The sequence below is a fragment of the Chenopodium album genome, chromosome 19, assembly GCF_948465745.1.
Source record: "Chenopodium album chromosome 19, dcCheAlbu1.1, whole genome shotgun sequence".
Lineage (NCBI taxonomy): Eukaryota > Viridiplantae > Streptophyta > Magnoliopsida > Caryophyllales > Amaranthaceae > Chenopodium > Chenopodium album.
Window position 1 is genome coordinate 13,274,468 of NC_137852.1, and position 139,001 is coordinate 13,413,468.

The 139,001-nt window shown below is 33.9% G+C and overlaps 6 protein-coding genes and 1 pseudogene across 6 annotated transcripts in view; 2 read left to right on the top strand and 5 right to left on the bottom strand.

Moving 5' to 3' along the window:
* Positions 1 to 56,278: 56,278 nt before the first annotated feature.
* On the bottom strand, positions 56,279 to 67,788 carry LOC145594764 (histone-lysine N-methyltransferase ASHH3-like). The gene is made up of 14 exons (XM_081651099.1): positions 67,655 to 67,788; positions 67,317 to 67,399; positions 64,831 to 64,960; positions 64,387 to 64,498; positions 62,108 to 62,207; positions 60,412 to 60,490; positions 60,160 to 60,331; positions 60,003 to 60,083; positions 59,682 to 59,856; positions 58,920 to 58,947; positions 58,758 to 58,824; positions 58,409 to 58,457; positions 58,235 to 58,318; positions 56,279 to 56,556 (listed from the first exon to the last, which is right to left on the bottom strand). The coding sequence occupies exons 2-13, from the start codon at positions 67,374 to 67,376 to the stop codon at positions 58,241 to 58,243; spliced, it is 1,131 nt and encodes a 376-aa protein (XP_081507225.1). The 5' UTR covers positions 67,377 to 67,399; positions 67,655 to 67,788; the 3' UTR covers positions 56,279 to 56,556; positions 58,235 to 58,240.
* A 10,289-nt stretch (positions 67,789 to 78,077) lies between these two features.
* LOC145596164 (leucine aminopeptidase-like) lies at positions 78,078 to 83,084 on the top strand. Its single transcript, XM_081652585.1, has 5 exons — positions 78,078 to 78,684; positions 79,935 to 80,386; positions 81,059 to 81,292; positions 81,403 to 81,729; positions 82,531 to 83,084. The coding sequence occupies exons 1-5, from the start codon at positions 78,153 to 78,155 to the stop codon at positions 82,825 to 82,827; spliced, it is 1,842 nt and encodes a 613-aa protein (XP_081508711.1). The 5' UTR covers positions 78,078 to 78,152; the 3' UTR covers positions 82,828 to 83,084.
* A 504-nt stretch (positions 83,085 to 83,588) lies between these two features.
* On the bottom strand, positions 83,589 to 87,145 carry LOC145594075 (LRR receptor-like serine/threonine-protein kinase EFR). Its single transcript, XM_081650416.1, has 2 exons — positions 84,388 to 87,145; positions 83,589 to 83,995 (listed from the first exon to the last, which is right to left on the bottom strand). Exons 1-2 carry the CDS (start codon positions 87,143 to 87,145, stop codon positions 83,589 to 83,591), a joined length of 3,165 nt encoding a protein of 1,054 aa, XP_081506542.1.
* A 6,393-nt stretch (positions 87,146 to 93,538) lies between these two features.
* LOC145594724 (large ribosomal subunit protein uL10c pseudogene) lies at positions 93,539 to 94,602 on the bottom strand (annotated as a pseudogene).
* Positions 94,603 to 97,447: 2,845 nt separating this feature from the next.
* On the bottom strand, positions 97,448 to 106,141 carry LOC145596165 (mitochondrial hydrolase YKR070W-like). The gene is made up of 12 exons (XM_081652586.1): positions 106,038 to 106,141; positions 105,839 to 105,939; positions 105,664 to 105,699; positions 103,631 to 103,704; positions 103,453 to 103,493; positions 101,792 to 101,863; positions 101,496 to 101,697; positions 100,335 to 100,430; positions 99,446 to 99,513; positions 98,286 to 98,496; positions 97,916 to 97,999; positions 97,448 to 97,819 (listed from the first exon to the last, which is right to left on the bottom strand). The coding sequence occupies exons 1-12, from the start codon at positions 106,097 to 106,099 to the stop codon at positions 97,754 to 97,756; spliced, it is 1,113 nt and encodes a 370-aa protein (XP_081508712.1). The 5' UTR covers positions 106,100 to 106,141; the 3' UTR covers positions 97,448 to 97,753.
* A 20,024-nt stretch (positions 106,142 to 126,165) lies between these two features.
* On the bottom strand, positions 126,166 to 127,671 carry LOC145594076 (uncharacterized). Its single transcript, XM_081650417.1, has one exon. It carries the CDS (start codon positions 127,669 to 127,671, stop codon positions 126,166 to 126,168), a length of 1,506 nt encoding a protein of 501 aa, XP_081506543.1.
* A 3,708-nt stretch (positions 127,672 to 131,379) lies between these two features.
* Positions 131,380 to 139,001, top strand: part of LOC145594727 (protein TONNEAU 1a-like) — a 10,402-nt gene continuing 2,780 nt past the window's right edge. Inside the window, exons 1-7 of the mRNA XM_081651061.1 lie at positions 131,380 to 131,560; positions 132,156 to 132,288; positions 136,202 to 136,290; positions 136,397 to 136,519; positions 138,523 to 138,656; positions 138,751 to 138,776; positions 138,866 to 139,001. The exon at positions 138,866 to 139,001 is cut by the window's right edge and continues 21 nt beyond it. Of these exons, the coding sequence (XP_081507187.1) occupies positions 131,474 to 131,560; positions 132,156 to 132,288; positions 136,202 to 136,290; positions 136,397 to 136,519; positions 138,523 to 138,656; positions 138,751 to 138,776; positions 138,866 to 139,001 (728 nt within the window). The 5' untranslated portion in view covers positions 131,380 to 131,473. The remainder of the gene's footprint in view (positions 131,561 to 132,155; positions 132,289 to 136,201; positions 136,291 to 136,396; positions 136,520 to 138,522; positions 138,657 to 138,750; positions 138,777 to 138,865) is intronic.

Consider the following 139,001-nt stretch of genomic DNA (forward strand, 5'->3'; position numbering starts at 1 on the left):
GGGGGGGAAAACTGTTGTCTTTCAAGGAAAATCCTTGCCACAGAAAGAAGCAATTTATTAAAACATAGTATAAGACAAACAAAACTGAATAATTAAACTACTTCCTCCATTGTTTTACTAGACCCAATTTGATTTTTGTACTAATTTTCTTCTTTTGACTGTCTTTTGTGAATAGAGTATGTATGTAAAGAATACATAGTTATTTGAGATATTGTTAAAATCGTCACAATAAATACTATCATAAAATCTAATTTTTACAATTTTTAAGATATTGTTGAAATCCCAATTTGAGATATTGTTGAGATATTGATAGTTAAAGTTATGTGTTGGTAATGTGATAAATGAAATATGTCATGTAATAAAGAACGAAAGAAGTAGAAAATAACAATGAATGGGATGTTCGATCAAGCCCCTGCAAAATTTACTAAAGGAGGCTAGGGTTTAACTAAATGAGCTGATACATTCGCGAACTACTCGCGAACAAGCTCGGTCAAAGCTTGATCAAAACTCGTTTGTTAAGGTAACGAACAAGCTTGAACAAAAATCTTAAACTCATCAAATAGATGAACAAAGCTCGAACAACATCATTTTCAACTCGGTAATGTTCATAAACAGCTCGTTTAAGTCAATTTATAAGTTTTTTCACACCCAATTAAAATTCAAAAAAATTTATTCATACATATTATTATTCATACATATTTGTAAAAAGTACTAATTATTTTATCAGGTAAAAGCATGAAAATTCTGTTATTACCTTTTTTTTATAGAGAGAATATAAGCATCTTATATAAAATTAAATGGATTTGTTAAAATTTGAAAGAAACCATTTTTTTAACGATAAATTAAGGCTCGTTATTTAATCAACCCCGATTTAAATCCGGTCAAGCTCGAACTTAAACTCGAAATGCAAACGAGTACGTTCGTGAACAAAGCTCGAACTCGCCAAATTCTTAACAAGCCTAGCTCGAACAATATTTTTAAAAGCTCGTTCAAGTTCAAGATAGTTTGAACACGAATAGTTCTTATCAAGCTTAACTCGAACAGACTGAAACTCGACTCGGCCCGGGTCATTTACAACCTTAATTAGGTTAAATAGAGAGAAGAGCTAGAGCCGGCTAGGATAAATTATTATTTCCTTTGATCTAATAATTGGCGGACCCATACTTTGGTGAATACTATAAATACATACCTCTAGTTTTTTAGTACTCCATATTTAATAATTACAATGAAACTTGTCAAAACTATTACTCCCTTCAACACAGTACAATTTAGTAGGGTTTACTTACAAAGTATTTTACTTACACTGTACAATTATTATTTTTGTTTGTCTCGATCTATTTAATTTAGCTGTGAGTACTATTTTATAAAAATAAATTTCTCTTTTTCACGGCTTAAATTAAAGCGAAGGTCTCATACTCACACACTCTTTCAATTAAAATAAAACTCCACTCTCTTATCACAATGAACTTGTTAATTTAATACTCTAGTAACAATTGATAACCACTTTTCAAACCTCTACCTAATACTTTTGTTTAATAATAATTGGCACACTAAATTAAGATGTTGGAACTACTTGGAAGTATAAATTACCTAAATATTGCTGAATTTTTACCATCGGAGCAAGTTTTCTAGAATCACCCTAGAGGCTTGGATGGTAGTTAAAGTATCTTCAATTCTTTATTGTGTAGATACTCAAATCAAACTACAGATAATACTTACTAACCTAGCTAATACTTGGTACAGATTTCTCCATCATTCTTGGACACAATAACAGCACATGTACTATAAGAAGTATATAAATATTCAGTTACCTCTTCCGTGAGACAAGTGCCATCTTTATTTCAATTGCAAATGGTTTATTTGGGAGGTTAGATTAAAAGTAGTTACATAAATTCATCCAAATCTAAGAAAGCCAACAACCTTGATTCCTTAACTCTTACCCTTTTTATTACACTGGAGTGAACCCCGATTACTGACACATGATATATTCAATTTGCACATATAAAGTGTATGGGATACATGCACCGATATGGATCAGATAACTGTTCAAATCTTTGTATTTGGATCATGTCCTATATCGGCCTATTACCCATATCGGCATTTTTTGTCATCCTCGTAGAGATTTGTGGCTTTCGGCCACGTGGACACTCACAACCCACTTGACAAAACACCCACGTGGATCGACACGTAGCACCTGTTAGGGGATTCTTATGAATACCCTAACATATCTTACTTCTAAAGTATAATATTTTAAACCAAAACGCTCTTAAATTACAATATTACTCGTATCATATCAGCACCGACTTAAGCATTGGAGAGGTTATCCTTGGACATAACCCTGAAGGCAGCTAATCTGCTTTTGACTGTGTAGGTTTCCAGTTAGGTGATAAATCATTACTGGCCAGATACAATTTACTGGAACAGACCCGAAACATGAAGATAATTTTGATGACAAATATTAATGCTATGTAAAGTTTTTTTTTTTCTTTTATTTGATTGTCTTAAATTGGAGTGCACATATATTTGATCAATTAAGCATTTGGAGAGATAAATCCAATAAAATGGATACATTCTTCTATTTTTATAATCTTTTGTTATTTTTACTTTAATTTTTTATTATCTCTTAAGAAAATTTAAAGTACATACGACAAAATTAGAAGATTAATTTTGTAAAATGAATGAGACACGATTTAATAACATTACAAAACTTGGGAAAAAGCTAAAATTATAAATATTGATGTTGGTTTAAAAACAAAGATTAGCTTGGCCTACCTATCCAATGATAGCAAGCTACTACTCCGTAATAAATAATTTAAATTAACAAAAATCCAATGACAACAAGCAATGCATCGAGCATGTCACACGTGTCGCATGTCTTACATAAGATTACATAAAGTTTGATGCGAAATTTATTGGAAGCATATGACCTACAACCACACAAACATGAGTGGAGCAAATATCATCAATAACCTTCAAAAGAAAGAAAAATTTAAAATTTGGAAGAAACCTTAATGGAGACACATTAAGGTTACATAGACTTCTAGCTAGGCTGCCTAGGCAGGGATGACAAATTGACAATTGAGCTTAGCGGGTGTGAATACTCATACGACGGAGAGTATTCATTACCCAAAATAATTTATACACGTAGTATACTAGTATTTTTCTATTTTTGGGTTAAAATTATTTTGATACATATACATTCGTTTGTTTGCCTACTCAAAATTATCTACTTCTAAAAAGCGTGTCTTGTTGAGAGTTGTATTGAGAATGAAAGAAATTAGAAGTATTTATTATTCTCTTGTTTTAGATTTAATTGTTAACGTACTTCCTCACATAATAGAGGAAAATAGAAATGTAATTTAGGGACGGAGGGAATATATAAATATAATTGTCAATATTCAACTTGTATTATTAATATCTTTGAGTATATTAATAAAATTAATACGGATTTATGTATTTGAAGTAAAGTAATTAAAATCGGGATTCTACTTTGAATCGGAAGGGTCTACCAAAACCGAATCGTAGAATCGTAAGATTCTACCGACATGTATAATCAAGACGTCATATCTAAATTTAGTTAAATATATTTAAATTATGAGTTTGGAACCTAGCCTTAAAAAAAAAAAAAAGAAAAAAAGAAAAAAGGTTTGGAACCTAATTATTGATTTATAAAAATAGTTGTTCACACATTAAACAACCAATAATTGACAACATATATTTATAAATAGCTATATAAGCATGTTTTAAACTTGTAAGGATTTCGCTAGTTTAGAGAAATATGTAAAATCAGATAGAATTGTAAATCGAATCGTATGACATACATGAATCATAAAATCGTAAGAATCTAAGATTTAAATCGGAATTAATAACAATGATTGGAAGACTTGATAAAAGAACGAGTCAACTAGTTTGCAATAGTCATAAAGATAGTATTAAAAAAATAATATTGTCAACATAAACCAATCTAAATAGTTAAAAGTTAGTAGTATGTATATTAATTTTTCTTTTAAAAAAATTCGAATTAAAAGTTTGTATGTTTTATCTGAATTTGTTTGAAATACTTTTCTTATGTGAAATCTATTTATTTTGTCTGAAATTCTCATAGTGGTAATATAGAAGTTCATTCTCATCGTACAACATGTGTTATTTACTTATTTCAGCTCTAATAAGAACAAATAAATTCAATTAAATTTAGATAAGTTCAGTTAAGTTCATGTTCAAGAAAATTTTAGTTACATATCTCATAGTTTAGTTAAGTTCTAGTTATATATAGAAGGGTTATTTTATTTTATTTTAAATTTTTTTTTTAAAAAAAGAAAGGTTTTTGAGTTTGAAAAATAATACACAAGATTAGGTAACAACAAAATTATCACATGGATGGGGTCCAAGCACCTACCATTGAGAAAAAATTTCAATGTTTTTTTTTGTTACACAAACTTTCATATGCAACTGAACACCCACTATAAGGCCAACCTTTTTGTTTTTTGAAAGACTGATTGGAGGTTACATGGTCGGGGTTACTCACTCAATCAGGGTTTACCCCGCAATCAGGGGTTACTCGGTTGGTCAGGGCTAGGATTACTCAATTGGTCAAGGGTTACTCATACATGGGTTGTTCGGTCGGTTAGGGATTGCTCGGTCGGTTAGCTAGCTAAACACAATAGTAGTTGCTATTGTTAAGAGAAACAATATACCCTCTATTATTTATCTATTTTTAATTGGGTAAGATATACAGATGTAAAATTAATTAATGAAAATAAAAGTGCATTATTCTATTAATCAAACTCTTACATCTAGACATATTATATTTTATATGAACTTATTAGAACATATTTTGTTATAAGATGAACTTAAATCACATCTATTAACCATTATCAGAACCTTAGTGAATTTATTTTTCTTGAAAAAGTGGAAAAAGGTAAACATAATACGCTATAAAAAAAAAATTCCCCATTTTTTCACATTTATAATTTAATTTTCATCTAACTCACCTATTTTTTTTTTATAATAAATTCTTCATTGAACACTCCTTTATTATTTTTTCCTACCATACCCATATTTTTCAATAATAAATTCCTCTTATTAATAAGTCATCCTAGCATACTCACATTCACATCAATTACATAGTATTTAAGTATTTTTATATCGTCGTATAAAAATAATTAAGTATTTGTAATAAGAATATATTGCTTTAGCATAAGAAGATTTAGTTATGTAATAGCTTCCTAGTTTACAAAGTCCATAAAATTTCTTCAAATGGTTCCTTAATTTCTATCCTCCCTACTATGGCGAGCATTGGTTAGGGTACTCGAACCATTATCCATTAATCGAACCATTAAAATTGGGTATCTGAATTTTTGTATGGGATATATCCATGTACCATCTTAACTAAATTACTTATATATATATATATTTCTTAATAATACTAATAATATTACTATTTCTTCATATAATAAATTGATTTATGAAACAATGTAGGATCTTGAATAAAAGTGGGGAAAAAAAAGAATAAAATGCTTATTAGATCATTCTTGGGCACCCATCAGTTTTAAATTACTAGTAACCATATCAGATAGCATATTTTCGCATATATAAGTACTTGAATTGTTGTGGTTGTCGAATCAGGTACCCTAAATCCAGATTGAATGCTTGTTCAAGTATTCGGATAATCTTGCTCATCCTTACTGCAATCGGTCACAAATAAGGATACTTTTAATATGATGCACCATCTCAATAGTAACTACTTGAGAAAGGGCATCAAATATATCCAAGCTATCTTTGATAAAATAATCAATTGTAACATCTAAGGTTATCAATAGTGGTTATTAGGATCATAATTTTGGAGGGACCATAACACCCCTAAATTCCTCTTGTGGAAAAATCAATAGTTTTGTTTTGAATTATATACTTAGAGAGAAACTTAGGGAATAATCGACACGTAGTTACCTAAGGCTTTCCAAAACAAATACTACATGAAATACTAACTCTTATAATATAATATGAAATAATAGTAATATTGAAAATAAGAACCATAGCTACTATTTATACAAACCCGAACTAAATATTAAACAATAATTAGATTAAAACCTAATTAATTAGGTGATTATATTGCAGATAGCTCCCAATCCAAAACCTTGCTCACATCCATGCTTCAAAACATCTAACTACTTATCATAAATGATAACTAGGACAAGGCTAAAACAAAAAAAGAAATACAGTTTAGAAAGAAAAAAAAAAAAAAAAAAGGAAGTACATACAAATGCTGGACATTTAAAATTATATAATAAAGCCAAACATGCTTTCCAAACCATTAGTTTATAATACCAAGTTTAGTAAACCTTCCAAATAAATCAACACATATTTAGAAAGCTCTTAAAATAATAATTTCCAAATTGGATACCAAATCAAGTATAAAGAATAAATCCTCGAATTTAAAAATAAGTGATGCGTATATGGTTTTTTTTTAAAAAAATAAAAATAAGTGATGTGTATATAACCATGATAATTATTTTCATTATTAGAATTCTCATTTCAAACCTTGAATGAAATTCTAATTCAAAATATTCTTTTTTTTTTTTGTATCATAAATTCATGATTAAACTCACCAAATTCCATAAATAATAACTAATCAAATGTAATATCTTAATTTTTTTTAATAAATCCTTTGAATAATCAATTTAAAGTTTTATTAATTTTATAAACACATACATTATTATCAATCAATATTTTTCAAAGAGGTTTAAATTTAATTATTAATTACTTAATTCATATTCATACTTGTAATATTTAAATCAAGTTCATAAACTTTTAAATGTTGATCATGTCTTATTCAATTAAGATTTAATAATCAAAACGGTAACATATATGTATACAATAATCACATCTTTAAAGATAAAGCCACATGATGCACCATGATTTTGCAGATCACAATTATATAACCTAGTAATGAACTTGAAATTCCTCCTCTAATAAACCAATAACCCTAATAGAATAGCCTTCAATCAATAATCACAAAACATAAACCCTAAACTAAATAGTTGTGCATGAATAATTATTTTTGACCTTGTATCAAATCAAATCAAATAATAATAATAATAATAATAATAATAATAATAATAATAATAATAATGACGATAATAACGATAATAATAGTAATAGTAATAGTAATAGTAATAGTAATAGCTAATAATAATAATAATAATAATAATAATAATAATAATAATAATAATAATCTAATATATATAAATAAAGTAGGCATTTTTGGAGAGCATTCGGCGCGCCACATAAGAAAAGGTATTATTTTGACCAATGAAATTTTAGATTAATAATTTGTTTTAGAATTAAAAAATTCACTCGCCACCTGCGAAAAAGTGATGAATAAGATTTAAGAATTTTGCCACCTAGGTAAAAATAACGAATAGTGAAAAATTAAAATTTAAATTATTTAAAAAACTAATAATTATCTTTTTTTACATATATGGATGTAAATCTTTGATCGTAAATATCTTTAATCTCCCTAGCAAATATTATAAAAATTAGATATTAATAATGTACTCATCGAAACGAATAAAACTAAATCTCATATCACTATGTTTTTCCTTACATATAGAGAGAAATTTAGAAGATTCCCCCTAATTTTTTTAATAGTTAAAAGATTCTAGATGAGACTAACATTTTTGAAACAGAACAAGTATATAAAAAAACGTATTTGCAAAGGACTTATTTTAATTAATAAATAAAATGATTTGCCATATATTTTTTAAAAGAAAATTAAATTGTCACTGCAAAATTAAAGAATGAGGTTTGAGATTTTAAATTCAAGCGCCACGTAAATAAATAAACCTACGAAAGATAACTTTAGTGTTAATGAATGATCTTCATATAAAAAAATCTTAAATTAATAAAAAGATTTACTAGAACCGTGCATCGCACGGGCTTATATCTAGTAATAATAATAATAGGTTGCCAACGAAAGTAGCCAGAGGTGGTGGCAGCAACAGTGGTTAATGGAGAGGAAGTTGGCTTGCTCAGCCAAAAGGAGGAGAGAAGAATAGGATAGTAAGAAAAGAGATATTAGGAAAAGTTAAGAGAAAGAAGAAGATAGATCAATTAATAGGTGAACAATTGAAAAGGTATTGAGGGGGGTAGATATTGTTAGAGTGAAAGTGAAAAAATTATATTAATTAAGTAGAGTTTATAAAACTTAGAATTTAACGTGTTCATGAAATTTTAGGATTCATGATCAATTGAAATTTCATGTCTAAATAGAAAATACATAATCTAAGGTAAATTAGAGTCTCTTGATTATTGAGAATTAACCATTAAGAGATGATCATGAATTAAAAAGATAGAAATTGAAATACCAATTTAAGTAATTTAAACTAACCAATCAAAATTCTTTAATTTGTTTCCCATAAAATCCAGCAAAAAATCATCTTTTAATTAATTCAGATTAAATAATTTTATGCTAAATTCTTAATCAAAAGTAAATTTTACTAATATACCCTTTCGATTACAAAATTCATTCAGCAATAACTAATAAAATAATTACCAAAATATTTAAAGAATTATAAAAATAATTTCCAAAAAAACATGTGTCTTACTCAATAAATTAGAAGAAGAGCATCAATTGTAAAGAAATAAAAAATGTATTGTTCCATAACCAGTTTTCCTTCAAATCCCTAATTGAAGAAGTCTAATTCAAAGGGTTTTTCTTTCTAATTCAAAAATCTTTAATTTGTCGTTTACAATAATAAGACCTGTTTGGTTTTATGTAAAATATTTTCATGGAAAATAATTTTCCCATTATTTTCCATTTTCCTTTGTTTTTGTGAAGGAGTGGAAAATAATGTTCCTTATGGTGACAATTGCATCCATAATGGTGGAAAATATTTTCCTTTATAAAAGAAGGGAAGCCACATTTTTCTCCCTTCTCCTTATCTCCTTTTTACTTTCTTCTTATCAATCCCAATATTTCCACTTCTATTTATGATTTCACTTTAACTTTGCTTGTAAGAACCAAACTAAGGAAAACTATCTTGCAATTGTGGTTTTCCTTAAAAATATTTTTTTCATTAATAATGTTTTACATCAAATCAAACGGGGAAGGACCCTTGGTGCGGGGTACTTGGCGTGAATAGTCTTAACTTAATGATTATTATGATATGAAATAATTTTCCAACCCAACTTTGAAAAAAAAAGGGCCAATGCAAGATTGATTGCCTTCATTTTCTAAAGACCGAAATAACTTTGGTTTAGGGCGTGTTCAGCACTAGCTTTTAGTGGTTTGACGCATTCAAACCATTAATTACTTAGAACAATATGAGTGTTTGCCAATTTAGTTGTGAGAGTAGAGTTTAGTGGTTGGAGTAGCTTTTATGAAAAGTTAATATAATTAGCTTTTGTGAAAAGTAGGTATTAGTTGGAATTTTTCTTTTATATATTTAGAACTTTATAACTAATAGCTAGTTAACACCTAGTTTACCAATCACTCATACTTTCTAACAGCTAGTTCATAGCTAACAACTACACATATATATAAGTAATAGCTACTATCACAAGCTAACAGCTACCTTTACAACTACATTTTGCCGAATACGCCTCACATTCAACCTAGATAATCATAGAAAATTAGAAATACCCTTTAATTCCCACAAAATGTTTGCAAAAGAAATTTTTATTTTTGTAACTTGATCTAATGGTTTTTAGGCAATCAAGTTGTAGTCATTGCTTGGACTCTCAACTTTCCAAGTAACTTTGTAATGAGAATTTTTTTTCCAGCATTGGAAATTGAACAAGGGCTTGTTTCAATTTAGTGAACTGAACTCATTGGGGTTGAACTGAACTGAACTGAACTGAATAGAGCTGATATGAATCGTTTATGAGAGAAGGAAATTAGGAACCGAACTAAACTGAACTGATTGGAGCTGAACTGAACTGAACTGAAATTAAGCTGAACAGAACAAGCCCTCAGTTAACATACAAACCAGTCCACTCTTGCTCTACTACTTTGCTAACAAGATGCTGAAGATATGTTTGGAAAAAGTCTTGGAGTTTAATAGAACCCCCAAACCTAGATAAGATATATTAGGGATCGTATAAAAATAGCTTGTTAGATCAAATTTTTTTTCTTGTTGTTTGTTATCATTTTGGTAAAAACAATAGAAGGCTTAAAGCAATTTAAATAGTTAGCTAACTGTTAAATTAGCAAGTTTGCCATGGCATATAAAATTCATTCAAAACTAATCCCCTCTAGTACGTGCACTGATGGTTAGCTACTAACTAGCTATTTAAATGAGCTAATAGAAATAAATTTTATTGATATACAAATTCTACACTTTTGCATTTTTTTTTCCTCAAGCACATTAGCTTGCTTAGCCAAAGTAATTTCATATTTTAGCTCCAACTGATAAGTTCAGTTAAAAACTTTTGAAAATTAAATCTAGTTCCTACTCCCTAGCTATGATCATTAGAGAAGATCTTATGGAAATTTATCTATTAAAATTCTTTTTTTTTTTTTTTTTTTTTGCTGAAATACTGGAGCACAATGAAAGTAAATATATCATTACCATCATTTTAAAACACTCTAACCACGTTCAATGTTTGCCTTTGTCAAATTCTAATTATATACTTCTCTAATTATGTGAGTATTTGTAAGTAAAATATTATTAAAAAACATTGATATTTCAATCAATAGTACATATAAGTTGAAATTATCAAGATTCATCATGAATATATTAGTCAAGGCCGTCTTATACAAATTGAGGGCCCTGTGCTTTCTTCATTACAATGTTTTACAATAATGTTTTAGAGTTTAACATATCAGTAAATCGGTAATTGTAAAACGAAAATGATATAAACATAAGTTTTTCTAAATAGAGGATTTCATGGCATATGATCATATACTATGTAATTATGTAAGTGATATACAAGTAAGACATAAGTACTGTCATATGTTTTATATTGTAATGAAAAAAATCATCAAGCTAACAATTTTTTTTCGATAAATTATGCGAAAAATGGCAAAAGATACATGATAATATTTTTTATATTTTATTAGATAGAAAGAGTGAAAATAATTACGGTAGGAATGAAGGAAAAAGATAGAAAAATGAGAGTGCATTAGCCAAAAAAAAAAAAAAAAAAAGGTTGTCTGCTTTAAGGTTCAAACCTCACAACCAAGTGTAACCTAACAAAACAACTATGTCTATCTATTCCACCACTAAGCCATCAAGGTAGTCTATTCAGTACGTATTTACTACAAATGTTATTGTTATACAATGTATTACAATTTGGGGCCCTTGAAATATAATGGGCCATTGGGGCCCTGTGCTGAGGACCGGCTTGCACAGGGCCTTAGCCGGCCTTGATATTAGTACAAATAATGGTCATGGTGAAAGCGGTGAATAGTGCAAAAAATTTTGTTATAGTGATCAAATACCAACTTTTTATTACTCTGATACTCTATCATATCTATTTAGTTGACAAGGTTTCTTACAGATAGAGTCATCCCTATTTAGTTGACAACTTTTTATTTTCTTCTTAAAAAGAAATGGTCTTAACAATTTTTTATTTCTCCATATTATTTTTCTCACTTGTTATAGGTTCCACTTTTTTTCCAAGTTCTATGAAAACAATTTAAAAAATCAACTCCCCACTTCTTCCAACAACACTATTCCCCCACCCCATTAATAACAATAAATAAATACCCCGCTACCAATATTCACACAATCGGAATAATATACTATTAAAATTGATTTAAAAAAATACCAAAAACTATTTACCGGTTAAATTGTGTCAACCAACAATCGGAGCGAACAAAGATATTTTGAACTCCCAATAAACCAATCAATGAAATCTACAAAAGGGAATAAACCAAAAAAATTGACTTAATATAGACCGTAAAATAATTTATCCTTATTTCCAATTTTAGGAAGGGAGAAATCACGAGGAAAAAAGGCATGATTGGTCATCCAATTACATCAAAATCACGCCACTCCACTCGAATCTTTTCAACGGCCACTATTTTTTTAGGACATTTCCTCTTAAGGCAACTTTGTCTTCCACTTTCTTTTATTTTATTTAATGTCCTAAAAAGTTAAGTTAATGGGTTACCGGTTACGGCAACCTACATTAATAACTTCGTAGGTTTTCATTATTTGATGACTTCTTACTGGTTTTAGCCGGTTGCCGGTTTTGGTACCTTTTTTGTAGGGTTACTATCAACGTAATCATCCTCGATGAGATTCTTCCAATGGACATTTTACACGTGTTATGATGGCCCCACTTTAGTGCTAGGATAAGGTTATGTGGGGCACCAATTATTACAGTTTTGTTTGGTTACCTTTTAAGGATATTTTACGCACATTGTTGTGTATCAGTGTATGTCCTTTAGTTAGAAGTGTGATGCGAGGAGAGGACAACATTGGTACGGTTAAAGAATTTTTACTTATATTTATATTTTTATTACCGGTAAGATACGGGGTGTCCTTCTATTATAGGTCGGGTAGGTCGGGTGGGGGTGAGGAACGAACTTCAGTTACACTGGGGGAAGATAAAGGGACAAACCATCCCTCCACTCCTTTATTCATTTTATTATAATCCTTAAGAGATTTTACTTAGGGCTTGTTCTCTTTCGCTTAATTTCAGTTTAGCGCCAATCAGTTCAGTAAATCTGAACAGGCCCTTAGATGGGCTAATAGAACAATTGGCTCGTTCTTCGACTTTTAAATTCGAAAGAGGTTGAATTGCACCAAGCTTAAGCTTATAAGGACAACATTGACATGGTTAGTAATATTCCCTCTGTCCCTTAATATAAAGCCTCTTTCTAGCATTTATAACTCACATAATAAAGAGAAAGAGGCTTTTAATTTAGGGACGGAGGGAGTATTTATTTTGATGGGAGATTAGAACATGACTAGTTCTTCGACTTTGGGTCGATCTTGAGATCGAATTACACTAAGTTTGATTTATAGGGATTTTTGCATTCACCCTCTCGTGATTAGCCTAAAAGAAAAATAATTAATTTCTTTTTTTTGACGAAAAGTTCATATAACGAAACAACTGAATAGGCTAAAGAACTAACTAAAACAAGAAAACACAAGACGATCGACGAAGCTAAAAAAACAAAACAGAACAACCATTAAAAGGACTAGAAAAGTAAACGACGTTGACGAGCACGAACAACCAACCAGTGAGCAGGCACAACCCAGAGACGAAGGACCTTACGAATTCAGCAGGAATCAAATTGTAATAGAATGTCTCTGATAGCCCCTAAGAGCCAAACACAAGAAATATCATATGAGCAGGAACAACACAACATGTCTGTGTAGATTAGGGGACACAAGAAAACCTTTCGCCTAGCAGCCTGAAGAGCCCAGAAGCAAGCCTGTAATTCCGACTGTAAAGCTAACGTAGTTCGACAGGCACGCGCACCACCACCCAAAATCTAACCTGCTCCCGCAGTATGATCGAAACATTCCAAGCACCATCAAGGACAATACAACAATCTGCGAGACCTGAAAACAAACCAAGTAAACACCCAAATGTAACAAGGTAAGGATAAGGAGACTGACGCCATCGAACAGAAAAAATAGAGCTAGATAGCTTGGTAGCTTCCAAACAACGCAATGCCCACTGCTCAGAAATATGAAGAACTGAAGCCGGAGACCAGACTGCTTGTTTAAAATTAACTTGATTACGAGTAAGCCAAATCACCCACAAAAGAGAGACCACAATGGCTAGATTATGCAAATTTCGAGATTTTCCATAAGCAGAGACCAGCTCTGCAAACCTTTGAGGAAACGAGTGTACATACAAAGAAGCTCCTAGAGGGCTAAGAGACCAATGGTCAAGAGATGAGAAATTACCGAACAATCCTGAAATAAATGCGAAGTCGTCTCCAAGTGAGGATGACAAAGAACACAAACAGTATTTACTGGAAAACCCCGGGAATACAAGGTAGCAGAAAGAGGTAAAGCATAATGAAGCAGTTTCCAGCAAAACATCTTTGACTTAGACATAATCGACATTCTCCAAAAACACTTCCACCATGAAGCCGTAATCGGATCACTAGGCATCGACACCATAGACTGGCGAAACAACATTGCATAAGCCGATTTAGTGAAAAACTGACCATCACTAGTAAACTTTCAGTAAACAAAATCATCCATCAGTTTTTGAGGGCAGTCAGCCAACAAAATACGTGAAGCTGTAAAATTGTCAAAGAACCGATGGAGCTTAGAGGTATATCACGCGTAAGAACGCGGATCAATGATCAAAGAAACACGAGTCGGAACCTCCGACTCACTCAAATCATATTTGGAAGAAACATGCCCCCCAGGGCCCAAACATCCTCAAGGAGACGAACTTTAGTCCCCTTTGTGATGTTTATATATGTTCGTACTTTGTGATGTTTAATTTCACTTTCATACTTTGTGATGTTTATATCTAAGCTATAATATAGATGTTGTATATGATGTATTTAAGTGTTTTAAAGTGGATGAGTCATAAGAATACTATTTGTGGTTTATATTTTTGTGGCTTCAAGTGGGTAAACTTGTTTTATTTGACATACCTTGCATAAGAGTATTTGCTAGACACATATACCAAGCATTTTGTTTGCTCTTCAATATGAAATATCGATATTCGTTCCTTTCTTCTTATATTGAATATAAGCAATATACTGATTTGTTAATGAGAGTATAAGTGATTAAGAAAATATTTATTCGAATGTCGTCTTTACTAACCTATTATTTCTTCTTTAGCATGCAATATATTATACAAACAAACAAAGAATTTTTATATGATGCCAAATTCTTCCAAATCTTTTGTATGCCCTTTTTTCAAGCTTCAACAGAAAGGTTGTCTTATATGGTGTGGCAACGAACATATATAAGTAGATTAACCTAAGCTAGCTACTAGTAATTTAGTTTGGTGATCCTTTGTATTGTTATGTGTCCTACATACATTAATTGAAATAGGTGAAACATTAGCACAAAGGATGAAATAGGTCACCCTACTCAATATAATAATTAAAGTTGTATCGTTATTTTGTTTTTTATGAAAAAAGTAATGTTATTATACACATGTGATTCTCATAAAATATCAAAATAATGAATTCAAGTGTATGATATAAAGGTTAAAAACTAAGAAATACTACAATAAAAAAGTTGATAGTTTCATAAACCATATAGATATGGAATTATTCTATGACTTCTTCCTTGGTTTATTGTATAGTATTATATATAATATAATATGCATTGTTTAAGAACAGCTAATTTAATGACATGATGGTTATAAGCTGAACCAAAATATACACTCTAAACCAACCCTACGTGGACGGTGATTGAGAATTTGTTTAAAGACCAACACAATTGAGGAATATACTTTTGTTTTAGCAATATTGTGGGAAATCATTCGAGTTTAGAGGTCTTTTTTTTTTTTAATTTTTTTATACAACTTTCAACCAAGGTTTTTCAAAATTCATTTCAATTAATGCTCAAAATCTATGCACTCCCTTAATTCTCCAAATTCCCATTACAACTATTATTATCTAGATAATATTTTCTTTTAAATTGGGTTGTATCTTGTGCTTTAATATAAATACTATCTTTTTTTTTTTTTTTTTGAAACCACATAAATACTATCTAGTACTAAGGAATAGGAGAAACATAGAAAGAGAATATATTACCAAAAAAAAGTTTGTAGTTATTAAAATAAAACTTCTAAATCAGGAAAATATCACAATTAATAAAGAACGGAGGGACTAAATCATTGTAGAGAATTTGGGTTATAATTAAATAAAGAAGTACCAGATTATAAGTGGTGCCTTTGCGCTATATAAAGGAGCCATCACATATGCTCCACCTCTAGTCCTCTACGGCTCTACCTGAAATTGGCAACCCCAACCTTTTGTAAAGGTTACTATATTTAAATATAAATTAAAAATAAATTAATTATAGTATTACTATTGATTTTAAGGATCCAATAGTTAACTTGGGACTTGCAGGACATATCACACTCTGAGAGAGAGGAGGATAAAACAAATAACATCAGCAAATAGGGGAATCCCACCTTTTTTTTAGGACAAACATAGGGTAATTAATTATTTAGTAATAAACTATTTAAACTCAATTTCTTTTGTTTTTTTTATTTTTTTATTTTTTGTTTTTTTAGATAAGCACTGTCTTACTAATTTGAAGGTTAGAACTTCTCACAAAAGAAGTCTAATCAATTTAAATTAATAAGCTAGACACTTTATAAGCAAGAAATTTAAACTCACTTAGTTAAGGTTAGATAAATTAGTGATTACTAAAATTGTAATAACTCAAACACTTAAATAGGTTTTTCGAGTTTTTGTTCTAATCATATATATAGAATAATAGTAATAAGTTTTATTATGAGAACTTGAATTGTTTCAATTAAGATTAACTCCACTCAAATCCGAAATAATACAATTTTATAAAATTATCGGATTTGGTGCAATACATCATGGCACACGAGGAAGAACATAGAATTTACTAGTACAATCTAGTTGATATTTTCTTATATAACACCACACAATAAAATAAAAATGGAAAGTTGGCACAAAAAACGTTTTGTCACGTCACATACAGAGTGTAGTCCCATATAAAAGGAGCAATAATTATTAGTTATAACACTAACACCTAAGTAGGTCAGAGCATCTGCGTATGGTGATCCTCTATTCATTCATATGTATGGACAATAATTAATTTAATTTATTTTTATTGTTGTCAACTATCAAACTTCACCTAGTAATATATAATTATTTTTGTTATGGTGAACAATATGCCAGCAAAACCTCATCAATCATCTCTCTCACCCAATGTGCCTACACAACCAAATTTCTACACATCATCTATAGTGTAGTTGTTACACTAAATTAATATAGCCCACCATATAAGTAATACAAGTAATAAAGTTGAAAATATTAAAACAACTAAACCAATCAATGACTTTCAACAAACTTTTCATTTGTTTGGGGCTTAGATCAACGAATGTTACATCACAAATTTTAATTTAATAACGGATTCTTGTTGCATCCTTAATATTGTTGCATCCATTTGCCAAAAATAAAAGATATTGTTGCATCATCAAATATTGAGTTAGAAATTTTATATGTAGAACTATGTTTCTATTTGATCTAAACCATTCTGTTCGAGTTTTTATATGGGTTTAATTAGCATTATACGAAGTATTATTTATAACCAATAAGTTAGGAGAAGCTTAAGGGGTGGGCCCTAACTTGCCCCAACTATACAATACCTGATCATTATTGGACTATTGGTCCTTGATGAGTAATTTTTAATTTATGTATGTCTTTGATTAATTGATTAAGGTTTTGTTTTGTGGTGTTTTTATCTTATCATTTTGTTTGTACTAAGTCATTTAGTGAAGTAAATAGATGAACCTAAGAAGAAGAGCTAACTTTCACAAAAAGGACTAGTGTTGAGTTCTTGCAAATTAAACGAACTTGAAAAATGCAGCAAAGAAAAAGCTTAAGTGATTTTTTTTTTTTTATTTGTCTTGATTAATTGAAGTTATGAATTTAGGAAGAATTCTTGGGGAAAGATTTTCAAGAACTATAACCAATCTTATCTTTTTACACTCATATAGTCATATTCATAAATGGACTCCAACTCATATCATCACAACCAAGTTTTTAAGCCACAAAAATAAATTAGGTCATAATTACGTAGAGACTTCACTGGAAAATATCTCAAAGTTTGGGTCATTCTTCCATGATTGTAGTGTATAGAAGCGAAGGAACATGAGAATTTCTAAAAGGAGCATATATAAATCAGAAGTTGAGAAACATGATGAGTTATTGTTTATTATACTTGTATTATTTACTTCCTTTGCTTTGTAGTATAATTCCTTAGTTTGTTATGCTCAGTAACTATTAGTTTGAAATTCGAATCCATACAATTAATTTATAAGACATGTTTATTCTCTAAATTGCAATTATTATTTCTAAGCATTTATGAATCACATGTTTTAGACTTTTAGTATATGAATGATATGATGGTTTATCTTAATTGATAGGGTTGACAATATAATGCTATATTGGATTTCTATGGCTAATAAGAGCTTAAGTATGTAATTGCTTAATGGTGTTTAACTAAGTAACAATCAATTGTAGGGTAGGACGTCTCTTGACTTTAAAATATATACGCCGTCCCTGACCTCATAATTATAGGGGTATTCCTTGATTCAAGTCACATGATCATACTACTCTAGTTGTCCAGTGTTGGTGAGGTATTTCTAGTGTGCCAATCAATGCAATGAATAGGGCTAAACCCTTAACCCTGAGCTCAACTGGCTAGGTTTAGCCAAGGTCATACCACACTCATTACTTACTAACATAAAGAATGACAGAGGAGCTTATTCCTACACTCAATCTATTTAAATTTGGTATAATTATATTTGTGCGTGTTAGTAATTAAGCAAAAAACATGGTGGATTTCTACCTATATATAGGCATTGAGTATATTGTGTGTGTTTGCAGTCTGATTTTGTGTTAGTTTTTTTTTTTTTTAGTTAAGATTAGTTATCTGTTGTTCTTCCTAAACATTGGATGCACTTAACCACATAACATTTAAGTGGAGCAATGTACAACTTCACTTTATCACTTATGAGGGTTAAGTGCAAATTTTAGCTTATAATTGAAATTTGGCAATCAAAAATTCCAAGGAATAATGAAATTGTCATTTTTTTTTTTTGGTTAAAGGATGACTAGGAGTAGTGGAGTACCAACAGATACGTGACTAGAGTTTGAAAGGGAAAATCTGGCCTTTCCTCTTACTGACAGAAGGCCTCCAAATCCACCCTATCCAGTGTCATCCAAAAAGTCTAAGGGTACTAAATTGTAATAGTTTTGTTGTTAAGTATGTGTTCCCAAAAGAATTGAAACTAACTTGAAACCCAAAACAAGTTTATATACTTCGTATATTTTATCAATAGAATCTAGAAATTGTCATTTTTAATCATTTACCCTTTTTTTTTTTTAAATTTTTTGAGAAGAATCATTTACCCTTTTAAGGGCAATGTTATTTGTAACTTTAATTTTAGGACTAATCTAGAAATTAAAAACCTTCACAAGTTAGGAAATGTATGATAAAAATAAATTGGTGTTGATTGTTATAATTGATCAATAAATACTAATGTTCTATTTATATATTCATTTTTCGTCTCTTTAAATACAACCTAAATAGAAGTACAAAGTTAGAATAATATCATAAAAATGATGATTTGTAACTTTGATCAAATTTCCGAATGCCGGACTTCGTTTTATGCTAAAATCATCATTCACACTCAAAGTAATTGTGCATTGCTTCACTTAAAAGTTATGTTGTTAGATGCATTCGATCCAAATAGTTATATTTCTAACCTTTAATTTAAATAAATCTAATTTTTGAAGATAGTCAATAAATCACCAATTGTTATTTTTGTCAAAAGTTATTACGAGTAGATTTGGATTTTTTATGTGCTTAAATGTACCTTTTTTTTAGAAGAACAAAACTCCCTCTATTTCACAACATTGTTCTCATTTGAAATCTTTTGACTATTAAAAAGGAGAGAGAATCTTCTAAATTTCCTCAAATTTATTAAATCAAACATAGACATATGAGGTTTAGTTTGATTCATCTTGGTGAATACATTATTAATATCTAACTTTAATTTTTTAATTTTTGTGAGTGTGAGTTTAAAGATATTTACAATAAAAATATGCATCAATTTAAGTAAACTGGAACATTATAATACGGAAAAAGTAGTACACAACTGCACATGGATGATTCTTGTTGTCATTTGAAATATGACTCCATTATTTGTAAAAATGAATTGGCAAAATTTAAAGATTTTTGAATTAATTTTACAGGTTAAAATCAACAATTTAATCCTTTCCCGAAAAAAAAAATTTATTCATGATTTCAATTTTCTTAATAATTAAAACTGAATTTCATAAATTCATTTGAAGAAAAAAAATCGAAAATTAGAATAATTAATTTTAAAAAATGTAAAATGAATTCCTAAGAAAACAAATTTTAATTAATTTTGGCTTCTAAAAATAATTTAAAAACCATCAAACTATTGCCGTCTAATTTTAAAAATTGTGATAGTCTTTTTTCAAACGACTATTGTACATTTGTACTATTCAGTAGTGTATGTGTAGGTAATTTATAACATTAACTTTTCTCATTTCACAATCATTGATAGAGATTGAATTGCAGCAGAAAGATTTCTAAGTTCTAACTATGAAAGCTCTGAAATACCATGTTAGAACTTATTGACAACTAACAAATTACAACCTATAATTTACTCCACACACGCATGAAAGGGGTAGATTAATTTTTTATTCAATTATTTTCATGTGACATAAAAAATAAAACTTAGGAAATATTTGCAGTACAACTGTCACAGCAAAATCAACGTCAACATTACTAAATAAAATTAGAAAATGGCAAAAGATTGGAAATTGACATTGATGTCGGCAGCTACTAACAAACAACCGGTAGTTTATTTTTATTTTATTTAATTTTAAACTCATTTGGCCAACGACAATAACAGACGACAACCACAATACACGTCACTCAATTAATTAATCTTCTTTCTTTATCTCACATTATATTTTTAGGGTTTTGATGAGCCAATTCTTTTCCCCACGGAAATTTATGGTACATATTTAAAATTAAAATTGTTCTTATTCATGTAACTACAAATATGTTTAACAATGTTGGCTGATGAAAACGAGATAGATAAAAGAATATATACTCCGTATGTTAATGTAATAGCAAAAACAATTAGGTGTTTAAAGTAACAAAGTACTCGATCTGAGTTTGATTGCATGAGTGGTTTGGTATAACTGTATAAGCTATCTAGCTAGTTTAATTACTTTTAGCAAAATCTAATCAAATGATCAACAAATTAAAGGCAAAAAAAGTTCAACAAATACAATGTATTTTACAAGGGAAGTTAGTTTATTTATAAAGTGTTGAACAAATTGGAAGCAAAACTAACATATTATTTGGGGATCAATAAATTGAGGATAATTATTTGAAATTTTTAAATAATTGAACATTCCAAAACTATGCATGCTTGGTACATGGGTAAATAACACATTTTCATGTCTTTATATTGGGTACGTTAATCAAAATAACATCTTAATTTAGTCATACCGAGATAAGTTGCCTCAATTAAAAGGATTTAGTGTACCTTCATCTAACTTTAAAGTTGAGGAGGGTTTAGTCCGCACACATTGGAGAAGATTATTATTTTCCTTCTACTCTTGAAAGGTGTAGCTTGCTAACATTATATGAGTTGGCATATGTGAAATTAAGACCCAAAAACCCAGGTTACTACCTATGATAAAAAAAAAAAAAAAAAAAAAAAAAAAAAAAAAAAAAAAAAACCTCTTAACCTTCTAAAGATTTACGGTTGAACAACTAATGGCTTGGTTCTAATTTTTTTCTTTTTTTTTAAAAAAAAATCACAAACGGGTAAAACTATCACTTTACTTATATTGGTTAACTTCTTATGTTAAAACAAACTTAACTTTTTATTTTTATGTTGAAGGGAAAAAAAAAATATAAACCTTATTTAGTTCCGTATTAATATTAGAGTTGAAACATTAATTAATTTAGTTTCCTTTAACCTAATTTTAGTTAATCAAATACTTTATCATGTAAATTGTATCTACCAATTTTGGGTTTAGAAATCTAATTTACAATAAGAACGATATAATGAGGATAAAGATTCCTAAAATTATTAAACTTACTAATTCGAGATAGATAGACCTACATCCAATATTAGCCCGATAGGGCAAGTCTTATTATACTTATTATTATTATTATCATTATTATTATTTAAAATATCTATGTCTTTGGGCTAAAAACACGTGCAATAATAAAACCCACTAGTACCAAAGTACGAGTACAAATTATAAGGGGTAGAAAAGTAAATAAATAGAGAATAAAGGGCAAAATAGGGAAAAAGAGAGGAAAAGTGTAGGCATGAAAGGAGGGGAAGCAACCACGTAGTAAAGATACTAAGAAAACCTCGTACCCTTGGCTTTGCCGACATCACAACCGAAAATTCCTTATCTTTTAATTGAATTTTCTTATCATCATAAATTCATAATCTTGCTTTTTCTATTGACAACCTTTCCATTACTATATTATTATGGTCCTTATTGACCCTACTTTGAGGAATCATTGGTTCCTCACATCATATTATTTTAACCTTAAAATTCATTTTAGTGTGGTCACCTTCAATTACTACCTCGTTCTTCCCCTAGGGAACCAAGTGGCAACATGAATCAATTCATTCATTTCTTTTTAACCAATCAATCTTCTCTCTTTCTCTCCAATTTTCATTTGCCAAAAATATCTTCTTTTAATTATTGTTTTTTTATTTTTATTTTATTTATTTATTTTATTTATTAATTTTTTTTACTATCGAATAATTATTATTCACCCATTTTAGGCCATGTTCTTTTGAGCTTTCAATCAGAGCAAAGTAGAGCAAATTTTAGCAGAGTAGAGCAGAGTTATTATTATTATTAATTTTTTTAAATTATTATTGTTATTATTTATCGTATTTATTATGTGTATGCTTATTAGCTTAATGAGATTTGTCGTACTTTTATTGTTTTTATTGTCGTTACTATGATCGGTACCAGATCTTAATTGGCCAATAATATTAGATAGTCCGGGATTTGAATCTTTCACCTCTCGTTCAAAACTAATCACTATGTGCTAATATTTTATACAGTAATTAAAATAAGGTTATTTAATTTAATTTGCTAATTAATTATAATAAATTATCGGGGGTTAGGCCCCAAATGACCCCGGTTGAAGGTCCTCCTCTAACTATAATTATAATTTTTTTACACTATATTTATAAATAATAATTACCATTCATTAATTATTAATTATAAATTGTAAATTGATAATTATAAATTAATTAATTATTAATTTTAAATTAATTAATTATTAATTTTAAATTAATTAATTATTTTATTAATTATTAATTATTAATTATTAATTATTAATTATGAATTATTATTAATCATTAATAATACTAAACAGAGCATAGTAGATTTCAGTAGAGCAGTGGAGCTCAAAAGAACATGGCCTTATTCTAACCATTGAAATCCCCTGTATGTTTGATTTATGTCACACCTTGCACGTACTTGCTAATGTATGCATCTTTCCTACTATGATACTTAAGTTACCTCTATCTTAAGGTCAAATTCATACGACACAAAGTCAAACATATCATAAATAGTGAAATAATATAACTTACTCACGGTTTCCTAATGGCTAATTAAATAAGTCAAAAAATGAGATCATTGTTTCATCCACCAATACTTTTGCTCATAAAAAATGAGATCATTGATCTTTTTAGTGATGTATCATAAGCTCAAATTTGATTTATAATGAAGAAGATATGAATAAAATACTAAAATAGGGCTTAAATTGGAAACCCTTACACAGTTACACTCCTTAGGCTATAACTAAAAAAATAACAATTGGTATCGATACAGATCAAACAAGCAAGATTGAAAGTAGATTTTCGTAGCTTTTCAACGATTTTTTATAAGCCCGATACAGATCAAACAAGCAAGGTTCAATTTAATTGGCTTTGATGGCCCAATGCATTATACATAGGCTTGTGGTGAATCCAACCCACAAATTCACCAAACCATGGAAGGACTAATACTCATAATATGAGGCATGGAGACGTTGATGTAGGAGTTTATAGGTACTACGCAGCGGAAATAACATATATGAATCATATTCAATAAAGTACCTAATCCTAAGAATCGCATGCATAACACACAAGACACATAATCATACCTTTGAAGCGTGAATTCCACGAAGCTATTCGACAGGCAAATCAGGGAGAGAATAGAGCCCCAAGTGTTGCTCCTCTACTTAGTCCACGAGATTCGAACGAGCCGTCCACCAATATTAGATTGGTCGAGTGATTGAGGAAAACCGCGATCACCACCTTTTCGGACAACCAACCACCGCACAAACCACCACCACCACGAGACACCACCGTGCGCCGGGAGGAGGAGAGTGACGTGAGAGAGGGAGTATGAGAGGGGTTGGTTTCGTGTTTGCTAATTAGGGTTTGATCTAAAATGATCAGTAAACTTCATTACTTGCAAACCTAGGCACCTAGTCTATTTATAATCTCATTATAATTAGACTAGGGCACGAAGCCCAATAGCCTCTCAAAGCCCTATATGGCCGGCCACCTAGAGTGATGAGGCCCATGATGGGCTTCGTCCTCTAATGCTCGATCTAGCCCCTTTGTGTGACCTTATAGGATCCGTCCAATTGGGCTTTGACCTATTTCTAGTCCAAAGATCGTAAGTACCTCTAGCTATGGCAAAACGACGACCCAAATGTCCGGACTTAATTATCTCCATAATTTGATCCAATTATATATCTAGTAATTGCACACGACGAAGACATAACTCCTTCAATCTCCCACTTGTCTGAGACAAGGGTGCAATATTCAAATTCCTTAAGTCAATGTATATGTCGATTTGATAATATGATTGCATCACATGTCGAGATCATATTAATCTACAAATCGTTTCTTGAAATCTGAGTTAGAATTACAAAACCAAATGATTACTGAGTAATGCATTTGAACGCGGCCACGTATTTTCTGAATTCTCCCTCTTCAAGCGGCCATGACACATTTCCTAATTTAATAGGTAGACTCTATCCAATCTTGTGGCAACAAGCCTCCCACTCAACTTCTGAAATGACCGGGAAACACCCTTTATAATCTCCAGTTACGGGGCAGACGTTTGAGTGTACCACAGCCATACATCCATTGAATGAAATCAATGTTCCACTCATGTCAAAGGAATCCACTAATATATACGGAAGCTCTATACTTGAACTTCAAAGTAGGTCAATAGTTCGATCATGCATCATTCATGCATATCCAAGTGATTGACCGAGCATCACTATGCCCCTATAGCCCATGAAACTGCGCTATCCAATCAATCTTACATGCTAGTCCATTCATTGAAATCATTTATGTCCACTTTAATGATCTCGAACTAGGAACTTAAATAATATATGAATGTTGTTCACCTGTGGGGTTTCATTCAAAAGGTCATCAACCTAGTGAGCCCATCAATTCATAATTATTTTGGACATTTTATTTAATTTCAAAACCATAATTAAATAAGAGAAATAACAATTTCTATTTTAAACATAATTCTGCAAATTGATGTATTTTCTTATGTAATATGTTTTCACAAACATACACAACTTAAATTACATAATTTGCTTCAATCCAAGACTTTAATATGACTTTCATACCTTTGTCTATGGAAGGGGTTTAGTGATTTCTCACTCATAATAAAACTTTGCAGAACGTGACCTTCCGCTGGTCAATGATCTCATAACTGAGGCAATATCTCATATTCATTTGTTTGGATTTGTGATGTGACCCTGGCTCCTTTGTTATTGGGCAAAGGTGACCCTTTAGTCATATTACATTTTAATCCGAACATCCTCTAAAACTATCCGACTATAGCTTAATACACATATTCTGACATTGAGCATGCAATAGTGCTCTGCTTTGAACTCTTCAAGCTCACTGTACTTCTCCATATTAACAAAATATGCATCTAGATCAACTTCTAGAATCATCTTGCCTGTTTGGAAAAAACTTGCATCCATAAAACCTTTTTGACAACTTGTTTATCTTTAACACCATAAAATAGAAAAATTCCTTTAGCGCTTCTCAAGTACTCAAGGATTTGTTCTTGGTAACTTTCCGTATGCTTATTCTGTATTTGCTTGAAACTTGCTACACATGCACAAGTCATACGTAACAACTTGCTTTGTACATTTCATGGCACATATAATGGCCCCTTTTGCAAAAGCATAAGGTACATTACCTTCACAACTCAACTCTACTAGCTTTTAAGGCACTGAGTTTTACTGAGTGTAAAACCATGAGACATGGGAAAAAATCCTTTCTTAGAATCTTGCATCTTGAACTTGTCAAGAACCTTATCAACATAAGTCTCTTGATTAGGTCCAGTCATTCTTCAAGATCCACTTTGTGGATTTTGATTCCCAATATGTACTCAACATCTCCTAAGTCTCCCATATAGAAACAACCTTTCTAACCATTCATTTCATATGAACTGTATGTCAACTACACACTAGACTAAGAAGACCAATTGCTCCCACTAAAACTTCTTGTCTCTACAAGATTCCTTTTCATTCTTCCAAGGTAATCAAACTGTTTGATTTCCTAATGAATGTTCCAACTCCCTGATGCTTGCTTCAATCCATAAATGAATTTCTGAAGTTTGCAAAACCTTCTAGGAATTTCTGGATTTCATTGCCATCCATCAAGAACATTTCATGAAAGTGATTTTGATTTCCATAACTAGAAATAATCCGAATAGGCTTACATGACTAATAGGTTTGACCCTATTTGCAAGACTATCATGGACTAGCACATCTTTATAGACATGGAGTCCATTCTGGATTTCTTGGCTTTAAGCCTCTTCCTGAGTTGACACTTGTCCAAAGCTTGCTTGTAGGCATGGATTCCAACCATTCCATTAGGAAAATTTTAGAATCCACCTTATACTAGAATTCCAACAAACTGTTTGTTTTAATCCTAAGTAACCTACGATAGGTATGAGCGACAATAGAATTATTCTCTTCAACTCTTTGAAGCATTTCATTCTAGTAGGACGATAGAAGTCTCGCTACTTGAATTAGCTTGCTTCGACACATGTTTTATCAAATTGTTTATCTCAAACTTGATTTTACATTTCATTTTGGAATTTTGAACATTTCAATGATCCCAGCTTTTATTTCATTAAGTAATTATCGTTATATTTACTTAAATCGTTAATAAGAGCAATGAAATAGTTAAATCCTTTTGCTAAATCTTGAATTTATGGTACACTCACATCATATGTTTGTGTTCCAAAAGGTCATTTTAGCTCTTTTACCCTTTCAACTAAAATGTAACTTGGTCATTATACCTTATCAAGCATGACTTCAAATTCTCAAGTGATTCATAATCATATAAGAGTAAGAGTCCATCCATAACTTTGGATGTGCAAATGGTTTATGTGACCCAACTTTACTAGGTAAGTTTGCTTTGAATCATCTAAATATACTTTTGTGATCTACATATATCAATGTCATAAAACCAAAATTAACTCACATCTAGCAAAATGAAAAAAATTTATTACCTTGGTCATGGATCAACATTTGTCCAAGCCAAGTAAAAACAAATCAGTATTCAAAACAAGAAAACCGAAATACTTATCTCATCAAAAACTGGAAATTGTTCTAAATGTCATGATAAACTAATCAGAAAATAAAACTATGAAGCTATCTCTGGCCACTTAAATACTCCCAGTGCACCTTCAAGCTCCATCTCCATGCTAGCTTCACTTGTTTGCAGTTCCTGCGCAACATCACAATGTTAAGCACTGCAACTTGGTATCACATACCTTAGTGAAAATTAAAATGTTTATAACATAATACCTGAGGTTGATGCTCCATTCTTCTTCTTGAGGAAATCAAGGTATTTCTGGCAATTGCGTTTCCAATGCCCCTTCTTCTTGCAGTAAAAGCATTCACTCTCACTTGCAACTTTGGGTTTTGGATTCGCCTTAGGCTTTTCAAGAGCCTTGGCAACTTGCTTGCCCTTGCTCTTGGCACTAGCCTTTTGCCCCTTCTTCTTGAACCCCTTTCCCTTTTGAATCATAAGAACTTCCTTCTTAGGTTCCTTAGGGATTTGTTTCTCAGCACTAACCAGCATTGCATGCAATTGACTCATAGTCTTTGCATTCGCAGTCATGTTAAAGTTCATGATAAACTGGTTGAAACTTTCTGGAAGTGAGTGGAGAATGATGTATGTTGCCAAATCATCACTAATTGGGTACCCCAGTTTCTCCATACTTTGAATTAGGCCGATCATTTTGAAAACATGATCATGAACTGTGGCACCCTTCTCCATTCTACAATCCATAATCTCACGATGAAGCTCATACCTTTCAACTCTAGCTTGTTTCTTAAACAAAACTTTGAGCTCTTCCATGATTGAATAGGCATCCAGGTCCTCAAAACGCTTTTGAAGACTAGGTTCCATGGTAGCAATCATTAAGCAAGTGATAGGCATAGCTCTATCATGAGCTTCCTTGTGCTTCTTGATCTCTGCCGCAGTTGGATTTTCTAGCAGAGGTCCTGGTAATGGGTTATCAATGACATCCTCCTTACCTTCAGATTTCAGAACAAGCCTTAGCATTCTTTCCCAGTTGGAAAAGTTTTCCCCTGTCAACCTATCCTTCTCAAGGAATGGTCGCAAATTGTAAACGTTGCTGTCATTGTTATTACGGCTACTCATCTATGTCAAAATAAGGCAAAGTTTAATAATTATGTTTAATAAATTAAAGTACCACAAAACACATTCATTTGGGTAACTTTAAAACACTTTATTCAATAATTAAATGATCCCAATTGAATTTTAAGTGATTCCAAGACCCTTTATTCGTGCAATAATTAACCGGACTTTGGCCCTGCCATCAACCATTACATTTTCAAGGTGAGTAAACTCTTTACTGATTACAACTCTTGTAACTCTTGGTTGAATAATTGACCATCACATGTTTAATTATTACCCTTAGCTTCAAGGTTCTAAACTTTATCTTTAGGTAACGTTGTTGAGTATAACCAAATAAAAGTGTAGAATTTGTCCTACCCCCACTCCCCAATGAAAGTTATGATGCCCAACTTTGGCATGACCCATCACAAATGTCAAAGGTTTCATCGGGTTTTTAATTGGAAAAGCTGCCTCAATATTACTGGGATCTAGATTTATTATGTTGTGATTATTTAGTGAACTCTAGCGCATCATCAAACAACATAAATAAACCTAATCATGCATAATCTTCTAATGCAATAAAATAAACATGACGTAGTATGGCCCCTTAGTCCTAAGAAAACTAGAAATGAAAAATGCTCCCACTTGAATCATCATGGATCTTCATCCACCTTGCTCCTTTGGGCCTACACTTCATGGGCTTCTTTTGGGCTAACACCATTTAAATAACTATTCTATTTACATTAAATAAAAGTTATAAAAATACTCAACGGTACGCAGACCGTATTTAGATTACAAAAATACATCACGATACTGTAGGGAATATTTCAAGCATTATGATAACTCCAAACTTGAACCCCACTGTGATCATACACTAAAGTACGGTGGCGTTCCAAAAGGAAAGACAAAGAGCAAAAAGAGTCGCCAACAAGTTTTAGGAACTTGTAAACCCAAAAGACAATCCAAAAGGATCATCAACTACTCCATAAGGTCTTGAACCAAACAGGGTCCGGGGATGAAGGTACGAATCCAATCTACAAAAGAAAGGACCCGCCCTATAAAATAGGCCTCTACTTTGTTCTGCTCGTACTCATGCGCGCTTTTTGAATAACATACAAACATTGTATTGAACCTACCCTGTTTAATCTATGTTGGTTGAATTAATGTACAAATAAAACTATTATTGGCGATCACTTGAGTTAAAATCACATTAGCCTAAACCAAAATTAATAATTAGCTTATTAAGCGTGATTTCAAGTACAAATTCCCTTTAACAATCATAAAAGGTGTGATCAAGCAATAACAATAAAATAATACATCAAGCAACATAAATAATAATCCATATTGTAATCATAATAATAATAAAGCTTAAATATAATAGAAAGATCCTAGGCATGATACTAACAAGATTAATAACAAATCCTAGCATGTCACTAAGCAATAAAGATCAAAGCTTTAACCTAACATGGTACTAATATGATATTAGAAAGAATAAAGGCACTCTAAACATGATACTAGAAAGCATAAAATAACATCCTAACATGATACTAGGAATTAAACATCCTAACATGATACTAGGAATCATAAAACAATAATAAGCATGCAATCTACATTGTGAAAGAAATAGGGAGTAAGCTAATCTACTTACTTTGAAGCCTCGTACCTCTTTACGTCTAGGGCGAAGGCAACTTCGAACTTGGCTAAGAGATTCTAAGATCTTGTGAATGCGGAATTGTGTTTGAAAAAAGGTTGGTTTAGAAAGAGAGAGAGAATAAGAATTAAGAATTAAGAATTAAGAATTAAGTAATTCTTGATGAGAGTTGATGAAAGTTGATGATGAAAGTTGATCATAGTTGATTAAGAGTATTGATGAATAAAATAGGGGAGATAAGACCTCTATTTATAAGAAAAAAGAGGGTCGGAGAATTAAGAAAAGAAATCCGAATTCGAATCGAAATAAAACTCGTAGACAGCAGTTTTTACGAATTTTGTTTTTATCATATATTTTGATCCAGAAGTCCAAATAAGTCATATAATATGTCTTTGGAAAGTTCTTGAAGTCTACTTTCTAATGAAATTGGAATCAGATTAAAATCTTTTGTAGATAAAAAGATATGGACGAAATAGTGAAAGGGTGTCAGTTTTGGATAGAGTTTCGTATATCTTTAATATCTTTTTCGTTATAGCTCGAATTTAATATTATAATATATCATTGGAAAGATAATTTCAAGATCTATCCAACCATATAAAATTTGGATAAAAAATATGAGGCACAAAAATAATATCTGACTATCTTTGAACATGTTTAAATCCAAATAGAATTAGAAAAGTTTTAAAAAAGGAAAGTTTATATTCAAATCAAATTCTATGATCTTATCTTTTCAAAAAAGGATAATTAAGATATTTTAGAAACTTATAGAAGATTCTAATCAATCCTAATTAGTTTAGGAATAGGATTAAACCTTTGGACCCTCCACATGATCATTGGGTCGTAGGTAAAATCCGGTTTGGGCCCAGTTTTGTATTTTGGCCATAACTTCCTCATTATTCATCGGAATTGTGCTTATAATATATCGTTGGAAAGGTCTTTTAAAGCCCCATCTAACTACACCATTATTAGACCCTTATCATGGACCAAACTAAACTGAATTGGACGTTTTCATAAAATAGAAATGGTTTTCGAAAACAGAAAGAAAGATTTTAATAAAAACTAACCGCAACACTTGACTTTTCACACTTTTACCTCATTCGATTATGTTTTGACGTGAAAGGTATTCATCACTGGGTTTGGTTTTGGGGAGACACAAATGGGTGTCTACAGAAGCCCCCACTTTGACTGAGTTTGGAGAAACTTATGTTTCGAAAACGAAAGTCAAAGTATCGATAGGGACGGAGAATGATTCAAAACGTTCTGCGATTCCAAATCATTCTTATAACGCCAATACCTGCAAACCAATCATTAGTTAAACAGATAAAAGAGTTAAGAAACGCGTATCTTGCACCGTCGAGTTCACGTCTCTGGGGTAACCGTTTTGTTGCATTTTGACGACCTTCTACAAGCTAGAGAACGCCATCTTGCTGTTGTTGATGTTCACTCGTCTCTGAACAATGGAGCTTTCTTGAGGAATGTTCACTCGTCTCTGAACAATAGAGCTTTCTTGATATGTCCACGCGTCTCTGAACAATAGAGCTTGATAGAATGCCCACGCGTCTCTGAACAAAAGAGCTTTGATGATATGTCTACAGATACGCAGATCGTATTTAAGAATCTATGGGCCATACTAGTCTATATATAGCAACATAATATCATATATTAGAAAAGTGCCATATAATAAATCACTCAACATGCTTGTTTAAACTATAACATCGAATGATCATAATAAAGACAACGCATTTCCTAAATTATCTTATATATTTAATCATAATTAGACAATATCATATATTATTCATGACGGTTCATAAAATATCATATATTTAATTTAGTCATGAGATAGAATCAAATCATATTTTAATCTAGAAAGATAAAATCATATTTAACCTTCCATGATTATCCTAACTAATTTAGGAGATTCTATCCTAATTACTAGCCAATCAAATAATTTTAAAATCAATTACCACTACAAGAAAAGAGCCAATTTTCGATGGCTTAAATCCATCGGAAATTGCGCAAAAACCATCGGAAAACATATTTCCGATGGCTTTCCATCGGAAAAAGGTTGTCGGAAATTCCTTCGTCGGAAATTTGTACTTTTCCGATGGAAAAACCATCGGAAATCTGTTTTCTGATGGTTTTTTATGGCCATCGGAAAAATTTGGATTCCGATGGCTGAAATTCCATCGGAAATTTCCGATGGCTAACACCGTCGGAAATTTCCGATGGCTAGATAAACCGTCGGAAATTTCCGATGGCCAAGCCATCGGAAATGACTGCCAAAAAAAATAAAAAAAAAGGTCGTCCCCTCCCTCTCTCCCTCCACTCTAAACCACCCCTTCAACCGCCATCATCCAACTCCAAATTTGCATCCCACGACCCAAAATCGCCTAAACCTACCCACCGTAAACCACCACGTTAACCTTACTAGTAAATAATAACATTAAAATTAACTTTAGTTAGGTTAAAAAAACACAAAAAAATTAACAGCCACCCACTACACCGCCACCCTCTCCTTCTCCACTACCATGAAAACACTATACTACTACCCCTACCACATTAACCCTAACCCAGCTTGAATCTAGCCCACCCTTACATAAATTAAACCCCTCAAATCCACCCATCACAACCACCACCACCACCACAAATGCACGCACCATAACATAAAAAAAAAAATCAAAAATAAAGGAAAAGAAACTCAAAAACAGCATTAGAAGAAAGAAATTTAAAAAAAAAAAAAATACCTTTAGATCGGCCATATATTTATCCCGAATTTACCTTAATAAGTTCATACCTTCGAATTTCACCTTGAATTTGGTTTTATGAGGCCAAATTCGACCATGAAAACTCTATATCTTAAGTTTTCATGGTCGAATTCGATCTTAAAAACCTTGAATTTGTTTAAAATCATAGATAAAAGAAATAGACATTAATAACATGGACATTGCGCGACAGCTACGGAACCTATGGTGGTGCGGCGACTTATGGTGGTGCGGTGACTTATGGCGGTGGTGCAGTGACTGAAGAATGAGAAAGAGGATGAGATGAAAGGATAAGGAGGAGAAATGAGAAGAGGAGTAGAGCATCTAGAGGAGAGAGATAGAGGAGAGAGAATAAAAGAGGGGAAATGAGAAAGAAAGTTGGGGCGGCTGGTATAAGGGTATAAGGGGATGTATGGAATTAGGGTTTCTCCGCTTTTTTTTTTAAAAAAAAATTAATTAATTTCCGATGGTTTATTTTATAAAAGCCATCGGAAATTTCCGATGGCTTTTAAAGTCGTCGGAATGTTTGTATTTTCCGATGGTTTTAGGCCATCGGAAATTTCCTATGGCTTTTAAAACCATCGGAAATTTCCTATGGCTTTTAAAAATTCCTATGGTTTTAAAATCCATCGGAAATTTCCTATGGCTTAAGCCATCGGAAAAGCCATCGGAAATATGATTTCCGATGATTTTAAAGGCCATCGTAAATTTCCAATGACTTGATCCATCGGAATTTTTTAAAAACCATCGGAAATTTCCGACAGTTTTTAAAACCATCGGAAAACACGTATTTTCCGACGGTTTTAGGTGGCCATCGGAAGCAATCCATCGGAAATACCGCGTTTTCTTGTAGTGTACATCCTAATCTAATTATGGGATAATCACATTATTTAAATCAATTATTATCCTTTTGGAATATGCTCAGAATATCCTAATCAATCTTATCCATAATTAACCACTTTAATTTAGGATAATTACCAAAATAACAAACTAAATATGGATAATATCAAATATAACAACTTTTGAATATTTGATTTTATCCTAAACTAAAAGATTTTATCCAAATAAAACCAACTTTATCTTTTAAAATAAAAGATCATATTTTGAAAATATTTTAACTTATCTAAAATAAAACCGATTTTATCCCAAAATAATTCATAATTATCTTGAAATAAATTTTAAAAACAGTTTTTTTTTTTTTTTTTTTTGAAATTATCGCAACCACCAACGCCGGCCACTGTGGTTGGCTAGCCGAAGCTAGCCACGGTGGCTGGCTGCCGTGACAGCAGCCACTGCCGCAAGGGCAGCAGCGTGGAGCTGCTTCTACTGGGGTACAGGCCACCGTGCGTGGCCAGCCGAGGCTAGCCACGGTGTCTGGCTGCCTTGCAGCAGCCACTGCCGCGCAAGGCAGCAGCACCCCGAGCTGGCAGCCGCGGCAGCAGCCGTGCAACGGTTGCACGCTGCTGCCCACAGCCACCATGGACCACCGCCCTCCCTCCCCTCCCTCTTGGACGCCACCTGGTCGGCAGCCGCGGTTGCCGACCAAAAATAAATTTTTTTTTTGTGTTTTAATTTAATTAAAATAACATTTATCCTAATTAAATTAAATTAGTCCATAAGATTAAAATTAAATCACATTCAACTTTAAAATTAGGGTTCATCATAAAATTAATCCCAATTTAATTCTAACTTTTAAAATTAAATCTATGATCATACATAAAACATTTTTATGCATAAATCAATTCAATTAAAATTATGAAACATAAAACAAATCGAATTAGATCAAAATCAAGCACAAAAATCATATTTTAGGGCTTGGAATTTTCGAAATTAGGGTTAGGGTTTTCGAAATTTTCGAAAATACTAGGGCATAATTCGGTCCTCTTTATGGCTATGTGAGCATAATTAAATCACATTTAATCGATTCCAAAAGTTTGATCGCATTAAATAATAATCGAACCATAATTAAATTAATTTCTCCCTCTTAATTGATTATAAAATTAACGTGGACATCAAATAATCGTATTATTATGATCTAGCGCGTTCATGCAAGAGGCTAACTGATACCACTGTAGGAGTTTATAGGTACTACGCAGCGGAAATAACATATATGAATCATATTCAATAAAGTACCTAATCCCAAGAATCGCATGCATAACACACAAGACACATAATCATACCTTTGAAGCGTGAATTCCACGAAGCTATTCGACAGGCAAATCAGGGAGAGAATAGAGCCCCAAGTGTTGCTCCTCTACTTAGTCCACGAGATTCGAACGAGCCATCCACCAATACTAGATTGGTCGAGTGATTGAGGAAAACCGCGATCACCACCTTTTCGGACAACCGACCACCGCACGAACCACCACCACCACGAGACACCACCGTGCGCCGGGAGGAGGAGAGTGACGTGAGAGAGGGAGTATGAGAGGGGTTGGTTTCGTATTTGCTAATTAGGGTTTGATCTAAAATGATCAGTAAACTTCATTACTTGCAAACCTAGGCACCTAGTCTATTTATAATCTCATTATAATTAGACTAGGGCACGAAGCCCAATAGCCTCTCAAAGCCCTATATGGCCGGCCACCTAGAGTGATGAGGCCCATGATGGGCCTCGTCCTCTAATGCTCGATCTAGCCCCTTTGTGTGACCTTATAGGATCCGTCCAATTGGGCTTTGGCCTATTTCTAGTCTAAAGATCGTAAGTACCTCTAGCTATGGCAAAACGACGACCCAAATGTCCGGACTTAATTATCTCCATAATTTGATCCAATTATATATCTAGTAATTGCACACGACGAAGACATAACTCCTTCAGTTGATATGTGGTCTTTCTCAAAATGTGAAGGCGCACCACTTACAAACCTAGGTACCTAACCCATAGCTAATGAACATAAAGCTTTCCTCTTGATTGGAATTTTTGCTTGTATTGATGTAACTAAACTTCCGATGTGATTTTGACTTGTTTGAATGGCTTGTTTGATTCATTCAATGCTCCTTACTATTAGCCAAAGTACCCTTATGTCTTAGTCCAAATTAAACCATCTTAATAACTTTCACTAGTAGAAAAACATAAATGAGCACCGATCAATTAGTACCGGTTTTTAAAGAAAGGTGCAAAAAAACAAGGCGGGAGTTAATTAAAGAGTGATTTTGAACCAGTGCGAACTTGAGTTAATCCCACCAGTTCGAACTGATTCCAATGTAAAAAAAATAAAAAAAAATAAAAAACTCGCCCTTCTTATTTCCCCCTCTTTACCCTCTTCCTTCTTTCTCTTTCCTTCTCGTTCTCTCTCTCCTCAACTGGATCTTTCTCTTATCTCTTCGCTGTACCGTTGTCTAATCCACCCCGCGGCGCAATCTCTCTTATCTTTTTATCATTCCACCTCGCATCACTTTCCTCTCAGCTCTCCTTTTCTCTCTTTCATTTCACCATACCCGGCAGCGCTTTTTCTTTACCAGCGGTGATGGTAACAGGTCTTTTTCTTCATCGGCGTTGGATCTTTGCTGTGGTGCTGGATCTCTTCACAAAGGTATGTGCTCTTCGATTTGAAATCTAGGGTTTATGATTTTTATTTACTTTTTCTTTGTGAATAATGATGAACAATTGAAATGATGTTTGATTGAATTAGTCGGGGTTATGTTGTGATGAGGTCGATGAACATGGTGAACATGTTGTTCTCTCTATCTTAACTTCGATCTCCGTTACTCAGGTATCTTCTCTCTTCTCTTTCTCTCTCTTATTCTATGCATTCTTCCAATTTTTCCCCAATTTTTAATTTTTATTTCTTCCAATTTTGTTTTTTTTGCATTTTGAAATCATCCGATCGCTAGTTTTTCTTCAGCGTGATCTTGGATTTCTTTGATAAATCCCCCCATTTTTCGATTTTGATCAATTTTGTTATAATGTTAGTGATGTGATTGCATTTAATTGTATTTTGGGGTTGGAATTGATTGATTTATCACTATTTAGTGTAATTTTTAGGAATTAGGATAATCAGATTAATTGTATAAATAGGAGAGAATTTGGTGTTGTATGTGGACCAATTGGTTAATCCTACAGAGGCAAAGGGGGCGTCGTTATCAGTGTAGACACCTACTTTTGGCCTCTTGTCCTGACAGGAAGTGCGATGATGTTACAAAAAACACGTTCTTCATGCTAGATCAAAGTTGGAGTGTTTATGGACTACGAAACATTTTATGAAGTAAGTTAAAACCCATATTTTTGACCAAGTCATATCAGATCTTTGTTCGATTAATAATTAGGCCTAAAACGTGCTCATACATGTTCAAACTTGATTAATAACGGACCCAAATGCATCAAATGCAATGATTGGATCCAATGGATCTTACATTGTTGAAAACCATTCCAAACAGATAAACCAACCATCAAAATTCCATGCAAAGACTATACAGATGGATAGCCCTTTCAAAGAGCTTTCCAACGGTACATTATAAGCCAATTCCAAGCTAAAACGAAGAAGTTATCATCAAAATACTAAATCGGGCCCTAAAACTGACACCCTTGCACTCCAACGACCATATCTTTTGATCCATAACATATTTTAATCTAAATCTAACGGCATTAGAAAGTAGACATTCAGAGCTTTCCAATGATATCTCACATGCCTTAATCTAACTTTGAAATCAAAAGTTATGGAAGTTTTAAAAACGCGTTTTCGTAAGGTAAACCACACTGAGTGTAACTCAGTGAGTTGCGTGCGTCACCTGATGCCGCGGCTCTAATACCCTAAACCTAGATTCCTACACCTATAAATAGGGGTCTTTGTTTAGCCCTAAGGACAAGATAAAAATCAGAATTAACTTCTGAAATCCCTAATCTCTTAAACCCTCTTACTATCATACTACTTTTCTTCTCTCTTCCCAAATACTTTCCTACCCTAATTGAATCCAATGAAGCCCTTGGAGGTAGAAAGAAGAAAGAAGGTCCATAAACATCTAAAATGGAGATCTAAGCATACAAAGAGGAACGTTAGTTTCCTGAGCACTTAGATAAATCACTTTTCTTTTCTTGTTTAAATGACTTTAATTGATTAATTGGTGTTGTTTGATCACTTTAAACAAACTTTTAATTAATTAATTCCACATAGTATCTTGCTTTAAATAAAGAATAGAATTGAATAATAATTTAATAAAAATAACGACTTTTGCAATGTAAGTCCTACGTGATTGACGCGTGTAAATAAAATCAATTAACTTAGTTTTTAGGTTTCACGTTGCATACATTGTTTGGTGATGAAATTGTGAAAAATGAAGAGCTTGTAGAGGCCGCACTAGGGCTAGGATAGCAATTCCCCCTAAAGGAAACGTTATCTTGGTACTCTCGCTCCCGAACTCATTTCTGGTACACGTAGACCAATTTGGGCATGGGTAAACTTACGATTCGTGCTAAATATCCCTTGAACTCTCTTTGGGAGAAAGGGATGAACAAGGTTTATGAGTTTTCCTAAAACTCATTGGCGACTCTTTACTTGTTTCTTATAAAAAAACGTGATCATAAGATCAACTCTAATTCAAGGTCCCCAAAACAGTAAGGAATTCAAATCCTAATACACCATAACAAGTGTAAAGTCCTAGGCTTTTAAAGGGTCATGGGCATTTAAGGAGAAGGATCCTCTACGATGGGCACACCCTCCTTACAATCAGCAGCGTTGTCTTTGTCGAATTCGGGGTTAGAGGAGAAAATTAAGACGAGAGTTGAAGATGATTCAGCTGGAGGGGAAGATGATCCCCTAATTTAGCTTTCCGAATGTCGTATTTTCCAGGAAGAAGATGCGTTGCTAGCTTGGAAGTCCCCTGTCATTGTAGTGGCAGCTTGAAGGTATTCTATTCAATCTTGAGCATTTTTCTTTCAGCCCGCTTTTCCTATTTTTAGTTTAGATGAACTACTACGAAAGGGGGGTGAATAGTAGTAAGTTCCAATCGTGAAACTTATGCGGAAATTCAAAACAAAACATAAAAGGAACTTAAAGAACATAGTGAGTTTTACAAAGAAACCATCCAGTGCCTAGCTGGAAGCTAAGTAAAACCTCGGCCCTATTGGGACTTATAAACAAATTCCACTATAATAGGCAACTCTCCTGGTACAACCTATTACAAAGACCTTTGCTTTGCAAGTTCCTCCACGGACACTTGCTAATTGATAAGAACCTATCCTATTAGACCTTAGACACACTCAGGAACCTTTTTCGACCCAAGACAAGCTCAGGTTCCTTTCTTGACCTAAGACACACTCAGGTTTCCTTTTCTCACTGTGCAACCCAAGACACTCTTGGGGTGACTCACTACCACTTGAATTTTAGAGAATTCAAACTCATACACTCAAACGTGAATTTGTAGAGAATTCACAATCTCACCCTAAAACCCAAAACACTCAAACCCTTTTTCCCATTACAAGATCTCATTGAATATCTCTAAATACATATCTAAGAATAAAGAAATAAAACTAAGAATAAAGGAACAATTTAGTCAATTTTTTTTGCATATCAATACCTTTTATGCCGGAAAATGTGGTTTGACTCCATTTTTCAGCATGGACCACACCAAACCATGCACCCACAAAAACACTCTCTCGCCAGCCCCACCCACAAAATCATCCTTTCACGACATTGCCCATCCTAAACACACCCCTTTAACGGCGTTGACCACCCTAAACACACTTCTTTAACGATGTTGACCACACCCTCTTCTATGGACATATCCACCTTTCTCCCTTCCACTGTCAACACCCCTAGCCGCACTCCCCCCAACCCTAAATTAACACTAGAACAACCCGACCTAAATCCAGAATTCTTGGGGTGGTGGAAAGAAGGGAGTTTGATTTCATTGGTGGGGATGAGGAGGGGAGACTGTTTCGTGGGTGGAGCGAAGGAGGGGGTGATTTGGTGAATTGGTCTGAGGAGGGGGAGGTTTCGTGGGTGGGCTTGGGGTAGTCAACGCCGGAAAATAGGGTTTGACCCAATTTCCGGCATAAAGGTATGGTTTTGCAAATGTATGTGTGTGTGTAGGTATCTTGCAAAACACCTGTTATAAAAGGTAAGTTTTTTTACAAAATTTTCTTTTTTTTTTAATTTAATATAAAAATCAATTCAATCTATCAACAATATGTTTCGATATATTAATATGAGTTTCTATCATTGTGAATAATACTATTTTTTTATTGATAAAAAGGATTATTCAATACAAATTAGTTGAAGAAAATAGGTTTTCACTTAAAGTACCCATTCAACCTCATCCACACCTTAAAGCATTAATAATTTCATCAAAACCTTAGACCTTAACTTAAAAGTTGTATCAAATATTAATTAAAAATGGTCCACTCAAATTTCTTGAATATTTCACTTTTCTAAGTGACCACATATATTTCCTTTTTAGGCGTATTTGGTGGTTAATGAGTGCGATTATAGATAACACGAGTTTTACAATATCTAATATTATTCTAATCTTACATATATGTAATGTACCCCACTTAAAGCTCCCTTACTTTAAAACTCATTTCCTAATTAGCATGTTACGTTGCCAATTCCTTAACCACACAAAAAATTGACATCTCTAATATAAAATTAATTTAATCTTAAGATTAGAAAGGCACAACCTAAGCTATCATAGCCGTTGTAATTAATTAATGAAATAATTGTCCCACCATCTAATACTAAATCCCATTAGCATCACGAAGCAATCAATTAAACCATGATCTAATTGATTTCTAGGGTATTCTTCTCTCTTTTACCACGCAAAAACAAGCTTTTTAATATTTTACTTGATTTTTTTTAAGACGTGGCTATATTAGTTGGGTCTTATTCGATGCCCAATGAAATAGAATTGAAATCTAATGTTCTTCCCTTTAAGTAAAGCAACTTAGATCATTTGGGATATGCTAATTTCTTTTCCTTAGACATAATCTTAAGCCAAATTCGATGAATGAATATGTTTTAATTTCAATGTTAATTAGAAATGTAGGTCAGGGAAGACAAAGAGAAGAGAAAAGTCGACGAATATAACTCAAGTGAAGTTTCATCATAAAATAAATGTGTAATAGCTAGTATTCCACCTTATTTAGATTCCAATTGTTATCCATTAAGAGACCGGGAGGGAAAATAATCTAAGTGAGATATTAATATATTATACTCTGTATATTAAAATTAATCAACACATACAATAAGATATGTGTAATATAATTTGTCCATACAGGTCATAAATTAGAAGTTTTTTTTTTTTACTTCATCGAGTTTTTAATGCAATGTGGGACTAAAATACTCACATGTATACGTAATAATTCCTATTTAATCTTTTTTTTTTTATTGTTTTGATCACAATTGGTAGATGGCTAGATGCATAATAAATTGACATGATGTAGTAATTGTGAATCGGACACTCAATGACAAAATTATTGGTCAATAATGATTTATTAATAACATTGTTAACTTTTTTTTTTTGACGAAACATTGTTAACTTTAGTTACTAAGTTTATGATGCTAAATAATGTAGTTAGTTTGGATCGTACAGGATGATCATCACACAACAATCTAATCTCCAATTCAAATTTATATTGATTGATTCTGAATTTTGTAAAAAATAATTTAATAATTATTAACAATTTTGTATATCAATTTTCTTTTTTTATTTTTTATTTTTATTTTATACTTACTGATCCTGAATATCGCATTTGCTTCAAAAAAATAAAAAATAAAAATAAAAATAAAAATCTTGAATATCGCATTGTTACAAGGCTATGTTCATAATCAATCCCATTGCAATGAGATTTTATTTTGATAGTAATTTTGTTATCCTTATTATATATGAAGCACAACTTTAAATCAAATCAATTATGTACCGATGTACGTGATGATTTAAGATTGATATGGGTGCTATGTCCTAGTCAATAAAATAATACTACTAGCAATTATTTTATTTATTTACTAGCAATTAGTTTAGCAACCATGTATGTGACCAAGTTTATCAACTAGCAGTACATTTGAAGCTATCTAACGTTAAATTCATTAATAAATAAAGTACTTCGTATTATATTTACACATAATAGAAACACTTGGAACGTCATTAGTCACGCACTGGTCACGTGAGAATATAGTTTAAAATGTTGGGTCGTCAGTTCGTGCGTCACGTGCGACTAAATCAAGGAAGTGTCGAAACCTAAGTTAGCTCTTTGTTGCTTCAAAGGATAATAAATTGTAAATTGTACTACTGGATAGTACTAGTTGAATATTACTTGTAGTACACTAAAATAATCAACCAATCAATAAGTATGGAAAGTTGAAGAATATTTTTTTTTCTCTCTTTTTAGGAAAAATCCCTTAAAATATAACCCTTAAAGTGTTACTTTTAAGAATATAAATTCATGATAAGGTTTCATGCTATACTGGGACCCACGTATTATAACTGTGGCATTCACATAATAGCTGTATGATACTCCTATTAACTGCATGCATTTTTAAAACTAAAACTCAATGTTTAGATGGGATAATTGCATTATTATAGCTAAACCTGAAAATCCCATACTTGACTAGTCTAATATTTTTTTTTGAAACAATTGACTAGTCTAATAGATAGGGAGAAAGGTAATAATCTTTTCTTTAGGTTTATCGTTTTTATATTTAAAACCTTTCTTTACATTAAACTATAAATTATAAGAGTAATAAAGGAGTTTAACCGAATCTACTAAAATAGAGAAAATTTATGTGTACGTAAATTATGCATAAATATAATTAGAAATATATAAACGCATTTACATACGGAGTAATTATTTATGGCCTCAATAAAACATTTCTCATCAAAATACTTTAATTTTTTACTTGTTATGCATGCATGGGTTGACGAGTATAATGCTACTCATAATTTTTGTAAAAATAATTTGTCAATAATTGCCATCAACTATTTTTAAATGGTTAGAATGTTTACACAAGATCTCATTAGCTCCAATCAACATTATTAGGAAGGGGGCAAGATAAAATAAAATAAAATCATAAATAAGCTTCAATAATGTTTGAACTTTGAATTCAAGTACCATAAAATTAAATTTGTCACAACTTTTGTCCCTTATCTTTTTGTGGGTCAAAGAATCCGTTTGTCGTTTTACCCTAACGATTCTTTCCTTATTGCTCCACTTTGGGACATGAGTGAGCGTGAGAGTGACAATGCCAACTCACAAATATCCTTAATTATCAACACACCTAAAACATTTATCTTTGGTTTTTCTCTTTACCTTTGATTCTTTCCCTTTTTGCCTAGTCTTTTGTGGAGATTAGGAAACTTGATTGGTTGGCAATATAGGGATCAAAGCTTTATCCTACTCTTTAGGGGAGGAAGTACTAATGTAGGTTTGATATGTATTTGTAAATAAATATCAAACCTTAAAATATTCAAAAGTATTGTAAAGCACATGAGGGTGAGAGAAAGGAGGAGAGAGATGGACACGTGGGACCAGTTTTAAATGTACCACTAAAAGCTTATATAATATCATTGACTATATAGTGATACTATTTTTACATGTAGTTAGTACCATTGAATGAATATACAGTACCATTGAATGAATATATAGTACCACTGAATGTTCAATGATACTATTTGATCATCTAGTGATACTATTAATCACCCAGTGGTACACTTAAATCCAGCGGCACATGGGGGTGAGAGAAAGGAGGAGAGAGATGGGTAAATTTCATGCAAAATGTCTGTTATGCCCCTTAATATGTATGTACAGGTACCTATTAAACCTTCCTTGGAAGGCCTCCTCTTTAGGGGTTTTATTCTAATTTTTGTCCTTTTTTTTTTCAATTCAAAGAAAAACACATGTGTAGTCAAATCATGAAATGTAAGTATATGCTTTTAGCCTACATAAGAAACTACCACACAATAGTGTACCAAAAAAAAAAAAAAAAAAAAAAAAAAAAAAAAAAAAAAAAAAAACAAAGAAACTACCACACAATGAGGAGCTAGATATGTAGTTAATGAGCATCTTTATACCCTTTTTTTAAGTGTATTGTTGAAGGGGTCGGAATATCTATACGAAATGTGACACATGTGATATTGTATGGCGTATGTGTTTAGATTTCACATTAATTAAAAGGACAAAGTAAAGGGCCGAGTAGGTTTTTGGGACAATTTGAAGGTATGCAACCACAAAAACGGCAATCTGCTCCAATTACCTTCATTGAGTCATAATTAATCGTTGACACATATGGTCTTAAACCATTTATAGATCGGGGATGATGATACGAGTTTAACCATGACTTAGTGTTTGCTTATATTGACATCCATTCGATTCAAAGATTAATGATGGGAAGTGCATGAACAAAATTATAGAAGGACTAATATTGGTGATTACCACATTGAATAAGAATTGTTTGAAAAGGTTCCTAGCTATACGATTGTTCATAGTTATTTTATATTATGTGATTGCATGTTTTTCTGATTTTAATTATGAAGTAGGAAATAAAATAATATGGTGGCAAAAGCAATTGAAAATTATGGCATCATACAAATCATGTAAATATTGCAATAACTTATATATACTTCGTATATAATTATACATATGAACATGATTAGATTGAAAATCTTACATTGCAAATTGAAATAATTAGTAACTATCAATATAATTGAATTAGAAGGAATTAAAAAGAAAAGATTTGATTGTTTGAAATAGAAATACTACTTCTATTTCATATTATTTACAACAAAATTCTTGACATGGACTACTAGTCAAAATTTGTTTGTGAGGTTTAATTATAGGGGTGTCCATTATTCGGACTTCAGTCTGAAATCCAATCCAATCCAGTCCAAAGATTCGGATTGGACTTTTTTTTTATTTGGATTGGATTTGTACTCAAAAATATTGAAATTCGGATTTTCGGATTGGATTGAGACTCAAATTTTTTTAAGTCCAAAAGGTCCAATCCAGTCCAAATAATCCAAATTTATATATATATATATATATATATATATATATATATATATATATATATACCCATATAACATTAGTGTTTGAATACCTAATTATTTATCAAGACATATTTTCTATATTAGTAGTGTTTAGAGACTTGGATTTATGATTTGTATTGTTACATTGTAAGTTAATTAAAGTTTTTTTTTTTTTTGTTTATTGGAGTTACGATGCTTATGAATTTCTTAGGAATTTTTTTTATTATTATAAATTCGGATTTGATCACGCTGGATTCAGACTGTGAAATTTTAACTTGGATTGGATTGGATTTTGAAAACTTTGGATTTGGATTTGGGTTATAAAATGAGAGTCCAAAGTCCAAACGGACACCCCTAGGTTTAAATAATGAAGAGTGAAAGATTGAGATGCATGTGATAAGGAGAGAGAAAAATTGATATGAACAATTAAAAAGGAAAGAAAATATTTATTGCACATAATATATGTGAGCAATCACTTTTAGTAAATGTTGCACAAAATATGAAATGAAGAAATTAATTAATTGAAATTACCCTCAAAATTGTACCTTTCATCGTCGTATAATATGAGTTGAATCTTGAACGGTCCTTTAAACGTCAAAGGATTAATGTACAACTATTTGCGATGAAGGAACTTAATTTCTTATAGCTTGAATTGACTTGAATAATACTTTTTTTTTTAAAACAAGCAAGCGGCTAGTATGAATTAGCAATATTGTCCAACAATACATACGGAGGTTTTTGGCTAATATCGATGTTTAAGCTCGCAACTTTTCGTTTTTTTTTTCTATGTTGAAATCAGGAAGAGAAATGGTTGTCTACACTTGTAGGGAATATTTCAAGCACTACCCCAAACTTGAACTCCACTGTGATCATACACTTAAGCATGGTGGAGTCCAAAGGGAAGAAAACAAGAGCAAAAGAGTTGCCAATAAATTTTAGGAACTTCTAAACCGTTCACGAGGTGAAGGTTATACCCCTTAACGATCCATGATGAGATCGTCAACTCCAATAGATCTAGAACCATGACTGGTGTTCGGGGATGAGGGTACGAATCCAATCTAAAAGAGAGAGAATCCGCCCTATAAAATAGCCCTCTACTTTATTCTACTCGTATTCATGTGCGCTTTATTTCTGACTAACATGCAATCATTATATTAACCTTAAACCTGTTTAATCTATGTTGGTTGAATATTAATGCACAAATAAAATAAACTATTATTGGCGATTACTTGAATTAAAATCATATTAGCCTAAACCAAATTATTAATTATCTTATCAAGCGTGATTTCAAGTACAAATTCCCTTTAAATATGCATAAAAGACGTGATCAAACAATAACAACAATATATATCAAGCAACATAATAATAACAATAATCATAATAATAATATCATAATCATAATAAGGCATAACAAAGCTTGATAACAATAGCAAGATCCTATGCATGATACTAACATGATTAATAACAAATCCTAGCATGTCACTAAACATCAAAGATCAAAGCTTTAACCCTAACATGATACTAACATGATATTAGAAAGAGTAAAAGACACCCTAAACATGATACTAGAAAGCATTAAATAACATCCTAACATGATACAAGGAGTTAATCAAATCTAAGCATGCTTTCTACATTGAAATAAAAAGGGAGTAAGCTAATAACTTACTTTGAAGTCTAGTATCTCTTTCTAATAACAAAATACACATAAAAATAATAAATCAAAGTATTAATTAAATAATTGAAAGAAAGATTTAAAAAGTTTAGACTGGATTTGGGACCAAACCCTCAGAAATTATCAATCTTTCATGTCTAGGGCGAAGGCAACTTCGAACTTGGCTAGGTGTGTCTAGGTCTTGTGAGTGCAGTATGATGTTTGGTAAGAGGATAGTTAAGAAGAGCTAGAGGGAGAAACAATAAGCTATATTGCTTAAGAGAGAAGAAGAGAGAATTAGAGAATTTAGGGTGTGAGTTGATGATTGAAAAAGGAGGTCCAAGGACCCTATTTATAGGAAAATAGTCCAGAAATCGATAGAAAACCGTTAGAGTTCGAAAAGGAATAAAACTCCATCCTGTCGCCAATGACAGGGCTCGTCGCCAGGCGATGAACTTATTGCCAGGCGCTACACTGCAGCGCCAGGCGACGAACTCGTCGTCAGGCGGTGCAAGACAGTTTTTGCAGATTTTGTTTTTATCATATCTTTTGATCCAAAAGTCCAAATAAGGCATATAATATGTCGTTGGAAAGATATTGAAGTATACTTTTCAACCCAATTAAAATCAGAGTAAAATCTTTTGTAGATAAAAAGATATGGACGAAATAGTGGAAGGATGTTAGTTTTGAATATAGTTTCGTATTTCTTTCATATCTTTTCCGTTATAACTCGGAATTAATATTATAATATATCATTGGAAAGATAATTTCAAGATCTATCCAACCATATAAAATTTGGATAAAGATTATGAGACACAAAAATAAAATCTGACTGTCTTTGAACATCCTTAATTCGAATAGAATTAGGACTTTAAAAAAGCAAACTTTTATTCAATTTCTAATTCTATGATCTTATCTTTTCAAAAAAGGATAATTAAGATCTTTTAGAAACTTATAGAAGCTTCTAATTAATCCTAATTTGTTTATGAATAGGATTAAACTTTTGGACCATCCTCATGATAATTGGTTCATAGGTAAAATTAGGTTTGGGCCCAATTTAGTATTTTTGCCATAACTTCCTCATTATTCATCGGAATTGGGCTTATAATATATCGTTGGAAAGCTCTTTTCGAGCCCATTACAATCACATCATTATAGAACTCTTTTCATGAACAAAAGTAATCTGGATTGGACGTTTTTATAAAATAGAGTATGTTTTCGAAAACAGATAGAAGGATTTTAATAAAAACTAATCGCAACACTAAACCTTTTACATTTTTACTTCTTCGATTATGATTCGACGCGAAAGGTATTTATCACTGGGTTTGGTGTTTGGGAGACACAAATGGGTGTCTACAATACACTATATATAGACGAAGACACACAAATTTAAGGCAATAATGGGCTGCTAGTAATATAATGAGCTCAGTATATCAGCCATCAACGTCCCATACTGCACCAACATGGTGTACAAGCCCTCGTATGTGCTAGTATCAATGCACATGCTAGAAATATGGCTTTTCCCATATCTTACATTAACTTCTGTTAAGAATTTTCTGTTTGAGTAATCTTTTAGTGTTTTTCTCTCTCCTTTAGAATCTATCTAGTAAACCCACTTCTTCTTGTGCAAATATGGCTTTTCCCGTATCTTACATTAACTTCTGTTAAGACTTTTCTGTTTGAGTAATCTTTTAGTGTTTTTCTGTGTCCTCTAGAATCTATCAAGTAAACCCACTTCTTGTTGTGCAAATATGGCTTTTCCCGTATCTTACATTAACTTCTGTTGATAAGACTTTTCTGTTTGAGTAATCTTTTAGTGTTTTTTTCTCTCCTCTAGAATCTATCTAGTAAACCCACTTCTTCTTCTTCTTCTTCTTCTTCTTCTTCCCTTAGACAACCAACCCCTCTCTCTCTCCTATAGCTACTACACCACCATCACCACGATAGACAACCATCCACCACCAAACCAAAATTCCTGCCAAATGCACAACCACTATCATCACCAATCGCTCCAACTACACGACCCCTATATCAATCAACCGAAATTATAAAACCATCGCTTTTCAGATTCCCGGCCACGACTCCACAATTGTGGCGATTAGTTTAATACCTTTTTCTAAGGGGTTTGTATGGCCCCACTCTATATACTTTGCTACTAGGGTGTCTTTTATTCAGCCGACCGACTGGTTTATAGCCGCAAAGTGGCGATATATGTGGTTGATTGGCGTAGTAAAGGAGGAGAGAGAAAGAATAGCATAGAGGCAGAGGAGGAAAGAGCAAGTATAGTAGAGGTAGGGAGGAGAGAAAAAAAGAAATTTGTCCATGGTAGATTGACAATGTTAAATATGAGTCATTAGGGACACTTGGCATAAATAGTAGAAAATTTGTTTATTATTACATAACACGCTTTTCAATGCAATATAATTACTAAAATGTTATAAGATTAACAAACCAGGCTTATCTAGGATATAAACCTAGGCCGAGTCATATTTTATATGTTAATTCTCATAAACTATAGTTTAAAACTTTGATTATATAAATTTTAACGATCACTAGATCATATTTATTCATTATAATTTCTTTTATGTTCATTATAATGTACTAAATATTCATTTGAAATATACTAAATAATCATTTTATATATCAAATCCCAATTGAGGTTTATAAATCCTTAACCCAAATTAACTTATGTTCATATATCAATATAACTCAAATGTTCATTAAAAAAATATACATATTCAGATATTTAACATTATTAGTTCATAATTACAAAATTTAAAAAGGTTTTAAAAATACATAAATTGAAAACAAAATAAATTTTTATATGCAAAAAATTAAATGTTTATATATATAAATTATAAAGTACCGAATGTCAAATTTTTTTTAAAAAAGAAAGATTAAAAATACATAGATCTAAAAAAAAAAAGGTCCATAAGTAATGTATCACATGTTCGGAATTGTAATTAAGATGTTCATAATTCCAAATGCCGGTCAAAATATATATTTATAAGAAACGTGTCATATATTTAATTTTTAATTTTAAATGTTCAAAATACCAAAATATAACCAAATACATAACTGTTAATAACAAAATACACAAAAAATCACTAACAAAAAAATCAAAAGAATATAAGCTACATATTCTGAAACTCAAACCTAACCATGATGATTTAGATAATGAAATCTCATCAGAAAATAATCATCTTCGTCGTCTTGACCACCTTCTCCTCGTCGAAGCCGCCATTTTCAGCTTCACTTCGTTGCAGAAACTTCATTAGCTAAGCTTCAAATCAAAGGTTGAAGAAAACAAAATAAATTTGAATTTTATCTTTGGTGATCAACTAACAATTGTGATGAAGGGATTCAATCTATGGTGATCAACAATGGTAATGTAGGAATTCAATCAAATACAAAGAGCTAAATGAATTCAAGAGAGAGAAAAATAAGCTAGAGAGAAAAATAAAAAAATAGGAAAGTGTGAGAAGAGGAGAAATGAGAATATATTTTACTTGTTGGTTCACTAAGTTATAAATTTGCGATTGTTCATATTGTTTAACTAAAAATGTTCAAAGTTATAGACGTGTTGCACCTATACATAGGTGTACAATGGTGCACCTTAAAATTTGCGTCCAATCTATTCCTGGCCCAAATATTTTTTCAAATCCTCTTCCTAGCCCAAAATTTACAAACTATAGCGCAATTTTGTTTTTTTGTAACTACAGTCCATAACCGAGCAAAACCAATTTTCGTAGCTCATAATAACTTTGATTCAAATTTAATTTGGTTTAACAGCCTTTAAAATAAGTTTTCCAACGATATACCATTAGCCCAATTCCGACTTAAAATAAACAAGATATAAGCAAAACACTAAAAACTTAGCCCAAAATTGATACCCTTGCACTGAAAATTTCTATATCTAAAGCAATCACTAAATAGGACACTTGGCATAATTTTATGAAAAATTTTCCCTCAAAAATGCTACTCCAATTTTTTTTTATTTTTTTTTTGAAAAAATCCCCCTAAAAAAAATTAAATTCAAATTTTAAGGGTATGCTAGACGTTTAATATAATTCAAATTTAAATAATAAAAAGTGTTACTTTAGTCATTTAATTTCATTTCATTATCACTACTAATAAATTATTCAACCTTATTATTATGAATCCGTGCATTGTACGGGTTAAAATGTACAAAAATTTTAACCTAATTCTAATTGGGATGGAAAGTAGATTCAAGATCTTTCCAACTATATGTTATATGCCTTATTCCTAATAACAGATTTAAAGTTATGGAAATTTTGAAATCGCATACAATCTTGCAAAAGTGCCACAGTACAATGGTGCATTGCACCGTGTCATGGTACAATGTACCGTGTCACGACAATATAGATTTTCCCGCAGCACATAGATTCTTTGCGCGAAATCTCTTATACCGTCTTCTAGCCTATAAATTTGATCCTAATTTTCGCTTTTGAACATAATACAGTACCATACGAAAGAACACAACATAGCACGAGCATAATCACTACAGTTTAAGCATTTGATCATTGTTATACCTATTCTAATCATTGTTTTCAAGCGATTCGAAGTCCCTTTGCAATACTTGGAATTCTGTTCATCAACCTAGGCATAAAAGGTTGAATTTTTAAGAATTTGGATAAATCTAAATTCTATTTTATCATAATTAATTCTTTCAATTTAATTTATTACTTTTATCGAATTTACTAACAATTTATTCATGATGTAGAAATTTTAATAAGAGTGCACAATCTAAGTAATCAATTTATTTAATTGCTTATATTCTATTTGATTTGCTAGTATTATGATAGGATTTTTTATTATTTATTATTTTCATGCTCATGATTAATTTGTGTTAATGAATATTATGACGTTACTTCCAATTTTTTAGTCATATTATTATAAATATTATTGATCACCTTTTTGCATGTTTAATCAATAATATGTAATTGAAAATCACGCCTACAAAGATAATTTGGACAACCTGTTTAGGTTCCAAGTGATAATACCAGTAACAATAACACTAACAATAACAATAATAATTGGAAAACCATTAGAAGAATGACACGTGTCTCCTTTAGCCTATTAACTAGGTTACACACCAGTCATATATTATTTCGAGTGAATACTTCATATTTATTTTGAAATAATCAAAAGGTTCAATTGGATTGCTTTTTGTAAATTGTTCAAAGATCTTATTATTTTTGACAACTTTTCGAAATAATAATTTTACTTCAGTAAAAACTAAGATGTAAACTAGGCCTTAAGGATATATCGTCATAGATTAAAAGCAAATCAAAATCTAATATGATTGATATATTGTACTTTGTATCTTTTAAATCCTTAAATTACTAATAAATGGTGATGTAGTTTTATTTTTACCAAAAAAGCGTATAATTAACAAGGAGCAAGCCCCCGTTTATAAACTATATAAACAAATTAGTTTATCAATACGAAAAATTGATAAAAATAATCCCAACCTTTGTCCTTCCGCTCAAATAATCCCAACTTTGGACTATTTTTAAATTATCCGAACTTTAGGGGTCATTCGCTCAAAATGGTCCCAACCGGTCACCTAACCTGTTATATCAGGTTAAGGTAACACGTGTCACTATGTAAGTGGTTGAAAAATTAAAAAAAAAAACATTTTTAAAAAAGCATAAAAAAATTGAAATTTTTTTTTAAAAAACAAATTAATCAACAAAGACCAGCCCACAACCAGTTGACCACCACCCTCACCACAGCTACGGCCACTCCCGGATCCCCATTTCCGCCAGCGCAGAGAAACACCTCCCCTACGCCAACGCTGGCGACGCCCCTACCTTACCCCCTAAACCACCAAAGAAGCGGCAGCCAGTCCCAGCCACCAACTATTTCAACCCTGTAACCAGCAACAACCATTTCACCGTCAATTTCCTCCTCCATCGTATTAAGCCCCCAAACGCCCCTCCCCCACTATCTGAACTCTAGCGCTAGGGTTCCGATGGCGGGGGAGGGGCGTTTGGGCGTTTTTATGCGGTGTTGGAAGTAATTTTGGGATTTTGATGGTTGCGGGATTGGTTGTTTCGGGGGAAACGACGTTGGGAACGGCCAGTCTGACGGTGGGGTAGAGGGTATAGGCGCAGCAAGGTAAGTCAGGGTCTTGGGCTGAGCCTGTGGAAGGAGGGGCGTCGGTCGAGGGTGCTGGTAGGGTTGTCGTGGCCGATTTGGGGTTGGGTGTTCATTTTTTTAAAAAAGAAATCTTTTAATTTATTTCAACTATTCAAGTTGTGACATGTGTCACTTAAATCCTTTTTTTTTTTACCGGTCACCTGGGACCGTTTCGAGCGAGTAACCCCAAAAGTTCGGATTATTTCAAAATAATCCAAAGTTGAGATTATTTTGAGTGAATCGGCGAAAGTTGGGATTATTTTTATCAATTTTTCCTATTAAATAACATTATCATAAATAAGTTGCATTGAAAATTGTGTTTTTGTTATAAAATTAAAGAAAAGAAGAGAAAGTAGGGGAGATAATTGATCGATATGCTTATTGAATAATATGTGGGAATATACATTTATTTATACATGATACAACTAGGGTTTTGGGGAATAATAGTATCTAGAATATTCCTGAATAATCCTAAGGATATAATGGGCATCCACTAATACATATATTATATAACAGTTTTTTTTATTATATTTATATTTATTACTGTTTGTAAATGACTATGACAAGTTGGACATATTTTTGAATCGTTTGCTACTATCATCATCTTCTTCCTCCCACCTTCGATCTTCTTCTTCATGTTCATCTTCTTCCGCTTGTTCATATTTTTTCTCCCCACCCACCTTAGGGTCTGTTCTGTTCACCTTATTTTCACTTATTTCAGGTTTAATAAGTTCAGATAAGTTCAAATAAGGGTTAATAAGTTCAAATAAGTTCAGGGTCAATAAGTTCTAAATTAACGTTCTCCTCACCTTATTTCCACTTATTATATTTATATAGAGTTATTACTAATCAAGATTGCTTTTCACTTTTTTTTTTTTTTTTTTTTTTGTAAAATTTTATGTGTTTTATTATCATTATTTCACATAAGAATAAAGTAACATTTGCATAAAAAAATATAATTAAAGTAACGTTATACTCATAAGTTATGGTAAGACTAATTAAATTTTGCTTAAATAAAATTCAAGCAAATCAACAAGTTTATTATTTTTGTGAAAAAAACAAAGGGAAATTAATGAGAATGAAAGTCAAATCAACAACAAAACCAAAGGAAAATTTTTACTATTTCTAAACTATAAAATAGTAGTGTTGTTAACCGTTAGCATTAGAAGATTAAAATTTTATTTGGTGTTATTGCAACATAAACTTTTGCTTGTTTCAGTGTTTATTTTTTTAATATTTGAAATTATGAAAATGCTAATATTTCATATTTTATTGCTTTTATTTTAATATATTGTTATATATATACTCATATTACCAATATGTTACACAATATGTTTCAAGAATGACAAATAATGTCTAATAAAGTCTTATAAGTGTTAATAAGGTTTAATAAGGTCAAATAAGTGAAAATAAGCGTTAATAAGGTGTAATAAGTTCATATAAGGGTTGATAAGTTCTGATAAGTTCAGATAAGTAAAAATCAGGTTAATTGAACACACCCTTAATCTTCTCCCTCCAATCTCTGCACACTTTCACCTTATCTTTCAAACCTGTTTAACTCTATTTCCGTTAGCTGAATTAAACGATAACCCTAAATACAAAAAATGGCATGGTTAACCCTAAAAGATAGCTGAGTTTTCCTCCCTCTATTAAATTCGACTTCGCACCATAAACGAAAACTAACCTAAATAACTAAGTGAAAATAACAGGCATGGTTAACCTACCCTAAAGGGTAAGTAAGTTTTTCTCCCTCCATTGATTTCGACTTATTCAATGTCATATAGTGAAAAAGTGAACTTTCCATTATTTAAATTGAAGGTTGAAGGAGGGGAGAAAAAACAACAAAAGTTGAAGGAGGAAAGAAAAAATAAAATACTTTCTCTGTTTTTTTTAGTTGACACATTTCTATTATCATGTTTGCCAACGCATGTTTTTAACGCTTAATAACTTCAATTATCAACATTATAAAATTATAAAAAGTGGATATTAATAAAAATATACATATAGACGATTCAAACAAAATCCCACATGATTATATTTTATCGCATCTATGTATCACAAAATCGAGTCAAAGTGTAGTATGTGAATAGTGTAAAAGTCAAGCGGTGTCAACTAAAAAACGGAGGAAGTAATACCAAAAGGTTAAAAGAGGACAAAGAAAACAACAGTTAACCTAAGTTAGATGTAATTTACATATAAACCCCTTGATAAACCATTGATTAATATAATTCTTGTTTATCAAAGTTATAAACTTGTATTTTCTCATTATCAAGTGATCATTAAAATAAGCGTTTACATAATCAGCAACTTTTTGGTGCAGCAGGCTACACCATGTGACACGGGTTACCCGAGTTATTCAATCAGGGGTTACTCGAGTTCTTGGTCAGGGGTTACTTGAGGGGTTCGGACATGGGTTACTCGAGGTTTCACTCGATTAAAGATTACTTGTGGGGTTACTCGGTTAGGAGTTACTCAAGTTACTCAGTCAAGGGTTAGTTACTCGGTAAGGGGTTGCTCGAGGGATTACTCGGTCAGGGGTTACTTGAGTTACTCTGAGAGGGGTTTTTTAAGGAGTTCGATCAGGGGTTACTTAAGAAGTTTGGTGAGGGGTCACTCGGTCAGGGGTTACTTGAGGGTTTAGTCAAGGGTTACTTGAAGGGTTACTCAGTCAAGGGTAACTTGAGGGGTTACTCGGTCAAGGGTTACTCGAGGGGTTCGGTCAGGGGTTACTCGAGGGGTTCGGTCATGGATTACTCGAGGGGTTATTCGGTCAGGGGCTACTTGGTCAGGATTAAGTCAAGTGTGTAACCCCTGATCGAGTCGAGTAACCCCTACCGCACGATACATCAGGCCGCATACAAAATATTGTATAACACAATTTTAAAAATAAAATTTTATCTTTTAATATCAGATATTTATCTAAATATATATCAAATAAGAAAGGAGAGTTAGATATTACAAAAATTATATTTCCTCCGTTTCTTTTTAGTTAACATGTTTCTTTATTAACGTTTAGCAATGCACAAATTCAACCATTAATGTCTTTATTTACAACAAAAATTATAAAAAGTTACATCGTGATGATATTAACAAGATCCTACATGACAATATTTTTTATTACGTATAAATCATAAAACATGATCAAAGAGAAGTGTGAGAATAATGCTAAAGTTAAAACGTATCAACTTAAAAAGTTAGAGATAGCACAAAATAATATACAAAAAAAAAAATCGTGCATTGTACAATACAGCTAGTATTAAAATAAATGTTAAGGGCATACATTTGATCCAACATGCTTATATCGGTCCAAAAAACGCAAATCAGTTCATTAATAAACAAACTAGGTTTAGTAATTCCTACTATTGGGTATTAATAACACCTACAAATCAATATATGCAGTACAATCACTAGTATATGCAAATTTCCTAACTATAGTTAAGCCTTTGAAAATATGATCTTTCCTAATTAAATTATGATATTGATCAATTACATGAATTAAAAAATAACACACATTGATTAGAAATTTAGAATTAATCGAAAATCAAATCATAAACTTATTAACATTAAATCACAAATAATTATGATACATGACTTCCATCACTAATCCTAGAAAGTGATTACTCGTTCATAGTTACGATGATATGAACAAAAACAATAGAAAAAAGCAAGAATTCATGATTGAAAAATAAATTATGGAAAATGATACTATAATTGTTGTTTAAAACTTCAGCAGAAATCCATCAAGGTTCAGAACTTCAGACAAATCCATTCAGGAGAAACAGGGTACATATGTTACAACTTACAAGTTAATACTCTTTATTACCAATAAAGAACACAAAAGAATGATTAATACTAATGATACAGGAGTTAGTAAAAATAATGTTGCCATTTTGATTATGTTCAAACCTCTCCCATCTTGGAGCATTCTTTGTTGAGGTTAAACAACGGTTCGTCTTCTGCAATACAAGAAATAACAGTTAAATCAAAGTTTCCGTTAGCCACAAATCCACCTCAAAAGGGTTAAAGGAATAACGGGAGGGGGAGAGAGAGAGGCAACCATAATTATTTTAGCCATCTTCTCAATGGTTGTCAAAGCATATAATCAGTATCACCAACAAATATGAAGGAAAATATAGTACATAAATTTGCCATAGGAAAAAAAATAAATAAATAAAAAGGAATGTACAGAAGTCATAGGTTATTCGAGTTTTAAATTTCTTCCTGAAGATGACAGCTACAATTTTAAATTTGCCAACCTACTTGAGTACTCTGTATTATTTGCCAAAGAAAACTGAATGGTAGATAGACTAATTAGATTATTGTTACCTAATTCTTTTCCTGTCATCAATCAATTTTATTTTTACCAACAACACATTTACCATTTTCAAGTAAGCCATTTTCAATTTGCTGAAAGACCATTCAGCATATTATCTTAGATACTCTTATATTTCATGATGTATAACCATATCCTTGGTTCACTTCCTAACACCTCAAGTTCAATTCTTCTACACTCCTACAAAAAGCTCAATCGATTTTATGAATTGACACAAAAAACATAACAAAATCAGAATGAAAAAAAATTATAGATGATGGGAACTTTAATGTAATAATAAGATGATTGAGATCAAATATGTAGAAAAACAATCATGCATGTAATGAATGACTTCAGCAACTAAAGATTTTACTCAACATTGATTTATCTCCTCGGTCCTCATTAAAAAAAAATTCAAATTCAAGAGAGATCCTACAAGAACAGATATACAGAGTGCACACCTTAACACATCAAGCAAAATATTAAGCAATCAGATCAAGCAAGTTTCAACACAATTTTGCAATCAGATCAGTTATACAGATAGCAGAAACATCTCCTGCCCAAAACCCAGACACTCCGCATATATAGTTTAGAACTCATCACTTATGAGAGCTTCTAGAAAAATTTTAATTTTAAATTACTACTAGTAAAATATCAGGGATAAAACAAGTCAAAAGGGTTATTACTAAGCCTTCAAAATTCTAACTGTCTCAGATTTTCCAAATACAAATCCCAAAAAAAATTTACATGCTTATAATAAATTTTTCAACTTCCATGTTTTTAAATATATATTATTTTTCTTATAAACATTCCAGAACTTAATTGCTTACAGGATGCTGGTGCCAGTGCTCAGAAAACAGAGTATCTGATCCAGCTTCAATTAACTCAAGAACCAGAGTGAACTCTACTTGTTCTCTATATGAAGCAAATAAGGAAGTTCAATTAATAGTATTTGTCATAATTCTGGTTGTTCTGCATGCATGAGTACTGAATTGTGATCAGGTTCTCAATCACAAGCTAGTTGGCAGCAAATGTCAAAGGTAAGTCACTAAAAGTCTAAATGAAAGACCTTCAGAGCCATGGCTTTACATCCTCCAACAAAGGGGCATAGGGGACAAGAACAAATGTCATTTTAGCAAGAAAATGAATGCTTAAATTTTGCGATCTTCAGTTCTTCTTCACTAATTACAGGTGAATGCTCGGAAAAAATGAAAAACAATAATGAAACAACACAAGGAAAAACAAAGTAGCCATCATATAGCACCCAAGCTAAGGCACAATGGAGATTAGAAGACAAAAATCAGATATAAACTTGTACTCACCCTGAACTACAATAAGATATTACAAAATTCCCAATCTACTTTGGACATGTCAATGAATTCAGCACTGCCGTCTGCAAACATGATCTGCAATACAGTAATGGTTTGTCAGAGATTTTAACTGGGCAGTACACTCAGCAAGTGAGCAAACCACAATAGACATGAATAACTTCTCACCAAGTGCTTCTTTGTAGTGTTATCAAACCGCTTTATAATACCAAATGTCCTGTAATAACTAATATGTCAGCAATTCACTATGCATCACAATGGTTCTCACAGAGTACTATTTGAAGTGTAATAAATTTTGCAACAAATAGCCTTAGGCCCTAAACCCTTAGGATGGTATAAACTTCATAGAATTGCTCTCTTTGAACAAAAAGAAAAACTTTGCTTAAAGAAAAGTCTAATTACAGGCCCCAAAAGTTCACATTCAATAAGAAGGCCACACATCATAACAGTGTAGTAAAGAGAAGTGGTCCATGCACTTCAAAGGAGGAAAATGGTTAGTTAGTTAAGTAATAAGTACCTACTATGGTCAGGACGGGGAATCCTGACAACCTCACCAATGCAATTAAAGGAGCACTGTCTTTGATCTGTGACAAGATAGAACAATATAACCATGAAACAAGTTCCTCATGGACCACCATTACCCAAACTTTTAAAAAATAAAATAATCAGAAATCTTTACCTCGGTAACAACTTCCATTCTGATAAACCTTAAAAGGAGAAAAAGAAAGCATTTTAGTCCAAGTAAAAAGCTAATTGTGTGACGAAACAAAAATAAAGCTGCAAAAATAAATCAGCAACAGTAAAGAAAAAAGTACCAGATTTATATTCTAATTGTTTCAGAGCTCTATTTGATCTGGTCACACATGTTCTAGATTGCACAAAAGTATAAACCATAAATTTTCTATCAACCACCCAAACATCCAATTTCCTATTAGTTATCCGTTAATTTTCTTTTTTTCCTTTTCCGTACTGTAAGTTCAAAAGGACTTCAGCGGTTCACTTGTTTGACAAGGACACCTACCTTTGGAGTTAATATTAATCTTATATGCAGTTACAAACTCCTGTACGATACCAATGCATCAGTAGCAGCAACAAGAGGCATAATGGGGAAGCTATTGTTTGGTGTGACCCCAAATGTCTGAGGTATACATAGAGACCTCAATTCTCTGCCATTGCAAAACAGGGAATATCATAGACAATGGTTCGAACGCATATAGGTATAGCATATTGGAAAATAGAGCCTTCCTAAAGTTAAACCTCACCCAACAGATTAGACATGGATTTGTCAAGAGTTCACTTTCAAGATTAGATTTATCAGTGAAAAACATCACAAATTTTGGTCTAGTGCTCTAGCTAAAATTTACCAATATTAAATTTCAAGAAACCAGAGCCATATTCATATAAAAATCACTTGATAAGGGAATAGACCATCACAACGTACATTTTTTCCCAACAGTATTGCTTTCACTTTGGGAGATGATGCCGCTACCTGGCGTGCAACTAATTTTAATGCGGCATCAGATGAAGGCATCTTCTTGTTTGGTTTGACACCAAGTTTACGTCTACAGCTATCAGCACCACAATGGCAATCTTGATCTGCGCCAAATTGAACAAACCTGCCAAATTAATTAGCTTGGTTTGTATAGAAAAGAAATTATGTCTTGTAAGTCTGCAAACTGCAGGCATTATAACCCCTTAACATTGCCCAAAACAAAAGCAAGCCAAAAGCAAATGCACAATGAGATAGTCTTTCAGTACTTACTGATAATCATACGTCAAATGCTCTCCCTTTTTAATGTCACGCGTAGCAAATATACCAATTCTTGTTTCTCCATCTATACTCCTAATAAAACAGTTCCAAGTCAATTTCAAACACAATCAATGCTTCAACAAATTAATTCAAGGATCTAAATAAAAACCATTTCTGCATCTCTGTGTTGGGACAGCAACTATGATTAATGTATCTTGATTTGTTTCCCTTCTTTGTGGCATCGATTACCATGTCCCGGTTAATCTCACAAAGATAAAAATTTGTTTCCCCAGTTCTTTTCATACGCCACAACCTTTCTTCACACAATTTATCATCAATTACTGCACCAGTGACAAAGATCATTCAATGATTGGAAAAAGTGGCAACATGGAAGCATAACAGTAAGAGCACAAGTAAGCACCTTCTCCAACATATTCAATAACAAATTCCCCTTGCTTAATATCTTCAACAGCCACAATGCCTGCTCCACATTTCTCAGTCTACAAAAAACACATAATCTTAACTTGGCACCTTGAGAGATCAGAAAATATATTATCCATAAAATGCAATAGAACCTACTTAAAAAATAAACTACAAGCATCCTCCAGAATAATCAATAAGTAAGCAAAAGTACAAGGATGTAAAATTCAATGGCCAAGCAAAAGATTAGAAGATGTCTGCATCCTTCAATTCACTTAGAAACAGGGATGTCAAACACATAAAAGAAGACAAGGCCAAAGTTGCCTCTGCATATTGAAGCCCAAAGATGATGTTATTGTCACTATTCATCCCAGTATTCCACCCTATGATGTCTTCCCATATGAAAAACAGACTCCAGAGACTTCTAGTAATTTTAGAGAATTACTGGGTCCAAATGATATTCAGCATAAAAATTTAATAAAATTGAGAATAATTTGATAGAAAATACCTTTTGATTACCATTTTGAGAGATAGAGCCTTACATAATCTAATTGTTATTTTGTCAAAAAGCACCTTATATGAGAAAGTCTTCCAAAAACACCTAATGGCTGCCGGTCAGAATTCCGGCAGTGAACTTTTTCTCTCTGGCGCATTTCCTTCAATGCATGTGTATCGAACAATTTCTATTATTTTTCCCCCTCTGTTTTTCTACCTCACAACTCTGTTTTCTCATATTTTTCTTTTGCAACTCCCTGAGATATCATCTTGGTTCTCCTTCCTCATTGTTAGGCGATATCATCTTGCTGAATATATTCGGAAATTCATTTTGTTTATCCCTCTTAATTGTACTTTTTGAGCCTCCCCCCCCCCCCCCTTTTTCTTTTAATTAATTCGTTTATTAGATTCTTTTAGATGTGTAACATTGGCTTAAGTAAGTAATTTAGGGCTTGTTTGGCATCATTTTTGGTTTTCAGTTTCCTGTTTTTTTGAAAACTAAAAACCAAAAACAGGAAACAAGAAAAAGGTGTTTCCACTTTTTAGTTGTCAGTTATCCAAATTATCATGATTCTAATAAGTACATATAATTTTTGATTCATTATGTGACACATATAATATACTTTTATAAAACAGAAAACCACAGTGATGCCAAACGAACCCTTAGTTAATTATTAAAATTTTATCATATAATTTTTTAAATTTTTTCTAGATACCCAAGTTTCAACTAATTTTAATGGAAACCAATGATAAATTGATAATAATGATAAATTTTCTCCTTAAAAGTATTCCTTTTTGCAATTTTTAAGCTTTCATACTCGATTACTCGAGTGAGAGTGTGAAGCAAGAATGAAGTAAGAATATGGAGGATATTGAAGGTGTAGTGAAAAAAGACTAGGGGAGAAGGTAAAATTGGCAGGAGGAAGAGGGGGGGGGTAAATACAAAAGAATCATTCACGTGAAAATAAAGGAAAAGAAAGAAAGTCATCACAGAAATTTGACTTTTCTGGCCGAAAACTGTATACAAACTGACATTTAGAAATTATGTGCCTTATATAAGGTGCTACCTCCCAAATAAGTATTTAAAAGGTGATTTCTCAAAAAAAAAAAAAAAAAAAAAAAAAAAAAATCTAAAATTGACAAATTCAAATATTTAAACAAAAGAATAAAAAATTCCGGAATAGCCATGAAAAGATATAAACCTGCACTAGTTTCAACTTTTTCACAGGACGCTGTTGAAATGGTTTATTAACACAATCATCTCCACATTTACAGTTTGAGGAGCAGGTGGAGAGTAACATCCTGCAGAAAACAAATAGTTGATTATTTCACAAACATCCATTGCCAACAAATGAACTTTTAGTCTAGAACAGAGCAATTATGTCAACCCAAACAAACTCTTAACCGAAAAAGATCAGGATGCTATTGCAAATATTGTGGAGCACATAAATTAAAGTTACCCTCTCCCCATCAACACAGATATCTCCCTTCATAAAAGACATCCTATGTAACAATTCTCAAGCAGAAAAGGACACAAATTAGAAAATCAGGGTCATTCTGTGGAATACAATTAGTCAGTGCTTAGTATCAGGTTAAATTCAGCCAAAATCCTCACAAGAAAGAAAACCTAGATCCCAGGATAGATTCCATTTCCATATTTTACCTTGAGATCATGTAATTAGATACGACAGAATGCTCCCTTAAAATTAGATAAAAAAAAAACCATCTGAATGCTACAATTTTATTTTTATTAATTTTTTTTTTTTTTGAAGGAATCATCTGAAAGCTACTAGTTGCAAAATACCTATAAATTTTCAAAATGCATTCTATCACACCGTTATGACAGCTGAAAAGCCTGATAGAAAATCTTTAAACTCCTCTCAGTATAATGTAAAATATACAAGCACTAAGCAGAAGAAATGTCGAACTGCTGGCATTTAAACCAAAATCACAGATTCTTTATTATTCTTGAAACATTCAACTGCCTAAAAATAAAAGAATATATTCAGCACATCAATTTAAAATCAACCATTTTCAGCAGCAAAAATGTGTCCAGAAAAAACATTGTAGGTAAGCAAGCCGGATATATACAATATATACAGATAAACTACCCCAGTAGCTCGACGGAATGCAACTGGACAATCATCAGATATTAATATTAGACAAAAAAGGGTGTTTGTCCAGTGTCGTGTAGCCATCATCACTTCACAACAGTCAAACTTTTGTCCCAGCCAATATTTAAAATCCTCCAAAGCACTTAAGTGCATTGAGCCAAGGAGATACCCCAACCCAAACCATATGCAAGGAAAGAGTACATAGTACTAGTAAGAGAAATTCAAGTTGCAATCATTCATCTCAAAGCAATCAGATGGCACTTGAAGTTGTTTACTTATACCCAAAGAGGCAAAGTTGCCTACAAAACAACAATATCAAAGCCTTAATCTCAAAGATGGGATCAGCAAAGAACCAAAAATGTATCTCCTACGGTCGTGTAACAAATCAGGCCAACACACCACCAGTTCATCACACTTGCAGCAGAAGGCAGAAAAAAGGGGTAGGCTAACACACCACCACAAGGGGAAGCACTTCCTTAAAGCTGCAGTAGTTGTTGTGTTGGCTTATTAGCTGCCATGCTGGCTTTTAGGGATGAAGATAAGAATTAGTACATGTAGCAATTATAGTTGTACTTGTTTAGCTAAGTGTATAAATAGGTAGAGAGTAGTAGAAGGAATATATGCAGAAATTTGTATTGGAGAAATCTTAGAGAGTGTTAGAGAGTTAAAGCCTCAAGATATTTTGAGAGTAATAGCCTAAAGCTATTAAACCTATCATTTGTAACCCTTTGCGCCATTGTCAATCAAGATTCAAGCTTCCATCTTTATTCTTTCTTCTTATTCAATCAATTTAATAAAAGCAGATTATCTAGTCTATTACACGCCATCAACCGAGATCCTTTTCCTCCATTGCCTTCTATCAAGTCCTATATGTTCATGTAAACTCAAATACCTCATGGCCTTAAGCCCTTAACAGTTAATCCAATTCATTGAAGTTAATGCTTCGATAGTGGTGCATTGCAAATTAACACTCTGCAACTACTAAGAGGAACACCAATCATGATATTCTAGCATTCATTCATGTACGTAGGAGGTCTATCAGGTGAGCCCACAGCAATACAGCAACTGGATTGTGTCATCAGACACAGAAATGTACATAATGTTTAACCTCATTAGACATCAATAGCCCAATTGGTCATGATGATAGGAGGTCTATCAGGTGAATCCACAGCAACTGGATTGTACCATCAGAAAGCACACAGATATGTATGTAATGTTTATCCTCTCAAACATAAATAGCCCAATACTAAGTTGTCTACATTCTTTAGAATTATAAAGGAGCACATAAAAGATCCAGGTTAAAAAACATGTACATCTATTCTCTAATGTTCATCAGAAACAAACAAATACATGATAGAAGTACTTACCCACAATGGCAGTCTCTACCACAGGAAGCATTAGATCCTGTAGATGAACCACAAGAGCAAAATATACCATCATCCTCATGGCGCCTCTTTGGTTTCTTAGTCACATATATATCTAGGTTTGTTAACAATAACAAAAGAAAGTGAAGAAAGCAATGCTCAGCAAAAAGAAGATGATCTATATAATGTGAGAAAAGTATGACGCAGAAGAACATGAGTAGGATTATCACAAATGATCTGTATTCCACCTTCAACTCGAGACAACTACAACCCAGCTAACTACAAGTCTACAACTGATCTTTTGCAGATTAATGCTGAGAAAATTATAAGAGCTTGAGAAAAAAGATAGCTACAGTACACATCACTTCTAGTAGCATAAGAATATCACATGCCATTTCATAAATTTCCCAACTGTGCATGAAACAAATTATTAATTTTGAAGGATACTGCGTCTTATAGAAAAATATGGAGCAGACTGATATTTATTTAACCGGTCTGGAAGTTCAAACTCAACAGGATTGCCCAATTGCTTTGTCAGCTTGTTGAATACATTCCCAATACCAATCCGTTCTGCAGACTGATAAGATAAAAATAGAGGAGTAAATATGACAAAGAATAAGAATAGAGCTCAAGGGGAAAAGAGCAAATCAGTAACAGATTATTTTTGGCATAAACAAAACAAGAGACATCCAAAGACTAAACAGCAAGTTACAAAACCAACCAAAAAAGGGCAAAGGCCCAATTTAGCATTATATGATTCAGTGTTCATAGAGACAAGTTTTTCAACTGATTCTTCACACACAAAAGCATTACACTACCGTTTTGAGTTATCTCAGCACAATCTAACCTCAGCAAATACCATAATTTTCATCCAACTCCAGTAAAGCCACTCAACCCAAAAATACAGTGATGCCCCTGGCTTACAACCTTTGCAGTCTTACCCAAAGGAAAGGATAAATAAAAATGTAAGACATAATCCATAAAAGGGGGTGGTCAAGGACTCAAGGTACTACTTAAGAAATCAAAGAGAAATTCAACAAAGCTGTAAAAATAGAATTGAAAAATAATGTCATCAGTTGTGGTGGTGGATCTTGAAAGAAAGCATGCTCAATTCACAGTTGTGGGTTAAGGCTATCTTTCAGGATCTGTATAGCTGTACAAGCTTGGGGAGGGGAAGAGCAGGGGGCAGTCTTAAGTTAGGAAATGTGGTTGACATATATTTTCTTAGGTAGCAAGGCATAGAAATGGCAGTAATGTGTGTGATGTGTTCCATGGGAGAGGTTTAGAGATGGGGAAGTGGTGGTGTTGCTCCTTGCATCGATAATGACAGGGAAGGATTAAGGTGGATATTTAGGAATTTGTGAGGAGCGCTGTGCGAATGGTGATGGTGATTTTGATGGTCAAGACTTAAAAATGGTGAAGGTGGTATATATATATAAATATATAGATAGTAAAGGAGGAAAGAAATGGAATTGTGTCCATTTATTCCATATCATTCCACATGCTTGAAATGAAGTTTAATGACCAATATGGTTCAACATATTTCTCCAACTATTGTTTGATCTCCAGATTTAGTAATAATCATAAATGGAAGAATCTCTAAGTTAAAAAAGAAATAAATAAATACGGAGTAAATAAAATAAAAAATATATAAATTAAATTAAATTAAATTAAATAGTCCACAAGTAGAAACCATAATGATCATTTGGTAATGTAGACATGTAGGTAAATTCATTGTAGTTAGTAAATCCATCGTTTACATTCTGACATTCATGACTAAAATCTACATCTTTACTGGCTAGAGAACCAAGTCACTGGCTTCGGGCAGATAAAACACCTAGGTCATTCCCACTAATCACCAATAAAACAAAAGTATTCCCAGAAACGGGAAAGGTTAAGAGAAGAATCAATCGAACCTTAGCAAAAGCCTATATAAACACTATGACAGTTTTAGAGGCCCAGAAAATTACAGGAAATTTCTCTCCAGTGGTAGCAAGAAGCCAAGAACACTGTAACATCCATTCGAATAATATATAATTTTAGTCAAAAGGTTGCCACCTCTAGCTTTAAATAACTCGATCAGGGAATCCCTGTTAGCAACATGAAGTTTCTCAGACCAATTCTCACAAATATAGATATTTTTGGGAGGGGTAAAGGGGTTGCTTTTAACGTAGAGAGCCCCTTAAATGGCGTAAATCAGTGAAGGAGCTTACCAACAAGAATTTCAAGCAAAAAAATTTAGTGAAAAGAATTCTCACTACATCAAAAAGCATTGTGAACTAAGGTCCTATTCTTTATATATAATAAATGTACGAAAACAAATGACAAAAAATTGCCAATACACAATTCAGAAACAAAGTGTCATTGGATTATTGCTTGCTCAAGGTAGCCTCGCTAATAAACTTAAAATTATATGGTCTCTTACATGCTTTGGAAACATATCCCGGTATCCCTCCTAGAAGCAAACTCTACAGATAAACCTTTTTTTATAGCCACCAACTCACAGCGGTCACAAGGTGGAGCAATTTAGTAACTCAAAGTTGTCAACTACTTAACTTGAACTAAAGCTTATTCCAAGGCTCCAAAATTCACAAATTCTAGCAAAAACAACTAAAAAAGAAGATGACCTACTTTTAAGACCAGTTTGATTTCAAGTTGATTATACAACAAGAATTAGGATGAAGATTGTGCAATTTATGTTTGACTGTCTTATCTCACATAAAGCTCAACCTTTGCTCGATAACAAAGTACTAGTAGTAGACTAAAACCAAGTGCCCTAGCCAAGAATTTAAACTTAAAAACACGTCGAATGCTGAAATGAACACGAACATACACAATATCTCATAATCAAAATCAAATAACCAAAAACATTGTTCAATAATCAATAGTTGTAAAGTCTTAAAACTCTGAAAAGATGGTAAGAAAATACTAACATTCAAACATGCCTGTTCCTGAGCAAGAATAGGTCCGTTTTCATGGTTTTGTTCTGACATTAAAGGGTTATGTAAACCAAAGCCTGCATCAAATTAACAACCAAAGTTGACTCAATTATCAAATTAGGCTCCAAAAATTAAGTTCAAATTCTTTCTCGGTGAAAATTATAAGTAACAAAATTCTAGCAGAAAAATCGTTCGACTCAATCTTTCATAACTTCAGTAATTATTATCAATAGTTGAATAATCCACCTTAAAAGAACCCTAATTTTACTATCAATTAAATCAATGATTAAAATTGTGAAATTGATATTGAATTGATTGAAAAACGATATTACCTCTGAAGCTGCTTTAATGGAGGAGAGAAAGTTCATAAGCCGCTTCAATAGAGAATTCAGAGTACGATTTGATGGAGGATTCAGCGAACGCTTCAATGGAGGGAAGAGAGGAGGGGTGTGAACAGTGAACTGAAAAAACTTCGAAGGGGGAAATTAAAAATATAGATCTAGGATTAGGAGAGATATTAATGACACGCCTAATGGGTCAAAAACTGACTCGACTCGAAAATTTTAATTACGGTAAACAAAGTCTAATTTCATTTTATTTCACGGTTTCACCCGAGAAACCTACGAGTAATATCCAAACTTATTTTGCATCACCAACTCAAAACTTTCTTACTTAAACGGTATAAAATAGTCTACCACTCAAATTCGACTTCAATTGATCACAGTCTAGTTGAAAATACATAGACCTAATACTTTAACATTTATATATGCCCAAAATTATTTAGACCCAAAAAATGTTCAATTATCGGACTATATAATTACCCAGCCAACCCCATCATTTTGATCAACCCCAAGCTTTGTAAACCAAATAAACTTGACTTTAATTTAACCAAACTTAACTTTGCTCTAACATGCTGTTAACCCGACCTTTTTTAGAGATTTACTTTCAACTTGGTTCAAATTCATATGGTTCGATCAATTTCTTAAAATGTCTTTCAACATAAACCAATAGAATTTGTTATTATCTTTGGGTGAATATATGACTATGAACTTTACCTACTACGTAAAATTTAATTGTATGACATATGTTTTTAATTTCTAAATAAGTTAAAACTTGAACATTAACTTTACTTAAAAATTAAAGCATTGGAAATCCTCAAAACGAACAAGCCTTGAATATACACATAGAAACAATCGTAAGAAGATCCTACATTGTCCCATGAATATTGACTCTAAATGGGTAGAACATAAATTAAAATTTGTATTTGAATTATACTTGTATGGTGTAATATTTTTTAATGTTACGTTTTAGTCAACCAATAATTTCTTTGATTGGCCAATCATCCATGATATAGTGTCGTATTAATAATTTGAACTCGTAGTTCGTAGGCAAATTTGATTGTTGTTATTACTGATGTTATTGCTCTTGGGTTCCGTCAAAAAATTGATCCCAAAATTTTGTAGGTGATGTGATACGAGTTGTCAAGAAAAAGACTGAAGGCTATATATTCCAATTCAATTTAATTGATTTATGAAACCATTTGCAATTATACTTTATTTCTTAAAGTCTCTAATATTACCTTTCATTGACTTTAGACATAACACAATACTGTTCCTTTCATGTTAGACATAGTTTACTCTTTATAATGGGTAAATAAATTATGTATAAGATATTATGCAATAAAACAGTGAAACAAAAGGTCGTTAAGTGCGTAAAATGTGATTTCCTGAAGAAAAAAAATGTCCGTAAAATGTAAGACAACTCAATAAAAGATAAAGGTACAATGATAAATTTTTCAATAGCACAAGTAAATTGTGACACCAAAATGGTGCAAATAGATTGAGACGGAGTAAGTTCTAGACTTTTTTCGCAAATTACTTAGCTTTAGTGTTCCTAGAGTTGCTCACTTTTCCTAAAATGAAATGTTATTTATCAATGTTTACTTCATACCTCATCTTGTGTAAGTTTTGCCAAACAATATGGTTTGGGCAAGGTAATCAACTACCTTAATTCCCTTTATAATGTTTGTTAGTTTCATTTAATCATTCCATTTAGAGTACGTTTATGTCTTTCTTCTACCTACCCTCAAACTCCTCCACACCCGACTACCTTTGACCAATTTTGACCACCACAATCAATAACCATATACTAAAAGACACACCAGCAATGACACGTGTCATTTTCTGGTGTGTCCTTTTTTAAAAAAAAATATATACTTCCTCCGTTTTCTTTTAGATGCAACACACACTTTTTCACGGTATTTAAAAAATGTGGGGTTTATATGATATAATACACTTTAAAATAGGATGAGTGGTTGTTAGGAGTGTAATGTTCCAAAGTAACTTTCCTTTAATAGTGTGTTGCAAGTATTGTGACATTTCCTTTTTAGGAAAGTGTTGCAAGTAAAAGAAAACGGAGGAAGTATATATATTTCTATCATATTTGTGATATGGAGTATTTGTTTTAGCTAGGAATGACATTATATATGTACAAATTATATATGTATGTAGTACGTACTATGTTTATTACAATAGGATTATAAATTTTTCATGAAGCTTTATATATTATATGTAATAGAAGCTAAGCTACAAGCTTCAATAATGAAATGCACATATCACATCAACTAATGAAACTTTAATTATTTTTTTTGAATAATTTATGATTGGAATTATTCAATTAATACTCTACTATAATTAACTATGGATACTTCAATCAAACTTGCCAAAACTGACGCATGTTGATTATTTTTTGTTTTAATATAGTGTTAATTTAAAAAAATAGTTATTGAAAATCACCGTGCGTGGCACGAGAGTACGAGACTTAACCTAGTAAACACCTTTATAACACAGTGCACCGCTAGGTCCACTACTTAGTACTTACCCAACCCAATCCACCATCAACATTTCACCACCGTTCCCAACTACGCTCTCATCAAGGGCACTCGCGCGGTCACGCCTAGAGGAGTCCGGTAACGTACTAGTGGAGGAGTGGTGCTACATTTGCGTCACCGAAAATGATGAAGAAAAAACGTTGCATGTAAGTATGTAACAAAAAGAATATCCTCCAAGAATAAATGTAACATACGGAGTAAGACTTATCAACGCACTTATCAATAATCCAATATAATCATATGCGTCAATGCGTGCTACAAACAAAGTGTATCATTCATTCATAGTTTCATACTCATGCATACTATATATAGTACTATTCTATACTAAATTACTATGAAGTCAAAAGCTCAACTAAACAAACAAGAATGACAGACAGCTGTTTGTTTGACTAGGTTAATGACTCATGTTACTACAAGTACTTATCTTTTTCATAATTAATGTCCATTCACACTCACTAGCTAGCCCTTTGAATATTAGCGTTCACATTGAAAACTCCATATAATATTACTAACACTGTAATACTACTATACCGGAGGTGTCAATTTAAATCATCGATCGTGTTGTTCAAGTGTTCAGGTTAAGTCTAATCTAATTATTTTAGGTCGAATAATCATTTCAGATCTGAGCCATGCTAAATTATTATATCTATATAAACCAAATATTAAATTTACTTCGTGTTAGGTCTTATTGTTTCGGATTGGGTCAGTTCTTAACCCCTCCACACTACTTTACTTGTAGTCTTGTACAATAATCACTAGCGTATTAAAGCATTTCCGTCCAAATAATAAGTCCTACAAAATCTTGACTTGACTTCTAGCATTCACATTGCATTGTGAAACCCTCTGACTTCTATATATCACTAAGCTTAGCTGTTCCTTTATATAATCACTCTTTATCTTTCTTCTTCTTTAAATTCCACCATTTTCTTCTGATCTTCCTCCTACAATACATAAGAAGCTTCATCTTTAATTCCATTGTCACATTTTCGTCTATTTCGAAAACACGTAAAAATGGGGCTCACAAACGGAACTTCTACTCAGAGAAAAGAGGTGAGGATTCCACCAAGAAGAGGAAGTATCAAGATCAAGATATTCAAGCTTTTGTTGAAGAAAGTATGCTTCCATGTGCCAGAATTAAAGAAAAGAGAAGGCAGTAGTAGAAGCGCAGTTGTATGTCCAACATCTTATAATAAAGTAAGATAATGAATATTAGGCATGTATTAACTATTAAGTATTAACTACAAGTATATAATTTAGCCATCCCATAGTGTGATAGTGATATAAATAATTAATTAGATGCTTTTTGTTACACGAGGTGGCTAATTGGTTTGTAATAATGTAGAAATAATGTATTGTTTTTGTCAAGAAAGAGGTTGTTTCAGTATGGAGAGCAATTTGGATTTTGAATCATAAAACTGGTTAGAGCAGGTATTTGGGCCTTTATTTTGTTTGGTAACGTACGTCTATACAAGGCTAGGGCCCCAAGCTAGATATCATAGAAAGCCCCTTAACTACGCAAATTTTAAGATGCACCATGGACCCATGGTGCACCTAGAATGACTATACTTTTAAATATTTAGTAAAAAAGATTTGAACAATTGTACTACCTCCGTTACATATTAGTTGCAACTTTGGAATATTTTATCTCTCACAAATATTGTCCAAAGTTGCAACTAATATGTAACGGAGGTAGTAAATTTTGAACATGTAGTAAAAACATTTGAAGATCGCAAATTTTAAACATTTAGTTAAAAAATCTGAACAATCGCAATGCACCACATAAATACTTTTGAACATTTAGTAAAAAAAATATGAACAATAATTTTTTTTTGAACATTTAGTAAAAAAAATCTGAACCATCGCAATTTTTGAATTATTACGAGTCAGACTACTTTTGAAAAAAGTTTGTCTAACTCGTAATAATTCAATAGTTTTGTAATATAAACTAAACATTTACTTTATACAAAATGAACATTTGTTTATAAAATGTGAACATAAAAATTGCATGTTAATGTTCAGTTTTTGTGACGTGTTTATATTTTTTTACTAAATGTTCATTTATTTTTGTAAAATGTTCAATTTTTTTTAATAAACGTTCAAAAGTATAGATGTGGTGCTGTAGACACCCAGTTGTGTCTCCCCAAAACCAAACCCAGTGATGAATATCTTTCACGCTGAATGATTATCGAATGAAGTGAAAGTGTGAATAGCCTAGTGATGCGTTAGTTTTTATTAAAAATATTTCTTTCTGTTTTCTAAAATCCACTCTATTTTATGAAAATAGCCGGTCCAGTTTAATTTGGTCCATCACAAGGGTCCAATAATGGTGTAGTTGGACAGGGCTCGAAAAGAGCTTTCCAACGATACATTATAAGCCCAATTTCAATGAATTATGAGGAAGTTACACTAGTAGAAAAATGCATTTAGCCACCGGTTCAAAACTCCCCTATGCCACCGGTTTTGAACCGCTGGCCATTTGGGGGGTGGCAATACTCTGTTTAAAAGCCACCGGTTCAAAACCGGTGGCAAAAACAAGTATTGCCACCGGTTAACCGATGGCAAAAATATATATTGCCACCGGTTAACCTCATCTATTGCTTACTCCAAATTAAATTAATTGAATTAAATATAAAGAGTCAAGTGTTTGGAATTAATTAGTAAGTATGTTGAGTTAATAGAATTGTCTAAGTGTGGAGTCTTTTTTTTTTTTTAAAACAGCGGTCTAAGTGTGGAGTCTTGATTAATGAATTCGTGTTGTATGTTTATTTACTTTAATTAATTGAGCATGCTAGGTTTTGTACGTATACGTTGTAGCTTGTATGTACTCAACTTTGCTGATTGTGTGCTTTTGTGTGTTTTCTTTTGGTCATGGCCTTCGCTTTTCAATGATCCTGTGATGATCTAATTATTACACTTGTATTATTGGGGAGCAGAATTGTACAGGTTAGCTTGATGATGTGAAGTTCGGGGATTTGACTTACGCATTATCAAGAGATTGGTGTGATTGAGAGTATTCGTTCTTTGTGTTGAACTTATTTATGCTTTACTATTTTAATTATGTTTTGGGATTTTGATGATTGGTTTGGTTTTAAATAAGGGCCTTTATGGTTCCAATTTGTAAGCTTTGACTAATTCGTTTCTAAATTATGTTATTTTAAATACTTATGTTTGGTTTCCGCTGCGATACTTTGATAAAGCCTTAACGTTTTAACACGTGGCGGTAGCATACCAATGGTTCTCCACTATTTTGTTTAAATTAAGTGGTTTGGAAAAGGGAAAATTATTAGGGTGTTACAACTGCTGTTATGCAGTCTTCTAGCAAGCACATTAAAGGGACACTTTTTCACCTTCACACCACACTTGCACTCCCCTGGCAGATTGCTTCTCTTGGCATTTTACTTACAATTACACCTTTTTTTTGCAATATGTTGTTATTCTGTCACCACCATTGTGCAAATAGTAATACTCATATCTGTTCTCTAATACATGTGTCCTCAAGACTCTCTTAAGAATAGTGTTGTTAGTGAACTGCAGCTTGTTCACAAACACAACTGGTTTCTTAAAATTAGTGTCAACAAAAAACCATGGACTTTGATCTTCATCATCATCAAATCCATTCAAACTTCTAAGCTCATCTAACTCAGAGCCCTCATCCTTCAAATCAGGTTCCTTATAACCAATGTCCTTAACTAGTTGCTTCAGCTTCACCTCCCTCTGCACAGCTAAGTCCTTTGACTCTTCTTCCCCATATGTGACAATCTCCAAAATCCTATTTACTTCACCTAAAATAGCTTTTGAACCTTTCATATCACCCTCATCCTCATCACTGTCTCCCTCTTCTTCTCTAGGCTCCCAATCTATCTCCAGATCAAACTTAGCTGAGCTGGATGACCTAGACCCTGAACCATTCTCATCATCCAAATCCAGAGCCCTCCTAACGTACTTTACTTTCCTTCCCTTTTACTTTCCCTGTCCTTTTCCTTGTTCCTCGAGCTTTGACCCTACCAAGACTCACATCAGAACTGCCATATTCTTCTGTCACCTTACCCTTCCCCTTATCAATAGATCAAGAAAACCTAAGGCTTCTTCTCACTAACTCCTCTTTAAATATCTCAGAAGTTTCAAGGATTTGATACAGTCTTGGGCTCCTTCTCACTACAAGTACGTACTTCATGTGTGTGTTTTTTTTTTTGTTTTTTTTTTTTTTTTGTGTTTGAGGTTAACTGGCAGTAACAGTTGCTTTCTTCTGTCTTTGTGATGATTTTTTTGGGGTTTGAGGTGAGCTGGCAGCAACACTCCTATGTTGTCTTTGTGTGGGCTTTGTTTGATTTGGGTTAGATGAACTTGCAATGTGGCCAGACACAAATGTATGACTTGGATGTACTTTCATTCAAGTTGGGTTGAGGCTGGTTTGAAAAGTGGGTTGTGGTGGGGTTATTGTCTTCAACTAAAGTGCTTTGGGGTCCTGACTAGGGGCAGGGTCATCAGAAACTGTTCAAAAGACCTCTAAATACCCATCCTTATGCTCATATTCTATTAAGTCTTTCACATCCTCATCAGTTTCTATCTTTCTTTTACTATTCATCCAACTCTTACCCTTCTCTTTGAAAAACAGTATGTATATGTCAGGAGCATCCCATCCCATGTCCCTAATCCCTTCTGCACACAAATACCTTAAGTATCCTACTGTTAACCACTTCCTAGGGACAACCCTTCTCCAATAAGTGAACCCAGCCTCATAGACTTGGTACTGGACTCCATTACGACTTTTATACACAAAACCCCCAAATATTCTAAGCTTAATATCAACAACATTGAACACAATATCATCAACATCAACCATGTGTTTAATCTACAGTACAATAGCAATAAACAAATCAAACACTATTTAATTACTAAAGCAGCACCTAAAACAATACAATTAATTAAAAAAAGCAGACTTGCATCAATTTTAATTTAGTCAGATTGCATAAAAAATCAAATTTGCACTAATATAGGGTTTACTGCAGATTCACCCAAAAATACCCCAAATTACATACAAAATTGCAGAATTACCACCATTTTTGGACCACTTTAAGTAAATAGTGTTTCGTACCTTGTAGTCAAGCCTTGTCAGCGGATTCTCCGAGCAATGGTGATGACGATTCCTTCCACCTGGTCGTCCTCCCCTGCTTCGCTGTACCACTCAAAAGGTTCCACACAAGCTTGTTCAACCTCCAAATTGCAGATAAGATTTGATAAAGAAAGGTGGGAAAGCTGACAGATGAGAGAGAAAGATTCGAGGAAAAAAAAAACTTCAATGGAGTAAATTTTGAGCGTTGAGGGAATTCAATGGAGTAAGAAAGAGAGTAATTGGGGTGGCAGGGGTTAGTTTCGTGGAGAGAGAAGATGATAAGGGAGGTTAGTTAGGTGAGTGGGGCCCCTTAACGTCAACAGTAACATAAAACGTTAACTGGTAGCAAAAGTTAAAAAAAGGGCATATGTTAGGTAGTAAAATAAAATAAAAGTTTTCATAGGTAGCAAAATTGAAACTAATGTGTTTTACAGGTAGCAAAAGTTAAAAAATCCTTATAATTTCGCACATTTTGATCTTTTCACAATGATTCTGCATGAAAACACTAGTGCTTTCATTATTTTAATTACAGATTTATAATCTTGGATTAAATTAGCTTTTTAGAGTATAACTTTCTCTTAGAATTTTTTGTCAAGTCGATATTAATTTTTTTTTTCTACAGTATAAACATATAAACTAATACTCGTAGATGTTATAGCCCGTATTAATTAAGGTAATACGAGTTTTTTATCTTCTCAAATTTAGTATTTGATACAGAGTAATTTTTTTTTGGGATATACGTAATGTTAAAAATATAGATTTGGATTTGAAATAAAAAGTTGAAAGGAAAAGTAAATTGCTTTTGCTAGTACAATTTTAGTACAAAATAAACATTTTACAAATATCGAACAATTTCCCATCTAAAACACTAATCACCCAATATTTTGTTGTGAACTACTTGAGATTAGTTAAAGTTAACGCTCAATCAAAGATCCACTTGAGATCATATCTTAATGAGCCAAGTCTGACCTATTTTGAATACAAAAAATTCTTAGGGTTTGCTCTCTTCAGCCTTTTCAGTTCAGTTCTTATCTTAATTTCCTTCTCTCATAAAGTATTCAGTTCAGTTCAGCTCAGTTCTAAACAAACCCTTAATTTGATCTACTCTATTACATTTCCTTTTACTTTAAAAGACCTAGTTATTTAGTAATCTATGAATACCCTAAATATCTCCACCTGATCATTTATAAAATTGAATCAAACTCCTATAAATTGACCCAATTTGAACTGAAGTTGATTTGAATGACCCATTACCTCTATGAGAAAAGTAAATACAGAGTATGAATTTTAATTTGATTTTTCTACAGATCTCATGCGAAAAATATTGTAATTGACTAACAAGTCAAATCAAAATCAACATAGACACATAGTATAAGTCAAATTCAGTCTTATTTCTTTATTTTTTTACAATACTTTACCAGTAATGTATTCCTTATATTATTAAAACGTTAATAATATATAATGGTGTATCGTATACACCTTTAAACATAAATCCTTTATAAAGACGAAGTAATACATAATAATAACTTAAAAATGGTGTATCGTATAATAATATATAATGGTGTATCGTATACACCAAGACTATGTTATAATTTAACAATACTCTTGAAAATGAATTGGGAGGATGCAATTATAATACAAAAGGTTTGCCAAAGAATCATTCACAAACACCACCACCACCACCACCTTTTAATTAAACAAGCCAAATAAAGTTGAAGTTCCTACCAAGCAAATCAACATGATCAAGAAAGAGATCATCTAAAGATATCACGAATATTTACTTATGCATAAAGTAATCCCATTTCATCGGTTAAACACATCCACACAATACTTTAATTTGTTCCCCTCTAACTTAAATAAACACAACAATTAGAATCTCATATTACATCAATGATCCAAGACATCCAATAGACTACTTAGAGTCTTACACTACTTATACTAGTAATGTATTCCTTACATTATTTAACTAGAACTTTTAATTAACACATTTAAAATAAATTATATACATCGTTTTATGAAATACTTCATCCGTTTCTATTTAGTTGACGCGTTTGATTTAGGCACATACATTAAGGAGAGGAGAGAGAGTGATAGAGAATGAAAAAGCAAGTGGGGTACTTTGTAAATGCAAGGTAAAAAATTTACCCAAAAAGGAAACGTGTCAACTAAAAAGAAACTTCTAAAAAGGAATACGTGTCAACTAACAAGAAACGGAGGTAGTATATTGTTAAATAAATATTACGGAGTAATATAAAATTCAACTTTTTAATAAATTTACTATGGAATAATACTTCTCCGTTTTTTTTTATAATTACAACACACACTTTATCATGGTATTTTAGAAAAAATGAACCTCACATGAAAGACAAACTTAAAATGAGATGAACAGGTTGTTAGGTGTATAATCAAGTGAGTCATGAACTCATGAACCCATAATAAGGTTTCACCTTAATAACTTTCCCTTTATAATACTCCGTATGATTGTATGTTGTAACTGTGACATTTATTTTAAGAAAGTGTTGCAACAATAAAGAACAAAAAAAATGTTTGACTGATAATGTAGGAGTAGGACGGATATTTAATACAGTTACAGTAAAAACATACAGTAGTACACCTTTAATTTCATTCTCCCTCCAAATTTAAAACCCAAAAAAAAATTAAAAAAAAAAAAACAAATCACATATCCTCTGACACTCTGACACATTAACACACACCCCTTTAAATCACTCACTCCCAACACTCCAATTCCCTCACTTCACTTCACTCTTTCTCTCTCCTCCCCTCTTTTCCGCCATTGTTAAACCTTCAAAACCCTAATTCCTCATCAATGGCGTCTTCAATCGATCCTCACTCATACACAAATTCATCTCACCCTTTCACAACCCACATCTCACTCTCTCTCTTCTTCGACTTCCCTTCCTCAATCATCCACTCCTCCGCTCTCCTCACCCTCTCCTCCCCTTTCTCCGGCGACCTCTCCCTCGATACTCGCGCCCTTTCCATCACCTCCATCATCGACCCCGACACCAATTCCCCAATCCCATTTTCTCTCTCCTCTGAAATTGACCCCATTAAAGGTGCTCTTCTAACTGTTACTCTTTCGGATCAATCCAAGTTTCTTGTTTCGTTTCAAACTTCGCCTAATTCTTCTGCTCTTCAATGGCTGACGCCTCCTCAGACGTTTAATAAGACGTTGCCGTTTGTTTATACTCAGTGTCAGGCGATTCATGCCAGGTCGATTTTTCCTTGCCAGGATACTCCGGCGGCCAGGATTACGTATTCGGCGAAGATTAATATTCCTCGGGTTTTGTCTGCTGTTATGTCTGCTCGACATGTTGAGCGCCGTGTTCCTACTGCTGGTGAGATCATTGGTTTTTCTTATTGTTATGAATTAAATTAATTCTGTCATCGTTTTACTGAGGTTGTAAGTAATGAATGTTCGCAGCGATAACGAACAAATCAATGTTTTAGAATTTTATTTAGGAATGGATTTGAAATTGCTGGAAAATAGTGAATGTGTATAAATTTACTGTATTGTGTTGAAAAATAGTTTCAATTGGTACCATTTCTTGATCAAATGTTGAGAAAAGTTAAACAGTTAATTTGGATTGGAGTATGAATTGTCTGCTCAACAAAGTTAGATTTTTGGTGAATCAATTTTTTTTTTTTTTTTTATACATATATGAAGAATGTTTCATTTATGTGATATCTTGTTTTAGGTGTGTAAGATTATATCTTTTGTCTTGTGTATGTTTCTAATATTCTTTAAGTGGCTTCTAAGATGGAACTTTGACCTATATACAGAAGTACATAGGCTGAGTTATAGAAATTAATTTTGAAGATGAGTAATTTTGAAGTTGCGTATCTTGCTTTATTTTATTTATGAAGAATGTTATATCTATGTGATATCTTGTTTTAAGCTTGCAAAGTAATATCCTTTGTTCTGTATATATGTCTTTAATTCTCCTTTAGTTGCGTTTGAGATCAAACTTTGACCTTTGTAATAAACAAGATGAATTTTAGAATGTTTTGTAGAAGTATTTTTGAAGATGAGCAGAATCTTGCTCCCACTCTATTGGCAGGCATCAGAGGTTCAGCGCTTCACAAGAGCAATCACAGTCTCTAATGAGATAATGTGGTCAATTTTATCAAAGGGTGATTTCAAATGTATGTGCGCGCGTGTTGGTGGGGTGCAGGTGGTGGGTGGGGGAGGGAGCTGTTATAGAGCAGTAGGAGTAGGACTGTGGTGCTGTCTATACATTCTTTTTGTTTGGTCTTTCCATTGTCCCTGGTTGTGGTCAATGTTTGACAAGCTTGTTACATTTCTTGGTTGATTTATTTTGCTTTGAAAATCTGACCAGTGTCCTGCTTAGTTAGTGGGATATTAATGTTCGAATCTGCTTATTCTAGTTAAATGACGGAATTTTTTTTAGTGAAAAGATTTTGCTATAAAAAATCATGCATGTTTCTTACAATCATGTTACTCGTACTGCGTATTTTTTTAAATCAAATAAAAATTTGAACTTTCAAAGTAGTATGGTTAAGCTCTGTGACTTATCAGTGTTCCAAGTTTTGATCTACATTATGATGGACAATGTTGATTTCACAGGTGAGGCAGGAGCAGCATGTGATGATTCAATGTGGTGTGCGGAAGATAGGATTGTGGAGGAGTTTGTCATGGAGCAGCCAATACCACCATACCTTTTTGCATTTGCAGTTGGAGAAATCAGCCACAGGGAGGTAGGTCCAAGGACGAGAGTGTATGCTGAGTCAGTGCCTTCAGTTCTAGATTCAGCTGCAAGAGAGTTTGCAGGAACTGAGGATATGATCAGACAAGGGGAGAAGTTATTTGGACCTTATGATTGGGAAAGGTTTGATTTGCTAGTTCTGCCTCCTAGCTTTCCATATGGAGGTATGGAGAACCCAAGGATGGTGTTTCTAACACCTACGGTCATAAAAGGGGACGCAACTGGAGCACAAGTGGTGGCTCATGAACTTGCCCACAGTTGGACTGGAAATTTAATTACAAACAAGAATAATGAACACTTTTGGTTGAATGAGGTACATCTTACCCTGTTGACAATATAGGTTTTATGCATCTCAATTTTATCACCTTTGACCAAACATGCAATTTAGTACTTCTGGTGTGGGTATTAGGAAATACATGTATCATATTGCTAGATGTTGGAGTATTTTCATGGATATTTTTTTGTTGTGTGCTTGATTCAGAGTTAATGACTTAATGTGATAGCTGCAATAATCGTATGGCCATGAATGTTACTGTAACAGGATAGTTTCCCCTGATTATTGTTGCTTTGACTTTAGTCCATAGTGAGAGTATACTGTTTGTCAAGAGTCAATACAGATTTTATCTTCAGATATTAATAGAAAATGATGAATAGAGAATCAAAGGTTGTAAACCATCTTTCTTTTATTTTGTTGGGGAGAGGGAGATTACTACATATAGAGTATACCTGTTGCATACAATTTAAATTCTCTACTTCAAATTTACAATAAATTATTGTATATTTGTATTGCTTATCTTGAAAGTACAAAGCTAAGTTTGCTATTTTACCTGTTTGAAATTGGATCATGAATGGAATGTTTCCACTCTCCAGGCCTTGACATTGCTTAATTTTGGCCCTTGAAAACTTTATTGGTCATCATGTTTGGAACTACTAACCTTTAATATCATGTATAGAACTACTAACCTTTTCTGTTTGTGATATTCAGGGTTTTACAACTTACGCAGAAAGAAGAATTGTCGAGGTGGTGCAAGGGGAAGACAGGGCTGCTTTAAATATTGGTATAGGTTGGAAAGGCTTAAATGATGAAATGGAAAGATTTAAAGACAACATGGAATTTACAAAGCTTAAAACAAACCAAGAAGGAGTGGATCCAGATGATGTATATTCACAGGTTCCATATGAGAAAGGCTTTCAGTTCCTTTGGCGCATTGAACGTCAGGTTTGTTAGATCGACTTTATACCTCATACATAGTATGTTACATGGGTATTAATGTTTAAACAGATTAACTAGGGATTATATGCACTTTGTTGCTCCTCCTTGATTTGCAGATTGGCAGACCTGCATTTGATGAATTCGTTAAGAAGTATATTACCACCTTTAAGTTCCAGTCAATTGATACTGAGACCTTCTTGGACTTCCTGAAAGCTAATGTCCCTGACATAGAAAAGGAAATCAATTTGGAGCTGTGGACTGAGGGCACGGGAATTCCACCTGATGCTCTGGCACCGGAATCCAAGCTTTATACTAAGATTACATCCCTTGCGCAAGAATTCATAAATGGGCGGATGCCAAGGGATGACGAAGTTGCTGAATGGGGAGGGCAGGAATGGGAGCTGTACTTAGAGTTCCTGCCTAAATCTGTTGAAGCTTCACAGGTAGCATTTCCTCTTGTTCTCAAGCATTTCTGCTGTCGTTTATTTGATCTATTAGTTCGCTTGTAATAATCATGCAAATTTTTTCCTTGCTTGGGGATATATTTCAAACTGTTACTGTTGAGTTTGGTGAGATGTCATTTGTGGTTGAAAGTAGCATGATTATGGGATGTTTATTTAACAGGGTATTTGCATTGTTTCATGAATCTTTGGAGTTATCTCCATTATTTTAGAATGGATTAAGAACAACTGCAGGAATCATGTTATGTGTGCAAATTTTATTGTTTGGTCATAATCTTTTAATCCATCGTCATCCAAGTGGTCGCTACTTATTTCATCAGGCAATATCCTTATGTGTGCAATCGTTAGTGATTTACTCCATGTCACATCACCACCCCATTTTCTGTGTATCTCTCTCCCTGTATTAGAGACTACCCATTACACAAATTTTTGTTCTTTTTGAACTGGGTCATGAAATAAGCTAGTGAACATCATCCGCCGTTCAAAGACTGGCTTGGATATGTTAGGTAAACATGCAGTTTTGGCTGTTTCTATTTTCTTGCAACAAAAGTCTCTCTACGGCTGAAGAATGAGCGTGTTCTTGCTATAACGGCGTTCAATTATCAGAAACTGAATTTCCTGCAAAATCCGATCCAATTTATCGTAATCGACAGGAGTGTTATCCTCGAGGGAAGTACGCTTCGGTGGAATATTTTGAAGTCATGTTCTAACATTTCTGTAAAGTTTTCACATGTACCATGTATTATTGAACCAAGTATAAGGAATCATTTGATTGATTAACAGGTGTCAGCACTGGATGCGCGCTACCGACTTGCAGAATCAAAAGACTATGAAGTGAAAGTGGCATTTCTTCAACTGGCAATTTCATCTGGTTGCCGAGATTATTATGGTGAGGTAGAGAAGACCTTAAAGGAGGTTGGGAGGATGAAGTATCTTCGCCCTCTGTATACTTACCTTGTACAAGGTCCTGGAAAGGAAGAAGAGAAAATATTGGCAAAAAGGGTGTTTGCAGAAACACGGGCCTGCTATCACCCAATAGCTCAAGGCGTGGTGGAAGCGATTCTATCCAAGCATCTGTAACTCTTACTAGTTATTACAAAGTGGGAAACGCAGTTTTAAAACGCTTCTGCCTTAATATGTTGGCACTCCTCTACGTGAGATAGGGTTATCAATGCCCGTTTTGCCATAGGACTAGGAAGTGTGGGGATAAAGCATGGAAGATTGGGAGTGCTTATATCTGTACCTATAGGCAATTAGTCAATGAGTTGCATAACAATGTGAACGGATTTAATCTTGTTTCGTACTTAAAAAAATGTACATTGAATGGTTTAAGAGTATTACTTTGCTTATGTCTTGCTTACGTACTTTCATAAAAAATTTAAGCTAGGTTATGAAATGATAATGTTTTTCAAAGATTTAAAGGGGAAAATGAAAATTTTAATAAAAAGAGCAAGAAACCAAACACATCTACTTCTTATTTAATAATGATTAAAAATAAAACCATACTTTCTATCCTTAAAAAAAAAAAAGAAGAAACTAATTGACATGTCCAAGACATAAACTAAAGCACACAATTCTCTCTTATTACAACAGTGGTACGATTCATACAAGTATTTGTAATTTGTTGATCGGTGTACAATCTGACTGCGATCAACGTCCTGCTCCCACAGAAAAAATCGAACACCATAAGTATGAATTTAATCAAGAAAAACTAACGCGTTAGCCAACAATTATATGGTATACCCCATACAGAGTAACTAAATTCTTAGACCAAACCACTTCACAGTGATGTGATATTCATACATTCAAATTTTAGACGAACTAAAAGAATTGTAACTGCTTTAAAATTTTAAGGGGAAAGGAAGTGAATTCTTACTTCGAAGAATGATAGCTTTTATGCTTTGGAGTTTGATGTAAGCATCAGTTATGCTCATCCGATCTTGAGCTGACTCCATCGAACATGCCACCCCAATCTCCATCACTGAGACCATGTAATTCATCCTCTGTGCACTTGTAGCTTCTCTATGAAATCTGGTATCGCTGACAGCATAATTGATGTTGTCCAAAAGACTTGGATCAACAATCTGCATCACGTTATCAGGTATTGCTGTCTTCACGTAAGTGTGAAGGTTGAGACCTTCGATGAAAGCTTCATCTGTGGGTCGTTTGCCTGTCATCATTTCTAGAAGCAGGATTCCAAAGCTGTAAACATCAGCAGCAGTTGACGCATCAGCTCCAAGCCCATACTCTGTTCACAAGTAATTCTCCATCAAACAAGACTGATACAGAAAAAGTTTTTCTTATAAACTCATGAACATAAGAGAAGAATACTCCATTATTATACTGCCTCTGTGAAAGAAGACTCATTATTATACTTTGGGACAGTCATAGTGGAGGTGTTCCTAATTTGTAATCTTATATCTGATGCATCACCAAAATTTTGCACCAATAATAAGGTATTTAACTAGAAAAAAAGTATTAGGCTTACCAATTTGCTGTAGATTTCATCTATTTATGCAGGCTAAAAAAGGGATTAAAAACTAAAATTTGTAATACATATAAAATTTATGCTAAGGAAGCAAGGAGATGGAGCTTAGAAAGAAATACGAGTCAAAAAAGAAGCAACTTTGTAGAAACTACCTGGTGCAGCATAACCAATAGTCCCTTTAACTCCAGCTGAACTACTCTGATTTGTGTACGAGGATTGTGGAAGAAACCTTGCTAGACCAAAATCTCCAACATGAGCAACCATATCATTGTCAAGTAAGACATTGCTTGGTTTTAAGTCGCGATGCACGATAGATTTTTCACAACCATGGTGGAGATAATCAAGTGCACAAGCCACATCAAGAGCAATAGTCACCCTCTGAAGAAGGGTGAGCTTTCCTACTTCAAGAACCTCATTGCTATTCTCCTCGTTTGAGTGCAACCAGCTCTCCAGGCTCCCACCATGCAGAAACTCATACAGAAGAGCTTTAAAATCATTACCCTGAAAATCAATACTAGAGCAAGCTGTTATGATTCTGACAAGATTTCGATGACGTATGTTTCTTAATGCCTCGCACTCTTTCAGAAAACTCCTTGAAGCACCTTGCTGTTGAAGCTTGATTACTTTCACAGCAACCACCATTTGGTTTGGCTCAAGCACCCCTTTAAATACAGACCCAAAAGTACCCGCACCAAGTAAATTTGATGTAGAAAATCCATCTGTTGCTTTTAACAGCATATTGTACGACACTTTCAAGAAAGGCTCCCTAAAATATGATCTGGTGAGAGAGAGTTCTTGTTTCTTTTTGTGATGAATCCAATACAAAGAAAACAAGATGGCCACACCAATAAATGCACAACCACAAGATATAATCAGTTTGAGCTTGAGAGAGAGTTTCTTTTTAGTTGCTTCTTTTCTTGTGCACCTTGGCAGATGCAATTCAAAGATGCCACCACAAAGCTTTTCATTTCCCATGAGGGACACCGCACTTGCATTTGCAAAAATACCATCTACAGGAACCTCGCCATCAAAGTTGTTATACGATAGATTCAGATACGTTAAGGGGAATTTTGAGAAGTACCCCGGAATATGGCCAGAGAGTTTGTTCCAAGAAAGGTCAAGTTCCTGCATACTTTTAAGAAAGCTCAACGATGAAGGAATAGGTCCATGGAAGAAATTACCTTGCATATACAAGTATAAGAGGCTGACACAACTAGCAAGGCCACTTTGAACTTCACCAGACAACATATTGTTAGAAATATCTAACCCCACCAGGCTCAATTGCTTGCTTACCTCAAAAGGAAGTGGTCCTTCCAGATGGTTTTGTGCTAGACCTAATTCAACCAGGTTAGTTAAACCCTCAAAAAGTTCCTTTGGTATAGTTCCAGTGAGTTGATTTTGAGTCATAATCAAGAAATTCATATTTTGGCAATTCCCAAGACTAACAGGTATGGTTCCTTCCAATAAATTGGCATACAATTGAAGATAGCTTAGCTTGGATAAGTTCCCTAAAGACTCAGGAATTGTGCCAGTTAATCTGTTTGAGCTAAAGTCTAGCCGTCCTAGGTTATGAAGCTTTCCAATATCAGTAGGAATTGTTCCTGTTAATTGGTTACCATACAGGTTCAAGAGGACAAGGTTAAACAAACGACTCATACCTACAGGAACTTCACCAGATAAAATATTGTTGCCGAAGCCTAGTGATCTAATTCTGGTTGAGAGATTGAGCATGGATTTTGGTAATACTCCTCCAAAATAGTTGGAACTTACATCAAGAGTCGTCAATTCACTGCAATTGACCAAGGAAGCTACAAATTTCAAATCATCAACATCTCCACTTCCAAGGTGGTTTTGATTGATAAGTAATATCTGGAGATGTTTTAGGTGACTAAGGTTCATGGATACTTTACCCTGAAATATATTTTTACGGAGTTCGAGGCGAGTAAGACTTGAAAGATTTGACAAGGAAACTGGAAGAGGTCCAGAAAATTGGTTACCACCAAGGTTAAGAACACTAAGATGTGGAAGTGTGGATGCTATGTTTGTTGGAAGACTACCATGAAGTTGGTTGTAATGAAATGAAAGCACAGTAAGATAGGAGAGATTAAAGATAGAAGGAGGGATCATCCCAGTCAGATGGTTTGACCCAAGGGCAATGAAAGAGAGATTTTTCAGCTGACCTATGGTTTCAGGAATTGTTCCCTCGAAGGAATTAAATGATCCAGATAAGAATTCTAAAGAGGTAAGGTTCTGAATAGTTTCAAAAATAGGTCCCTTTAAATTGTTACTATGAATATACAAACCTTTAAGCATAGAAAGGGAGCTAAGTTCTTGGGGGACTCTGCCAACCAGGTTGTTCTCACTTATATCAAGATACTCAAGGTGAAGGCACTTAGACAAGGTGACTGGAATTGTCCCAGTGAGTGAGTTTTGGTATAAACTCAGGCCTGACAGCCTGAGTAGGAAACCGATCTGAGCAGGAATTGAACCTCCTAACGAGTTGTTATGAAGAATAACATTATGGAGAAAAGTGAGGTTTCCTATATATGGGGATATGGTACCAACCAAACCTCTTGACGACAAGTCTATGAGGACAACCCTTTTGTGGCGGTGGCCACATGTAATCCCTTCCCAGTGACAATGATGAAGGGAATGATTCCAGGAATTTAAGGCCCCTTTTGGATCTCTTTGTATCTTGCTCTTTAAGGCTAACAGTGCAAAGTGGTCAGTCATGTTACCTCTGGCATCAGAACTAATGCTAGAGATAGTAGTGGTACCAGCACAAGTAGCAAAATACAGTATAAAAAACATAACGAAGAACAGATGTTGTTTCTTATGAAGTGATAAAGAAGTAACATAAGAATCACTCATAGGAAAAAAGAGTAGTGTTTTCTCATAGTCCACCCACATTTTTTGTTGCTGTTATTGTTGCTTATTATAATCTTTGTATTATATTGTGATGTATGATAACTCCTAGACTTTTAAATTTATAATACATCCTATGTTATGGTCTAAAGTTGACTTGCATTTAAAACACAAGTGAAATGCACGCTAGCTAAGTCTTCAAGAATTATGTCAAGGAATATTCTAGGAATTCTCTTAACCTTGTATCATCTTCTTATATCTGTAAAAACATGTGATGGGACTATATGGTGAGGTTTTTGACATAATGGCCCTGAGTTATGTTACCCTGCAATTCATGCATATGAATGCAAAAATTCACCTTGAATCTCTAAATTCTCAAATCATGTTTAAGGTTGCCAAATTTTAACTACGTAGTATTAATCTAAATATTGCACAACTTGCAATCTGAACGCAGAGATTTGACTTCAAAGTTCAAACCCTTGTTCAGTAGATTTTGATAGCAATGCGTCAATTCATACTTGACTCTTTTTTCTTTTCTTTTCTTTCTTCGGGGGCAGGAAGAAAATGGTTCATATTAGGTCAATTCTATCAGCTGCATCATTATAGTAAAAGACCAATCGACGCGTACTAAACTTAGTCATTAGTATTGTATAAGCCAACAGTAGAAGTTATACATCTCGGGAAACAAGTATGGGATGCTGAAGTCAGCCCATTTTGTACTCTCTGTTCATATAAAAATGATGACCTTCTAGTTCCTAACTTCCTACAAGAAGTGCATAATCTACAAAGAACGAACACAAGTGAGAAGCATATCATCAGGTGGCCATTATCTTTTACAAATTCAGTAATTTGGATATCTCTCATCAAATAAGTTGTTACTCCCTCCGTTCCTATTTGTTGGTTACGTTTGGATTCTTTTTGTGAGAGAAAAATGGTCAAAGCATAACCAACAAAAAAGAACATAGGAATTATTATAATATTAAATTATTGGAAAAAAAATATGTACACGATGGTTATGAAAAAGAGACATGTCAACTTTTTTTTTTTTTTTTTCCGGAGTATAATGTATCTTTGAGGGTATTGCTTGACTATGTTCATGCTTGACAGTATGAAGTATGAAACTAAATTCAAACCTAATTATTTTAGAAAAACTGAAAAAAGTAAAATAAAAATATGACCATGATTGTCATGGTATCTTCCCTACTCTTCTTTCTCTTCTAAGGACAACTTTTCCTCCTAAGTATTTTCTTACCAAAGAAGATTACATTATAGAAGCTATTTCATTAATTTGTGACTCACTTGGAGAAATTGTAAGACTGTATAAAATTTAAGAATCCTCTTAAACAAAGACATATTTTTCTGACGCAGCTTAATCTGTAATATACACATTCCATCATAGAAGTAATTTCAGAGATCAGATAAGTTATTGCTTTAGTTCAAGCATTGGTATATTGTTTTGTTTTAAATTTTCATACGTTCCCCAATCCCCTTATAATGGGTTAGAATATTAAGTAGATATCTTTTTCCATAGAAGTCACAAAACTCACAATCAATGAAAAAGTGCATCACAAGAAGCATTGTGTGGTTTACGTGTCACTGATAGTAACAATTCATGTGTGATAACAAGAAATATGAAACAGCACAGATGGAACAACAAAGTAAAAAAGAAAGAATTCTATGGTTGACTAATAGAGTTGACTCTAGACTTGACCTTTCCTTGGCCCAATTATATCCATGGAAAAGGAAGGAATTTGGTTGACTAGAAGATAATTTCCATCCCAATTGTTACTCCTTCAAACCCTTTAAAGCAAGAAGCAATACTGCCAACTAGATTGAGTATATTTCTTGATCAGGCACTGAGGAATTGAGTCAAATCAGCGTTAACATTCACGGCCCAGAGCTCCTAACTGGAGCAACATTGAATTAATCCTTCATAATCACTTACATAAGTGGTTGACCCTTCAACAAGTCCTCAATAGAAACGAGAATATATTTTCCCTTCCCACAGACAGAACTTTTCACATTTGTTCAGACATAGAAGAAAATCAACAAGTAAGAAATACTAATCCTCTCTTTAGGTAGTCAGGTGTTCCATTTTCCTTGGATTAAGAAGAGTAAGGCTGAATGGATAATATGTTAACCATCTAACACTGAATGGCTAAAATTAATATCCTTTAACCCCACTAAAACCTTTGTTTTACTTAAGAGAATTCAAAGATTTTTTTTCTTAATAGTGGTCAGTTGGTTAACCAACAAGTCAGATGAACAATGAACTACTAAAAATTTGAAACATATACCATTAATTATGAATATACTCGAAGTGCTTTAGAAATGACCGAGTGTACTGAAGCAAAAGGGGTCATGGAATCGTCGAGGGATGAATAAAAATCAGAGTTTGCAAATTTACAGATCTTGGAAGTAATGTTATCTGACTTAGTCACGATTTGGGCCCTGACTAATACGGGGCGTTTCTGAGCTAAAATTTGTAAATTCAGAGAGTTTTGTATCCCAGACACGAGGCAAAAGGTGAATCCATGAAGGCATACAGCAAATGAAACAGCTTGCAAAATTTTTTGACCAAAAGTTACATTCATAAATAGAGTATTTTATACAAACATAATAAAGATAAGCTTAGTACCAATAATTTTTCAAAGTAATGCATCATAATGCCATGTCGTATTAAATATAGAAAATAATAGTGTCACAGATTTTTTTTCTTTTTTATTAATCACATACTCCCTTTAATTTTATTTTTAAATCTAATTTGGCACATTTTTTGCCAATCGTACAATTTTGGAAAAATAATACCCTTAGTTGTCAATTAGTAAAAACTTTCTATCAAAAATAAATAAATCAACAAGTAAAATCTTTTTCTGAAAAAAAAAAAAAAAACAAAAAACAAATCCAATAGCAATTTAAGCACCAAGCGAATATTGTTATAGTAGGAAATGTAGGATATAAGTCCATATAACCAGGCAAAGACAAATTGGTAGCCACTTTGTTCATTACCTTGTGGTAAAGAAGGCTATATAGGTAAAGGGAGTGATATGTGGCAATAGTGGTCAATGTGATGGCATCTCCCTTATGATATTAGGTAGCTTAGAAGCATTATCATTAACACATACGTGGAACATTCCAATATTCCATGTAAAGTTATGTAAACAAAAAATTCTAAGCTCTTAGTTCATGACCTTGTACCAAATGAGATATATGAACTTCAATTCAAATACTAAGATAAGAAAGATATGAGCAAGTATAGCTTAGCACCCATCTCTAGCATGTAAATATGATAAATTACAATGTTCTGAAAAAGAAACATAGAATGACAGATTAAAAGGAAAAAAAGGTTTCATCAAGAACAAAATAGGTTGAATAACTAACCTGAATTTGTAAACCAGGAACCATTTAATACAAGCAGCTTCACATTTCACCATGAGAGACATCTCATTTCCCTATCGTCAACTTCTATAAGTAATTACCTATCATTAATATACATCTGCAAATAACAAATGCATTATAATGTCAAATCTACCTGACAATCTTCCGCAGGATAGACAAATTTCTACTGGATGCTCCAATACAAGAGAACATTATGATCATGAAACATTGAAACATAATCGGCAGTTATAATTTCTGACACTTTCCATAATGAAACAGATGGCCAAAAAACATACTCGAACTACATTTTCCCAAATATTTCAGAAATTCAGAGTTAGGGTGCATTTAAAATAATAATATTCTTCTGATTTTCTCATCTTAGTTATAATTTCTCACACTTTCCATAATGAAACAGATGGCCAAAAAACATACTCGAACTACATTTTCCCAAATATTTCAGAAATTCAGAGTTAGGATGCATTTAAAATAATAATATTCTTCTGATTTTCTCATCTTGTCAGATGATCCAATATTATTATTGTGACTCTGCTGTCTGTCAATCAGCATACATTACATTTTAGAAGACAAAGGAGAGGATTAAGGGTAGTCATGATCTACAAAGAGTGAACATGTCACTGTAAAAGGGAAGTGGGCATTATTTCATGGGAAGATATTATATATAATCCAGAGTGGGGTATAAGTAGCATGATATTTCTTCACAGTTTAGCAGATAATAAGTAGTTACTTAACTAGACTTCCTTTGTGGTCTGCAACTCTGCAAGGTTGGGTCTCCGCTCGGTAGTGTCTGCAGGTCAAGCCCAAGAAGGGTGGGAACAGTCCAAAAACTTCGTAGATAAGGAAGAAGCAATAGGAGATGGGCAAATCCCTCCGCAACTACTCCCAGAAAGAATTGACCACTCGTGGGATGGGTGCTTCCTTTTCTGTCACTCAGTTGGATTAAAAATACTACAAGGATTTCAAATTAAAATTCAACAGAGCAATTGCAACAAATCAAGTATTATAACAAACAGTTGCAGAGAAGCAAGCGACTGCAGAGTGCAGGACAGGGATGGACATTGGACAGGCAGATGGCTCTAAGTCAAAGCATCTTCAGACGCTATATAATACATGCATCCATAACATTTACATCCAATTAAAAACTTTAAAGCCTTCATAATCTTGGAAAATCATCAAAACCATGCAATATTGCAAACACACTAAAGGATCCAGAACAGTAAAAATAAATCAGAAACAAACTGGATGACAAACCTTTTTCATGTTATTCTTCGACATCTTTGGTTTCGTTGAATACACAGCATGCTCTAACCAAATTCAGGAACCATGAACAAGATAAAATAATGCTACAGAGTACATACAGAATAGTTCATCTACAAGCTTGCGTGTATAATGGTAAGACTATTCCTTATCAAAAAGTCTGTCAACAGAAACGCACATGACATTTCTGAGAAAATGGACTTTGCTACAGAGAGAAGCATCTGAAAGGAAGTCGCCATCATGCACCTTAGTATATTTCAAATCACACCGCTGAACTATATAGATCAGATGAAACACAAAATAGTGAAATAAAAAATTAAAAAAAAAAAAAAAAAAAAAAAAAAAAAAAAAAAAAAAAAAAAAACTGACTGGTGAGAATGAATATGGTAGTTAGAGACAGGGAGCTACTTCTATATATTAAAAAGCATTTACCATGCTGATGCTCAATCTACAGAATATCTCCTTCAGTGAATCAGAAAATACATAGCCAGAAAATTAAAAAGATCCATAAAAATCACCTTCAGTGGAGTTGGGTGTCGTGTCTGACAGTGTCAGACCCTCCAACGCTCTTGATTTTATAAAATTAAACATACACTCATACAGGCCACCATATATTTGGGTGTCGTGCCATGTTGAAGTGTTGGAAGATCCGACACGCGACAACAGTGTATCGAAAGTGACATAGCCTGGGGCTAATCTTCTAGGAAATTATTCACCAAGGCTTACATCTTATCCTTCAGCTTGAAACAAGAAGAATAATCACTTGCGTGTCTGTTGAACACATCTTCAGACACTAACCATCACAACATCATAGTATCTCTCATTCAGCTCAGAATTACAATCTCTGTGATATTAGTATAGGAACAGCAGGCATACCAGCAAGTTAGGTTGAGGTTTGTCAGCAGCTATTCCCAAATAACAACAGCCACCATGGTTAGTCACATACATCGATACAGATAATTAGTACTTTGCACTAAATATCACTATGAATTTGGTCACTTAAAGCATCCAAGAAAAGGGACCTCCACAGAGCATGTTTACTAGCACTCTGATATCTTCTTTCACAGGCTGAACAAGTGCTTCACATAAGACATAACCTTACATTTCTCCCAACCCATATCTCAAGGCATCGCAAAGCACATTAAATGGCCCAATCTACTGTCGGTGTTCCCATATTTCTTCTGCAACATCCATTCCAACTCTCCCGAGTCCAATTAACACACAGACCATAGACCAACAGAGAATGCCACAATGGTAGTTTGGTCCACATAGTATATAGCACCAATGCTGTTTATATACTTACACAGGAATACTAAGAGCTTCCATAAAAGTTAACAAGATTGCTTCGACAGTTTTCTGCATGTCGTAGAGATCAAACAAGTATCTTTATATGACATCAGCCCATATTTCAGTCTGCTGCAGAAACTTTACATCCAGGACATTTGTATAAACTCTACGGTAACTATTTGTATTGTTTATAATAAAATTCATGTAGTGGTAACTAGGTGAGCATGATATCTTCTCTTATGCAATATGAAGAACTATCTATGGCGACATGGTGTTACACTCACACAGCGCCATTATCATATCTTCCAGTTTCTGGCATTGATACCATTACATCCACCAAAAGACAAAGCAATATGAACTGAACAAAAGAGTAAAAAAACATGTATCTTCATAGAATCCATAAGTAAGCAAGCCAAATAAACATTTCAACAAATTTATAGAATAAACGATCCGGAAATAAACTAATGAAGGGGATCAATCATTCAACCATCCTGCAACAATGATAAGGACCTCCACAATACATCAAAAACCCAAAAGGGCACTAAAATCATAGCCAAAAGTAATTTGGTTCTATTTCATTAAAACTCATATTACAATTCACCATTTCCAAATTCCAACCTCTACAATTCTCCACTACTTCCAACATTATAAAATTCCCAAATCAAAATAACCATTTATAAAGAACACAATTAAAAACTTACAACAAAATAGACAATTAAACTCATCTCAACCTTGCTACTGCTGCTGCTCATCCTCAAGCTTCTTAATATAAGCTTTCAAAACCAACACCAAATCTCTTGCAGGAGCTTGAATAGTACCCACAAGAGCATTCCCAGGACTCTTCAAAGAACCAAGCAATTTCGCGAAAACCTCAGCTTTAGAAGGCATAGTTTCCAATCTCTTCACCTCATCAGGCCCATAAAACTTACCCTCAAAACAAGCACCAGTAAAATCATTCTCCTCAAGCTTCCTCTCCTTCTGGAAGGTTCTATAAGGCTTAATTGCAACTGGGATTTCTTCAGAATGAACAAAAAGCCAAGCATTCATACCTTTCATACAAGGTTTAATGGCTTCCCATTGAGTATCCTGAACTGCTTTCTCAACAAGGGTGTTCTTAGCAACAAGTAAAGTAGTGTTTTCTGGGAGTGATTTCCTGAGGTCTTGGAATTGTTTAACTGTGAAACCTTTGTAATTGATTGCAGCTAATAAGTAGCAGTTTTCTAGGTGTTTTTGCACTGTTTCAACTGTTTCTTCCTTCTTTGTGCGGCTGATTGCGGCTTTGATGGTGATTGTGGGGGGTTTGTGGGAGGTGAAGTTGTGGGGTTTGAAGGAGAAGAAGGGGTTTGGGGAAAGAGAGGAGAGAGAAGGGGTGGGTTTGATTGAGGTGGGAAAGGGTTTGGAGAGGAAAAGGGTGGACTCCATTGTTGTTGCAGAAGATGAAGAGATGAGGTTGAAGGGGTGAAAATGGAGGGAGATGAGATAGAGAGAGACTGTATTTCAGTGTATGGGCTTATCTGTATCTTCTCCCTCTATTTTCTTTTTTCTTTTTTTTGGTGTGGAATTGGTGATCGGGCGTTTAGTGTAATAGACTTGACAAAACTAACGCAGATTCGATTATTTGATTTCAAACCTGAACTCTATTTGAAATTATTAAACATTTTAACCTAATTTTGACCTAGGGTCTATTCATATTTACTTAATTTCAGTTCAGTTCAGTTCAGCTCTAATCAGTTCAGTTCAGTTCAGCTCTTAATTTCCCTCTCACATAAAATATTCATTTCAGCTCAATTCAGTTCAGTTCAGTTCCAATCAGTTCAGTTCAGCTCCAATCAGTTCAGTTCAGTTCAGTTCATCTCAGTTTAGTAAATGTGAACAGGCCCCTAGTAATCGATATTTTTGTTAATGTTTTACTTTATTACATATACACTCTAAATTTCAATGAATGTTTAATTGATAGGGATGGGGATGGAAAGATCAACATTCGCTTTGTTCTACCAAAAAAAAAATTACCACATTTAACCCAATTTTTAACCCAAAAAAAATCGGTAACGGGGATGCCTGGAGGTTTTAATTTGGTTCTTTTTTATGCTGTCGATTCAATTGCCTTGTAATTAGATGTTATTAATTGAGGGGTGGTTTCCATACATATATGATATATTGGTTTAAAGATAATTTCATTTTATACCCAATTTGATATTGTTAGTGTTAGAGGTCTAAGATTTTTAGTGGTGTTAGTGATTTTCAATAGTGAACCACTACATAGGTGCTAACACCACTACGTAGCAAGTCATTATTGAAAGCTACTAATCCCTCTCTTCCCTTATGTTTTTTACGTTTGGAATTATGCGCAGTTATTAAGAAATTGTGTAAAGTAGAGGTATATTGAAATATTTCAATGATTGAAAGCATAATTTTATGGGAAAATACAATGTTGAGCATGTGGGGGTGAAGAAATTAGAGGAGAGAGAAAGTAATAATAAGTGTTGAAATACTATTAAAATAGTACCAAAAAATACAATAGTTGTTCTCTCAAAAAGTTGTATGAGACAACGAACCGAAAATGTGCCGAATTGTTATATTTATGTATTTGGATTCTTAGCTCTTCCCCGATTAATTCTTATTTGATTTTGTTAAATTCGTTTTCGTTATCGTTAATAGTCAATTTAGGGCCTGTTCTCTTACGTTGAAATTCAGTTCAGTTCAGTTCAGTTCAATTCAGTTCAGTTCAGTTCAGCTCAATTCAGTTCAATTCAGTTCAATTCAGTTCAGCTCAGCTCAATTCAGTTCAATTCAGCTCCTAATTTCCTTCTCTTATAAAATATTCATTTCAGTTCAGTTCAGTTCAGCTTAGCTGAGTTCAGTTCTGTTCAGTTCAGCTGAATTCAGTTCAGTTCAGTTCAGTCAATGAGAACATGCCCTTAGATGTCGTATGGATATTATTAATGATATTTAATGTCCTTTAGGTCTTCTTTCAAAAAAAAAAAAGTACAATAGTCCATGGAAAAGTAAGGGCTTTTAAGTATTAAAATTGTAAAACAAGGGTAATTTTGTCCAAAATTTATGACTAAAATAGGAAAGATATTAAATGTAAAGAATAAAAAGGAACATTCTAAATGAAAACGTAAAAAAATTTAGAAACAGAGGAAGTAATTCTTTAAAGATCCCTTTAAAACAAAAAAAAGTTGTAGGAAAAAAGATAATCTTTGTCTGATTTTCCATTATGCAAATGACCTTTAACTACTTAAAAATACAACCATCTTTAAAAGACATCTGCATAAAATTATGAAGAGTCTTACAAAGTGATGACGAGAAAGGGGGAGGGGATGACATAGTGAAGGCTGGGTGGTTGTTGGGGGGGGGGGGGGGTTTCAAGAAAAAATAAAATTAAACTCAATTATTTTTTAAGAAAGAAAATTTTAAAAATTAAAATAAACAATTTAACCAATTAAATTGAAACATGTGTCACATTTAACCCAAGTTGCCGGGTTTTAAGATTATTTAAAGCAGATACTCCAAATATGGTTTTGTTTTGAAATAATCGAATGATTATTGTAGTTATAGAAGACCGGGCAAAAATCATTTTATTCATGACAATTTTTCCTATTTTTTTAATTCACTTTTAATAAATCAAACCCCGTATAAATTTATATTCATTCTTAATTTATCGAGCTCTATTATTTTTTTATTCACTTTGATGCGTGCAAAAGATAAATGAAACTTTAATTTGGAGATGAAGGGACATGAACAAACACGTGAGAACCAAGATAAATGAAATATTATTTTAGTGTCCAATTACGACATATCGATTCAGATTAATTCAATTCAAAAGAACAAACGGGTAATAAAAACAATTTATGGCTGCTTAAACCCCACCTAAATGTCCAATTCACATTTTATATCTTGAAATAACATGTGTTTGTTTCTATCTTAAAACCATCGGGTCTCATTTGCTCTCTTGAAATGAGACACATTTGTTCTTATCTTACTCAAAAACAGTCGGATCTCATTTAATTTGTTCTCTTGAAATGACACGTGTTTGTTTCAATCTTACTTAAAAGCTAAGGCCCAAAGGCTCGTTTGTTCTCTTGACATGAGATGTATGTTATGACCTTACTTGGTATTAAAGTCTAGCTTGATTTGGCGGAACATTTCAAATTTGGTAATGTTTAAATTAATGTGCTAGTTTGACTAAATTTTGGTCAAATTTTTGTAATGATGCATAAGAAAAAATATTATTCAATTATGTCCAATTCATTATACTACCACCATTATTGAAAGTTCTTTACACTTTCCATTTTTAATCGTTCTTAAGTTTTTTTTACATGTAACACCCCAAAAATTCTTGATTCTGTACATTGCTGATTAAAGACAAAAGAATCTTATATTGTACATTTGTACTTCATATTGTATTATTGTATAAGAGAAACTTGTTCAGTGACAATGAATTCAAAACCAATAATATCAAATACAACCAATTTATCAAATTGAATAATCTAACATTTAGTCGTATATAATCACCTATATATAATCCTACCGATTTGATGAAGAGAATTTCACATCCATGCTGTAGAGAGAACTACAGATGATGATACAATTCTAAAATTGGGTATAATTTCTATATGAATCAAAAAGAATGGTAATGTGCTCCGAGTTGGTTGCTCGTAGATGCTTCTTAAAAGCTTTGTAATGCTAACATTAACCAGATGAACACCCTCAACGACCTGAAGAGAACTCTTTCTCTAAAATGAAATTAACAGCATCTTCCACTGTATCCACAACCTGAAAAAAATAAACCAATACAAAATTACAAACTTGATTTCCATTACACCAATAATCCCTCATACAGCTCTACATTATGTGACTCATTTAACTAACCAGATCCGCGGGATACTCTTGGTGATTTCCTTTACCTTGGAACATACCTGTTCGGGTCAAAACAGATATCCAAGGATCTCCAGCCTGAAAGTTGGCAAGACAAATGAATTCAGCAAATGCAGGATTGAAGGAAATGGAAGGTCACTGGCTATGTTACTCAGACTCAGGTACTAGTATCCTACATGAGTATGTGTCGGAAATTTAAACTAGGCTATTATGTAAGAGAATTATATGGTTTTGCTCCATATTAAAGTGTCTTAAGTGTCCAACACATATCAGAGTGTCAAGGATCTGACACAAGAACTCAAGGGGAAATGAACAGTCCAAGTAACATAGGATACCGGTCAAACGATAGTATAGAGAAACTAACCTGTCTTGCACCTTTTATGTCAACTGATGGATTATCACCTACCATGTAAAGAGTACTGAAGTAATTCTTCGATTGATTTCTGTTCAAGTGACCATCTTGAGACTCGTGATTCATATCGTAATGAATATGTCTTAAAGTGGCTTCTGCATTCTTGAAGGCAATAGGCTCAGGTTTTCCATAAATTACACACTCGAGTGGAGTATGGTGAACTCTGCACCAAATGTAAGAGAAGCAAAATAACCCAACTATCAATTTGACATTCCATATCATAAGATCTTAAATTTAATTTACAAGTTACAACTTGCTCTAGGTTTAGACATGCTGATAAAGTAGTTCATTTACCACCAAATACATGCACCATCTCTGTTCCACTTACTCTAGATCCCTATTAAAAGTGCTTGTTGTCAATAAGATTATCACAATTCGTTCGTTCAGCCCCAGATCACATGCACACAGAACTCTTTAAGCCACTTACTGTATTATCTTTGCTGATTTTTAGTTCACATTGTAATTGTAATTCCTTATATTAATGGATTAGAAAGATTCAATCAATATAATCCTTAATGTGAATCAGAAAGTTTTAATATTGGCTACTTGATAGTTATATCCAACCATGTATAGTGGTAAAGGTTCATGCTCATTTTTTCTTCATTGATGGCTTGCATCTACTGACCGGGTTTAATTTGAGTTAAAGTATGAATTCACTGACTAGTTTTTTTTGTAAGGACAGGATGTCCAATAAACCATTAATACATATGAAGAAACTTTTTTGCGGATAATGTTAGACTGTAGAGTATAGAAGGCATATTACTAAATAACTACAGTTTTGCAGAAGAGTACATTTTTTAGAAACCAAGCATCTCAAAATACATAACCCATATAACTAATGTGTCATTATTATTTCTGGTCGAGGATATATCATAAGCCTAATTTATTTCCCAAACTTGACTAACAAACATTTTAAATAAATCTCTATTAACCCACGTATAAGCGATTTAGTAAGAAGAAAACACCAAGAGTCCAAGACCATGACGAAACTCACAAAAAAAGAAACAAGTATCAAAGAGCTCAAACTGCCGATATGAGTGGAAACACCTAACATATACTATAATTGTGTACAAATCTCTCAGAATTCACTGAAATGCAGGCTTAGAAATTACCTGTTGAATATACTTTCCAGTGCAATCCTAAAGGCTCCCACACCAAGACGTTTATCTGGAAATGCAGCCTGACATTGACAATTTGGCATTTTGCCACCAAAGAGATACATTAACCGATCAGATATACTACCTCCGTGACAAGTTATGTGCAACGATTTGACATAAAGTAGAGAGGGAAAATGTCTAATCGTTGCACATAACCTGTAACGGAGGTAGTATTATTTTTCTTTGTTCAATATTAGGGCGGACAACTGGCATTGTTTCATTCATTTTTATACAGATTAATTCTCATTTAATCAGTAACAAGTGTGTATCCCGAGTGATGCCCCGGGTTGCTAATTTGTGTACTTCTAACTTTAATTTAACAATTACGTTGGACTATTTGTGTAGTTAGTGTGTGTAGTGGTTCGGGCATTGCCTTGGATTTCACTTTTTTTTTTTTTTTTACATCATATGTATTTATATTTTAATCTTGTGAAAAATAAATGAATTATATTACCTCTAATTTACTTAATAAATGAAAGGAATATTATAATATTATGTGAAACTTGAAACATTAATAATAGTTGGTTGAGATGGTAAAAGTATTACCTATATATTGGAGGTTATGGGTTCGAATCTTGTTGTAAGCATATTTTATTTTGTTAAATGAAGTGGCTTGCTTACGTTACGCATATACGTTGGATGATGACATGGCATTGTGACATAGGCACACATACTTTGAAGAGTGCCACGTGACACAGTTCCTTTAAAATTAAAAAAAAAAAAATCTAGTCTTACTTTGTTCTCAGAAATTTTAGGACAAACATTAATATTCTCCAAATACAAAAATGAGAAAAAGAAAAAATATAATAAATAAATAAATAAATAAATAATAAACCCAACCAACCTGATATTCAAGATCATCAGCCGCAAAATATAAGGCTGGTTGACCTCCATTCTCCTGTCCAAAAGGGTCTCCAGTTCTCATAATATCACAAAGAACCTAAACACAAGATAATCCAATTCAGGACATGAAATCAAAGTAAAGAGAATATAAGAAATAACATGCATTCAAAATTATTGATGGGAAGACTTGAAAAAGACCTCAACTTAATTCAAAATTATTGATGGGAAGACTTGAAAAAGACCTCAACTTAAAATCCAAAGATCAGAAAATAATACACAGCAATATCAGAGTAAACTACTGCATCGATGATTCAACCTAATATATAAAATGATATGATGATAATGACCTATGTTACTCGGACTCTTCATTTCACCTCACGTACCCGTGTCGAACCCTCGACACTCGGACATGGGCATGACACCCGGACACTATACTTTTAGTTCAAAATCATGAATTTTTTTTCACAAAATAGCCGAGTCAGACGCTTGGACACATACCCGTGTCGGACATGGGTACCCGAGTCCAAGTAACATAGATAATGATAAATAGCCTTTTCCATTTTCATTTTTCATTTCATTTTGCTGTGACAAACTTCTTGAAGTATTTCTGCATTAACAAACTTCGAGCATGTTTTACATAAGCTTCTTAAATAAGGTAATATGAGGCTGATCCAAAGAATTTATGACACTGATAGGAAGAGTTTATGACACTGATCCAAAGAATTTGAAATAACAAATCAGAATAAGAAGAGGTCCTTGCAAGATGTCCATTAGCTAGTTGTGAAGCTCATGAAAACCATAGATCTACATCATCTAATAGGCTAATAGCATCAGTATGATTGAAGAAGTTGGTTTGTTGAGTTGTTACAGGACAAAGGGGCCTAGGTTAAGTATTTCTTCGAAGACTTGGTAAAAGTTACCCGCTACCCTCACCTCCTAGCTAGTTTGTTATTTCTTGGTGGTGGATCTAGCTGGACATAATTTATTCATGTTAAGCTATTTCATGGAACAAAATCTGCTCATGTTTAAGAAAAAGGGTGTCGCCTAACTGCTTCAGTTCCGTAAGAAAAAGGGTGTCAGCATGAAGCTTCATTGCATCAGTTCCTTTCAAGGCTTCCATTGTGAAAGAAAATCAGTCTCATAGGATAAACAAGAGAATTACCTGGATATCCCTGCCCCAGTCAACAGGATCACTCACAACAAATGCTGCCTTCACTTTCTCCGTGTACACATCACAGTCAGAAGCCAACTTCGTCAGGGTGCTGCTTCGATCAATTCTGGACTTAGTCGTCCAGTTCTTATAGTGTGATACAGGATCAATGTCCTTAAAGTATGATGCATATTCATCTATAGAGAGCACTTTACTGCAGCAAATGGCAACTAATTAAAGGAAGTCCAAAAGATGCAAGCTGGAATTTGACAAAGAACTAAGAGGAGAAACTTCTAGATACAACATACTTGAAGCCATACTCACTCATTACCAAAGCGGGTTCCCCCTTTCCAGTAGCAACAATGAGTTCATCCTGATACCTGCACCAATAGAAGTTGAAAGATTGATGAAAAAATAAATTTCAAAATAATAGTAAAAGGAAGGGGAATTCAAAGACAAGTCACTATTGTAAGTTTATAAGTTAAAGAGGAGTTAGACAATTCTTAGTTATCTACAGCATGTATCAAAGTAATTTAGCTGTTGATATTTTATCCTGAATTTAGAGTGCACAGAGGAAACAATTTTTAGGAAAACAGCGAGAGCAATAAAACACTGAGATGACCAAAGATCGATAATCATATATCATTTTCCCCCTTAAGACGTGTACATTAGTTTTAAGTTCTCACAAACCATATACAAGACACAAAAAAAACAAAGCGGGAAGTGAAAGACAACAAAATAGCTACTGCACTGTGATGGATCATACGGCCCAGCCCATAACCCGTCCTATGCAAGTCTACAGCCGAAGGTCCAAAGTAAACAAACCACAAGTCAATGAATGTTCTATGGTCAAGGATGGTCAAGACGCGACTACCGGAGCACAAGGATCAGCAGCAGCAAGAAAAGAGGGAGCTTGAAGAAGCTTGAGTCAACACTAGCAACAAAGAGCTAGTGACAAAACTAATTAAGAGGAAGAGAAGGAAAGAAAAGCAACCTTAGTTTGTGATGTTGAATTATATTGTTCTAAATTAGTTAAGTTTCACATGCTAAGCTTTAAGGTCATTGTGACCATCGTAGTATAAGTAGTAGGAGTTGTACTAGTGGAAGATTATCCAGAAATTGAGTGACTTGTATGGAGAGTAGTAGCCTTAAGCTGCTTAGTGAGATTAATAGCCTAAAGCTATTGTTATCATTCTCCTTCTTAATCAATCAATCGAACATTCAAGCTTCCGTAGTAACTTCAGTTTGCTTATTGTCGAATTAGTAGTAGTTCATTACATGCACTCCTTGAATAAAGAAGACCAAAAAAAAAAGTATGAGCATCACTTTCAAAAAAAATTAACTGTGATCTAGTAAGCTGAAAGATAATATCTAATTAAAATATCCTATTTAAAATGCAACATCTTTTTCTCTTTTTCTTTTTCTGTTGTAAGTTCCTACAGTTAATGAAAAAGAAACAAAATCCTTTGGACCATCTGTTCTTTCTTCGCAGTTAACAAATCCCTTGAATCATCTCTCATCTACTTAATATTCATTTTAAATTTCCCCAACAGGAAGAAAAAAAAAAAAAAAATCCTCCACAGTACTTTCTCTTTCTTTTGCTTACTCAGACACAATGATTGCCATATGTAGCAAAGATTGTTTGTCATGACAGATAATCGGCTTATAGGATACAGTCCATTTCATTATTACAATGAAAATTATTTTCTCTGTTCAACAATTAATACAATAGGAGGAGCAAAGACCGCACATTAACATTTTCATGCATAATCTTTCCTTTTCCTGTTAATTTCACTTTTACTGGTTGACATAGTGATACAGGACACTTTAGCTGAATTCAACTATTGTAGCATCTATATATAAAACAAGTCATCCAACGATGAAATTGAAGTCCGGCATAAAACAATAAATTCAAATGCCAATGTTATAAAAGAAAGACAACTAAAATATAAAATGAAATGAAGCTTACCGTCCCAATAGATTCCTAAATAGTGAGTGACCTTGTACAATCTGCGATAGTAAAAACAAAAGGAAACTATGCAAAGGTCAAATCAGCAAGATAGCTGTCACCGAAGGATGGAGGAAAAAATTGTAGTAAAGTCTTATAGTCTGTACAGAACATGATTGATTAAATATTAGTATACTACCTGAGAAGGCATAATATTCACGCCTAAAAGTTCACTCAACTCTAATGCTCGTTGCGATTCTGGCACACCACCTCCTACTCGTAAAAATTAACAGTTCACTTCAAGTGCATTCGCTTAGACAATTCTATTAGCTTTAAAATTTCCATAACATAAAAGCTCCTTATGAGAATATCTGCACACAGATTTAACACAATTTGACCAATGTGCCTCAAGTAATAGGCAAATGAACTCAGTTGATACAAAATCAAACATCACTTTCCCACATTGTTATAAAAGATAAATGTGATAGAGGAGTACAAAATTTAGCTTTGTGTGACAAATGAATACAAATCTTAGCTCATGTGACAAAGGATAACACTTGTGACATACAACACTTATTTCTCATCAGATAGGTCATGTAAGGTTTATTTTAATTTTCTCTAACCTTTGTTGCGTCACTTATTATATTATTATTCCTTTTAATGTACTTCCCTCTATTCTCACCAATTTAGCGATAATAACAAAATGGCATAGCTCTGCTTTAACAAATGAAACTCCAACCTACTACAAGTCTGCAACAATATGGCGATAGGATGATGCAAATGAAGGACATAATATTTTGTTAATGAAACTCCAACCTACTACAAGTCCGCGTTGGTTTGGGCATGTAAGACAGAGACCCAAGGGTGCACCGGTGCGAAGAGTGGAAGGGTGGGACCATGGAAGGGTCAAACGAGGGAGAGGGAGACCAAAAATGACTTGGTTGGAAGGAGTTAAGAAGGATATGAAGTATATGAACTTGCATGAGGATGAGGTATTGGATCGAAAGGGATGGAGGAGGAAGATTTTTGTGGACGACCACACGGAATAATCATATTTGGTTCATGTAGCCAACCCCATTTATGGGATTAAGGCTTTGATTGATTGATTTACACGCTTGAACTTAGATACTATAAGGAATTGTACTTTGTATGTTAAGCCAACAAATAAAAAAGGGCTAGAATTGTGAAGAGCGAGAGACGCAAAAGAAGCAAAATATAATTGGGACAAAAAAAAACGTGACAATACCTTCACAACACATCTAAAAGATCAAAGAAGAAAGAGAAAATTGAGAGGAATAATGATTTACAAAAGAGGAAGAAGAAAGGAAATATAGTGAGGTACGGGGAGAGTGTTCCCCTAATTAGTTAAAGGATGAATATTAAAAATTCACAACTTAACTATCTTTGCAGATATAAATAGGGTCAAATGTCAAACAAAGCTAAGCTTTACAGTTTACACTAATTCGTCAAACTAAGCTAAGTTTTATACACATTTCTTAATAGAAGCTAAGTTTTATACTCTTTTGTCATAGTCGACAAGTTTATACCAATGTGGCACGAGGGTGTCGAGATTTACATAAATTTGGTTAATTGGCATTAAGTAATTGGAATATGATTCCCAACTTCTCTCCATTACTCGATGTAAGATTGGTCATTTCAACAAAACCAATCACAATCCACCATTAATACAAATTTTAGTCATTCTTTTGGACATTCTAGAAAAAGAACAAATGACTATACGATCTAGATAGAAGAAAATTTTCCAAACTATTGCAAACATATACGATTTACCCTATAATTATACAGAGAAGATTTTGTAGTCAACAGTCATCTTCAAAGACTAACAATTAAGAAGTCAACAAGCTAAGTTAGTTGAAGTCTAGAAGTAGTACCCAAATCCTAGGATCGAATCCCATATACATCTTACCCTTTGTAGCTCCTTGAGCGCCCAATAAAATCAAAAATCTTTAAGGACTAATGTTATTCAACTCATACCCCACAAATATGGACAAGACTATCACCAACCTAAGATAATGAATGGATTAAGATAATTAACTCTTGATTTTGGTAAAGGGATATACTAGTAATCTAATCAGCAGAAAGACCAAAATTCCCAAATCCAAACACAAATCCCAGAACCATATCAAAATAAATAATGCAGGGAACAAATTATATATAGTGAAATCATCAATCAACAAAATAAAACCAAACAGAAAGCAGTAAATACTATACCATTGGTCAAGAACAGAAAAGGGACCTTCATAGAACCTGAAAAATTGATCAGTAAAATTTATTACTCGTAAATTTAATACTAAGTACTCCCTCTGTCCCAATTTAATCAGTCACATTATTAGTTCAAATTACACTATCAAAAGTCGAGGGAGTAAAACAAATACATATTACATACCATTTTGGTACAATCTTTGGAGAGCTTGACGAGAGCCGCCAATGGGTGTGCCGCCGCGAAGAATAACTCCATCAATATCAAATGCGATTCCAAAGGGTTGACTGAAACAAGAAATACCCAACAAGAAAACACCATTAAAGAAGAAGGAATAATAATTATAAGTTAGTTTGGAAAGAAAAGCATAAGATGAAAGGCGGACCCTTTGGAATGAGCTGAGTTCTGGAGGGAAAGAGAAGGAAGAAGTTGAGGTTGAGAGAACATTGATGGATGGATGCTGGATTGCTCTTGCTTGGCGCCCTGCCTCTGTGAGTTTATGTTCACTGTTAAGTCGTTTAGATTTACTGTCTATTTGTTTTAGGAAAATTTCACATTTGCTACCAGGGAAAGCACCCTATTTCACATTTGCTACCCCTTTAATTTTTTATTTTATATTACTACCACACAAACACGCTAACTATTGTAATCACTACCACTTAACGGAATCCGTTAGGATTTCCGTTAAGTTTATTTTAAAAAAATTTAAAAAATTTAAAAAAAAAATTAAAAAAAAAAATTAAAAATAAACAAAAAAAAAAAGTTAGCCACCCAAAAACCCTAGCCCTCCCCGTCAGCCACCCTCCCCCCTCCCCCTGCCGGCGGCCAACGCCCAAAGATGCGGCGGCCGGCGTCGGAATCGAACCCCCCCTTCCCCACCCAAAACCGACAACCCTAACCCTTATTTCCCTGCCGGAAACCACCACCACCGACACCACTGTAACCCCCAAACCCGGCGACGCACCATACCACCACCACGACACCACCCTAACCCCCAAACCCAGACCACCACCACCCACGTGCTTTCCCACGAACCCACCCACAAACCCACCGCCTAGACCACCACCACCCACAAACCCACTCAAACCCACGAGCCCAGACCACCACCCACCGAAACCACCAAACCCAGACCTGTCGGAATGGGTCTAGGGTCGAGTTTTCAAGGGGAAGGGGCAGTTTTGAAGGGGAGGGGGCTGGGATCGGGGTTTGGATTGGGTTTTCGAGGGGAGGGGGCTGAGATCGGGGCCATTTTCGGCAGCCTTGGTGGTCTGGGCTGGAAAAAGGGTCGTTTTCGGCAGCCTTGGTGGTGGAAGAATGGGTGCGCTCTTGGTGGTGGTTATGTGAAGGTGAGGAGGTGTTGGTGGCGTTTGGGAAGGAGGTGGGCTGCTGGTGGAATTCGCGGCTGTCGTGGGCTTCTTTGGGCGCCGACGTTGATGGGAAATGGAGGTTGGATGGTGGCAATGACGGTGGTTGAAGAAGGAGCGGTGGCGGTGAGGTGGTTGGATGGTGGTTGGGCTCCACTAACGGAAATAGTAACGGCATCAGTTAAATGGTAGTGATATCTAAAATTTTGGTGTTTGTGTGGTAGTAATATAAAATAAAAAATTAAAGGGGTAGCAAATGTGAAATAGGGTGCTTTCCCTGGTAGCAAATGTGAAATTTTCCTTTGTTTTATTTTAGGAAATTTTAACATTTGTTATCACTGGAAATGTTTCACATTTACTACCGATTTTTTTTTTAGGCAGAGGTTTAAGAGATAGATAGTATAGAGTTACCCATATCTTCTACAATGAACAGCAAGATTATGGGCCTCTTGTACTAGAATTCTATCCACTTTAACACAACTAACAAAGTCTCTATTATAGGTCGCTTGGATAATGTCCTTAACAATATGCTTCTGATCTTCCTCCGCATTTTCTACATTTTGAATTGCTTGGATAACTTGCTGCGAGTCAGTCCTGATAATTAAATTCCTATAAGCTTCCGGGACTTCTCTTAGTGAATGTAAAACAGCTAGAGCCTCTGTCTGGTTCGGAGAACTTGCAAATACCCTCGATGCCCCTTGTAATCTCGGCATCCTTCCTTGCAGTGTAGTCCATGCCGTTGCAGCAGCCCATGAGGAGTTTGTTGTCTTCGTTAATTTCTTCCAGGATCCATCCACACAAACAACTAATCGCTCCTTGTCCGATACCGATCCATAGCACCATATGTGGGGACTGTGAATTTGCTTGGATAACCTCCCAAACTGAACTGGCGAGACATGCATTAAGGAAGCAGCTGCCTTCCACATGTTGACGTGCAACTGTGCCAACTCCAAAATGCTACTTGGGTTCACACTCACGTCTCGAAAAATGATCTCATTTCTATGTAACCATAATGACCACAAGACAACTACAAAGCTAGCAAGAGATAAGTTATTTGAATGATGCTGTCCTAATAGATAGCTGAAGAAATTCACCATCCAATCTCTGCAAGATAAGAAAACAGGGTTAGCAGAATAAATACCCAAAGGAGAGGAGGCCCATACTCTTTGTGAAATGCTACAAAGTCGAAATAGGTGGTTCATATTCTCCAACTCTTATTTACAGAACGGGCAGGAGCTTTCCACACTGATTCCTCTTTTGGCCAGGTTCTCTGCAGTTGGGATAATATTGTGTGCAATTTTCCAAATAAAGATCTTCCAAGAAGGAAGGAGATCAGATTTCCATAGGTTTCTCTAGAAGTCTTCTGCCCTTGGTTTCCATTTGATAGCTCCTACTTCTCGAGCCAGGTACCAATAGCTTGACTTGAAAGTGCATCTCCCCTTCTTTTCCAGAATCCAGCAGTACTGATCTTTGGTAGCTTGTTCTGGTAAGTGGATTGCTAGTATCTCCTTAGCTTCTACTGGTTCAAATCGCTTCCAAATTAGATTGGAGTTCCATTGCCTTCCTGCAGACATAAGATCACTCACTTTTTGGGGAGCTTGTTCTCCTTCTACTGACTTCATATTCACCCTTCTCCCCTTTACCCAAATATCCTGTAATATGTGAGTATTCTGACCATCACCAATCCTTTTCCCAATGACATCTTTGAACTTTGCTACTGCTCGAATCATACTTTTTGCTGCCCAGGAGCTTGATGTCATCTTCCTGTTTGTTAGCCTTATAGTAATAGGATCAGCTCCATACTTAGCTCTGAATAACCTGCTAGCCAGAAGTTTTGGATTGCTGTACATTCTCCAGCTTTGAATCATTAACATGCTTGCATTCATGGCTGAAACATTCTTTATTCCCAAACCACCCTCATTTTTATGTTGGAAAAGAGCTTGCTTCTTCCTCCAGCACACACCCATCTTTGAATGAAAATCAGCAGACCACCAGAATCTTAATAAGGCTGATTGCATTTTGTCAGTAATATTCTTGGGGCACCAGTACAAACACAGAATATGGGCTGAGAGAGCAACTAGAACACCATTGATCAGCAGGAGCTTACCAGCAGGGGAAAGATGGGAATATTTCCATGAGGAGATCTTGTTGATGATCTTGCTCAGGAGAGGCTTAAATTTAGAGCTGGATCTCCCATCCACATCCATAGGGCTTCCAAGATATGTCCCTAGCTCAGATGTGCTTTTGACTCTCAAGGGTTGCCTTAGAATTCTAACAAATCTGGATGGAGTGTTCGGGCTGAACAGAATTGAAGATTTATTCTCATTGATTACCTCCCCAGAAATACAACAAAATTCATCCAGCACCCTCTTAATCATTCTGCAAGAAGAAGGAGTAGCTTTGAAACACAAAAGGACATCATCCGCAAAGAACAGATGATTTATAGGGGGTGCTGATTTTGCTATCTTGATGCCTATGATATCTCCCCGGGATTGCAGAGAAGATAGTCTTCTAGAGAGGACTTCCATCACCAAGATAAAAAGATATGGGGAAAGAGGGTCTCCCTGTCTTAATCCAGCCCTTGGTGAGAAGAAAGGAGTTGGTTCCCCATTTACAAGAACTGCATAAGAGACAGTTGAGATGCATTCCAAAATCCATGATTTCCAACTCTCCGGGAATTCCATTTTCACAAGAATTTTCTCCAAAAAGTTCCAGCTGACTCTATCATATGCCTTGCTAAGATCAATTTTGAGAATTCCCTCAAACCTACCCCCTTTTCTTCTACCTTTAACTTTTGACAGAATTTCATGTGCAATGTAGCAGTTATCGACCATTAGTCTCCCAGGAACAAAGGCATTCTGAAAATCACCAATTACTTCTGGTAGGATCATTTTTAGCCTATTGACCATGCATTTGGATATGACTTTATAAATCGAGTTGCACAGGCTTATAGGTCTGAAATCACCCACCTTTGTAGGGAATTTAGACTTTGGGATAAGAGTGATAAAAGTTCTATTCATTTCTTTTAGCATCTTCCCAGACGAAAAGAAATGTCGAACTCCCTTGAATATATCCTTGCACAAGAGCTCCCAATTATGTTGAAGAAAACACGGGGGAGTTCTATCTGGGCCTGGTGATTTGAACGGGTTTGGAGAAAACACAGCATTCTTTATTTCCTCTTCTGAAAAGGGCCGGCCCAATAAATCTTTATGCGATGATGAGAGAATCGGCATTTCTTGAATCCACTCCTCCAACAAAGTGGCACAATTCTGGGATTGGGCCTCTGCTGATGGGCTTCCACTAAATAGGTCCGAATAGAAATTCAAAAATTGGGCTTTGAGCTCGTTTTGATCTGAAACCCAAGATCCATTATCCAGTTCTAGCATTTTGATTTCTGATCTCAAACATCTCTGTTTTACACTTTTGAAGAAGAAAGTCGTTGACCTATCTCCGAAAGCATCCCACTTTGACTTCGCCCTTTGTCTCCAATACCACCATCTAGCCGTAGCTTCTTCTTCTAGATTCCTTCTAAGGATGATTTCTTCCCCAGAAGGATGGCCTTGGTCTAGTTTTAGTTTGTCTTGATGCCCTTCAAGGTCCAGGGAAAGATCTTACCAATTCAGAGCAGTTTCATGCAATTTCCTTCTTAAACACCAATCTCGAATTTCATTAACACTGCGCTTTATTTTTCTTTGCATAGCAAAGGTTGGAGATCCTTTCTGATGGGAATTCCAAATTTTACCAACAATTTCCTTTATTTCGTGGTGGGATAAACACCATGCCTCAAGTTTATATGGACTACATTTCTTTGCTTTTAAAGGTTGAGGCTCTAGAATTAATGGAGCGTGATCAGAAAACATGATTGGGAGATTCCAAACTCTAGCATTTGGAAACATGCACTTCCAACTATCATTTGCATAAGCCCTATCTAATTGTTCATATATCGAGTTTTCTACTCTATTATTGCACCAAGTAAACTGTAGTCCAACAGATTTCACCATTGAGAGATTATTAGCTAATTTCCAATTAAGGAACGAGTCCACCCCTGGAATGTACTCACTTCCTCCCAGTTTTTGTTCCCTCGATTCCAATTGGTTAAAGTCACCAATTAAAACATGATTTCCTGCTCGATCACATAAGAGATCTTGGAGTTTCTTCCAAACTTCACTCCTAGACGAAAGATAGGGACTACCATACACACAAGCAAAGTAATAGACAATACCTCCTACTAATTTTATATTACACAAAATGACAAAAGGTAGGACTTCCAGTACATCAACCGTGATTCTATCAGACCAGCAAAGAAACAAACCTCCCTTGCTGCCATCAGAATCCACTCCCGTACAACTACTAAAGCCCATTCTAGAAAATCTTGGGGTTAGGGAGTTAACACTACACTTAGTTTCACTAAGAAAGATTAAGTCTACATTATACTTAGCCGTTAAAAAACTGATTAGGGGGAAAATTGGGGAGTTAGAGTCATTAGCTCCTCTACAGTTCCAGCAAAGGGCATTCATTTTCCTCCGGAAGGCTGTGGGCCAGCCGCGCCTTGAGAAGACAGAGGAGGTGTTGCTTTGCTTGTTACTTCGTCATCTGATCCTATGGTGTCTTCATTCACCACAATCCTCAGAACTTGAATTCTCACCGGAAGCTCTTCCATTTTTTCCCACAAGTCATCGTCCTTGCTCACCCCATACTTCACCTTCTTCAACTGAATTTCCTTACCATCTACATTCACAGTTGGGAACTCAGCATCTCCAACCCTTTTCCCTCCCGACCCAGATTTCTCCAATGATAATGGCTTCTCCTCCAAATTTTGTTTCAGGTCTTTCTCCACACTAGAACTCCATCTCTTTTTTCTGGCTCCCAATTCTGAAAAACGCCTCCCCTTTCTTTTTTTAAAAAGCCTTTTCCTTTCTTTGTGAGTGTAGTACTGCTGCTCAAAATCAGAAGATTCTTCACTTGATTTAATTTCCAGATTTTTCACCTTAGAAAGATGTTCTAAAGTGTCCGAAGAAATTGAAGAGGGGGCTGTATTAAAAGAATCCACCGAAGCAGGAGAGTTAGGAGGACTTTCACCTCCATGAACAACCTTAATAGAGAACTTAGACGAACTAGAAGATGAGGCTAGCATTGGTCCCTTAAGCTTAGGCCAATTATGAGCAGGATTCTCAGACATGGGTTTTGAGGGGGAAGGAGGTGATTGTCTCATAGATTCAGCTAGAATCGAAGCCAGGGAGACATAGGAATGGGAAGCTTGAGAGACACGGTAGGTTTGGAGTTCTTCCTTATTTATCATGATAGCTGGGAAGGAGAATTCAATTTCTCGGATGATGGGGTCAACCAAAATATTTTTTGGACGAAAAGGATCTAGCAAAGGGTTTTTAGTGTAAACCCTGTCAGTTGGTAAAAGGGAACAAAGTACTCAACCTCCTTTTCCATAATTGTCGTTGGCAAGAAAAAGACAGTTGGAAGTTGAACTTTAGTCAAAGAAGGAAAGTGATAGTTGGAAGTGAAGATGGTGGGGCAAATAGGCGAATAAAACGGGGGATAAAGAAGGGATAACAGAGTATAAAGGGATAAATCAGAATTGCACCCCACAAAGTTTCCATAAATGCAAGTAGTTGGGAGGCTGGGAAACACAAAATCCACTAAAAATAGCATTGGAAGAGGAGGGCAATGAATATTTGGCATAAATGCAAATAAGCTCGAGAGAGAAGAGCTAGAGAAATCATCAGTTTTTGTGTCTCGAGAAAACTGACGTGGCTCACTATAAGCCCTTCCTACCCATAATTCAAACCCACTGAACTTCTCAACTTCAAAGACTTTCACAGGGTATGGAAAGAAAAATAAATTCATGTTAGAAGGGGAAGAAATTTGTTGGGTACCTGGAACGACTGCTGTTGACTTGATCAAGTTGACCAATTGACTTTTACTCAAAGAACATTGACTAACAGCGTAGTCCATCCCTTGATCTTTCCCGTTTTCACCTTGAACATCCGTTGCAGAATTCCACTCTGTTTGTTGAAACTCTACCGCCCCTGAACAAATGTCATCAGAATTGAACTTAACTCTTTTCCTTGCTCTCTCAGAGCTGGATGTTGTAGGAGGACTTGTACGCTTACACCAATTAGTTGCATACCCTTGCTTATTCATCAGGACAGGACTTTTGCTCTGGACTTTATGAAACCATTGATGTACTCTGTTTTCTTTGCTCTGTAGCGCTGGAATGATGATGTGGTTTAAAGGAGACAACCCTCTCCTAGTTCTGATCGAAGGTAGAGGGTGAGCTTTAGGGCTGTGATGGTCCTGATTATGTTGCAAAATTGGATTGATTTTCCCTATTTGACTGAACTCTACTTGCACACACATTCTTTTGCAACTGGGTTCCTCTATCAATTATTGTTCTAATTCCTGCTCTTCTGTGCTCCTTTGCCTTTTGAGAGAGTGGGTACTAGGCTCTGGAATATCGCAGTTAACACCACCATTCTGATCATCTCCATTTGAACCACCTGAGCTTTCCGAAGATGAAGAGGAGGGTGATGAAATATCATCAGAATGATGATCATTAGAATTCTGATTATTGGAGGAACCACTATCCGAGTGATTATAGGGAGGAGTGTGCAGAGATGACTGAGATGTTGGAGTAGGATGGGGATAGACTCTCAAATTAACTCTAGTTGTTCTGAATCTTTCCACATCTTCTAATCCCATAATCTTCTTTGAATATAAAGGGGTTGGAGGTCAAGCTAGCAGAAGATCATGATTCTGTCCACAAAGGCTTTGAATTCGATAGCTAATTGTCCTGTGGCCAAGACTAATTGGGATTTTGCAGTGGGGCTGTCTATGACCAATTTTCCCACATCCATGGCAGAATATGAAGATGTTTTCATACCTTAGATGAACCCAAATTTACTACCGATTTAATTATTTATTTTTTAACATTACAATCACCTATATTAGAGTTTGTTTCCTTAAAAATAACTGCCATTAAAGCGATTCTGTTAAGTTTATTCAAAAATAAAATTTATAAAGAAATTTAGAAAAAAAATAAAAATAAAAATACCAACCACCCTCAATAACTAGCCCCCTCTCGTTAGCCACCCCTCCCCTCCTCCCTGCCGGCCGGCGCCCAAATCTTCGGCCAACGCTAGCGACCCCACTCCCTCCCCTTCCCCCACCCGAATCCGACATCCTTAACCTTAAACCACCAGAAACCTCCCCTTCCTCCCCCTTTTCGTTTTCCAATTTTCGACCACACCACTTCCTTAACACCCCTCACTCTCCCCAGCCCCAAAACCCAGGTCACCCCTTTATCTATGAAACCCAAAACCCAAACACACAAAATCCAAATGAAATTGGGCTAAATTGAAGCTTCTTGCGGGCTGTTGTTTCATGGGTTCGACTGGTGGTCGCAGATGGTTGAGCGGCTGATTGCAGGGTGTCGGTTTGGCGATTGGTGATTGAGTGTTGTGGCGTGAGAATTTGGTCGGCGCTGCTAATTGTGTGGTGCTTTGGTCGCTGAATTGCCGCTGTTGTTATTGTTGGGGCTGGGATACGAATGTAGAGAAGTGGGGTCGTTTGGTGGTCGCAGGTGGTTATTGTGGTGGTGGTTGATGAGAAAACCGGTGCGAGTCAGGTGGTCAGCTGCTGGGTTGCTGGTGGGGGAAAGGCAGGGTGAGAGGTGGTTGATGGGGAGGGGGTGGCTGGACGGTGGTTGGGCCCCACTAGCAGAAATAGTATTAGTATAAGGCAAGTAGTAGTTATTTTTAGGAAAAATTAGAAATATTAATCCCAACTTTCATCAATTTTGCTACAATAATCCCAAGATTCCCAACTTTGAATTATTTTGGAATAATCCGAACTTTGGTGGTTCCTCTTTTTCTTCAATCCCAAAAACCGGTAACCGGTTGAATGGATAAATTTTTTTTTTTTAAAAAAGTGACACGTGTCACAATTGAATTGGCTAACAAAACCCCAAAATCCCAGCCAATCCCTAACACCACCAGCCAACCTTCCGAAACACCACCAGCCAACCCCAAAAACCACCAGTTCAACCCTAAACGGCGGCGCTAATTCCCCTTCCCCCTCCCCTTGCGCCGGTTTCCCCCTCCCCACTCGCCGTTTCTCCTTTTCCCCCGATCTCCTCCACTCAAATCGCCACTTAAATCCTCAAAAACTCCCGATCTCCACCCCCGAAACCCCCCAAAATCTCCTCCCACCGTCGAAAAACCCCCAAAAACTCCTCTCCACCGTTGAAAACCCTAGCCGCTTAGGGTTTCGGGCCGTGGGAGGAACGATTGGGTGTTTTTGGCAGTGGGGAGGAGTTTTTGGGGGTTTTCGACGGGAGTTGAGGGGTTTTGTTGGTGGATTTGGGGTTTCGGGGTGGTGGATTCGGGGGGAATTAGGGGTGTTTCGGGGAGGAAGGGAGACGGCGATGGTGGAGGTTGTTCCATGCGTCTGGTCAGCGACAAAGGGGCGGCAAGCTGGCTGTGAGGTGGTGGTTAGGGTGGCCGGTGGGGCAAGATGACCGTCTCAGGTGGTTGGTGATGTTTGGATTTTTTGTTTTTTTATTATTTTTTATGGACCAAACAGGGCTTGACACGTGTCAAGTGACATGATATTATAGGTCATTGACTTTTGTTGACCGGTTTGGGATTGAAGAAAAAGAATGCCCCCTAAAGTTCGGATTATTCCAGAATAATCCATAGTTGGGATTATTGTAGCAAAATTGAAGAAAGTTGGGATTATCATTTCTAATTTTTCCTTATTTTTAACAAACTCTGATTTGGGTGGTAGTAAAGTAAAAAAAATATCAAATCGATAGCAAATGTGAAACATGGTGTTTTTAGTGGTAGCAAATGTTTCATTTTTTTTTTTTGACAAGAAGAAATAAAATAATTCATTAACGAAAATTGTCAAACGACACTTACAAACAATTCTTAGAAAATACATGTACAAATCACCTTAGAATTAGAATTTTACTCGGCAATTTACTACTTTCCCCGTTCTTAAATTACAGGTTTATTTGTGTGTGTGTGTGTGTGTGTGTGTGTGTGTGTGTGTGTTTTAATGGAAATTAAGTTTTCTCAAGATTCATTAATACTCCTGATTGGGGGTATAAAAGAGTATATCATATGTCCATGTCAGTAATCTAAGGAGAATAAAAGGGACCAATCACATTTAATGAATAAGACAAAAAGGATCAATCACATTTAATCTTTCAATGTACACATTGATTGCTCATCCAAACAATTACAGCTCATCCAAACAATTATTGCAGCTCACCAAAGCATCAGAAAAGGTGAATACAGGTATAATGTCCCCATTTTCCTGTTGAGATATTCTTAAGGGGACAATTAAAAAAGAGGAACAATCAATAAAACAATGGAGATGTTCAATATACCAAAAAGGCCTACTAGCAAATTGAGGTATGATTCAAAAAAACAAAAATAGCAAACCAACAAATACAATCCATGCATAAAGTATCATCTTGTAGGGAGGCAAAGGGTCCAAATTCCAGAAGAAGAAATCAGTAAGCTAGGTATTGGAGAAAGAACGTGCATCACAAATGTTGCACGAATACTTAACATATCAAGAAGCACAATACAGAGAATGATTCAAATAGAAGAGTTAAAGACACACACTAATGCATGCCAAAAATGACGTAAGCAAACATAATTGCAAGACCAAAGTGGATTTTAGGCCTATTAATAGGATCAATAACTTGGACAAAGAACAAATATATCCTTATGTATGACTTTGTTCATATACAAGTAGATAATAAGTGGTTTAATCTAACAAGAAAGCCAGAAATACTTCTTAGCAAATCAGAAAAAGGCAAACAAAAGTCTAGTCAGTCAAGCACAAGAATTTCAAAAGGAGTGTTCATGTTAGCATGTTCAAGACCAACGTTTAATGAGAATGGAGAATGTTACTTTGATAAAAAAATATGATATTTTCCCATTCAGGCATTCACATATCTAGAAGCACCCAAAAAAAGTTCAAAGAACGAAGAAAAGGAGACTATGGTTACAAAAGTCATTAAAACGGTCACAAAGGATACAATGCAACTAGAAGGATGTTGATAGATTAAATTATTCCTGCTATCAAGTTAAAATGGCCTAATGATTTCTCTCGTGCTTTGGTTCCAACTTTTATTTACAACATCCACCTCTATACACCATCTCCCGTATTTTCCACTTTTTTTTCCTTATGCCCCCTGCCTTTTTTCACCCACTTAACTCTCTCTTAATTATTCACCTTGTTTATCTTACACACACGCACTCATTACACCAATAATCCTTTCGCTAATTACATTAATTTTTGTGCAAATAGTAACTGCAAAGAAACTTTGGGGGAACAAAGGTAGTATTTAACAACATTTTACATGATAACATTCATTTTTAATATCCACTTTTTTGGTGTGATCGTCATTCTTTCCAAACTCATCAATCATCAATTAAACAAGAACATCTCTTTTTGAACCGTTGTCACTCTTTTTCATACGCCTCATGTTGCTCAAATCAGGTATTAGTATTTTAGAGCGAAATTAAACTTAAATCAATTATTGATTTTATAGAGCAAAACCACACCAAAAGTACTGATTTTTCCTATGCTAAACCATGATAACATTAAATTTAAAAGTTGTCTCACATCACAAAAAGAACCAATAAACTCTTTTCTCACTACACAAGGAGAGTCATTTTTTTTTTTGTGACAAGAAAATACAATCATGACCAAAGTATGATTAGAAGGTTAAAGAAATTGCAGGAAATTTTTGTGGAATAAGGTTGATAAGTCTAGATATTCTACTAGAATAGGTTGGAATCACATTACTAAGCCTATGGAAATAGGTGGTCTAGGGATTAGAAGGTTAAAATTGTGGAATATAGCCTTCATGGCTAAGTTAGGTTGGTCTGTTCTTACCAAACCAGAAAAGCTTTGGGTTAGGATATTTAATGAAAAATATCTTAGGAAGGAAGGTTTGTTTGATTGTCATGCCAGCCCTTCTCACTCTCAAATTTGGAAAGACATTTAAAAAGGGAGGGAATTGCTTGCTTCAGGTTTAAGGGTAGGGATTGAGAATGGAATTACTACTTCCTTATGGCATCATCATTGGTTAGGGAAGGGTCCTTTGAAGGATGTTATACTTACTGATATTCCTTCTCACATGATTGATTGGAAAGTTTCTAATATTATCAAGGATAAGGCTTGGTTTTTGAATGACATTGATCATCTTCTCCCTCAACATATTCTTAATATGATCAAGGCCACCCCTTTGTCTAAGTTTGCTAATTTAGAGGATTTTATAACTTGGGATTTGAGTAAGGATGGTATTTTCAATATTAGATCTGCTTATCATTTCCTTTTACAGGGGAAGTGCTTAGTTTCTTCTAATATAAAATCTTGGAAAAATCTTTGGAAAATACAAATTCCTTTTAAGTACAGAATGTTTTTATGGAACTGTGCTCACTCGATTCTCCCTGTTGCTGAAAACTTGTCTGCTTACATGCCTCTTATTTCTCCTATTTGTTCCAGGTGTAATATGTACTCTAAGTCTCATATACATATTTTTAGGGATTGCTTTGCTTCATCTATCTTATGGAATGATATTTTTAGCAAAATTTATCTTCCAAAAAACTTTGATTTTAGCATCTTTAAAAATTCTGATTGGGAGGTTTGGATTAATTATAACCTTGGCTTAGATAAAAAGTGGAAACTGATCTTTGGTACTGCTTTGTGGCATCTTTGGATTCATAAAAACACTTCTATTTTTGAAGAAAAACAAGTTAGTCCGATTTCACTTTTTACTAAGTTTTATTTCGATTATAAGATTTCAAGTTCCTTGATACAGGTCAATAATAAAAGGAAAAGTGGGGAATCAAGTTCTACTGCTACAACTTGGGAGGCACCTAGGGAGGGCTATTTTAAAATCAATACTGATGGAGCATGGCTCAACTCAGCAGTCTCTTCTGGAGGGGGTGCTATTAGGAGATCAGATGGCTCGTGGTATGTTGGATTCTCATGTAAATATGATGCTGTTTCTCCTCTCCTAGCTGAACTGTATGCATTGAATGATGGCCTTTCCATTGCTGAGGATCTGAGGGTTAAGAAGGTGATTGTGGAGACAGATGCCAAAGTTCTTAGGGATATGCTAATGTCAGCAGGTCCTAATCCTCACCATGAGCTTGCTGCTGCAATTTGTGATGTTGCCACGATTCTTTCCTAGTTTGAAGTTGCTGTAGTCACTCACATTCCAAGGGAGGCTAATAAATTGGCTCACCGTCTTGCTGTTTTGGGAAGGGAGATGACTGTGGGATATAAAACTCACTACTTGGTTCCAGAGTGTGTCATGGATCTGTATGAAACAGAGAAAAGCAGGGTGGTTGCAGCAGCAACTACTTAGTGGTTGTTTTCTTCTCATTCTCTTCTCTATGGATGGATATATATTTTGGGTTAGCCTCATGGTTATTATGGTATGATAGTTTTGCTTTTGGGAAGCAGATTGCTTTTGGGGTTAGTTTTGATGTACAGTTTGCTCCTTGTGGGAGCTTATTTTCGGATGTATCTATGGCCTTGTGTTTAGGCTTTTTTTGCTACTGCTTTGTTTATCAATGTAAATATTATGGGACTATCTTTGTAAATATTAAGGCTAAAGCCTTTTAATTAATATATCTTCTAGTTATGTTAAAAAAATGACCAAAGTATGATAGATGCTCCTTGTCTTTGCCCTTGAGAAGAAGAAGGCCAATAGACCATCAAGTCATCATTATAGCAACCAATATTAAAGATAAACCTCATAGAAAAAAATTGACAAACTTTGACTTTTCATAGTATTATTCTATTAATTTTGACCATAGGTAAAGCATTATCTAAGAAACTTTATTAATTGACAAAGTCAATTATTAATTATCTTGCAAAGTATTACTTTGAAGTGGATTAACATTAACATATCAATAATAATAATAATATATACTAAAAGACACACAGCAGTTACACGTGTCATCGCCTAGTGTGTCCTTAAATATTTTTTTTATCTTATTTTCGTGGAGAAAATCTTCTTCTAAATAAAGTTTAAATGAGTTTTAAAAAATTATCTAAAACGCAAGTAACCTTAATTGTTAAAAATAAATTATTATCTAGATTTTTAATTATAGAATGAATAAATAAACAATAACTTTTTTAGGAAAAAAAATCATATAGATTATCAACATAAGATTTTATTACTATTTTTGTCAAGCAACTTATCTCGATAATCAATATGTAATATATCAATCAATAACTATATAATTTATTGATTGATAACTATTAATTATTATATAATGTATATATTACCAAATTATATATAATTAATTTCAAATACATTGTTTTTTTAATTAGAGTTGATAGTTGGATAAAAGTTGAATAAATGTTAGGGCTAAAATTTAATTTTTAATATTTAGTGACATGCTAGGATTTGTTATTAATCATTTTAGTATCATGCCTAAGATCTTGCTAATATTATTATTATGCTTTGATGAGATTATGACAATGATGCTGATTTACGAATAATTTCATGTTATTTAAATATATTGGATTGTGAAGAAAACTTTTTTACTTTTTTCCAATCGAAATTTGACTCGATAGGGCCTCGTTGATAAATGCTACAAGATCTCGTACATTGGAACCCGTGATTAGGGACCCGAATCCATTAGTAATCGACGAATAATATATATATATATATACACACAATTTGTTAATATTATGTTGTTTGATATTATTATTGTTATTGTTTGATCACACCCTTTTCTGTAGGTTTAGGGGGTGTTTGGTATTAAATTAGTAAATGTAAGGGAATGGAAACAAATTAGGAGGGGAAAGGGTAATATATAGTGTTACCCTTACTAGTTGTTTGGTATTACTAAGGAAACGTAAACAATGATAATCAATCCCTTTCTTCTTGTTTGGCATAGATAACTTGGAAACAAATACCTTTCCTTCTATTTTTTGTTATCTTGGCTAACTTTTGCCAAACATTATACAATGTAGAGCAACACTAATTACCGTAATATATGTATATATATATATATATATATATATATATATATATATATATATATATATATATATATATATATATATATATATATATATTGAACCGATTACTATAATATATCATATGCTAGATATAGGCAAAGTCACATAAATTGTTGATTACAAAAGCATTGAGATTCTAGTATTCTCAAAAAATAAATAAATAAATAAAATAAAATAAAAAAGCATTCAAAAACCATTGAAACATTAACTCCAATAACAACTTAGGACAAAACTTTCTACTTCTTCTTAAGAAGATCAATTGCATATTGTTTCTTCATATTAGTTGGCGCTTGATAGAAGATGTGAAGCTTATGTTCTTCCGCCATGAGAATTGTAGCAACTTCCAAAGCTTCGGATGGAGAAATTCCATCTAACTTCATCACCTCATCCAAAACCTTGTTCACTTTCTCATCCATTATTTGCTCTCTTTCTTCCGCTTTAGACCATGCACTAGCCATAGTCCCAAGATTGACATTGATATTTTCAAATATCTTCCCAAAATTGTTAGAAACATCATGGAGGGAGGCCACCAAATCATCATCATCATTCCTACACAAACTCTTCAAATCTACTTTGTTTTTCCCTTTACCTTAGCCTCCTTTGCTTTTGTAGAACGTTTTTCGGATTGAGTAGTGAAATCACTTGCGGAAGAATAAATCGTAGAAACCTTCACTTTTGCTATTTTTGAAGGAGTTGAATGATCACCCTCTATCTTCATGGGACGTTTTCTTGATTGACTTGTAGAAGAATAAGTGTCCGAATGAGTAGAATTCGCATCATCTTCTTCATCACTCTCGACATTCAATGGTTGCTTATCAATCTCTTGATCCATATCTTCTATAGCATCAACAAACGACTCACTTGCATCTCCGGTAGCTTTGTCTTTTGCGTATATCTCCGCAAGAGTTTCATAGTGAATGAATGGAACTCCAAACAACCCCTTAGCTTTCTTATGAGTCTGCCATATAAGAGATAAAACAATTAAATTAGTATTTTTTATGCATATACTATATATTCAGATATTTAGATATCAAACACAGCAGCATTCCTAAAGAAGCAGCGTAACAGAGGCTAAATCTAGCTAATAACACAAGCTAATCCTTACTGCATTTTTGTTAAAAAAATATAACACACTTTTCATAACACACTTTTCCAGCCTTGAACAGGTCTGATCAGTTGTTGCCATCATTGCTCATGTACTTTCGGTTATAGCTATAGTTGTACCCTTCAACCTACAAGCCGATCACCATTACAGTCTCCACTTTCCATTATGATATAAAACAGAAAGAAAATTTTTAATCAACCTTTACATTAATGTTCCATAGCCCTTTAAACAGAATATAGGCTAAACAGTGCTCAGTGCTTTAATAGTCCACTTTAGCACTGATATGCAACATCCCAGTCTCATTTGAGTAATCCTTCAAACAATGTTAATACCAACAGAATCTCTCTGGATCTTAATTACACCCAATCTGATACATATATACCCAACCTGAATTCTATTCCCTTAAATTTCTTCCCTTTCTTTCCAAGGTCACTTTTCTCACTTAGTAAATGTTATTTTTGACTTTGACACAAACATGCATCAGACTAGATTACGTAAGAAGACATTAGCCAAGAAAAAAAAATCTAAATTCAACATCTTATGAAGTTATGAGTTACCAAATTTGACAATGCACAGCATGAAAGATTACCATTCAGGCATTCACTCTCTTTTCTCATGTTATTTTTGGCTCAATTGTTTAACAATAATCAGAATTTTAAAAAAATGACAACTCCTTTTCCGAGCCACATTACTGCAACCATCCAAGAGACTCCAACATCATTTTATATTTAATCCAACTTAACAACATATTTTCCTCTAGTAGGCTGCCTTAATACAGATTGCATCAGAGATCAACAGCTCATATGCAAACATACTGTCAAAAATGCATCAAAACAGAATATAAGAACATGAAACATATGTATTTTTGTATCTAATTCAAGTTTAATTCAGCAAAACAATCAAGAACAATCTAACCAAACAATTAGCCCAATAAGTCAGGAGGTCTAATTCAAAAACAGAAGCAGTGACAGTGAGTTATATGAGGACAGATTCAAATACAGAAGCAGAGGACAGATTCAAATACAGAAGCAAAGAACAGATTCATACCTTTACCCAATTGTCAAACACCTCCTTCCCTACTTTTAGCATCTTCTTCTCAGCATCCCATCCAAATCCTAATCCTGAGGTGGATAACATTTCTACTAAACCGTTTTCAAGCCGCAATTAGGAAGTACACCATTAATCATCTCTTCCAATCTATTCATGTAACCATTCTTAAAACCATTCTCGCACTTCCACTTCGGATCGCAACTCAACTCATGCAAATATCTTATTAGAACCGCATCTTCTTCATACGTCCAATACCTTTTATTTTTACCTCTTCCTCGACTGCTTGCCTCTCCCTTAGCTTGACTAACCTCCATCTGAAAAAATTGCAGATTTTAAGGCATATTAGAACTCAACAAAACAAACAACAAGGCTGATTATAATAGAACTAATAGAACATATCATACATTAGACATATATAACAAATTATATTAGACAGAACTAAACATAATACATTATAAGACATATATAACATTTGAAATTCATTGTTATTGTTTTATGGATACTTTTTTATTTTAATTATTTACCATTGACTTTTGCTAAACAAAGCTGATTTGCAGAACAAAATCAGTAAGTATTACTATTAAGCATCAAATCGAAATTTGGGGGAAAAGAAGCCAAATAATAATAGCAAATTATAATAGCATAAAATCGAAATTTGCAAAATAAAACATCAGTAAGTATTATTTCATCAACACTGATAAAAGAAACCAAATAATAATAGCAAATTATACCATCTAATTTAAGCTTAAATCAAAATTTGGGGGAAAACACAAAATAACAACAAATTACATGCAATAATAGCAATATATACCATCAAATTCAGCAGAATATCAACAAAAAGAGAAAAAAAAATACTTTGATCAAACAAGAAAGTAAATACTCCCTCCGTTTCTTATTTCTTGCAACAATTACTATATTTGGGTGATTCACATTTGTTGCAACAAGTTTTTTTTCCTCTTTTAGTAACTTTTTAAGGGTAAATTTACAGATATACCCTTATTATAACATCATTAGTATGTTGATTATTCCTAATCTATTTTCATGTATCCTACATTAATCTAATCCTAAACTAATGATTCCCAACAAAACAAAAAAAAAAACCCCCAAAATCAACCCTCTTTATAATCTACAGATTCATGAACAAAATTGTTCATCTTCCCAACTACACCATTCAATGCTTCCTTCAACCTACTGCATTTACTCCATGGCATCTTCTTCTCTTCCTTCTCTCTTCTCCCTATTTAACACTATCTTTTTCTCTCTCCTCTATTTTCGGAACCCTAACTCTGCTTCTCTCAATCGCCGTTTCCTTCCTCTTCCAGTCAATTCTCTCTTCATACATCTCAGATCTGTGAGAAAAACAAAAAAAAATGAGTTCCTCTTCTACAACAGATGCTTCACTCTTCTGCTATGAAAATCTTCCCCCAGAAAAACCCGTAGATGACCTCCCTCCTGGCACCACCAGATACATCTGCGAGAGGGGCATAGGGAAGATCAAGCCCTTACGCCGCGCTAGACTGAGGCCCATCTTCCACAGAGTCAAGCGTGGAGCAAAGTTGACTGAGTACATCTCCTCAGACGAAGATGAAGAGGTTACCAAAGCGCTGGTTCCCAAAACCCCTTCTGAACCCGTTGAGGTGATAGATCTGAGTGGGGAGAGTGACGGGGAGGGAGATCTGCAGGCAACTGTTGGGGGGTCTTCCAAAAAATCTGAGTCCCAGAGCAAAGGGAAGGAGAAGGCTTCTGGATCTGGAAAAGGGGAAGCTGTTGGGTGTGGATCTGGGAAGGGGAAAGCTGTGAAGAAGAAGGAGCAGAAGAAGGGTTCACTCTCTGGTATGAAGAGGGTCAGATCTAGGTTGCCTATTGACCCGGATCAGCTTGCTGATGAGGATTACATGGATTTTCTTAGGGATGTCCACCCTGAGTGGTTCGCTGACAAATGATTTCACAGCGTATAACCTTTCTTCTCCCTCTTTTTAAATTTATGAGTATAATTTTGTTGATTACTGGCTGTGCTTGTGTTTGTTCTGAGTCCCTGTGAGTCCCTATGAAATTGTTGTTGTTGTTGTTGTTACTATGCATATGGATACTGTTGTTTTTGTTCATAGTGTACTTTGCTTTTTACTATGTATTTATGCATATGGATACTGTTGTTGTTGGCTGTTGTTGTTGGCTGTTGTTGGTGGATGTTATTTTTGGCTGTTGTTTAGTCCCTGTGGCTGTTGTTCTTGGCTGTTATTGTTGGCTGTTGTTGAGTCCCTATGGCTGTTGTTGTTGGCTGTTGTATTTTGATGGAGTATTTTACCAGTAGATGGCCTTTGGAATGTCATGTTGATGAATGATGAGCATTATCCACTATGTTTTCTGCTGATTATGTTGCCTACTATTTGTCTAAGTCCCTGCATAATGTGTTGCCTTTGGTATCTTTTTTGAGTTAGTCCCCTCTATTTGATGCCATTTTCTGTGTTTGAGTGAAAACCATATGATGAAGGGACTCATTTGAATCATTGTTGCTTGTGATTGAATAGCTCCATCCTTGGTCTTATGGCCAGGATGTAGCGGTAAATTCACTGAGCAGCTATTTGATATATGCATACCCTATCTGATGGTTTTATGGACTATGTATACAATAAACAAACATTTGTTCAATGTCATTACTTGTCTCATATAACAATGTTTACACAAAAAGACATGATCTTGAGTCCCCATGTTACATGACTGCCTTACATGTATTCCTTTTGATGCATCAAAATACACCTAACCTAAGCATTAACATCTAGAGTAAGCAAAAGATGGTAAGACATGTTGTAGCATTACAATAGTTGTATTACCAGAGTCTTCAAAATACTTGGAAGGTTAGGTGTGGCGGCAGTCTATGTGTAGTCTATGAGTCCCTATTTGTTTGTGGCTTCACTTCAGTCAGCATCCACTTCCATGTATGCTTCTTCCTCTGATGCATTTGGTGTTGGGATGAACATTGTGTCTAGAAAAGTAACTGCTTGTTTGATGAGTTCCTTTGGTACATGTAGATGTTTGGGTAACACCCCTAGTCTGTCCAGCTTCTTCTTCTTCATGTGTGGTGGTGAGAAGTTGTTGTTGCCTTCCTTTTCTAGAATCTTAATCATGACTGATTGCAGTGTGAGCCATATGAACTTGTTTGCCTTAGCTTCAAATGCATTGTAGGCATTTATGACTTCTTTGATTAAGTCATCCAAAGTAGTGGGGAAGGCTTGATATTGTAGGGATTGAATAACTTTGAACAGCCCTAGGTCTAGGACATTCAAGTCAGGAGATTGTGCTGGTTGATAGACCATTTCTATGTTGAATCCTTTTGCATTGCATGCAGCAATAAATTCATCATCTTTAGGCACTTGATGTGGTCTTGCATTATCCCACTGTATTTTAGCCTTTTTGGACACCCCTTCTGGCCATTGTTGATGTATTGCTGGTATAATATGCTCCAAGAGCATTTCCCTGATTGATTCTTTGTTAACATTTTGCACTGCTTTTGTCTCGCATGTACCTGCATCTCTGTTTTTACTCTTCTTCTTGGCCAATTGTTTCTTCACAAATGGAAAAATGCCATACTTTCCATCATGCAAAAGAGTCCCATCTCTTGCATATAAAGGTTTCCCAATCACTGCCATAAACATGGCCTTCACCTTGAACCTTTTGGATTGTTGACACATGTAAGGATCCTCTTCCTTTGGTAATAGATAAAATTTTCTTGTTTCTGGGTTCAAGTAGAACCACTTTTCATCAATGTGAATTGTGTCCTGCATGTCAACAAACTTTGGATTCCCTTGTCTTGGTATTGGGTTTATGTGACTTAATACCCACTTCATTCTTGCCACCTTGTGGTTGGATGTTAGAGCTGGGTGGTTTGTGCTTGTGTGAGTTCTGAGTCTTCCTTTCTTCCTTAATCTGTGTATGGTTGAATGTGACACATTTAGTTCCCCTGCATAACTTCTCTCTGTAGTCCTCTTGTACAGTGGCACAGATTGCAGCCACTCATCTGAGTATTCTTTGGGTTTTGGCCCTGTTCTGCCTAATTTTTTTGACCTGACATCAATGACATTCCCCTGTGCCATCTGCTTTTTTATGTCTGCATTTAATCTTGACATAGTTGATCTGTGAATGTCAAATTGTCTTGCTAGTTGGGAAAGAAAACCTCTTGGCAGTTCCCCCCCTTGCATTTTCAGTAAAATGGCATCAACTATCTGCCTTTTTTGTTCCATGGTGAGGTCTCTCCTCTTCTCTCCATCCTGTGGTTGTTGCTGATTGTTGACAGTTTGTGAATATGCCCATTCTGCAGCATATTCATCCTCTGAATCACTGCTGGTCTGTGATGATGCACTTGAATACCCCTGATTTTCTTCTCCAATTAACTGTTCTATTGAAAAAAATTCTTCTTCATCCATGAGCAGTTACTAACGTGGGTTTTTTTTAGGTCTTGGGATGGTGATGAAGTGGAGGATGCAAGTTTTTGGCCGTGCTCATACAGAACCAGCTTTTGAAAGAAGAAAAAGCAAAGATGCTGCCCCTAATTTTTAGCACTAATTAGGTTAGATTAAGTAGGTTTTGGGTAATTATGGTAGAACTAATTTTAGGGTAGTGCTAACTTTTGAAATTTCATGGAGAAATGTATTGATTAGGGGGGAGAAGAACTTCTTTATGTAATGTTGAAACAAAAAATTTCTGGTTACTTTTGAACCTTTTTATACCCACATTTGCTTGTGAAAAGTAAATGGAGGGAAGAATTTGATGAAAATTTGGCAACATTTGAATTTTGGTGAAAATTTGGGAGGGATAAGTACACCCTCCCAAAAAATCAGCCATGTGCTTGTTTAAATAGTATGTGGTCCCTTTCCTTTCCCTCCTTTTTTAAACTTAATCACATGGGATTAAACCTTGCTTTATTCCCTTAAAAGTTTTGACTTGGGAAGCGTGCTCCCCCCCCCCCCCCCCCTTGTTGCAAGAAATAAGAAACAGAGGGAGTAATTCAAATCAGAATGCGAAATTGATATCATATGAACCCTAAAAATTAAACAAGAGAAATAACAAGTAATTATGAAATCGAAAAAAGGCAAATTAAATAACAATCCATGTATTTCAAGACAAAAAAATTAAATACAAACAATCAAATCGAAATTATACAAATTTAATAAAATTTTAACACAAATTCAAGATCTAGGGTTTCGTTAACAAAAAAATTGATAGATAACAAACCTGTTTGTTGAGATAATTGAATTCAGGAACTTTGAGGTAGGAAAATTGATCTAATTGAGCGAAATCTGGAGATTTGATCGATCAATGTGGGATTTTTTTTTGGGAGAATTAGGGAATGAGAAGAGAGAGAAAAGGGTAGAAGTGTTTTTTTTTTGTTACGGGAAAGTAACGCAATTTGTTTCTGCAGTTTTTACACCGGAAACAAAGTGGTGGAATGGGTTACCACCAAGAAACGGATTGTGTTACTTTAGTGATTAACCAAACGGATTCAAACGGAAACGGTAATCTGTTTCCGTTTCCTTCCCTATGAAAAACCCATACCAAACACCCCCTTAAAGGGAAGTTGTACTTGAAATTACGCCTAATAAGATAATTAATAATTTGATTTAGTTTAATATGATTTTAGTTTAAGTGATCGTCAATATTAGATTTATTTGTGCATTAAAAATCAATCAACGTAGATTAAACAGGTTTAGGATTAACCTAATGATTGCATGTTAGTCATAAAGCGCACATGAATATGAGAATAATAAAGTAGAAGCTTATTTTAGGGCGGGTTCAATTTCTTTTAAGTTCAATCTTTGCATGATTGTTGTTAATCAATTAGATGATTTACATAAATTCTACACTAAACTGTTTTCATTATATGTTTTGTTAATAAAATGTTTTTTTAAATGACATGAACATTCTGAAAATATTACTATATTTAATGTTCGTCTTGCCACTGATGATTATGCCATCCGCTTACACACTTCAAGACCCTCCGTTAGCAGAGAGTGATCAGGGGCCTAAGACCACTATGGAGAGTCTCTTAGACATAAGTTTCAATTTGTCAACCCCGAAGTGACTAAAATTCTCTGCATACTTGGGTGTGCCAGCCTTTTTCATCATCATTGTGGTGATTTACTGCTGTAAGGGCTATAAGAAGGCTGAACAAGTTCTCGCAACTACCCCAAACATTATTGCTCGGTTTGCAGCTACCCTGATTCAACCTGCAGAACCAATTCAAGAAGTTTGAGAGAAAGTGAGGCTTTGCTTATAAGTTTTCATGTTTTGTTACGATAAAGGTGCTGGATGTCTATCCACTTCTAAAGATATGGTCATGACTATTCTATGAACTAGATAACTTGTTTACTTCTGGAATTAACTAGTTGAACTACCAGTTTAATGTTGTACTTATGACACAGGCCTAAGCTTCCTATTTTACAGAAAGTTTTATTAAGTCTTTGTTGAGAAGTATGAGATTATTTTAGAAGCATTTAAGATAGTTTCAAATAGTAATTTGGTCAGAAGGTTATTACTTGTCATTTATACATTTATGAAAGCTGGACTAAATTTAAGATAATATATATCTCCAAAATCAGCTTTGCAGAAAATTTGTGATAGAAAGACAAGTTTTAGAAAAAGCTACTCAATGATTTTTTTTTATATAGTTTTGATCTAAGACGTTACAGGATTGTGGGTAAGGTCTTAAGTATAGATCACTGTTCTTACTAGTGCTCTAACCTAGTGAATTGGTCTGAGTGATGGTCTATCTTCCTATCCATTTAGTCAAGCACCCATTGAAGGTGTCTATCCACTTCTAAAGACATGGTCATTACTAGTTTATGAACCAGAAAGACAGTAGACGAACTTGTATGTAATAATTAATTGATGAATAACAGTATCACAATGAGAGAGTAAAACCATCATATTAATGAAACCGATATCAAATTAAATCTTAAAATAAAGATTGGTCAAATCTATTACCCTATGAATATGATATTAAACCAAATTGATAAAACAGGTTTATACATTATCAACGAGTGATATTTTACCAACTTATTAGAAGATATCCAACATATTGGATTCATTGCTGCGACACTAGAAGAGCTCAAGTTATGTATTCATCAAGGGGAGAAAATATGTGTTGCACTCTTTTTCTCTTGACCATGGTTTTGTCCCACATTGGGTTTTCTGGTAAGGTATTTAATGAGGCACATTCTTCGATAATGAACATCCAACAGGGAGTGTTATGAAATATTGTGTGATGCCCATTATACTCCTTGTATCATCCTAGAATATTCTAGATAGATCTTGAGTTTATATTCTTATTTAAGAAAACCCTAATTATATATATATATATATATATATATATATATATAAATATATATATAACCCATTATATACATGGAATAAAAATATACTGATTTATTCTCTATCAATCTCTCTTATATTTCTCCTATTTTATCCTCCCTCCGTTTTTAAATACTTGCTCCACTTTTCTTTTCCGTCCGTTTTTAAATACTTGCTCTATTTCCTTTTTCGGAAAGCTTACAATGTTCAATTAATTCTCACACTTAGGCCCTGTTTGATTCACCTTAATTTCGCTGAACTGAAATTATTTTTACTGAACTGAACTTGTTTTTACTGAACTGAACTTAATTTTACTGAACTGAAATTATTTTTACTGAAATTAGAACTTATTTTTACTGAACTGAAATTAATTTTACTGAACTGAACTTATTTTTACTGAACTGAAATTATTTTTACTTAATATTATTTTTTTAAGGTGAAAAGAACAGGGTCTTAGTGGACCCAACATAATATTATCTTTCCTCCTATTCTTCCACAATTTTTGCTCTTTACAATTTTTTATTTTCTCTTTTTTTTTTGACAAAATACAATTTTTATATTTTCTCAAGTACCCATTACTTCCATATTTTATTATTATTTTCTCCAATTTCTCCTAAAACTCCGCGCATGGAGAAATGGAGCAAGTATTTAAAAACGGAGGGAATAACAAATTGGAAATATTGAAGGTTTTTTTTTTTTTTTTTTTTTTTTTTTTTTTATTTTTTTATTTTGAAAGCAAATATTGAAGTATTTTCCAACAAATATTTGTCCCACCTTGTCTTTCTTCTTTCACTTCGGAAGCAAAGCAAATCCAGAGTTCCCCAAGACCTGGGTTGAGAGGAGAAACAAGACGACGACGAAACCTTCAATCACTCAAAAATGGATGATTATACCAGAGAAATGATGGACCTTAAAACCCTTGTCACCCGTACTCTTGAGAAGAAAGGGGTCCTCGCTAAGATCCGAGTAATTTTTCTTCAATTTCCCCTCTTTTTTCTCTTCATTTCCCCTTTTTAATTTGTTGTTCTAGTTTCTGTTTGGTTTAACATTCAAATGTAGTTATGAACTGCGAATTTTGTTGCGATTTTGCAATCCCATTTATGAATTTTGCAATTTAGGGTTTGGGAATTTTGCAGAATCGTATTGATTTCATTATCCATGGAATGGTACTTTAATTTTTGAAATTAGGGCTTTTTTCTATTTGGTTTTGGGAATTTTGATTTGGGTTATTGCTTAAATGTTTGAGGTTGTAGCTAAAATTGAAAGATTTTGCTGGGATGTTGAATTTGGGTAACAACGTAACCTTTCTGTTTGTTTGAAGCAAAGGTTGCTATTGTGTAGGTCAGTTAGATTGATCAGCTACAGCCTACAGATGAATGAATTAGCATCTGTAGTTTGACAACTTACTTTATCTAATTTATCGCGGTTTATCTATTTATTTAATTTGGCAATTGTTAATTGTTTTGAATTTGCACTTCTAGTTAGACCAATCTTATGGTTGATCTGGGTGTGGCACTTCCTTGGTAAATACGTGGCTAATCATTTTCATTGTTCTCTCTAGGCTGAGCTTAGAGCTAGTGTTTTTGAAGCGATTGAGGAAGAGGATCGAGTTGTTGAGAAAGAAGAAGAATTGCCTCCAGCACTATTGGGTAGCTGCAATGATCGTGCCAAGCAACTTCATGCTTCTCCTTCAGGTGGCTCATGACACCCCTACTTTTACAGTGTTATTTATTTAGCCTTATCATTTCTCTTTTTGATTTGTTGGTGTCGTGGTATTTTAATTTTTGAGTTATCATTATGCTTTTGTGCTGTTGACAAGAGTAATAGATGATTAATAGCCGCGGAGGTTTCACTTGTATTCTAAAGAAGCAATCTTTTTCGGGGAATCTTTCTTTTTTTTTTTCTTGGGGGGGGGGGGGGGGGTGGTGTGGGGGTGGGAAGAGGAGGTGCTGATGGTGAGTGCAACGTGGCTCATTAAGTCATTAGTTACTTTCTTACGAGACTATTTTGATCTGGATCATCAAGTTTGGAGGTGTGATTGTAGCTAATTCTGTTCCAGGAAACAAGTAGGAAATAAGGTGGATAAGATCTTACATTAGAGATACTCGATGGACTGGGTCGACGAAGAAGCAATAGTAATGTAGTGGAACAGACAATAGTAGTGTTTGCTTACTATATTTTTGGAAAACTTAGAAATAAATGAACAACTGACTTCTAGGAATAAATATTTTGGCTTTTTAGTAGTTTTCCAATTGGTTGCTTATTCTATTTATGGAATACTTTGAAATGGACAACTAAGTTTTAGAAATAATGGTTTTGTCTTATGAAATGAAGCAATCGGATTACAAAGTTTTCTAGATGGACATCTCTCTATTTGAGAAATCATGTACCGATAGGCCGGATAGCTTAGGAGTTAGCAAATGATTGTTGAAGGAGAACAGATGGGGTTAGGTGCGACAATGCATTGATTAAGGAGCAGATGGGGTTAGGTGCGACAATGCATTGATTAAGGAGCAGATGGGGTTAGGAGTATAGTCAAAATTACTTTCGGAATGATAGGCTCCAAAAGCAAAGGCCAACAATTCCTGACATTTGTTTGCCTTGCTGAGGTGGTAGTGAGTCTTGCTTACATGTTTTCCTTCACCATGAGTTGGCTTTCTAACCTTTGAAAAGTCTTTCCACAATGTTTAAGGAGCTTTGGGCTTGTCCTCTGAGTAATGAAGATTGATTTCAAATTCAGTTTGGTGGGGTTTGAAAGGGACAAGTAGAATAATATGCTTTGGAGTTTAGGTATTGCCTTTGACCTACTGTGGGACAAAGTCACTTTGCTATCATCTTGTGGGTTAAGGCCTTGTTCTCCTCACCATATTTTCATTAACTTCAAGTTTAAAAAGTTAGTATAAGTTTAAATAATATACAGAGTTTAGGCTTAAAAGTTTCTATAAGGGTGTGCTTTGTTCTCCTAAAAAAATAAATAGTTTTAGGGTTTATTAGGTTTAATCAGCTAATTAGGTGTACATATAAATCTATAACATAAAAATTAGGGTAATAAGGTCTAATAAGTTAAGTATTAAGTTCAAATTAGGAAAGGACTATTTTCTCTCCAATTTATTCACTTATTTCGGGCCTGATAAGTTCTAATAATATAAGTTCAAGGAAAGTTAAATTTGATATGATAGGATAATTTCATATTGCTAGTTAAATGAAAAATTTTCTTATTCAAAAAAGTGTTTATAGGAGTATTTATACATTGTAGGGCAACAAAGCAATTGATTGCAGTGTTTATACTTATTGTAACTTCAGACATCCGAGAGTAAATTTTGGTTGATGGAAAACTAATTTTATTATAGTTGATTAAGGGAGGGGCTTAGAAAATTTAGAATATGTTTATTGACCATACATTGTAGGGCAACAAAGCAATTGATTGGTTTGTGCAATTGCTATGTCTGAGTGATATACTAAATACTGTAGTAGTTCTTATGACTTATGTAGTCATGTAATTATGCTGATGTGATCACTTTTTTCCTGGTGGTCTGTCTGGTAGTCTGGTACAGTGTTCACATGGAGCCATTTTAAGAAAATCCTCCACTATATCATGATGGAATAACATGACCATGCGTTTAAATTCCTGTTCATTAGTTCCAATTTTATAGACGCCATTGCTCTTAGCTATGGCGACGAATTGGACTCGGGTCAAAGTATTCAAGGTCTAAAATCCGATCTGTATAATAAACAAGCTAAAATTGGAGTCTGGTTCTGAATATACCTGATTTGCTGATTGGACTCCAAATCTGATGGACTTGGCCACGTTTGACTCCAACTCCAAATTGGTTTAATAAATAGATTTTCTATTACCCCTTTTCAGATCAATAAATAAGAACAAAATTCATCCAAATGCTTAAAAGCTAGTAGTATGTGAAGAGGATTAAAGAAGCATAAATCTAATTGTTTGTAGCTGTCAAACAGTAAAATACTCCTAATCCCCAATATTTATACAGTTAAATAATGATAATTATTTCTTGAACAAATATAAGGAATAAAAAAACATATCAAAAAAAAAAAATTCTTACTTTTTTCCTGGAGAGGAAAGGTCCATGGCCCCATTGCACAATATGCTTGTTGTTTTCGAGATGAACTTCAAAATCAAAACCTTGGTTGTTCTAGGATTCATGGTTCAGACCATGACAAGTTTACAATACAAACAGTAGTGTGAGAAAACCATCCCATTGCACCATGATTCAGGGTCAGACTTTTTATTTCGGATTGGGTCGGACGTGGATTGGATTTAGGTCAAATTGCTGTCAATTGTCATATTTATCTAGGTTGGTAATAGAAGACTTTGCAGTTTGAACTGTATGAAATGGTTTTTGTTAGCTTAACTTTTTCCTCATGTTTCAGTTTTTTTGAAAATATGAGCTTCTCTACGAGTACTGGAGTGTTGTTAGTTTGTAGATCACCCTTTGACATCTTTCTTGGAATTTTGTGGAAGTTGGGGTAGAATGAGGCATCATATAGCCTTAGTGCTATTAATAACTCCATATTGTATATTTTATTATAATGTAATCTTCCATGCCTCTTTTTGGTACAAAAATGAAAGTATTTAACTATTGTTTTCAACTCATGGATTGTGGAACTGAAGGATTCATTTGCTTAGATGAAGTTTATGAGTAGCATTGTTCTTATCATATCCTTGCAGGTTCTTGGTGCAATATGTGTTAAGGGTACAACCGTACAACTTCTCAATTACTTCATCTCTCCTGATGAACTGCAGGCATGGGATTGAAATTGAAATTGAGATTAGCTGTTGAATGTAGAGTAAAAAAATGTTGGGATAGAGAGAAAGTGTTGGGAAAGAGAGAAAAAAAATTGCTGGGGGTGGAGAGAAAAGGAAAAGGTGTATCCTTCTTTTTGGGATGTCGCAAAATGGGAAGTGTGAAATTCTTTTTGGAATGGAGGAAGTACAGTTATTTCTCCATTTTATGTTTTTCCTTTAGAAAATTTGACATTCAGACATTTTCTAATTTTATTCATATACTTTTATAAAAATTCTCTTAATGGACTTTTTAGTTTTAGAAGAAGTTACTGGTTTGCCGTTTATTTTCTGCACTTTGGTGACCTATTTGTCACAGTTGATGTGTAGCTGATTTAGAACTGTTAATCATAATTCATTTAGAAATTAGAATTTTGTTTGAGGAGGCATAAGGGCATAGTAAACGAACTTGGATGACCTCATCTAGCTAGCATGCATTACAATAATGTCTTATTCAAAGGGAGCTTTTGATAAGGTGTAATGGGATTGTTGATATGATGGACTGTTGAAGAGTTATCAGAGAAAATTGATGAGCTGCTTCTATACTGTCACCCTATCCCTGTTTCTGATTCAGAAGTCAGAACGCTAAGGTTAGGAAGTCTCATCTCCCAATTGAAGTAAGGGCTTTGAGGCTTGCCTTGGTTGTGTGAAAATATCTTTATGTGGTTCTTTGATGTTGGAAGTGAAATTGTATTACTTGAATGTGGCTTATTTATTTTTGATACAGAACCTTAGAATTCCAGTTCTAACTCTTTCTTTCATATGTAACTCTAGTTTAATCCTTTTGTCAAATACAGGGAGGCTTTTAACTGCTCTAATATGTGAATACATGGACTGGGCGCAGCTAAATCACACGCTTAAAGTCTATCTTCCAGAGTGTAACTTGGTATCTAGATCCAATCTTTGTTGCAGAATCTATTAAAAGATAATAGCACCACTACCTCTGGTCAAAATACTCATTCTGTATGTACTTTTGTTGTTTTGTTTTGCAGCCGAAAGATTTCTGGAAAGCTGAGTTGAAAGAATTCAGCAGCAAAAATGGATATGATCTTAGCAGGAATGGAGAAAGTGGTCCTGTGCTTTTAGATGTTCTTGAAGGATTTTTAAAGTTTGAGGTATGGTTTATAGTTTAAACTTTTACGCTTTGGAACATGTTAAAAACGTTGGGGATCTCTTTTTTAAGGGATTTATCTCGTATTCATCTAGAAAACAAAATTCTAGTGGGCTAATGTTTTCGGTATCTTTATTATTTTTCCATCTTTTAAAAGTGTTGTCATTTTAACTTTGTTGCTTTTTAACTTCAAAAGGAGTGTCGTCGTAGTTGATGCAAAAAATTGACTTCTTTTCCTAAGTTTCCACCATTAAGTATAATTATTCTCGTGGTTATACTTATAGTTATATTAGAATTTAACATGATTATTTTTGTAACGCATAGCAATGATAATTTGGATAGTAAGATTTAAGGCTCATTATTGATGATAAAAATGTACAGCCTTTGTATCCCATTAACCTTTTTCTTCCGTCTTAGTTTGATCAATTCTCTGTCCATGTCTTATATGTTTTATGTACTTATGTGGTTGATGCAAGTATTGGTATATATTCTATGTGGGTTCACTTTCGAGGGGCTGTGTACTTATGATTTCAAGGTTTTTTTTTAAAGGAAAGGAACATAATTAAGGCAACTTTGTGTGTGTGTGTTGGGGAGAGGGGTTTATGATGCTTAATGTGTGCTGAATGTCTCTATTGAAGATCATAAGTGGGCTGGTGTCATTGGGTAGCATTTATATACTTGGGAGGGTGGGGTGGGATGGGAGTTTGGGGGGGTTGCTGGAGAGGTTCTACAAAAGCTTAGTTGTGCTGAGTTTCTATTGAATGTCATAACAGGGCTGGTTTCATTGAATAGCGTAATAGATTGTTAATTTTATGCATATCGTGAGCTGGATACTGAAGTATTGAATAATTTAGTCTCACGGTTGACAGTTAGCTGCCATAGTGCCACGTGAATAAATGATTAGGGTCTTGAGTTGTCACACTTTGCTAGATCTTCACTAGGGCATATGTTTTGAGGGTCATACATAATGAATTTTATTGGGTTATATTGGGTCATACATAATGAACCTTTGGCCACTTAACCTCAAATCTTGCTAATCTTGTTATGCATCTCTTTTCATCTTCTTTTTGTATTGACTTCGAAAGAGCAAGAATTGGTTGGTAAAAGTGGTAAATTCATAACAATATGGGAATTGTTAATAATTACTTATTACAAAATATTGGAGGTGGCAGTGTTTGATATGCAACATAACATATGTATGATTGTGTAATCATAGCCTTCATAGGGTCTTGAACAGAATTATCACAAAACAGGTTTAAGAATTTGACAGCAGGAGAAAAACTAAGGGCTTGTTTGTTGTCGTTTTTTTGTTTCCAGTTTTCAGTTTTTTCGAAAACAAAAAACAAAAACATGGAAGCCAAAAAAAGTAATTCCACTTTTTTGTTTTCAAGTTTCAAAATTAACATGATTATCTTAAGCATGACTATTTTTATATCATTATACAAGTTATATCTTATAATTTATAAATCTTAAAACCAAAAGCTGAATGACACGATACTAAACACGCCAAAGATGTATGAGCTCATCTAATAACAAATTATCAACGATAAAATTCCTATTGTTTTAAATTCTTCTCTTTCAGTTATTGATACACCATTGGATCCAATGATTTAGTTTGAATTCGTTAAATGGTTGAATAAAGTTGGGAAGGGGGGAGGGATTTATGAGAATTGATATTAATTATATGAGAGATTGATTTTAGATGAAAGGAATTTAAGGATTAAATGAGGGATAAATTTTGAACGTTAATTGTTGAAAGAAATAGATGAAGGAGAAGAGTAGTGGAGACTAGCAAAAAGAGGCATGAAAAATTATAGAAGAAAAAATGAAGATAAAAAGGGGGATGCAACATGTGTCCCTAAAGCTTTGTGTTTGAATTTACTACGTATAGATAGGTAAATTGATTGTTTAGTTGCTAAGCTTTCAAAATATTAGGATCATATCTTGTCTTCTTTTTTGCTAGTACTCTATTAATATTAACTGCATGCTACTGGCCTACTTGTGTAGAATTTAGCCCAAGTGAGAGGTGGTGGAAGGAGGTTGAATACAGAAAATGAGTCTTCATCAAATGTTGAGCCACGCAATGTGCGAAGACCATCATCATCATCATCTGTTGCTGGAGGCTTACCTCCGTTAGTAAGGTACTTATACTTGAACCCCCACTAATGCATGTCATGTGCTTTTTACAACAGCTTCACTTTTTTAAGTTCTAATTAATGTGCATACTCTTAACAGATCACATCCAGGTTCTCAGGCATCTGGTAAGGAATAAGCTGTATCTTTTTTCTGGAATCCTGTGACAGTTTTGGTGTTTGAATTACCTGAAATGATGATATATAATGCATGTCAGATAGGAGAGCAGGGTCTTCTACATCTAGCTACAGGAAAGATGATTACAACTGGAGATATGATGGTGAAGAATTGCCAGAGGATGTGATGCGTGCTTCAGCTGCCCTGGAAAACTTACAATTGGATAGGAAAACTCG

Bases quoted from the DNA above. Each gene is read 5' to 3' on its own strand.
- LOC145596165 (XM_081652586.1), bottom strand. From the start codon at position 106,099: ATGTTCTCTCAACCTCAACTTCTTCCTTCTCTTTCCCTCCAGAACTCA. The intron at 101,698-101,791 runs GTATGTTGTATC...CATTTGCTGCAG, and splicing joins ATGAGTGAGTATGGCTTCAA to TAAAGTGCTCTCTATAGATG. The intron at 98,497-99,445 runs GTAATTTCTAAG...CATTTGGTGCAG, and splicing joins CTGGAAAGTATATTCAACAG to AGTTCACCATACTCCACTCG.
- LOC145594075 (XM_081650416.1), bottom strand. From the start codon at position 87,145: ATGTGGGTGGACTATGAGAAAACACTACTCTTTTTTCCTATGAGTGAT. The intron at 83,996-84,387 runs GTAGTTTCTACA...ACTTGTGAACAG, and splicing joins TATTGGTTATGCTGCACCAG to AGTATGGGCTTGGAGCTGAT.
- LOC145594764 (XM_081651099.1), bottom strand. From the start codon at position 67,376: ATGTCAGAACAAAACCATGAAAACGGACCTATTCTTGCTCAGGAACAG. The intron at 60,491-62,107 runs GTTTATATCTTT...TGTTTTTTGTAG, and splicing joins AAAAGTTGAAACTAGTGCAG to ACTGAGAAATGTGGAGCAGG. The intron at 60,084-60,159 runs GTTTTTATTTAG...CTGTTTTATTAG, and splicing joins AACACAGAGATGCAGAAATG to GAGTATAGATGGAGAAACAA.
- LOC145596164 (XM_081652585.1), top strand. From the start codon at position 78,153: ATGGCGTCTTCAATCGATCCTCACTCATACACAAATTCATCTCACCCT. The intron at 78,685-79,934 runs GTGAGATCATTG...TTGATTTCACAG, and splicing joins GCGCCGTGTTCCTACTGCTG to GTGAGGCAGGAGCAGCATGT. The intron at 81,730-82,530 runs GTAGCATTTCCT...ATTGATTAACAG, and splicing joins AATCTGTTGAAGCTTCACAG to GTGTCAGCACTGGATGCGCG.
- LOC145594076 (XM_081650417.1), bottom strand. From the start codon at position 127,671: ATGGATGAAGAAGAATTTTTTTCAATAGAACAGTTAATTGGAGAAGAA.